Below are 144179 nucleotides of genomic sequence, written 5' to 3'. Positions count from 1 at the left end.
GTTTGCTTCCAGTTGTCAAAATTGTATTGATACAGTTAAACTCAGACTTCATTAACTATTGAAAGTCCAGTTTTCACTGATGAAAAAAATTCTTTGCTTGATCAAACTTTCAAGCTTTAGTCGGATTCCCAAACCCTCTTCTAGGCCCATCTGTTTTCTTCCTTATAAAATTCAATTGTAGCAAGAATCTTGCTCTCAGTTTAGAAAGAACCCTCCATCCTCAATATCTGATTACTCTTGATATCTGATATGGCTGTTAGTTGCACTGAACATACTAGTGATAATATTTCTTTGAGATTCTAATTTCAGGTCTTTTGGATAAATACTCAGAAGTAGAATTTTTGGATATTGTAGTTCCATTTTTATGAGCTTCCATACTGTTTTCCATAGCAACTATACCATTTTGCATTCTACCAGTAGTGTACAAAAGTTCTAACCTCTCTACAACTTTGTCAACACTTGTCTTTTATATTTTTATAACAGACATCCTAAGAGGTGTGAGATGATACATTTGTGGTTTTAATGTGCATTTCTTGATGATTGGAGATGTTGGCATCTTTTTGTATACTTGTTGGCCATTTGTATGTATTCTTTAGAAATATGTCTGTTCAAGTCCTTAGCCCATGTTTTAATTGGACTGTTTTTTTCTTTTTTTGCTTATGCAGAAAACATGTCTGTAATGCTTCTGTACAGCTAAAGAACCTGCCTGCCAATTCAGTAGACTTAAGCGACAAGGGTTCTATCACTGGGTTGGGATGATCCCTGGAAAAGAAAATGGCAACCCACTCCAGTATTCTTGCCTGGAGAATCCCATGGACTGAGGAGCCTGATGGGCTATAATCCATAGGGTCGCACAGATTTGGACATGACTGAAGCAACTTAGTACAAAGGAAATAATCAACAAAAGGAAAAGGATGGGAGAAAATATCTGCAAACCATATATCTATATATAAAGTGTTAATTTCCTTTACAGAAACTTTTTTTTGGAGGAGGAAGTTGGCAACACACTCTAGTATTCTTGCCTGGAATTTTATGGACAGAGGAACTTGGCGGGCTACAGTCCATGGGGTTGTAAGAGTCTGGCATGACTTAGCAACTAAACCATCAAACATCACAGAAACTTTTTAGTTTGATATAGACCCACTTGTTTATTTCTGCTTTTGTTGTGCTTTTCGTGTCACATCCATGAAATCACTGCCATGACCAATCTCAAGATATTCCTCTGTTTTCTAGGAGCAATTCTCTGTTTTCTAGGATTCAATTCTTATGTGTTCATCTTTAATCCTTTTTGAGTTTGCTTTGTGTATGGTATGAGATAAGGGTCCAATATCATTCTTTGCTTGTAGATATCTAATTTTTCCAGTACTACCTGGTGAAGAGATTATCCTTTTCTTATTGTGTAGTCTTGGCACCCTGTTGAACACTGGGCTTCCCTGGAGATATCTAATTTTTCCAGTACTACCTGGTGAAGAGATTATCCTTTTCTTATTGTGTAGTCTTGGCACCCTTGTTGAACATTAGTTGACCATATATGTGGATTTATTTCCTGGCACTCTGTTCTGTTCCATTGGTCTGCTTGTCTGTCTTTATGATAAAACTGAAATGTTTTTCATGGAATATAAAAATATTTGTGATTTGTTTTCTTATGTGTCAGCAAACAAAAGTAGCAACATGGTGTGTGTGTATGTCCATGTAAGACAGAAGGAGAGATGTATCTCTGAAGTATGACAATTTTATTTCAGTGTCTAGCATGGTATCCCCTTCCACCTAGCCTCATCACTGTATGACATTAGACTGTGATTATCATTGAGTTTCTCCAATCAATGATAAGAAGTTTTGACTACTGTCACATACACTGCCAGAAGTCTGTACAGATTAGTAATCTGACAGAGGTTGCCTCATATTTGAGTAACTGTGCCAAACCCAAAATTGACAATGAAAGTCTCTCTCATTACTGAAATAAATGCATACACTAAAAACCTCCTCATTTGTCTCGGGGGGTTCCAGAGGAAGTGCACAAGAAGCTTTAGCAATCCAGTCATCACCATCTCTTAGACAAAATTTCAGTTAGTACATTGTTGGTAACTGTTCATCATTTTCCAAAAGCCAATAACATTCTCTTTGCTCATTTTATTTACTTTTATGTTTTATTTATCGAAATGCAGTTATCACTTGCTGTGCTAGAAGCCCTGCTTAAAAAGCTTTATAAATACTAAATTATTTAGTCTGCTTAGTTTGTATAATATTATGTACTTATCGTTGTTATCTCTATTTTACAGAAAAGAAATCTGAGGCACAGAGAAATTAACTGCCTGGCCCAAGATCACAGAACTAGTAAGTGACAAAACAAGGATTCAATCTAAGTACTTTAACACTAGATCCCATATTATGGACAATTTTACCTTATGATTTCCTAGATGTCTCTTTAAACTCCCAGTAGCTTCTTAAGGCTTACCATCAAGCTTCACCTTCTTTAGCATGGTCCTCAAAGCTTCTCAACATATGCTTTTACTGTGATTTAAGTCTCTTCTCTAATCACTTCATTTCCTATAGTTTATGTCATAATAATGTCTCATTTTCTTTCATATATATGCAATTTTTATTGGGTGCAATGCACTGGATCAGTTACTTGCTTCAACCATGCTAAATGTTTCTTGATATTGAACTTGAAGTTTCAACTTACTCTTTTCTGCCCTTCTGTGTTCTTTTGACCTATATATGTCTAACTTATGATGTTATTTTTTTCAGACATTATTTATATTCATACTGATCCCTTCTTATTTTCTTATTCCAAGAACCTGAGTTGTTTTTATCATTCTGATTCATACTCCTGATTTTAACCTATCCCTCTGTGCTTTTCAAGGGTAATTTCGCTTTCCAGAGTATAACATTCTCATAAAATTTTTGCTCTTGATGTTAGCTTTGCCTGAGAATGACACAATTAGGGATATTCATTAGAGGTACAGGAAAAAGAAGGAGAAATTATAATAAAACTCTACCATCATTGAACTACAGGAATCAGAATAGTGTCATGGAGTTAATATTTGTGTATCCAGTTGCTATTATTTATCATCACTCAACTATAATGACTTAATCCCTGAAATGTTCCTTATTTCCTATTGGAGACTTTTGCTTTCTTATTACCACTTATCCATTGTTGGTTTTGAAAGTATTGTACCATAAAAATTTTTACTTTTGCTAAAGTGTTAGCTGTTAACTGAAATTGGGTTAACTTTTATGATGCATGATTACTACATTGCAAGTTATCTATTATATGGATATGTATTCCAAGATATATATCAGCAACACTCAGTACTTATTAAAGCTCTAGGGCTTTATATTACAAGGAAAATTGTGCACAGTGAAAGTATTTATTTTCAAATATAAACTAAAAATGGCAGGCTTAAAAATGGTTTATAAATAAATGCTGATTAATCAGTTCAGTTCAGTTCAGTCGCTAAGTCGTGTCCGACTCTTCGCAACCCCAAGAATTTCAGCATCCAGGACTCCTTATCCATCACCAACTCCCAGAGTTCACTCAAACTCATGTCCATCGAATCGGTGATGCCATGCAGCCATCTCATTCTCTGTCGACCCCTTCTCCTCCCGCCCCCAATCCCTCCAAGCATCAGGGACTTTCCCAGTGAGTCAAATCTTTGCATGAGGTGGACAAAGTATTGGAGTTTCAGCTTTAGCATCAGTCCTTCCAAAGAACACCCAGGACTGATCTCCTTTAGGATGGACTGGTTGGATCACCTTGCAGCCCAAGGGACTCTCAAGAGTCTTCTCCAACACCACAGTTCAAAAGCATCAATTCTTCAGTGCTCAGCTTTCTTCACAGTCCAACTCTCACAACCATACATGACCACTGGAAAAACCATAGCCTTGACTAGATGAACCTTTGTTGGCAAAGTAATGTCTCTGCTTTTAAATATGCTGTCTAGGTTGGTCATAATTTTCCTTCCAAAGAGTAAGTGTCTTTTAATTTCATGGCTGCAATCAGCATCCGCAGTGATTTTGGAACCCCCCAAAATAAAGTCAGCCACTTTCCACTGTTTCTCCATTATTTCCCATGAAGTGATGGGACCAGATGCCATGATCTTAGTTTTCTGAATGTTGAGCTTTAAGCCAACTTTTTCACTCTCCTTTTTCACTTTCATCAAGAGGCTTTTTAGTTCCTCTTCACTTTCTGCCATAAGGGTGGTGTCATCTGCATAGCTGAGGTTATTGATATTTCTCCCAGAAATCTTGATTCCAGCTTGTACTTCATCCAGCCCAGCGTTACTCATGATATACTCTGCATATAAGTTAAATAGGCAGGGTGACAATATACAGCCTTGACATACTCCTTTTCCTATTTTGAACCAGTCTGTTGTTCCATGTCCAGTTCTAACTGTTGCTTCCTGACCTGCATACAGGTTTCTCAAGAGGCAGGTCAAGTGGTCTGGTAGTTCCATCTCTTTCAGAATTTTCCACAGTTTCTCGTGATCCACACAGTCAAAGGCTTTGGCATAGTCAATAAAACAGAAATAGATGTTTTTCTGGAACTCTCTTGCTTTTTTGATGATCCAGTGGATGTTGGCAATTTGATCTCTGGTTCGTCTGCCTTTTCTAAAACCAGCTTGAACATCTGGAAGTTCACGGTTCATGTATAGAAGAAGGCTGGCTTGGAGAATTTTAAGCATTACTTCACTAGTGTGTGAGATGAGTGCAATTGTGTGGTAGTTTGGGCATTCTTTTTCTTTTTTTTAATTTATAATCCTTTATTTTTTTTATTATTTTTTTATTTTACAATATTATATTGGTTGGTTTTGCCATACATTGATATGAATTTGCCCCGGGTTTACATAAGTTCCCCCTCCTGAACCCCCCTCCCACCTCCCTCCTCCCTTTATCCTCCCTCTGGGTCATCCCCGCATGCCAGCCCCGAGCATCCTATAACATGCATTGACCCTGAACTAGTGATTTGGGCATTCTTTTTCATTGCCTTTCTTTGGGATTGGAATGAAAACTGACCTTTTCTAATCTTGTGGTCACTGCTGAGTTTTCCAAATTTGCTGGCATATTGAGTGCACCACTTTCACAGCATCATCTTTGAGGATTTGAAATAGTTCCACTGGAATTCCATCACCTCTACTAGCTTTGTTCATAGTGATGCTTCCTAAGGCCCACAGACTTCACATTCTAGGATGTCTGGCTCTATGTGAGTGATCACACCATCATGATTATCTGGGTCATGAAGATCATTTTTGTACAGTTTTTCTGTGTATTCTTGCCACCTCTTCTTAATATCTTCTGTTTCTGTTAGGTCCCTACCGTTTCTGTCCTTATTGAGCCCATTTTTGCATGAAATGTTCCCTGGTATCACTAGTTTTCTTGAAAAGATCTCTAGTCTTTCCCATTCTGTTGTTTTCCTCTATTTCTTTTCATTGATCACTGAGGAAGTCTTTCTTATCTCTCCTTGCTGTTCTTTGGAACTCTGCATTCAGATGCTTATATCTTTCCTTTTCTCCTTTGCTTTTTGCTTCCTTTCTTTTCACAGCTATTTATAAGGCCTCCTCGGATGCCATTTTGCTTTTTTTGTATTTCTTTTTCTTGGGGATGGTCTTGATTCCTGTCTCCTGTACAATGTCACGAACCTCCATCCATAGTTCATCCGACACTCTGTCTATCAGATCTAGTCCCTTAAATCTATTTCTCTCTTCCACTTTATAGTCATAAGGGATTTGATTTAGGTCATACCTTAATGATCTAGTGGTTTCTCCACTTTGTTCAATTTTAGTCTGAATTTGGCAATAAGGAGTTCATGATCTGAGCAACAGTCAGCTCCCGGTCTTGTTTTTGCTGACTGTATAGAGCTTCTCCATCTTTGGGTGCTTAGAATATAATCAATCTGATTTCATTTAGCCTCTATGTAATAGAAATCTAGATCTGTGAATGTGTAGAAAGGTCAGATTACTTTGGCTGTTGTCTTGTGTTTCAATGTTCATTTCCTATAAAATTAGCTTCATTATATTTAAAAAAGATTAATATCTCATTCAAAATATTTGGGTCCTTTTTATGGGTGCATCATTAGTGAATTTAAAACATTTATATGGGGGGGAGGGGGATTGAGTGTGTCCTAAAGTGTAATAATCAGATTATTTGGCAGAAAATGTCCAAACACTCTTGCACAAACAAGGTAATTATATATGTATAATATATATATGTATTATATATATAATTATATGTGTATAATGTGTATATATTATACATATATATGTGTGAGTGTGTACGTATAAGTATTACATGACCTGTATTGAATATATTGGTACCTACCTATGAATCAAAACCTCACTCAATAATCAATTTCTTCTATATATATGATATTGTGTGTCTTTTTTATTATTATTTACAAACATAATGACATTCACAGGAAGAAACTAAAGTGTTTCAGTAGGCTTTAGTTTTCTGTTGCAAAACTCACTTTAGTTAAAATCATATTATTATTATAATCATGGATATGTAAGATTTCTTTTCCCATAAAGGAAATTGGGGATAGAAATTGAATCTCTTTTCATTCTGAATCTTGTCATTTCACAGAGGGTGATTTCTTACTAGCCTCTCTTCCATTTTTTTCTTTCTTTTAGATAGGTTGAGTACACTACAGTAACATTGTGTTTAAATCCAGACTCATGGCAAATGTGGCTGAAATGCTCATTTAAGTCAATATATTTTAATACAGTATATAACCGGTATACTGAATGAATTAACTGTTGTAATGTGAGATCGCTTGGCACAGTAGTTTATATTAAAGGAAACATCACTTTTAACTAACTCTTAACCATCTGTTGTGTACTCTAATTTAAAAAGACTATAATTTACAATAGCAAAAGTAGGTAAGTGACAAATGATTAAAATTCATATTTATGTGCAATATTCAGCTGAACATACATCTGTTCTGTTTATCTCTGGCATATTAGATGCTAATTGGGAGACAAGCACCTTCAAATATGAAGATAGAAACCACTTCATATACTTGCCTTGAGAACCCCATGAACAGTATCAAAGGGCAAAATGATAGGCTACTGAATGAGGAATTACCCAGGTCAGTAGGTGCTCAGTGTGCTACTGGAGATCAGTGGAGAAATAACTCCAGAAAGAATGAAGGGATGGAGCCAAAGCAAAACCAATACCCAGTTGTGGATGTGACCAGTGATAGAAGCAAGGTCCGGTGCTGTAAAGAGCAATATTGCATAGGAACGTGGAATGTTAGGTCCATGAATCAAGGCAAATTGGAAGTGGTCAAACAGGAGATGGCAAGAGTGAACATAGACATTCGAGGAATCAGTGAATTAAAATGGACTGGACTGGGTGAATTTAACTCAGATGATCATTATATATACTACAGTGGCTAGGAATCCCTTAGAAGAAATGGAGTAGCCATCATGGTCAACAAAAGAGTCCGAAATGCAGTACTTGGATGCAATCTTTAAAACGACAGAATGATTTCTGTTCATTTCCAAGGCAAACCATTCAATATTACAGTAATCCAGGCCTATGCCCCAACTAGTAACACTGAAGAAGGCGAAGTTGAACGGTTCTATGAAGACCTACAAGACCTTTTAGAACTAACACCCAAAAAAGATGTCCTTTTCATTATAGGGGACTGAAATGCAAAAGTAGGAAGTCAAGAAACACCTGGAGTAACTGGCAAATTTGGCCTTGGAGCATGGAATGAAGCAGGGCAAAGGCTCATAGAGTTTTGCCAAGAGAATGCACTGGTCATAGCAAACACCCTCTTCCAACAACACAAGAGAAGACTCTACACATCGACATCACCAGATGTTCAACGCCGAAATCAGATTGATTATATTCTTTGCAACCAAAGATGGAGAAGCTGTATACAGTTAGCAAAAACAAGACCAGGATCTGACTGTGGCTCAGATCATGAACTCTTTTCTGCCAAATTCAGACTGAAATTGAAGAAAGTAGGGAAAACCACTAGACCATTCAGATATGACCTAAATCAAAGCCCTTATGATTATACAGTGGAAGTGAGAAATAGATTTCAGGGACTAGATCTGATAGATAGAGTGCCTGATGAACTCTGGACAGAGGTTCGTGACATTGTACAAGAGACAAGGGACCAAGACCATCCCCATGGAAAGAAATGAAAAAAGCAAAATGGCTGTCTGAGGAGGCCTTACAAATAGCTGTGAAAAGAAGAGAAGCGAAAAGCAAAGCAGAAAAGGAAAGATATAGGCATCTGAATGCAGAGTTCCAAAGAATAGCAAGGAGAGATAAGAAAGCCTTCCTCAGTGATCAATGCAAAAAATAGAGGAAAACAACAGAACAGGAAAAACAAGACATCTCTTCAAGAAAATTAGAGATTCCAAGGGAACATTTCATGCAAAGATGGGCTCGATAAAGGACAGAAATGGTATGGACCTAACAGAAGCAGAAGATATTAAGAAGAGGTGGCAAGAATACACAGAAGAACTGTACAAAAAAGATCTTCATGACCAAGATAGTCACAATAACGTGATCACTGACCTAGAGCCAGACATCTTGGAATGTGAAGTCAAGTGGGCCTTAGAAAGCATCACTATGAAGAAAGCTAGTGGAGGTGACGGTATTCCAGTTGAGCTATTTCAAATCTTGAAAGATGATGCTGTGAAAGTGCACTCAATATGCCAGCAAATTTGGAAAACTCAGCAGTGGGCACAGGACTGGAAAATGTCAGTCTTCATTCCAATCCCAAAGAAAGGCAATGCCAAAGAATGCTCGAACTATCGCACAATTGCACTCATCTCACATGCCAGTAAAGTCATGCTCAAAATTCTCCAATCCAGGCTTCAGCAATATGTGAACCATGAACTCCCAGATGTTCAAGCAGGTTTTAGAAAAGGCAGAGGCACCAGAGATCAAATTGCCAACATCCGCTGGATCATGGAGAAAGCAAGAGAGTTCCAGAAGAGCATATATTTCTGCTTTATTGACTATGCCAAAGCCTTTGACTGTGTGGATCACAATAAACTGTGGAACATTCTGAAAGAGATGGGAATCCCAGACCACCTGACCTGCCTCTTGAGAAACCTGTATGCAGGTCAGGAAGCAATAGTCAGGACTGTACATGGAACAACAGACTGGTTCCAAATAGGAAAAGGAGTACATCAAGGCTGTATACTGTCACCTTGCTTATTTAACTTATATGCAGAGTACATCATGAGGAACGCTGGGCTGGAAGATGCACAAACTGGAATCAAGATTGCCGGGAGAAATATCAATAACCTCAGATATGCAGATGACACTACCCTTATGGCAGAAAGTGAAGAGGAACTAAAAAGCCTCTTAATGAAAGTGAAAGAGGAGAGTGAAAAGGTTGGCTTGTAGCTCAACATTCAGAAAACGAAGATCATGGCATCTGGTCCCATCACTTCATGGGAAATAGATGGAAAAACAGTGGAAACAGTGTCAGACTTTATTTTTTAGGGCTCCAAAATTACTGTGGATGCTGATTGCAGCCGTGAAATTAAAAGATGCTTACTCCTTGGAAGGAAAGTTATGACCAACCTTGATAGTATATTAAAAAGCAGAGATGTTACTCTGCCAACAAAGGTCCGTCTAGTCAAGGCTATGGTTTTTCCCGTGGTCATGTATGGATGTGAGAGTTGGACTGTGAAGAAAGCTGATCGCCGAAGAATTGATGCTTTTGACCTGTGGTGTTGGAGAAGACTCTTGAGAGTCCCTTGGACTGCAAGGAGATCCAACCAGTCCATCCTAAAGGAGATCAATCCTGGGTGTTCATTGGAAGGACTGATGTTAAAGCTGAAACTCCAATACTTTGGCCACCTCATTCGATGTGTTGACTCACTGGAAAAGACTCTGATGCTGGGAAAGGTTGGGGGCGGGACGAGAAGGGGAAGACAGAGAATGAGATGGCTGGATGGCATCACCGACTCTGTGGACATGAGTTTGAGTGAACTCCAGGAGTTGGTGATGGACAGGGAGGCCTGTTGTGCTGTGATTCATGGGGTCGCAGACAGTCGGACTCGACTGAGCGACTGAACTGAACTGAACTGAAAAGTAGGAATTCTTTTTTTTTTTCTTTTTTCAATACTATTTTTAAAATTTTTTGTGATTAATTTTTTGTGATTTAGATTAGTGATTCACAATTTCTAAAGGTTATACTCCATTTATAGATATTATAAAATATTGGCTATATTCCCTGAATTGTACAATACATCCTTGTAGCTTACTTACTTTATACATAATAGTTTGTACTTCTTAACTTCCTACCCTTATCTTGCTCCTCCCTCTTCCCTTCCCTACTGGTAACCATTTGTTTGTTCTCTGTATCTGTGGGTCTGTTTCTTTTTTGTTATTAAAATATTCACTCGTTGGTTATGTTGTTTATATCTCACACATAAATGGTCTCAGATGGTATTTGTCTTTGTCTGACTTATTTCACTTATCATAATACTGTCCAAGTCCATTCATGTTGCTGCAAATGGCAAAATTTCATTCTTTTTTTAATGGTTGAATACCATTCTGGTGTGGGCCTAAAGGTACCACATCCTCTTTATCTATTCATCTGTTGGTGGACACTTGCTTTCATATCTTAGTTGTTGCAAATAATGCAGCTGTGAACACTGGGAGGCACTTTTTGAATCAGTAGTTTTACTATTTTTGCATATCCACCCAGGAGTGGAATTGCTCAGCAAAGTAGGAATTATTTTTAGATCACTCCCTTTTATAAAGTTATAACACTGACAAAATCTGGGCCCAATTAATAATAAATAATTATTATTTATATTATTATATTTTTACAATGCTCCATCATGAAGAGGTTGGTTGCCAAAATTACTCTTCAAGAAAAACCATTATTTTAGTCACATTGTATTTAGTTTGATCCAAATTAAATTTCCAGTATTGAACCTTTTTTTTTTTTTCTGTATAAAGCAAATTTTATACATGGAGGAACATTAGATGTATATAAATGCATATTCTGGAGTGAAAGAAGTCAGTCTGAGTAGTGAATGTGATTAATTATATAACATGGACAAGCCAGAACTACAGAGATAGTAAAAATATGAGTGATAGTCAGATGTTCTTTGGAAGGGAGGAAAGTGTAGGTGAGGAAATAGAATTTGCTCTACACCTTTCTAGATTCTTGGATGAGATACTCTCTGTGATGAAAGACAGATTAACAGGAGAAAAACAAATAGAAGTTTAATAACATGTATACCTACTGTATACATGGGATTTACCCAGGAAAACTGAGTAACTTCCCTAAATGGCCCAAACCACCACCTTAAATACCAACTCTAAGCTAAAGACAAAAGAAAATGTTGGAGGTGAGAGGGTGTCAGCTATAGGAAGATATCAAGAAATGCATAGTAAGAGGGTAAGTTATTTTGCAGATATAAGTTGTTGCCTTGTCCATTGATAAGAGCTTCTGTAGCTGTGTAGGCAATCCTGATACTGACCAGGGTTCTTGGCCTTCCCCAGTCAATAGAAATTGACTAGAGGCCAGACAGGAAATTCAGGTAAGATTTTACTGTGGCTCTTGCAGCCGCAAGAGGGAGCAAAAACAAGTCACATGTTCCCTTGCTCACCCCACAAGAATGTGGAGAGCTGATTCCTTTCATGAGATGAGGGAAGGGGTGTATCTACAGGTTGGACCAGAGGGGTGACATAGGTGTTTTGCCAACCTCTTTGGTGGTGTTACTGCAGGGGGCATGTGCAGTACCCTGCTTTTGCTCCCAACATCGTGTTTTGAAAGCTCTTCGGAAGTGGCAGTTGGGTTTGTTTGGTTATTATTATTTTTCAGCCTTTTTATGTCTTTTGTCCAGAATTTTCCCCAGCTGAGCATGCATACACTTATTTTTATTCCTTTATAGTTCCTTTTGTTTCCTGAGGAGACATTTGTCTGGGTACAAGCACTTCAGCAAAGGGTCCCAGGTTCCAGCCTACCTCAGTCCTCTTCCTGGTACAGAAAGGGAGGAACTCTTACAAGTGGAGATTTCTCTTACAGTGTAAATGTTTCTTACAGAAGGGTAACTTCTACTCAGTTTTCAGAGCCTCTCCTATGTCTGCTGTTTCTTAAAAATAACCAGCTCAAAATAGTATGCCAAAGTGCCACAACTTGGGTTGATGTATTTTGCTCCCCTTCAGAAAGGATGAATAGGTGAAACACAGGGAATTTTTAGGTTGGTTAAAAACTATCCAGTATGAAACCTTAATGGTGGATACATGGCAGTATGTATCAGTCAAAACTGATAGAACTGTATGGCATGAAGAGTGAGCCCTGGTGTAAAGAATGGATTATGTGTAATGTATCAATGTTGATTGTAAGAAGTGTACAACATGAATGCGAGATGTTATTAATAGAGGAAACTAAGTGGGAGGTGGGTATGTGGAATTTCATTATATAGCTGGTCAGTTAGTCTGTAAATCTAAAAATGTACTAAAATATGAAATATATTATTATAAAAATACAGAAATACTAGAGGATTTGCTAAATAATTTATTTGAATGCAGTCACTTCTGTCTTAAGAGTGTTATAATTTATCTTGAGAATTCTTGGCATTTGATTTTTGAAAATACTTTAATAATTGTTTTTCACAATGAAATCCAAAGCTCATAGGAAACAACTTCCAAGGGAGCAGTTTAACAAATGGATGTCTAAAATGTTCTATATAAGAAAAAATAACAAAACAGAATTTGGAATATAACAGAAAACAATGTGGACAAATTTTAGAGTGAGATAAACATATGGATTAATCTGTAAAATGACAGTTGAGGATGAAGAGGGCCTATGGATAAGCATTGGGATGAGAGACTGCATTGCAAAGTTTCCAGAAGTCAGAAAATCAGAGCTAATTAAATCATTTGTTTCCCAGTGTTGTAAAGAACCACTTTCCATTCCCTCAAATTTTCAGCCAAATTTAAAGATAGAAATACAACCAGTATCTAAGCTATCCTGGGATTTATTTATCTATATTAGTCATAGTTTATTCTGTTATCACAAATCAATGTTAACCCATTTAAGGCACTAACACTGAAGAGAAATTATTTTGCCATATAATTGCTTTATGGATATTGAATTATCTGATATGACAATTAAAATTTTCAATATTATAAATTTAACCTTTCATAAGTAATAGTTTTTGTTTGTTTTTTAACATAAGGTGGCTTGCCTTTGTAAAGGCTGCACACAGCTAAGTTTTGATACAGTGTGTAAGTTATTCTAGTTCAACTTAAAATGTTTCTGTTTTTTATTATGGAGGAAAATCTAAATTTACTTTTATTGAACAACAAATGCAAAACTCTGAGAGTTTAATGAAATATTCTTGTTATTCCAGAAATAACTGATTTAAATATAAACAAATACAGGTGGTTTATTTTCAAGCAGACTGGAGCATTTTGTTTTATTTGCCAGATTCAAGAGTTGCACGTGGTTAAATGAAACCAGTGAGTGCCATGTGGGAAATTAACATTAAGAACATTGTTTATTCACTCAAAACTTCAGGATCATTTTTTCTTTCCCTGCCAAAACCGATTTTTTTTTTCATTCTCATGTGTCACACTGTATTTTCTTCTTATTTTAAACCCTATTATATATGAAACAAAGTAAGAAATGAAACTAGGCTTTATGATTTTATAAGTGACAGCAGTTTTGTTTATTTTTATGTGGAGTTTTCAATTCAGAGTAAAACTTCCTAAAATATTTTCAGGTTCTGTAATTAGGTGACAGCTGGCTTGTGAAGTACCCAATGCCAATTAGCAGAAAATCTTTCGTAAGAGAACAATGGTAATGAATATAATTTCCAAGAGGATTTGCTGTACTTCTCTCCAAAAAATGAAAAACTTTTCTACTTTCTCTTCACTTCAACTACAAGTTGATGTTTTTAGGATACACAAAAGCTTAATTTCCTGATTATCTTTCAATCTTTAAATTTTTTAATTCAATTACTCATCATTATACACACACACACACACGTGTGTATGTGTTAAAAAAAAAAGCTTAACAGGGTAAGAAGCTTCCTTGTATCCTGTATCCTATAAACCTCTTTCAATTTAGAAATATATACTATATGGCTAAGAGATTCCATATCACCAGGCAATCTCTCTGTAGTATCTGTCTTTTGGATATGTAATGTATAAATTATTTGCTCACTCTTTTCTCAAAATAAGTATAATTGTGTTTGTGAGGATACAAAAGTGACTATGGGAACAGAAGCAAAAGTCAATATGAAACCGCATTCCTGCTCAGATGAGACTCGAACCTAGCCATAACTCAGATTGGGACTTGAGTCCACAATCCCTCAATTAAGAGGGTACTCAAACCCATTGTCTTTTCATCGAAACTGCTCACTTGGTGCCAGGACTTACCGACATTCAGGTTCTTTAGTCTCATGGCAGAAAGAACTCAGCGAGAGGCAAAGTGACAGGAAAAATGTGAGTTTATTTGCACGGGTCAGTTGTGAGAGATACAGGTGGGCAGGCAAGGGAGCACAGTCTAAAGAAAAAAATTTCATTTTTATAATAATAGGGAAAAACAGAGAGGAGACCATCAACTTCTTCCTCATTCTTGGGTAGACGTGAAGACTTATATTGTTAGTTTCTCCTTTGAACCTACATGGTCTGACTGGGCCAGTTATGATGCTATTTAAATCATATGTATATTAGCAGAAGGGTGGTAGCATATGCTGCTGCTCCTAAGTCGCTTCAGTCGTGTCCGACTCTGTGCGACTCCATAGAGGGCAGCCCACCAGGCTCCCCTGTCCCCGGGATTCTCCAGACAAGGACACTGGAGTGGGTTGCCATTTCCTTCTCCAATGCATGAAAGTGAAAGTGAAGTCGCTCAGTTGTGTCTGACTCTTAGCGACCCCATGGACCGCAGCCTACCAGGCTCCTCGGTCCATGGGATTTTCCAGGCAAGGGTACTAGAGTGGGGTGCCATCACCTTCTCTGGTACATGCTCTGGTTTATCCTATTGTCGCTAAGTTGTGTCTGACTCTTGTGACCCCATGGACCGCAGCCTACCAGGCTCCTCCGTCCATGGGATTTTCCAGGCAAGAGTACTGGAGTGGGGTGCCATTGCCTTCTCCGGTAACTATACTGCTGCTGCTGCTGCTAAGTCGCTTCAGTCGTGTCCGACTCTGTGCGACCCCACAGACAGAAGCCCACCAGGCTCCCTGTCCCTGGGATTCTCCAGGCAAGAACACTGGAGTGGGTTGCCATTTCCTTCTCCAATGCATGAAAGTGAAAAGTGAAAGTGAAGTCGCTCAGTCGTGTCCGACCCTTATCTCAGGTTTTAGTATAATGTCCCCGTTCACCTAGTTTCCTTTCCCTTTCAGGTATTCCTGTCTTGACAACATACAAAAATGTAACTCTTGATGAATTGTTAACTCCCTGACTATGTAACAAGATTCAGTCCCCAGATCTATTGTCTTGTGTTACAGGGTTTGTGGCTTGAGTGTGCCTGACACTTGAATGCACCTGTCTTCCTTCAAGGTAGATTACATTGTTGCTAAATTACTGGATTCTTTTCTTGGGTGGTCAGTAGCTCACAACAGTCTCTCAAACTTCCTTAAAATCCCCTGTCTTTATACCTCTAGTGGGATTTCTAAATGATATAATCACCCTACTCTAGCCCTATCAAGTATGCCTCATAGAAAGATATAGGGAGAGCATTGACGCAAAAGTCAAATGGTGAGATTCGCAGAATTTTCTAGGTTGTCTAACAGTTAGAGATTTTTGTTTTTTTTAAGTATAATTGAAAAACCTACTGAAATATTTTGAAATTTTTTATGCTTCGACTTTGAAGGATTATGAATACCCGTAACTGAGTTTAGGCACAGTTTTATTTATTTTTTGCTTTTTTAAATTTATGTTTAATTAGAGGATAATTGCTTTACTATATTGTGTTCATTTCTGCCATACATCAACATGAATCAGCCATAGGTGTACATAGGTCCCATCCCTTTTGAACCTCCCTCCCACTTCCCACCTCGTCCCATCCCTCTAAGTTGTCACAGCATGGAATTTGAGCAGTTCAACAGTATAATTGTATTAAAAAGCAGTGGCATTACTCTGCTGACAAAGGTCTGTATAGTCAAAGCTATGGTTTTTCCAGTTGTCCTGTACAGATGTAAGAATTGGACCATAAAAAGGGCTGAGTGCCAAAGAACTGATGCTTTCAAACTGTGGTGTTGGAGAAAACTCTTGAAAGTCCCTTCAACAGCGAGGAGATCAAACGAGTCAATCCTGAAGAAAATCAACCCTGAATATTCATTGGAAGGACTGATGCTGAAGCTCCAATACTTTGGGTGAATGATGCAAAGAACTGACTCATTGGAAAATACTTTGATGCTGGAAAAGATAGAAGGCAAGAGAAGAAGGGGATGACAGGGGACGAGATGGTTGGACGGCATCACTGACTCAGTTGACATGAGTTTGAGCAAGTTTTGGGAGCTGGTGAAGGACAGGGAAGCCTGATGTGCTGCAGTTCATGGAGTCAAAAAGAGTCAGACACAACTTAGCCACTGAAAAACAACAAAAATTTTTACAGATAGCTATGTATCAAGGCTTTCAATTTTTAAATAATTGCTCTGTGTCTCAGAGTTCTAATTGCCATAAAGCAATCTCTTTGCACTCTCCCTTGTGTCTATGTTTAGTTTATATAATTTCTTCAGTTTTTTCCCTAAATAATTGAAATTTACACAGAGCTACTTTATACTAAAATTATTATAGGAAAACAGCTTGTAAAATAAAAATCATAATGACTCATGTCATAGAGTTTATAACAGTACATCCACAACAAGTGTTTCAATTTTTGTAAGTTCTATAACTTGATTTGAGGGGGAACAAAAGGCAGTTAGAGATTGATTTGCAGATATTGGTCTTTAAAGAATACCATCTACCATGCAAATTCTTATAGATCAGGAACATTTAAGGTATAGGAAGTTATTACTTTTATTCCTTTAAATTTCTTAAGATCAAGAGAGTACATTTTTTCCAAGTTGTGAATATGATTTTAGTTTTTAAAAAAGCAACAGTGGGGATTAAAAGCACAGATAATATATAATATGCTTTAAGTTACCTTCTTAAAGGCAACTAAGCACTGATTGACCAGAGCAAGTGGGTCAGAGGCAGGAAAGGATCTAATAATGATGTGGTGGGCAGCCTCTGAAATGGCCACCTGCTATTTACACTTGCTAATGTTTACCCCCTTGTGTGAGTCTCCTCTTCTTGAGAGTGGACTAGACGTAATGATTGATATCAAACAAATACAACAAAAGTTTGTAACATCAGATATTAGGTTTTAAAGTCTGTCTCTTATCTCATCTTTTCTTACTGTCTTTCTTGCTCTGAAGGGAAGCCAGTTCCCATGTTGTAGGCTGTCCTACAGAGAGGCGCATGAGGTAAGGAACAGATGACTCTTGCCAACAGTCAGCAAGAACCTGAGACCTGAAAAAATAATCTTAGAAGTGGATTTTCCCCAAGTTAAACCTTGAGATGACCAGAGCCCTTAACTGAAGCCCAAAGACAGAGGACCCAGCTAGAACTGGACATGGAACAACAGACTGGTTCCAAATAGGAAAAGGTGTACGTCAAGGTTGTATATTGTCACCTTGCTTATTTAACTTATATGCAGAGTACATCATGAGGAACGCTGGGCTGGAAGAAGCACAAGCTGGAATCAAGATTGCTGGGAGAAATATCAATAACCTCAGATATGCAGATGACACTACCCTTATGGCAGAAAGTGAAGAGGAACTCAAAAGCCTCTTGATGAAAGTGAAAGAGGAGAGTGAAAAGATTGGCTTGAAGCTCAACATTCAGAAAACAAAGATCATGGCATCTGGTCCCATCACTTCATGGGAAATAGATGGAAAAACAGTGGAAACAGTGTCAGACTTTGTTTTTTTGGGCTCCAAAATCACTGCAGATGCTGATTGCAGCCATGAAATTAAAAGACGCTTGCTCCTTGGAAGGAAAGTTATGACCAACCTTGATAGTATATTAAAAAGCAGAGACATTACTTTGCCAACCAAGGTCCGTCTAGTCAAGGCAATGGTTTTTCCCGTGGTCATGTATGGATGTGAGAGTTGGACTGTGAAGAAGGCTGATCGCCGAAGAATCGATGCTTTTGAACTGTGGTGTTGGAGAAGACTCTTGAGAGGCCCTTATACTGCAAGGAGATCCAACCAGTCCATTCTAAAGGAGATCAATCCTGGATGTTCATTGGAGGGACTGATGCTAAAGCTGAAACTGCAATACTTTGGCCACCTCATGCGACGAGTTGACTCACTGGAAAAGACTCTGATGCTGGGAAAGGTTGGGGGCGGGAGGAGAAGGGGATGACGGAGAATGAGATGGCTGGATGGCATCACCGACTCTGTGGACATGAGTTTGAGTGTACTCCGGGAGTTGGTGATGGACAGGGCGGCCTGGCGTGCTGTGATTCATGGGGTCGCGGAGAGTCGGACACGACTGAGCGACTGAACTGAACTGAACTGAACTGAAATTCCCCACCCAAAGACACTCTACAAGAAATTTTGCTGTTTTATGCTGCTACTTTTTATTATGCAGCAATTTATGACTGTTACAATAAGAAAAAGCCCAGCTGACTTCAAAATATATTCAGATGATTATGAAAAAATAAAGGAGTTATTTCACCTGCAATAAGCTTTTAATTTTCAGATAATTGTACATCCACATGCAGTTATAAAAAATAATACAGAAAAAAAACATAAACTTTTCACTCAGTTTCTCCTAATGTTAACTATATAAGTAAGTAAAATAGAGCTTCCCTGTTGGCTCAAATGGTAAAGAATCTGCCTGCAATGCAGGAGACCTGGGTTCGATTCCTAGGTTGGGAAGATGGAGAAGGAAATAGCAACCCTCTCCAGTATTCTCACCTGAAAAATTCCATGGACAAAGAGCCTGGTGTGCTACAGTCTATGAGGTCACAAAGAGTCGGACTTGGCTTTCATTTTCAAAATAGCACAGCCATCACTTGAAATATTTTTTAAAAGTATAGCTAACTCTATATTAAGAGACACAGATGTTTCCTTGGCTTCCTCTTTGCATCACTCAAAATAGGCTAGGTATAGACACTGGGATAAAGGTAGCGATAGAGACCAAGGTACAGAGATATAGGTATAGATGTGTCATTTACTACTCTTATCATGCTACTTGTATTACAAATTAGTGCAGTTTGGGGATTAGACATCTGTTCATAGTCAGACACCAAGGTTATTACCGAAACACTCACCAGTCTGATAGGTTACTGATTAGTGTGCCAGAAAGAAAGCAGCTCTGGAGGGTCTTAGACTAGGAATTAATATTTTGACCCACAGGTGGCACATATCTGCTAACAACTCACCGATTTGAAGTTGCAGTGGTAACTGCTGCTGCTGCTAAGTCACTTCAGTCGTGTCCGACTCTGTGTGACGCCATAGACGGAAGCCCACCAGGCTCCCCCGTCCCTGGGATTCTCTAGGCAAGAACACTGGAGTGGGTTGCCATTTCCTTCTCCAATGTGTGAAAGTGAAAAGTGAAAGTGAAGTCGCTCAGTCGTGTCCGACCCTTAGCGACCCCACGGACTGCAGCCTACCAGGCTCCTCCATCCATGGGATTTTCTAGGCAAGAGTACTGGAGTGGGTTGGATTGCCTACTCCACAGTGGTAACTACACTCAACCAAAAGGAGGACAGAATTTTAATCTTATGATAAATCAGGAATGGATTACAACTGGAAGTAGTTAACAGCCTAATTGGCTATCTCACTGTGAAAAGCTTCTTGATACTTTCCATTGTAAGTTTTATTTATTTTTGTTTTTTAAAGATATATCAGAAGTAATATGCCAGGCTTGACTTGAAATACTGTATTAGAAACATTAATTGAAATTAATTGAAAAGCTACATTGAATTGAACTATTTTTCACAGACTTTTTGATGGTATTTTATACCCCAGTTGAGTACTTAATCTTTTATGAATATAGCCTACCATGCCTCCCAGGACATAGCTACTTTTTTGTTTGGTTGGTCGGCTGTTTTTGGTTTGTTTTCTTTTTTCTTAAATAGCTCCCTAGTTTATACATATGTTGAGGGTTTGGGGCAGGGGATGTTGTGGGTATCTGCAAACTAAACCATTTTTTAAAATTTATTCTTTACTCCACTTCATCTGTGCAGGTTTCCCCACTACATATTGGTCTTTTGTTTGTTCATTTTTGTTTTCATTGATGATTCTCTGGAATTACAATATTGTATTGTTTTATCTGTATACTTTATAAGACATTTGTCTATTTTATTCTTAATTCAACAATGCATACTGCACCTTTCTATTTTGGCAGTGTTTTTATAGTGATAGATATAGCAGTAAACAAGTTTAAAAATTACCTGCCCTCACAGTTCACATCTTCATAAGGAATATAGTAAACTAATAAAAAGTAAAATATACATTATGATAGGTAGTGATGTGTTCTTTAAAGAATAAATGAGCAATGAAGAATATAGGTAGTATTAAAGACTTCTAATATGCTCACATTTAAGCAAAATTCCAGAAAAGATGAGGCAGTCAAAGGGTCATTGATATAAGAAGAAAGAGCTGTTAGACTGAGATGATGGCAAGTGCAAAGACCCTGTGGTAAGAACATCCTTACTATATAAGTATTGTAGGGAAGTATGCATAGCAATAAGTCTGCCAGGAAGACAGTGCTGGTAATTAATATCTGACAGCCAGTGTCCTACTTATGCAGGAAATTATGTCTCACTGTACTTATCTTTATTTTTTATAGCATGAAAACTCCTTAGAGAATATTGGACAGTTAGATATGCTTACACTTATGTTTAAAAATATCAACATGACTGTAAAGCAACAAAAATATATAGTACAGGGAAATATAGCCATTATTTTGTAGTAACTTGAAAAGGAGTATAATCTATAAAAACACTGGATCACTATGCTACATACCTGAAACTAATGGATTTAGTAAATCAACCATATTTCAATTAAAATATATAAATATATATCAGTGTGACCATTGTCTTGAAAGTATATACTATGGGGATATGGTGGTAGCTTGAACACACAAGTGGAAGCAATGAAAGTAATAAATTTTTATTATATTACAAAATTATTTCAAAAGCAAATTTATTTTGAATGGTTAGTTGTAGAGTATGAGAGATAGGAAGAGTCAAGAGAGTCTTCAACATTTTTTTTTGCCTATTCCACTGTAAAGAATTTCAATTAACTGTGAAGGAAGAAATTGAAAGAATAATTTGAGATAAAAAGAGTAAATTTGAATTTTTGTATATTAGGTTTAAGATGTGAATTAGATATACACAGGGAGATATTGAAAGCACAGATGTATTTATCTAAAATATATGGCACAAGTACAGCTGGAGAAGTACAGTACCTACCTTGGGGGGGTCACCTGTGCATAAATGATTTTTAAAGCCATAAGTCTAGATATCATTATGGAAGAGTGAATTGAGTGAAGTCAGAGAAGATAGCAGGTCCAAAATTTAAAGCCCCAGGGAATTCAAATGTTTAAAAATCAAGGGATAAGAAGGAACTAGAAAAAGTCATTGAGGCGAATGATTAATGAAGGAGGAATAAAATCAGAGTGGAATGTTCCTTAGCAAAATTGGGGAAAAAAATCAGGTCATCAATTATGTTGATTGCTGCTGACCAAGTAAGATGAAGACTGAGAATAGACAATTAGATTTAACAGTGTTGAAATCACTGGTAACCTTGACAGGAATGGTTTAGGTGAGGTTGTGAGCTAGAAATCTGCTTCAAATATCTGAATAAAGAGGGGAAAGACAGGAATTGGAAGGGGAGCAGAAAAACTGAGTTAGTAGCTAGATGAGTATTGGCTCCAGAGAAAAGAATTAAGGTGAGAAAAATTGCACATACATAGATGGGCTGGAGAGATTCTTAGGTAAGTGACAAAGGATGATGTTGATTGCAAATGTGAACATATTTTATGGAGCAATAAAAAGAGAGAGGTCTTCCCTGGTGGCTCAGCAGTAAAGAATCCACCTGCTAATGCGGGAGATGCAGGTTCCATCCCTGCATCAGGAAGATCCTCTGGAGAAGGAAATGGCAACCCAATCCAGTATTCTTGTCTGGAAAATCCCATGGACAGAGTATCCTGGAAGGCTGCAGTCCTTGGGCCACAAACAACAACAATGAGAGTAAAGAAAGAAAATATTGTCACAGAGCAATGGAGAACAAAAACAGTACTGTGACCATGGGGACTGCAAAGTTCACAACTCATAGTGGAAAGATGCTTGAATCTGAACATAGATGAGAAGGTGTGAAACAGTCATGTGAATTAGTATGCTGGGAAAATATAGAATGGTTACTGGGCAGCACTGAGAACAACCTGAAGTATTTGCTGATTTTCAGTGAGGGCAGTTGGCATGTTTGTGAGTACATTTTTGTTTAGTGTAGGGGTTTTGTTCTGCTCAGGCACATTAGCCACAGCAATATACCTGCAGATGAAGAGTAGGAAGAAGGTAGGAATTAGATGATTTTGAGGTTTTTGTTGGATAGGTGTGATGAAAGTAGATGTGGCAAATGAGGTGAGGATACAGTGAAGGGATGATTAACAATGGACTGCAAGATTTTCACTTTTGTTCAGAAGGGAAGTGATGATATGAATCGGATAAGCAGTAGTGAAAAGTTGGTATAATCAATGTAGGTTTAATCATAGAAGGTCCAATGATTTTTGGAGTCAGGATACTAATAGGAGTAAGCTGTAAAGTGAAGAAGTGCTGGTTGGAGACTGGGATGCTTGCAATGGAAGAATGGGGTGTGGTTATGAGTATAGACCTCTCTAGTGTAAAGTGTTGAAAGTGTTAGTTGCTCCATTGTGTCAGACTCTTTGCAACCCCATGGACTATAGCCTGCCAGGCTCCTCTATCCATGGAATTTTCAAGGCAAAAATACTGGAGAGGGTTGCCATTCCCTTTTCCATGGGATCTTCTCAACCCAGGGATCGAAGCTAGGTCTCCTGCATTGCAGATGCTTTCTTTACTGTCTGGGCCACCAGGAAAGCCCTCCCTAGTGTATGCATCTAGTAAACAGTTGAAGCAAGGCAGAGGATGAGATCCATGGGATAGGAGAGGTCCAGGTGCTGAGATGAGATTTCTAAATGTGACGATCAGAACAGTGAGGGTATATGATTTCCATCCCTAATTTTAAGATTTTGTTTAAAATTACCGTCGTGGCATAATGACCATTTGGGCAGACTTTAGACGGTGGCATGAATCTGAGAGACATGGGTCAGCCACTTAATCTCTCTGTATCTCACTTTTCCCATCTATAAAATTGGATTATAAATAACAACTCAGAGTTCAGTTCAATCACTCAGTCATGTCAAACTCTTTGCGACCCCATGAATTGCAGCATGCCAGGCCTCCCTATCCATCACCAACTCCCAGAGTCCACCCGAACCCATGTCCATCAAGTCAGTGATGCCATCCAACCATCTCATCCTCTGCCGTCCCCTTCTCCTCCTGCTCTCAATCTTTCCCAGCATCATGGTCTTTTTCAATGAGTCAGCTCTTTGCATCAGGTGGCCAAAGTATTGGAGTTTCAGCTTCAACATCAGTCCTTCCAATGAACACAACACTTATCTTTAGGATGGACTGGTTGGATATCCTTGCAATCCCAGGGACTCTCAAGAGTCTTCTCCAACACCACAGTTCAAAAGCATCAATTCTTTGATGCTCAGCCTTCTTTATAGTCCAACTTCACATCCATACATGACTACTGGAAAAACCATAGCCTTGACTAGACAGAAAACAGTGAAAAAGTTGGTATTTTTGCTCAGCACTTATGAAGTTCTCAGTAAATATCAATTATTGTTTTTAGCGTTGCTATTTCTTTGAATAAGTTTAGTTCACATAGCAGAAATTCTGAAAGGAAAAGATATCTGTACAATGACATAAACCCTACAGATACTATTTTAAGTTCTCAAATTTAAGACCTTTCTCCTGACCTTCAGTTTGAACAGACAATAACTTCAGAAAGATTTCAATTACTTTCATTGGCAAATGGTGAATAAATTAATATTCTAGATTTGTTACTTTCTCCCATATGCCATAGACAATACTGAAACAAAGCCAAATAACAAAAATGGGAAAAATTGGGTTTAGGGGTAAAGAGTTTAGGCTGTAAAACAAGAAAAAAGAATCAGCAAGATGGGTTGGAACAGAAGGCAAACTTAGTGTTCAATTTATAAGGGCTTCTTTAGAATTCTGGTGATAAGAAATGACTAGCTAGAGACATGCTAAGGTGAGTTCTGCATAGTTTTCCACACTACTCTAATAATATATAAAAATTCTGTGGTTGCTAAACTTGTTATGCATTCCCTAGCTTAAGCTAATTTTTTTTAAAATAAATAGTTTGTTGTTTTCACAAAGACCAAAATCTCTTACGTTACATTAAATGATTAGCGTTAGTGTTTCTGTATCCTAAATTTTATACTATCTAACAAGGGCTTCCAATTCCAAAAATCCAACGAAGCATTATAATTTGAATAAATAAGATTTTATATTTTTAAATGGTAAGTTTGAATGTATGTTTCATTGATATATAAATTATTAGGATGTAAGACAATTCTTTCTGTAATATTTGCCTGGGTATACTGAACTTAAGCCCAGGATTGACACCGTATGTTTATGATTGCACTTTGTATTAATTGAAAAATTTGAGTTATTTCAAAAAATATATTTCACCTTCACAAAGGGGGGAAATGTAATAATGAGAGTTTCCCTCATAGAGAATCCCAAGCCTCAAGCATATTTTATATTAAATCTCAAGACCATGAAGAGGAAAGATCTGATTAATTTTAATTATAGTGAACAGCAAAAAGATATGGATGATTCCTCAGGCAAACAGTGTTCTGATCAAACTGAAATAAGCATATTAAATCTAATGCCTAGTAACCAGAAATTGTTCAACAGAATTTAAAAAATAACAAGGTAACTTTTGACAGTACTTGTGGATATGATTTAATAAAGAATACAAGTAAATCAAGTTCTAAAACTCTTTGAGTGGAAAAACACAGTCTGAATTAAGATATTGAAATGCATTTGCAAAAGTAAATATTAAAATTCTTTATGTATTTAAGCACCGATAGAAAAAGAAAAGCATGAACATCTCAAAAAGTATATCTATTATTACCAAAGGTAGCTGATGCTATAAGACAATATGTGTATTAGTTATTTGAAAACTTTAGTTTCTGTGAACTGACAGATCAACTGACACTATTCGTAGTCCTGGGAGACTAAAACTAATTTTTTTACCTATGTATTATATTTACTTAATAAGGGTAAAATCCCAAGTTTAACTTAACACAGGCTTGGCTAGAATGAACAGATGGAAGATATTTCCATAATAATATCATCATCACTATCATTTTATTAACCAGTAATCAGAGGATCACCTCATCTTCTCCCACATTAAAATTTTTAATTTTTCTTCCAGTTTTATTGATATATAATTGACATAACTCACTATATAAGTTTAAGATGTGCAGCATCATGAAATGATGATCACAGTAAGTTTAATGAGCATCCAGCATCTCATACAGATACACGGTAAAAGAAATAGAATTTTTTTTTCCTTGTGATTTTCATCACACTCAGGATTTACTCTTTCAAACAGTGTCATATGTAACCTAGGGTAGTGTTGATCATATTTATCAGGTTGTACATATAGTTCAGTTCAGTTCAGTTCAGTCGCTCAGTCGTATCTGACTCTCCACGACCCCAAGAATCACAGCACGCCAAGCCTCCCTGTCCATCACTAGCTCCTGGAGTTCACTCAAACTCATGTCCATCAAGTCGGTGATGCCATCCAGCCATCTTATTCTCGGTCGTCCCCTTCTCCACCCGCCCCCAACCTTTCCCAGCATCAGAGTCTTTTCCAGTGAGTCAACTCATCGCATGAGGAGGCCAAAGTATTGCAGTTTCAGCTTCAGCATCAGTCCCTCCAATGAACACCCAGGATCGATCTCCCTTAGAATGGACTGGTTGGATCTCCTGGCGGTACAAGGGACTTTCAAGAGTCTTCTCCAACACCACAGTTCAAAAGCATCAATTCTTCAGCGATCAGCTTTCTTCACAGTCCAACTCTCACATCCATACATGACCACGGGAAAAACCATAGCCTTGACTAGACAGACCTTTGTTGGCAAAGTAATGTCTCTGCTTTTTAATATACTATCTAGGTTGGTCATAACTTTCCTTCCAAGGAGTAAGCGTCTTTTAATTTCATGGCTGCAATCAGCATCTGCAGTGATTTTGGAGCCCCAAAAATAAAGTCTGACACTGTTTCCACTGTTTTCCCATCTATTTCCCATGAAGTGATGGGACCAGATGCCATGATCTTTGTTTTCTGAATGTTGAGCTTCAAGCCAACCTTTTCACTCTCCTCTTTCACTTTCATCAAGAGGCTTTTGAGTTCCTCTTCACTTTCTGCCATAAGGGTGGTGTCATCTGCATATCGGAGGTTATTGATATTTCTCCCGGCAATCTTGATTCCAGCTTGTGCTTCTTCCAGCCCAGCGTTCCTCATGATGTACTCTGCATATAAGTTAAATAAGCAAGGTGACAATATACAACCTTGACGCACTCCTTTTCCTATTTGGAACCAGTCCGTTGTTCCATGTCCAGTTCTGACTGTTGCTTCCTGACATGCATACAAGTTTCTCAAGAGGCAGGTCAGGTGGTCTGGTATTCTCATCTCTTTCAGAATGCTCCACAGTTTATTGTGATCCACACAGTCAAAGGCTTTAGTCAAAGGCATAGTCAATGAAGCAAAAATTGATGTTTTTCTGGAACTCTCTTGCTTTCTCCATGATCCAGCGGATGTTGGCAATTTGATCTCTGGTGCCTCTGCCTTTTCTAAAACCTGCTTGAACATCTGGAAGTTCACGTTTCACATATTGCTGAAGCCTGGCTTGGAGAATTTTGAGCATGACTTTACTAGCGTGTGAGATGAGTGCAATTGTGCGGTAGTTTGAGCATTCTTTGGCATTGCCTTTCTTTGGGATTGGAATGAAGACTTCCCTGGTGGTTCAGCGGTTAAGAAATGGTCTGCCAATGCAGGGGACACAGGTTCGATCCCCGGTTGGGCAAGATCCCATATGCTGTGCCACAACTCAGCCCACGCACCACAGTTGCTGAGCCTGGGCTCTGCAATAGAAGCCGCCACAGTGAGAAGCCCAAGCACCACTCTTAGAGAAAGCCTGTGCCACGCAGCGAAGACCCAGCCCAGTCCCAATCCCAAGTTGTACATATATCCTTAGTACTTATCTTAGAACTGGAAGTTTGTACCCTCAACCCCTGCCTCTGGTAACAAGAAATCTGATCTCTTTCTCTATGAGTTTTGTTTTTTGAAATATAATTGACTTACAACACTATTTTAGTTCCTGGTGCACAGCATAGTGATTCACTATATCTATGAATTTCAGAATATTCACCACAATGAAAAAAGTGAAAGTGTTAGTCCTTCTCTTGTGTCTGACTCTGTGGCCCCATGGACTGTAGCACTCCAGGATCCTCTGTCCATGAAATTCTCAAGGCAAGAACACTGGAGTGGGTAGCCATTCCCCCATCTCCAGGGGATCTTCCTGACCCACAGATTGAACCCAGGTCTCCTGCACTGCAGGAGGATTTCTTTACCATCTGAGACATTTATATTTGTCACTATAGACAGAGATTACATAGTTATTGACTGCGTTCTTCACACTGTATGTTCCATACCCATGATTCATTTATTTTATAACTGGAAGCTTGTACCTCTTAATCTGCCTCAACTACTTCTCTCTTCCCTCCAACCCCCTTTCCTCTGGTAACTACTTGTTTGTTCTCTGTATCTCTGATTCTGTTTCTATTTTCTTATGTTTGTTCGTTAGTTTTGTATTTTAGATTTCACATATAAGTGGAATATATAGTACTTGTCTCTGTCGGGCTTATTTCACTAAAGATAATATACTCATGGTCTATCTGTATTATCACAGTAGCTTCTTGGCCTTGGATGTCTGTTTCCTTACCCAGTTTAGGAAAGTTTTCAGCTCTTATCTCTAAATTGGTTCTATATTCCTTTCCTTACTCCTTCTGAGAGTCCTATAATATGAATGTTATTACCCTTGATGTAGTCTAAGAGATCTCTTAAACTATCCTCATATTTTAAAATTCTTTTTTCTATTCAACTTGTGTGATTTCTGCTGTGTATACCAGATCACCGATCTGTTCCTCTGTATTATGTGATGTACTGTTGACTCCTTCTAATTTTTTTCTTTTCTTTTTTAAATTTCATTTATTGTATCCTTCAGCTTTGTTTGGTTATTCTTTATATCTTCTGTCTTTGTTGATATTCTCACTGGATTCGTCCATTCTTCCTTGAGTTTGTTGAGCGTCTTGATGATCATTACCTTGAACTCTTGATGAGATATATTGCTTATCTCTACTTCATTTAGCTCTTTTGCTGAGGCTTATCATTTTTTATCATTTAGAACATATTCCTGTACCTCATTTTCCCTATTCTGTGTTTATTTCTATGTGTTAAGTAGGTTGGTTACATTTCCCAGTCTTGGAGAAGTGGCCTAATGTAGATGTTCAGTGGGACCCAATAGCATACTCCCCTCTGGTCACCAGAGCTATATTCCTAGATGCCCCATGTGGACTGAGGGCACCCTTCTTTTGTGGCCAGGCTAACTACTTAGGGCTGGTAAGCTGGGCTGGTGGGCCGGGCTGGCTCCTGGTCCTATTGGCTGTAAGACTGTGTGGTAGTTGTGAGGTCATTGAAGTGGTGTCAGGCTTCCTACAGAGTTGGTTCATGGCCCAGGTGGCCCTAGGCTGGTGCTGGTCTGCTGGTGGGTAGGAACTGGGTCCCCATATGGCTGTCTGTGTGGTCTAGGAGTTGTGTGGAGTTGCTGCCATTCAGTTGATCGCTGGGCAAGGTAAGGTCCCCACGTGGCTGTCTTCATAGTCTGGGGACCTCAGAGCCAGGGCCAGCCCACTGGCCCTGCCACTGCCTGTGAAGCCTCAAGGAGCTCCTAGCTGGTGCTATGTAAGTGGGTAGAACCAGGTCTCTGGGGCTAATAGGCCAGAGATAGGATTCCAAAATGGCCTGTGCCAGCACCCATACTCTTGCAGTATAACAGGCTTCCAGTTTCAGCTCCTGCCTTTATCTCTACAGCCAGGGAGAGTTCCAGTTGTCTCTTGCCTTTTGGAAAAGTTCTTCAAAACCAGCAAGTGGATCTGACTCAGACTCTTTTCAAATTGCTGCCTCTGGACTGAATCTTGGAGCATGTACAAGTTTGGATGCACCCTTTGGGTCAAGAATCTGTGTTGCCTATAGTTGTCTGGATCTCCTAAATGTAAACCTTGCTGATTTCCAAAGCCAGGCGTTCTATCTGTTCATCTTCCTGGTGCTAGAGCCCAGGTGGGGTGCTCAGATTTGGAATCCTGGCTCCATGGGGAGGACCTCTAAAGTTTTAATCTTCCTCCCATTTTGGGGTTGCTGACCTAGGGATGTTAGATCTAAATGTCCTGTGTCTCTCCTTGTTCTACTCATGTGATCCCTTTTTTATGTAGTTAGTTATGTTATGGAAAATCTTTTCTGCTAGTCTTCAGGTCATTCTCATAGATAGTGCTCTCAAAGTAGTTTTAATTTTAGTGTATTCAGGGTAGGCAGTGATTTCAGAGTTTTCCTATTCTGCCATCTTGGCCACTTTCCTACAAGTGCTAATTGAATTTTTGCTGTATAAATAATAACTCAGAAAGTTTTTGAAACATAACTCACAGAAGTAATTATTACATACCAGTTATTAGATACCATAAAAAAAATGTAGAATTTTACATGTTTGCTTTTAATATCAATACCATTTAAAACAGGAAAAAAATAGCATTCAGTAGCAATCAACACTGGCTAAAATCAGTGAAATGGAGAACCAAACAATGTAGCAAAAGTGTAAATTTTTAAAATTTTCTTTAAAAGCTTTTAAAAAATATTATTTTCTCCATTGATGAGGTAATGATAACTTTTCATATTCCACATCTCAAAATGTAGATTGAGGAAATAATCATAGATGAGTTTTTTAAAGATGGTTATTATCCATTCTTTCCTATTGGGAAAATAGAAGCAATTTATTCATGTTTTGGTGTAAAAAATTGTCAATTTATTATACAGCCATTAAACTGTGGGCTTTTCTATCACTGGAGACCATGTATTATCATTCTCTTTTATCTTTCCCCTCAATAGCTTCATGTCCGATTTTTTCACTTTCTTCTTGTCTCCACTAAATGTCATGTTATTCGAAAGACATTTCTTGTTGATTGTTGGTATAAGGAAACATAACGCTTATCACAATCATCAGTCATTCTCTGGTGAACTTATCTCACTTTATTTTCTTTATAAAGGGAATAGAACTTAACATTGTATGTCAAGTTATTTTATATTCTTTCTTACTTATGGTCCATCTTCTCCAATAAAATCTGCACTACTTGAAAGTAAATACTTGTGGTATTATTCAAAATTATAACCTCATGCAGTAATTATGACCAGTACCTACCTGGTAATTATTCAATAAATATTTATTTTGTGTGTGTAAGGATGTAACATAATTCTTTATTAATAAACTTGCTTCAACTTACTTTATGCTTAAAAAATCTGATGAACACTAAATATATTTTCAAATATTATGAGAAAATATGCAAGTTAGAAGGCAATTTTAAGTGATGAAAATCAAAAGAAATGACACAATTATAGTAATTATTTCAAGAAAGAAAACAAAATGAATGTTATAATATTCATTTGTTTATTTAATTAGTGTGTAATTTACTTTTAAATTATATGACCAAATTAATCCCAATTAATTGTAATCAACTAAAATTTAGGAAAATATGATAAATGGCCTTTATTGCAATCTAGAATATGAACATGATATATACTATGTCCAGGGAATATTGAAAAGCAAAATATCACATTACTCCCTTAACTCCTAGGAAAGGTATACATGATCCCATCTTCTTAATAGTTCTGTTTCTCATTTACATTCAGGAAGTTGATATTCTGGGTAATTCATTTGTTTTATATAAGTTTGGCTAATGTGAGTGATTCTTTCTGAATCTTGCCATCTTTTTCAGATGAGGTACAACTGAGAAGCAATTCTTGATGATGGATAACTTCCAATAAAAAAAAAAAACTTTTATTTACATGCACAAAGTGATAAGAATTATAAAGGACTCTGAGAAATACATAAAATTAATAACCTGAACAACAGACTGGTTCCAAATAGGAAAAGGAGTGCATCAAGGCTGTATATTGTCATCTTGCTTATTTAACTTATATGCAGAATACATCATGAGGAACGCTGGGCTGGAAGAAGCACAAGCTGGAATCAAGATTGCTGGGAGAAATCTCAATAACCTCAGATATGCAGATGACACCACCATTATGGCAGAAAGTGAAGAGGATCTCAAAAGCCACTTGATGAAAATGAAAGAGGAGAGTGAAAAGGTTGGCTTAAAGTTCAACATTCAGAAAACTAAGATCATGGCATCTGGTCCCATCACTTCATGGGAAATAGATGGGAAAACAGTGGAAACAGTGTCAGACTTTATTTTTTTGGACTCCAAAATCACTGCAGATGCTGATTGCAGCCATGAAATTAAAAGACGCTTACTCCTTGGAAGGAAACTTATGACCAATCTAGATAGTATATTAAAAAGCAGAGACATTACTTTGCCAACCAAGGTCCATCTAGTCAAGGCTATGGTTTTTCCCGTGGTCATGTATGGATGTGAGAGTTGGACTGTGAAGAAAGCTGATCGCCAAAGAATTGATGCTTTGGACTGTGGTGTTGGAGAAGACTCTTGAGAGTCCCTTGGACTGCAAGGAGATCCAACCAGTCCATTCTAAAGGAGATCAGTCCTGGGTGTTCATTGGAAGGACTGATACTAAAGCTGAAACTCCAATACTTTGGCCACTTCATGCGACGTGTTGACTCACTGGAAAAGACTCTGATGCTGGGAGGGATTGGGGGCGGGCGGAGAAGGGGACGACAGAGAATGAGATGGCTGGATGGCATCACCGAATTGATGGACATGAGTTTGAGTGAACTCCAGGAGTTGGTGATGGACAGGGAGGCCTGGCGTGCTGTGATTCATGGGGTCGCAAAGAGTCGGACACGACTGAGTGACTGAACTGAACTGAACTGATAGCCCCTATACTTTAATATTCAGTTCAAATATTTGTGTAAGATTTACATTTTAAATTAAGAATTTGTATTTTTAAAGCATTGAGATGGAAGTTTTGGTTAATCACTACATGCACTGATTTTTTTTTTCCTTTGGATATGCATATTTGTTTCTTTATTGCATGTATGCATACTTCCTTAATATATACAATTTTATTAGAGAAAATAGATGATTTTTTCCTGAATTATAGCTAATCTTGCTGTCAGCTCAAGTAATAGATGGATTTAAATGTCCTTGAATAAATAATCCTATCCCCTAAAAAGGATCATCTAAAACCAAGGTATAAGATTGAGAATGAGTTGTCTAACATCTGGATGTTTGTCTCTTTTAACTTCTTCAGAGTCAGCAAACATCTTACTCACTTGCTTTATGAAATGTCATTTCTCATAACAATCCTACAAATGATACAAGGTTGATTTAATACTGGATATTATAATTGATTCACTTATAAATTTTCCTGCTGTATCCACGGTGAGTTTTGATTATTCTATATCAACAGTGTGAGTTGTTTTTGGTCAATATGGTGAAATTGTTACATTATGCAATTTATAATGATAGAGGAAAAAAACGCTAGTCTTCATAACAATTTTTGAATATTTTGATAGACAGTGTCATCTTTTATTCTTCATTTTAATGAGGTTTTAATTCATCTATGTAACAAGACCTATGTACCAAAAATGCCTTTAAAATAAAACAGCATTAAAAAACTAGAAAAATGCATTCATCTCGGTTTCTGTAAAGTCCTTTTCCTCTATTTTTACATGACCAAGACGTTGGCTTGGTTATGAATTCAAAAGTGCTCCCAAAGTTCTTGACGATGATTCGTAGAGAAACCTTTCCAAGCTATCCTCCTCCATAGTAATTTCCATGAATGTCTTCAGCTTTCTGTCAATAGCAGCGGCAACATCCTTCACTTTTGAACTCTTATGGTTACCTTTATTAATAACCAAGATAATGTGCAGAACGGCCGTGAGACATACGATGCCTTCAATATCCTCAGAATATCCTCATGCCTTCAATTCATCTAAAAATGACCTGACTACATTTAGAGATTTTATTATTATTCCTATTAAACACCTTGAAAATGGTGGAAGGGCTGAAAGACCCTCTGGCAGGGTAAGCTCTTCCGTATCAGAAACCTTCCGGAGCCAGTGGCTTATCTCAACCACAGATGCAGCGATCAGGGTGGAAAACACGCCCCGGTGAACAGGCGTGTCCACATGCCAGGACTGCACGGTGCTGATGAATTCATGCAGAGGAGTCTGAACAGAGTAAAGGAGCTGCAAGCCCTCTTCTGGCCGCTTCTTGAAGCTCCGCGCCATGCACTCCAGCATCTGCTGAAATACTTTCTGGACCATGTCAAACACCGCAGCGACCTCTTCCTCCGAGTCTGTTTTCCACATCAAGGAACTTCCAGTTATCTCTTTCAGAATGCCGAGAAGCAATGAAACATAAAAGAATCCCTTCACTGTTGGCATGATTCCAAGGCTCCACTGTAGAAGCTGGGTCTGAAACTTGCGGTCACCAAGGCCAACCATGATGACATCCTTACACACGGTCAGGTTTCTAACCAAGACCCGGTGTCTTCCAAAGTGGACAGGTAAACTTTGCCTTCTGAGCAGAGCTTGTGCTGAAGATGGATGCTCAGCCGACAGTACAGGCTGAAGGCCCACAGGGCGGCGCCCTCACTCAGGCACAGAGAGCTGCCATCTGGCGACCGCAGAATGGACTCAAGATTCCCCTTGGATGTTTCAAGTGCTTTCAAAAGACAGTTCAGCTTCTTCTGGGGCGCAGAGAGGAGGCACTCGTGATTCTTGGGGTGGGTCAGCAAATACTCCACGTAGACCAGCGCCAGCCCAGGTTTGACAGGACACGGGTCCTGGACCTGCATTTTCCGCTTGGAGGCTGAGTTACCCTTGGGTTATTACCTATAATAACCCATATAGTAGAGAAGAAGTAGGGCTTCTTTTGGGTAGGTGTGAGTAGAAAGCTGGAAGGTTCCTAGCGTTTGTGTGGAGCGCCTGCATTTAGTGTAACAGGCTCTAGGTGTCAATGGTGTAGAAACCCACAGTGTGTGGAAAAAGAGACAATTTTCTAGCAAAGCTGATTGTTATAAACATGACTTTTATATATAATATTGCTTGCAAACTCTGAGTAATAAAGTGGTGACAACAAAATAAATAAATAAAATAAAACAGCAATATAAGTTATCAATTACCTAACTAGCCTGAAGAAGACAACACGCAGAATCAATTTGGTGCTTCTATCAGTCTAAAAGCTCTATGACCAAGGCTAGGGTAAACTGTATACACTAAGCAGTCAGAGAACATTAGATATCTGGATAATTTCCTTATCTCTCATTTAATTTGTCATTTCTATGAGTATTTGCTGTTCTTGTTCACTCGCTGTCATGTCTGACTCTTTGTGACCCTGAGAACTGCAGCACACCAGACTTCCCTGTCCTTCACTGTCTCCAGAGTTGGTCAAACTCATGTCCATTGAGTCAGTGATGCCATCCAACCATCTCATCCTCTGTCACTCACTTCTCCTCCAGCCCTCAAGCCTTCCCAGCATCAGAGTCTTCTCCAAAGTCTTTAACACTGAGAAGAAAACTTTAAGTTGAAAACAACATACATTTAAAATTGTACAGCTGATGTTTGTGGAGGTTCCCTGAGTCTGAATCCCTGAGTACTTATGTAGAATACTTGCACTTTTGTGAATCTTGAGTGAAACTGTTTGTCATATGAGCCACTGAGATGAGAGTGTAATTTGTTACTGATATATATCCTAGCTTCTTCTGAAAAATATGAATATTTCAAGGACAAGTTGTATCTATTCTCAAATGGATCTAAAAAGCATGGCAACTGGTACAAGCAATCTTCTTTATAAAACACTGAAGATTTTATATTATATAAAGAGATTTTGTGACACATGCCTATTTGGAGTATCTGAACAAGTTTATCTAGACTCCTTTTTCAAAGGACTTTTTGTTTTGATTTCTGTGTCTAAACTATATCCTTATCTTCAGAAATCTACTTATTATTGAAGCTGTTTTAACAATGCCATCTGTCTTCCTTATCCATTGAAGAATTAAATCTATACTCAATTAGAAAAGATATTTTTCATTGTTTAACTGTGTCATTACCTTTTTCCTGTTACTTATCCACTCGAAAATGAATATAGATCTTTTTATCTTAGATCTACAGTGAGCTCATCATGCTCAAATGAATTTCAGAAAACTGGTGGCTCTCTTTTTTCCTTCACTTATAAACTTATACTTAGCCTATGTGCAGGGCTGCCGTGGAAACACTGACAGACAGAACAGACTTGTGGGCACAGTGGGGAAAGGAGAGGGAGGGAGGAATTGAGAGTTCACCATGGGAAGATAAACATTCAGTTCAGTTCAGTCACTCAGTCGTGTCCGACTCTGCGATTGCATGGACTGCAGCACTCCAGGCCTCCCTGTCCATCACCAACTCCCAGAGTTTACTCAAACTCATGAACATTGAGTCAGGGATGCCACGCAACCATCTCATCCTCTGTTGACCCCTTCTCCTCCCACCTTCAATCTTTCCCATCATCAGGGTCTTTTCAAATGAGTTAGTTCTTTGCATCAGGAGGTCAAAGTATTGTAGTTTCTGCTTCAGCATCAGTCCTTCCAATGAATATTCAGGACTGATTTCCTTTAGGATGGACTGGTTGGATCATGTTGCTGCCCAAAGGACTCTCAAGAGTCTTCTCCAACACCACAGTTCAAAAGCATCAATTTTTCAGCTCTCAGCTTTCTGTATAGTCCAACTCTCACATCCATACATGACTACTGGAAAAATAATAGCTTTGACTAGACAGACCTTTGTTGGCAAAGTAATGTCTCTGCTTTTTAATATGCTGTCTAGGTTGGTCATAACTTTTCTTCCAAGGAACAAGCGTCTTTCAATTTCATGGCTGCAGTCACCATCTTCAGAGCTTTTGGAGCCCCAAAAATAAAGTCTCTCACTCTTTCCATAGTTTCCCCACCTATTTGCCATGAAGTGATGGGACCAGATGCCATGACCTTAATTTTCTGAATGTTGAGCATTAAGCCAACTTTTTTACTCTCCTCTTTCACTTTCATCAAGTGGCTCTTTAGTTCTTCGTCACTTTCTGCCATAAGGGTGGTGTCATCTGCATATCTGAGGTAACTGATATTTCTCCCAGAAATCATGATTCAGGCTTGTGCCTCATCCATCCAGCATTTCTCATGATGCACTCTGCATATAAGTTAAGTAAGCAGGGTGACAATATACAGCCTGGACGTACTCCTTTTCCTATTTGGAACCAGTCTGTTGTTCCATGTCCAGTTCTAACTGTTGTCTCCTGATCTGCATACAGATTTCTCAAGAGGAAGGTCAGGTGGTTTGGTATTCCCATCTCTGTCAGAATTTTCCACAGTTTATTGTGATCCACACAGTCAAAGGCTTTGGCATAGTCGATAAAGCAGAAGTAGATGCTTTTCTGGAACTCCTTTGCTTTTTCAAAAATCCAATGGATGTTGGCAATTTGATATCTGGTTCTTCTGCCTGTTATAAATCCAGCTTGAACATCTGGAAGTTCATAGTTCATGTACTGTTGAAACCTGGCTTGGAGAATCTTGAGCAGTACTTTACTAGCCTGTGAAATGAGTGCAACTGTGTGGTAGTTTGACCATTTTTTGACGTTGCCTTTCTTTGGGATTGGAATGAAAACTGACCTTTTCCAATCCCAAGGCCACTGACGAGTTTTCCAAATTTGCTGACATTTTGAGTGAAGCACGCTCACAGGATCATGTTTTCGGATTTGAAACAGCTCAACTGGAATTATATCACCTCCACTAGCTTTGTTCATAGTGATGCTTCCTAAGGCCCATTTAACTTCACATTCCAAGATGTCTGTTTCTAGGTGTGTACTCACACCATCATGATTATCTGGGTCGTGAAGATCTTTTTTGTATGGTTCTTCTGTGTATTCTTGCCACCTCTTCTTAATATCTTCTGCTTCTGTTAGGTCCATACCATTTCTGTCCTTTATTGTGTCCATCTTTGCATGAAATGTCCCTTTGCTATCTCTAATTTACTTGAATAGATCTCTAGTCTTTTCCATTTTATTTTTTTCTTCTGTTTCCTTTCACAAGGCCAGGGGATCTGGGTGCAGCAGAGCTGGTATGGCAGAAGCCCTCTTGGAGGAGGTCGCCATTAGACAAACCATAGAGCTGCCAGAACTTAGACAGGACTAGAGAAACAGACTCTTGGAGGGCACAAACAGAACCTTGTGTGCACCAGGACCCAGGAGAAAGGAGCAGTGACCTCACAAGAGACTGACCCAGAGTTGCCTGTGAATGTCCAGGAGTCTTTGGCAGAGGCATGGGTCAATGGTGGCTTGCTGCAGAGGTGGCAGCACTGAGTATAGCAGTACATGCATGGGACCTTTTGAATGAGGTCTCCATTATCTTTATTACCTCCACCATAGTTTGGCCCCAGATAAATAACAGGAAAGGAACACAACCCCACCCATCAACAGAAAATTGGACTATGGATTAATGAGCATGGCCCCGCCCATCAGAACAAGACCCAATTCCCCTCTCAGTCAATCTATCCCATCAAGAAGCTTCCATAAGCATCTTATCCTTATCCATCAGAGGACAGACAGACTGAAAACCACAATCACAGAAAACTAACCAATCTGATCACATGGACCACAACCTTGTCTAACTCAGTGAAACTATGAGCCATGCCATGTAGGGCCACCGAAGATAGACAGGTCATGATGCAGAGTTCTGACAAAATGTGGTCCACTGGAGAAGTGAATAGCAAACCACATCAGTATTCTTGCCTTGAGAACTCCATGAACAGTAAGAAAAGGTAAAATGATAGGACATTGAAAGATGAACTCCCCAGGTCAGTAGGTGCCCAGTATGCTCCTGGAAATCAGTGGAGATAAAACTCCAGAAAGAATGAAAAGATGTAGCCAAAGTAAAAACAATGCCCAGTTGTGGATGTGACTGGTGATGAAAGTAAACTCTGATGCTATAAGAGCAATATTGCATAGGAACCTGGAATATTAGGTACATGAATCAAGGCAAATTGGAAGTGTTCAAAAGGAGATGGCAAGAGTAAACATTGACATTTTAGGAATCAGTGAACTAAAGTGGACTGGAATGAATGAATTTAACTCAGATGACCATTATATATACTGCTGTGGGCAAGAATCCCTCAGAAGAACAGAGTAGCCATCATAGTCAACAAAAGAGTCTGAAATTTAGTACTTGGATGAAATGTCAAAAATGACAGAATGATCTCTATTTGTTTCCAAGCAAGCCATTCAATATCACAATATTCCAAGTCTATGCCCCAACCAGTAATAATGAGGAAGCTGAAGGTGAATGGTTCTACAAAGACCGACAAGACCTTCTAAAACTAACACTACATAAATATCTATCCAATATCTCTCTATATATTTTTGTCCTCTGCCTTAAAACACTGGACACAGCACTGAATTTAGAACAGATTATTCATTAAAGTTGGTACAGTAGGTTTTTATTTTTTTTTTAGATAAGATATTTACTTTTATACTGGTCAGCATTCACAGCAAAATGACCTAATAAACTGAGAATGGATGTTGAACATTTCTTAGTAAAATAAAAATATAAAAATGTGAATTCCTATCATAAAGATATGAATCAGTTTATTTGCACAGTTTATTAAGGAAGTGATATGGAAATGTAAAATACCCCTATAGCTTAAATTTATTTTTTATTTTTAATTGGAGAAAAATTTATTTACAATGTTTCATTGGTTTTTATTTGTAAAATGTGCTAGAAAGTTTTCTTATTAACTTAAGACACCACTGCTATTTCTCTGTAAATCTCAACATTTTACTCAGATGAGATGCAATTATTTCTTTTGCCATTTGGCTGAATGGAGTATTTATTTAAGATGATGTGAAGTATTGCATAATTTTATTAGTCTCTTTGAATCCACCCATGCATATACATAATTAAAATGCTATCATGGTCTTCTTAAAACATAAGTAATGCCATGTCTCTACTTTGTTCAAACCATTCCTAGAGCTTCACATCATCCTTGGAATCAAATTCAAAATCCTTGTAACCATTTTATAAGGTTTAGTTCAGTTGCTTAGTCATGTCTGACTCTTTGCCATCCCGTGAATCACGGCACACCAGGCCTCCCTGTCCATCACCAACTCCCGGAGTTTACTCAAACTCACCTCCATCAAGTCAGTGATGCCATCCAGCCATCTCATTCTCTGTCGTTCCCTTTTCCTTCTGCCTCCAATCCCTCCCAGCATCAGAGTCTTTTCCAGTGAGTCAACTCTTCACATGAGGTGGCCAAAGTATTGGAGTTTCAGCTTTAGTATCAGTCCTGCCAATGAACATCCAGGACTGATCTCCTTTAGAATGGACTGGTTGGATCTCCCTGCAGTCCAAGGGACTCTCAAAAGTCTTCTCCAGCACCACAGTTCAAAAGCATCAATTCTTCGGCGATCAGCTTTCTTCACAGTCCAACTCTCATATCCATACATGACCACTGGAAAAACCATAGCCTTGACTAGATGGACCTTTGTTGGCAAAGTAATGTCTCTGCTTTTTAATATGCTGTCTAGGTTGGTCATAACTTTCCTTCCAAGGAATAAGCGGCTTTTAATTTCATGACTGCAGTCACCATCTGCAGTGAATTTGGAGGCTAAAAAAATTAAGTCTGACACTGTTTCCACTGTTTCCCATCTATTTCCCATGAAGTGATTGGACCAGATACCATGATCTTAGTTTTCTGAATGTTAGCTTTAAGTCAACTTTTTCACTCTCCTCTTTCACTTTCATCAAGAGGCTTTTTAGTTCCTCTTCACTTTTTGCCATAAGGGTGGTGTCATCTGCATATCTGAGGTTACTGATATTTCTCCCGGCAATCTTGATTCCAGTTTGTGCTTCTTCCAGCCCAGCGTTTCTCATGATGTACTCTGCGTATAAGTTAACTAAGCAGGGTGACAATATACAGCCTTGACATACTCCTTTTCCTATTTGGAACCAGTCTGTTGTTCCGTGTCCAGTTTTATATAATTTGGCCCCTGCCAATTTTTCAAATTAAGTTTTCTAATTTCCAACCCTGTTTCCCTGGTGTATTTCAGATGAGCTACATGGAACTTCTTAATCTTTGTCAACATACTAATCTAATTAATGCTTTAAAACCTCATCATTATTTTCTACTTTTTTTCACATTTATATCTTTTTTCATGTAGGAAATACATATATTGTTTATCTCAGAAAGAAGTCTTTGTTGGCACTTCCCTTGTCTGCCCAGGTTACAAAACACAATATCATATCGACTTAAAAAGATGAACCATTTGAGAGCTGCAAGTTAAGTTTTATTTGGGGCAAAATAAGGACTGCAGCCTAGGAGACAGCACCTCGGATAGTTCTGAGAGAGTGCTCTGAGAGGTAGTGAGGAAAGGTCAATATATAGGATTTTGGTGAAGGGGGAGTTCAATGCAATCAAGAGTGTACCATGCAAAAGGTTTGCTGCTAGTCATGAGGAACTGATGTCATCATGAAGGGTTTCGGTGCTAGTCTCGATATGAATAGATGCAAATATTGGGATCATGAACTCAGTTCCTGAAAATATCTAACTATCTAAAGACCCGTTCCACCAGATTCCCTGGAGCCCAAAGGGCCTACCTCTACCCTGAACTCCCTAAGGTGATGTTGAAAGTCAACAGCTGCAGCAGCACAGGGTTCAATCTCCAGAGAGGCAGATGGCAAACGCCCTTGTAGTTGTAGCTCAGTTGCTGCCAAATACTCTTGGCACGTGCCAATTTGCAGTTGACAACCAGAAGGTTGGATGGCTTAAACAACAGAAATTTATTTTCTTACAGCCCCGGAGTCTGGGAAATTCAGGTTCAAGGTACTGGCAAATTCAATTTCTAGGGTGGAAACTCTCCATGACTTGTAGATGATTGCCTTCTTGCTATGTCCTCACAGGGCATTTCCTCAGTGCCTGCTGGGAAATGGGGTCAGAGAGTGTACAAATTCTCTGGTGTCATAAGGACAGTAGTCTTTTTGAATCAAGACCCCACCCCTTATGACTTCATTTAACCTTGATTACTTCCTTTGAGGCCCCATCTTCAAACACAACTACACTGGAGGTTAGAACTGCAATGTCTGGATTGAGGGAAACATAAATATTCAGTCCATACCATCACTGAAGTACTATACTTTGTCATTTACAGTTCCATACCCCTTATCCTGCTGTGATTTTCCTATTGAATCCAAAATTATTTAAAATGGTACTATGTATTTATTTTCTCATTTATGAGGTCTGATAAACTCTCTGGTTTTATGAAAATCAAACACTTTGTCATACTTTTAAAATTTATTTTTCTAGGATCTAGTGCTAGACAGGCATTTATTAGAATAGTTATTTATTTTAAGGACAAATTAATTCATTACTGAATAATAATGGAAAGAGTCAATAACTATTAGGAAACAAAGTTAGATACCAGAACATGATAAGCATTTCTTAAGCATTGTGACTTATCACTTTCCTCATAATGGAGTGGAGGTTTGGGGATGTAGCCATATAGTTCATATTTAACAGACACTGTGTTTTGAAATAGTTCATATTTAAAGCATCTTGGAAATTTTACTCATTTTTTACATACACATGAGCTCATATTATGAGCCTCAGATACTCCCCTCACTCCTGTTACAGTTTGTGTTGCTCAGATTTCTATTAAACTCTTGCAACTTCTTAGCTATATTTCTACACATCCCTCTTGATGATTATAGGATGCAAACACATTCTTACATAATTAGAGAAGGTACTTAAAATGCAAATACCCTTTGGAGACAGGTAACAGTGAAACTACTTAAGAGAGAAAGTTTGTAAAGCAAATTTTGTAGAGTTTTACAGGCCAGAGTATTAGCATTTTTTAAGAATGCATTTTTATTTAGATTCTTTTTTGTCTCAGAACTGGTGTTGCATTTGTTTTTATTGCTTTGAATTACCTAAATGTCTAAAAATATAACTATCTTCTCTTCACTTTTCTCCTCATATAGAATAACACAAATTAACCAGTAAAAATTATGCATATATGAGCATAATTTTTCTTCCATGACTCTGAAATGCACTTAGGAAAAGTCATTAAGATGGAATAATTATTTCTGATATGATTATGGATCCCTTAAATTTTGTGACAGTTTCGACACTTAGACCATTGATTTCAGAGAACAGTTTCTAGTACTTAAACAGAGCTACATTTTCAATGAATATTGGAAAGGATGTCAAGGAAGGCCACTCCTCTAAACATCACATCTAATCTTCGGTATCTCATTATTGACCAGATGCTGGCTCATTCATTCAAATTACTTAATTTAACAATTCAAGTCCAGGCATAAAGTAGACAAATTAGTGATTGTCAATAAGCTGACTTTTCCTGTGAAACTTTAGAAACTTTCCATACATTTTGCAATAGAATTCAGTTGACCCATTAAAAAAACCCATTACTTGAATAAACATTATGTTGAATGAGTGAGTGAGTTAAGTCTCTCAGTCGTGTCTGAATCTTTGCGACCCCATGGACTGTAGCCCACCAGGCTCCTCCATCTGTGGGGTTCTCAAGGGAAGAACACTGGAGTGGGTTGCCATTTCCTTCTCCAGGGGATCTTCCCAACCCAGGGATCGAACCCAGGTCTCCCCCATTGCAGGCAGACGCTTTACCCTCAGCCACCAGGGAAGCTTTAACATTATGTTAGTTTGTTCTAAATTCTGCTTCCAAAAACCAAAGGAGTACATCAAGACTGTATATTGTCACTGTGCTTATTTAACTTCTCTGCAGAGTACATCATGAGGAATGCTGGGCTGGATGAAGCACAAGCTGGAATCAAGGTTGCAGGGAGAAATATCAATAACTTCAGATATGCAGATGACACCACCCTTATGGCAGAAAGTGAAAAGGAACTCAAAAGCCTCTTGATGAAAGTGAAAGAGGAGAGTGAAAAGGTTGGCTTGAAGTTCAACATTCAGAAAACTAACATCACAGCAGCCGGTCCCATTACTTCATGGCAAATAGATGGGGAAAAAATGGAAACAGTGGCTGACTTTATTTTGAGGGGCTCCAAAATCACTGCAGATGGTGACCAAAGCCATGAAATTAGAAGACACTTGCTCTTTGGGAGAAAAGTTATGACCTACCTAGATAACATATTAAAAAGTAGAGACATTATTTTGACAAAGGTCCATCTAGTCAAGGCTATGGTTTTTCCAGTAGTCATGTATGGATGTGAGAGTTGGACGATGAAGAAAGCTGAGCACTGAAGAAGTGATGCTTTTGAACTGTGGTGTTGGAGAAGACTCTTGAGAATCCCTCGAATTGCAAGGAAATCCAATCCTAAAGGAAATCAGTCCTGAATATTCATTGGAAGGACTGATGTTGAACCTGAAACTAATACTTTGGTCACCTGATGTGAAGAACTGACTCCTTGGAAAAGACCCTGATGCTGGGAAAGACTGAAGGCAGGAGGAAGGGGAGACAACAGAGGATGAGATGGTTGGATGGCATCACTGATTCAGTGGAGATGAATTTGAGTAAACTCTGGGAGTTGGTGATGGACAGGGAGGCCTGGTATGCTGCAGACCATGGGGTCACAAAGAGTTGGACATGACTGAACAACAGAACAACAACAATAGAGTATATATGTTAATGTGATTTATTGAATTCAAGAATAAAATTTTATTCTGAATTCAAAAATAAAAATATATCTGATATCAACAATTTTATCAAGTAACATGGGAGGCCAGATTATTATTTATTACAGATAGTGTAATAAAGTTATAAATACAGGTAAAAAGCATACAATTTAAAAATAAGGTTTTGAATATTATATTGTGCAGATGAAATATATATGTATGTAAAAAATGAAATTTCATAGAAATACCAATTAAATATCACTAGAAACTGTAAACTACTTAGGAATAAATTTTAGAAAATATCTTCTTAATCTGTACATTCAAAATTGTAAAATATTATTGAAAGAAATACTGTTATAGAATAATTAAATATATTAAAGAATTATTGTTGCTCTTGAATTATAAAACTGATTGGTTTAAAGATGGAATCCAACTTTTTAGTTGCTGTTGTTTTCTTCACTGCCAAGCCAACACAGAATGAAACCAAAGACTAATTGCCAGCTTCAAGAAAGAATGTTCTTAGTGTTGAAATGAGAAGAGACCTTCAGTTCAGTTCAGTTCAGTCACTCAGTCGTGTCCGACTCTTTGTGACCCCATGAATCACAGCACGCCAGGCCTCCCTGTCCATCACCAACTCCCGGAGTTCACTCAAACTCATGTCCATCAAGTCGGTGATGCCATCCAGCCATCTCATTCTTTGTTGTCCCCGTTTCCTCCTGCCCCCAACCCCTCCCAGCATCAGAGTCTTTTCCGGTGAGTCAACTAGTCACATGAGGTGGCCAAAGTATGGGAGTTTCAGCTTTAGCATCAGTCCTTCCAAAGAACACCCAGGACTGATCTCCTTTTGAATGGACTGTTTGGATCTCCTTGCAGTCCAAGGGACTCTCAAGAGTCTTCTCCAGCACCACAGTTCAAAAGCATCAATTCTTTGGCGATCAGCTTTCTTCACAGTCCAACTCTCACATCCATACATGACCACGGGAAAAACCATAGCCTTGACTAGATAGACCTTGGTTGGTAAAGTAATGTCTCTGCTTTTTAATATGCTATCAAGATTGGTCATAACTTTCCTTCCAAGGAGCAAGTGTCTTTTAATTTACACGCTTATTATTCATGCCCCATAATGATGGTTGGATCTGGTAAATCACTTGCATGTTTGGGTTGTGAGCTGTACTAGCTGTTTAGTTCATGGAAAAGTAAATGTCCATACCAACCAAAGTGTCCTATAGATTCAATGCAGTCCCTATAAAATTCCAATGGCATTTTTACAGACATCAAAATAACAGTCCTAAAGTCTACATGGAACCAAAGAAGACCCCTAAAAGCTAAAACAGTCTTGAGAAAGAACAAAGCTAGAATCATTCCACTTCCTGGTTTCGAAGTATATTACAAAATTATAGTAATCAAAATACTGTGGTAATGGCATAAAAACCAATATAGACCACTGGAACAGAATAGTCTAGAAATAAACCCATGCATATATAGTCAACAGATCTCCCATAGAGATTTTTAAAAATTGGTAGAAGAATACACAATAAGGAAAGAATGATCTAGATAATAAATGGTTTTGAAAAAACTGGATATCTACCACAGAATGCATATCTTCACCAAAAAAAAAAAAGAAACTAAAATGAATTTAGATCCTTATCTGACACCATACACAAAAATCAACTCAAAATATTTAAATGAAAGACCTTAAACTATAAAACGTATAGAATAAAGCATAGGAGAAAGGTTCTCTAGTAATGATTTCTTGGATATGGAACCAAAAGCATAGGCATCAAAAACAAAAACAGATAAGTAAGACTAACATCAAATTAAAAAAAAAAAACTTCAGTGTAGCAGAGGAAGCAATGAGTGAAAGACAAGCTATGGAACAGTACAAAATGTTGTAAGCCCAATATGTGATAAAGGGTTGATATCCAAAATATACAGGAATTCCTACAACCCAACAGCTGAAAACCAAATATGTACGTTAAAAATGGGCAAGGATTGATTAGACTTTCTGCAAAGAAGATACACAGATGACCGAGAGGTGTATGAAAAGCTGCTCAACATCATCAGTTACCTAAGAAATGAAAATCAAAACCACAATGAGATATCATCTAACAGTAGTTTGAAACTTTAAAAATAGAACTACTGTATGATCCAGCAATCTCACTTCTAAAGTTTGTGTGTCTGTGTGTATCTATCTATCTCTATATTATGTATAATATATATATTATTCCAAAGAATATACATATAAGAATATATAGATAAAAGAATATGTATAATATATATATTATACCCAAAGAAATATATATTAATTTATATATATATATATACTGAGATATTGAAAAATCAGTATCTCAAAGAAATATCTTGTACTCTCATATTCATTGCAGCATTATTCACAATAGTCATGACATGAAAGTAACTTAAATGTCCATTGCTTAATGAATATATAAAGAAAATATAGACATTTATGCCTATATGTAGTAGAATATGATTCAGCATTTTAAAAAAAGGAAATCCTGCCTTTTGCAACAATATGGATGAAACTGGAGGACATTATACTACGTGAAATAAACCAGGAACAGAATGACAAATACTGTTTCATACCATGTTCGTGAAGAATCTCAAGATCTCAGACTCATAAAAGCAAAAAGTAGAATGTAGAATCATAGCTGCTAGGAGCCTGGATGGCATAGGGGAAATAAGAAAGTATTATTCAAATGGTACAAAGCTTTAATTATGCAAGAAAAAGACAATATAAATATACTGTATAATTATTGTATTACACACTTTAAAAGTTGCTGAGGATAAATCTTTTGCCAAGTAATTATTATTGGATAAAAAAATAGTAAATAAAGTGGACAAGAGAAAAATTTTAGAAGGAAATATGTGTTTATTGCAGTGATAGCTTCATATATTATCTGTATATTATCTGTAAACTCATTAAGTTGCATATGTTAAATATGTACAGCTTTATGTATGCTAGTTATGCCTGACATACTTTGATTTGCATATCTACATTTATTTTTCTTGGTTAAAAATTTTTAGTGACAACGTGTTTACTATTATTAAATGAGTTATTAATAAACTCAATACATATTAAGACATTAAAATTTCTGAGTACTTTTTTAATACAAAAAATGTATATGTGAAATATTTGTGAAAAAGTTATACATGTACCTAGGTAACTGAAGTTCAACAACTTTTAAGAGTTTTAAGTGGTCCTGAAAACAAAATGTTTGAGAACTGGTAGCATAAGGAACTGTGGATTCTTACTACTATAGATTTCCATTGACCACAAATCTTAATAATGCCAGATACACAAACAGATGGTACAGATTAATTCAAAAAGTTGTCTCATCACACAACTTTGGATATCTTATAATATTATACTTAAAATTTATGTAACTTTAAAAAATCAAGTCATATGGTTACCCTTTTTTCTACTCTTTTGTTGAAAGATTTATTATTCTATGGAAAAAATACATAGTAGTAAGGACCAAGTTTCATGATCTTCCAAAACACAATTTAAAGCCCATATGCAATTATCAATCAATTTTGAATAGCAAACATCATTAATATGGTAGGTTTTCATTAAGTATTTAAAAACATGTAGTTTCCATTCTTTTTTCTTTTTAAGCAGTAATTATCTTTGGATCTGGAGAAAAAAATGGCAACCCACTCCAGCATTCTTGCCTGGAGAATCCCATGGATGGAGGAGCCTAGTAGGCTACAGTCCATGGGGTCGCTAAGAGTCGGACACGACTGAGCGACTTCACTTATCTTTGGATCATCAGCAAACCAACTGGAATACTATTAACTATTGATAATTCACAGAAATTGCTTTTAGGAAAAAAGTATTTATGATATTGTCTTATTTTGAATATTTGTACTTAAATTATACAGTATTTAATTTCAATGTAATGATAGATAGTGAAATTCTTTGGATTCCTAATTTGACAGTAATTTGAACTAGTAAGCTTGAAAGCTGTGAATGAGTAAAGGTCAAGTACATCATCTAAGATGACAGAAAATCTGATATTTTACTTACTAACATTACTGAAAATAAAAATAAGCAATTAAATAAAATGAATAATTTTTATTGTTTTACAAAGGTATTTATATTTTAACACAAAAAGTAACCATCCATCATTCATGTGATCAAAGCAGTTAATCTCCACACAATATCCTCTTTGTTAATATGGTTTCCCAAGTAGAACAAACTGCTAACATCCTAACAATTTAGTGCATATAGCTTGCCAACTTTGAGTGGCAATTTGGTTATTGACAAAATTGTAGTAAGATGTTAAACAAAGAGCTCAATTCTTGTTTAATTACCAAATTTGGGAGATGTGTATATCAATATATGTGCCTCAAATTAAGAGGAAGAAGCAAACTATTTAAATGCTAAATAATGTCAATAGTTGAAATTGTCTTGAATGGCTTTATCTCAAGCTTAATATTCTCGAGAAAAAAAAAAAATCATGAGGACTACCATTACTGAATTAAATATTTTTTAATTATAAGATAGAAACATTTACAGTATGGAATGGTATATTTTACTTTTATATTTATTAACACAAACCATATTATTTTCAGTTTACATAAAACTCTAACAAACCAATACAATTCAAAGTAAAACATCAATAGACTCAATAAAATTTAAAATTGGATAGATGCTTAAGCATTACATTGGACTGTAGCTCAAATGGTAAAGCATTCGCCTGCAATACAGGAGATATGGGTTCAATCCCTGGGTCAGGAATATCCACAGGAGAAGGAAATGACAGCCCACTCCAGTATTCTTGACTGGAGAATCCCACAGACAGAGGAGCCTTGTGGGCTAAAGTCCACGGGGTCGCAGAGTCGGAAGTGACTGAGCAACCAACACACAATACTAATGAATTTTTATATGTTGTGTTTCTCTGATAGACTGGTCGGAGAAGGCAATGGCACCCCACTCCAGTACTCTTGTTGGAAAATCCCAGGGATGGAGGAGCCTGGTAGGTTGCAGTCCATGGGGTCGCTAAGAGTCGGACACGACTGAGCGACTTCACTTTCACTTTTCACTTTCATACATTGCAGAAGGAAATGGCAACCCACACCAGTGTTCTTGCCTGGAGAATTCCAGGGACGGGGGAGCCTGATGGGCTGCCGTCTATGGGGTCGCACAGAGTCGGATACGACTGAAGCGACTTAGCAGCAGGAGCAGCAGATAGACTTGTGCTTTTAGGACATGGAGCATACATAATGCAATGGCAAGCCACTCCAGTACTCTTGCCTAGAAAATCCCATGGATGGAGGAGCCTGGTAGGCTGCAGTCCATGGGGTCGCTAAGGGTCGGACACGACTGAGCGACTTCACTTTCACTTTTCACTTTCACACATTGGAGAAGGAAATGGCAACCCACTCCAGTGTTCTTGCCTGGAGAATCCCAGGGATGGGGGAGCCTGGTGGGCTTCTGTCTATGGGGTCACACAGAGTCGGACACGACTGAAGTGACTTAGCAGCAGCAGCATACATAATGTAGAAAATATTCTGATATATGAAAAATTCTTAGTAATTCATAAATAATTCAGAAAACTATTACTTTGAATTTAAAAGATAATTTTATTTTTAAAATTATTTATTTAATTGGAGGATAATTATATTACAATATTGTGATAGTTTTTGCCATACATCAGTATCAATCAGCTATACATACATGTATCTCCTAAAAGATAATTTTAAATTGAAATCCACTATGTTTATCTATTTACTAACACATGCTATAAATAAATTCTGAAAAAAATTGGAATATTTTCTCTGATTTAGAGTTGTATTTATAAATAAACTTACTTCAAAGAAATATTGTGCTTTTATAAAACATCTGCTTGAAAGATATGTACATAGCATTGTATAGAGTACAGTAACACAAGTTATTTTAAATTTGACATATCTTTACTAACTTGCAGTATGATTTCTCAAATGTTCCGTTATATATCTCTATTAAAATCTTCAAATTTTACATGCTACACAATAAAATGGTGTCAATTGACAATTAGAAGCACAAAATTTTGATCAATAAAATGAAATTGAATATTGAGTATTAGGGTGATTATCCAGATGATTCAGAATGTGGATATATTAAATTTTAGATTAACATTATAATATAAAAATTAATAAATTTAAAAGGCCGAAGGATTATGTGGAGGTAAAAAAACACATATATAGGAAACTCTGTTCTGTGCATTGTACTTTGGTCTAAAATTTCCAGATCTAAAATGTAATAGAGTTCCAGAAAAACATCTATTTCTGCTTTGACTATGCCAAAGCCTTTGACTGTATGGATCACAATAAACTATGGAAAACTGTGAAAGAGGTTGGATACCAGACGACCTGACCTGCCTCTTGAGAAACCTGTATTCAGGTCAAAAAGCAACAGTTAGAACTGGACATGGAACAGCAGACTGGTTCCAAATAGGAAAAAGAGTACGTCAAGGCTGTATATTGTCACCTTGCTTATTTCACTTATATGCAGAGTACATCATGAGGAATGCTGGGCTGGAAGAAGCACAAGCTGGAATCAAGATTGCTGGGAGAAATATCAATAACCTCAGATATGCAGATGACATAACCCTTATGGTAGAAAGTGAAGAAGAACTAAAGAGCCTCTTGAAAGTGAAAGAGGAGAGTGAAAAAGTTGGCTTAAAGCTCAACATTCAGAAAACTAAGATCATGGCATCTGGGCCCATCACTTCATGGGAAATAGATGGGAAAACAGTGGAAACAGTGTCTGACTTTATTTTTCTGGGCTCCAAAATCACTTCAGATGGTGACTGCAGTCATGGCATTAAAAGACGCTTACTCCTTGGAAGGAATGTTATGACCAACCTAGATAGCATATTAAATAGCAGAGACATTGCTTTGTCAACAAAGGTCCATCTAGTCAAGGCTATGGTTTTTCCAGTGGTCATGTATGGATGTGAGAGTTGAACTATAAAGAAAGTTTTGTACCAAAGATTTGATGCTTTTGAACTGTGGTGTTGGAGAAGACTCTTGAGAGTCCCTTGGACTGCAAGGAGATCCAACCAGTCCATTCTAAAGGAGATCAGTCCTGGGTGTTCATTGGAAGGACTGATGTTGAAGCCGAAACTCCAATCTTTGGCCACATTTTGCGAAGAGCTGACTCATTTGAAAAGACCCTGATGCTGGGAAAGATTGAGGGCGGGAGAAGGGGATGACGGAGGATGAGAGGTTGGATGGCATCATCGACTCAATGGATATGGGTTTGGGTGGACTCCGGAAGTTGGTGATGGACAGGGAGGCCTGGCGTGCTGAGGTTCATTGGGTTGCAGAGTCAGACACAAGTGAGTGACTGAACTGAATGGAATTGAAATGGTCATGTATAGTGTTTTGGGCTAATTGTTACATTTCTCTCTTTGAGTCTCTGTTTTGCATACTGTACTATAGGTTTCTTATTTCTCTGATATTCCAGAAGTAAAGTTAATTAATTTATCAAGTATTTATTGAGTGCCGGTATTTACCCTGAGTACCATGTAATATTAAAACATTAAATAATGCAATCACCTAAGCTAAATTTTCCAGCCTTAGAAATCTTTTTTTAGTTTTGACAGCTGGAAAACTTCCTCTGATTTATTGGTTGTTTTGAAGGGATAAGTGTTCTATGCCTCAGACTCCAAGGTTCCATGCTGCCTTTCAGGACAAAGGCTTTTGAAACTTAAAAGCCAGTTTTTTTCTGTTTTCTATGGTAGCATTCCTTTCATTATGTAATAAATTATCAAACAGTCTAACACCATAGTGTATGCAAAGAAGAGTGTGTGTGAAAAAAGCAGAGATTGACAGGTAGCAGTAGATAACAGAATAAAATACATTTTTTGCTTAGGTATCTAAAATATTACACATACATACACAAACAGTATGCACATTGCTCACAGTGTATATATTTATTAATTCAATTAAAATAAACCATTTCTAAATACTAGATATCTAGTTTCAGGAAGATTATAACAGTATTTTTATGTTTACAAAATATATAAAAACTGAGTATGAGGAATATCTATTATAGATTGGTCAGCATATTTTCAACTCCACATTCGATTTTGAAATGTAACTTGGCCCCTCAAATGAAGGAGTGTATTTCTTCTTTCTGCGTATATGAGCTGACCTTTTGAAGTATTTTGACAGATGGTATATTGTGGAAGCAACGCTGTGTAACGCTCAAGGTTGAATTTTAAGAGAACCACAAGTTCTGCATTTGCAACCTAGAGCACACCTTGGAACCCACATATCTCCCTCTGAGGAAGCTCAAGCAGCTCAGGAAGAGGCTGACATGTAAGATATGTAAATACACACGTATATATGAATGTACACATGCATGTACATATGTGTAAATATACATCTGTACAAACTTAAATATATAAAATTTTAAACTCTTTACATTGGAGATATCTGAGAAAAAATATATGCAGTATCTTGCTCTACAGCAAATACTACAATAATAATGCTCTATTGTATGGGGATATTTATCAATAAAATGGGTCATCTAGCAGTTAAATTATTTTTTTAGTCATCTAGCAGTACAGATTCTGAGATGAATAAATAGGAATTTTTAATGTTACCTTGTCCTGAAAACTTACTCAACCCATAGTCCTTTTTCATGAGGATAGTTTGAAGTATGTTGTTTTGATTGCTAGATAAAAAGTGTCAGTTGTTTTTGTGGTATCTCTCTACACAAAATCAAAAAAGAGTTGAAGCTATATAGTTTCTTTAAAATCATATTTAGAGTCAGTAAAATTTGAGTTAAACCTGTAAAATTGTGAATTTCAGTTGGTTCTGATTTAGTAGCTCTATATAATTTTAGAACATATTTTAACATGAAATCTGAAGCACCAGTAAGAATTTCCTGAATATATTTAATAATAAAGGAAATATGCTCTGTTATTCTAAAGTTATTCTTCATAAGATTGGAGTGGTCTCCATGCTAATGAAACATGGAGACACCAGTCAAAAAAGCATATACTTTTGACATAAGGAAACCTGAGTCAATCTGTATAAGTTTTGTATCTTCTGAGTTATATATTCTCTTTGTGCATCTCCAAACTTAAAAGTGATTTTTTTATACACATGTCTTCTTTCTAGTATCAGTTCAGTTCAGTTCAGTCGCTCAGTCGTGTCCGACTCTTTGCGACCCCACGAATCACAGCACGCCAGGCCTCCCTATCCATCACCAACTCACGGAATTCACTCAAACTTATGTCCATCGAGTCGGTGATGCCATCCAGCCATCTCATTCTCTGTCGTCCCCGTCTCCTCCCACCCCCAATCCTTCCCAGCATCAGAGTCTTTTCCAGTGAGTCAACTCGTCGCATGAGGTGGCCAAAGTACTGGAGTTTCAGTTTTAGCATCAGTCCTTCCAATGAATACCCAGGATTGATCTCCTTTAGAATGGACTGGTTGAATCTCCTTGCAGTCCAAGGGACTTTCAAGAGTCTTCTCCAGCACCACAGTTCAAAAGCATCAATTCTTCCTAGTATAATTACTACTAAAATATGTCTATGGAGGATTAAATCTTTACAGAAATAGTTCTTTGACAATATATTTTGCTTTGTGTCCTTTGGCAGTAGTTTCTTTTTTTATATCAAAAAATGTAGAAAACAGCAGTGTGTCCTGAATTTGGGATAGTTTAAAGTGTGTATATCTGTGTGTGTGTGTGTGAGAAGAATTAAGAGTGGCTAGCGCAGGGTGGGGGAAGGGTGGGAGAAAAAGGGAAAAAGAATTCTCTAAGAAGCACAAGCTGGAATCAAGATCCAGGGAGAAATATCAATAACCTCCGATATGCAGATGACACCACCCTTATGGCAGAAAGTGAAGAGGAATTAAAAAGCCTCTTGATGAAAGTGAAAGAGGAGAGTGAAAAGGTTGGCTTGAAGCTCAACATTCAGAAAACAAAGATCATGGCATCTGGTCCCATCACTTCATGGGAAATAGATGGGGAAACAGTAGAAGCAGTGTCAGACTTTATTTTTTTGGGCTCCAAAATCACTTCGGATGCTGATTGCAGCCATGAAATTAAAAGACGCTTACTCCTTGGAAGGAAAGTTATGACCAATCTAGACAGCATATTAAAAAGCAGAGACATTACTTTGCCAATCAAGGTCCGTCTAGTCAAGGCTATGGTTTTTCCCGTAGTCATGTATGGATTTGAGAGTTGGACCGTGAAGAAAGCTGATCGCCGAAGAAAGCAATTGCCGAATTGATGCTTTTGAATTGTGGTGCTGGAGAAGACTCTTGAGAGTCCCTTGGACTGCAAGGAGATCCAACCAGTATATTCGAAAGGAGATCAATCCTGGGTGTTCATTGGAAGGACTGATGCTAAAACTGAAACTCCAGTACTTTGGCCACCTCACGCGACGAGTTGACTCACTGGAAAAGACTCTGATGCTGGGAGGGATTGGGGGCGGGAGGAGAGAGGGACGACAGAGAATGAGATGGCTGGATGGCATCACCAGCTTGATGGACATGAGTTTGAGTGAATTCCGGGAGTTGGTGATGGACAGGGAGGCCTGGCGTGCTGTGATTCTTGGGGTCGCAAAGAGTTGGACATAACTGAGCAACTAAACTGAACTGAACTGAAGGGAATTTTTATTGAAGGAAGCAGGGCCCCTTCCAGAGCCTGAGAGTGGGCTCTAGTATAACACTAGGAAATGAATCGTCTGAGGAGACACACAGACTGACAAAGCAAGAGACTTTATTGGGAAGGGCACCTTGGTGGAGAGCAGCAGAGTAAGGTGACCTTGGCAAATTGTTCTGCCACATGGCTTGCAGTCTCAGGTTTTATGGTAATGGGGTTAGTTTTAGGGGTGTGTCTGGCCAATCACTGACTCAAAGTCCTTCCTGGTGTCACAGGCATTGCTCAGCCACGATGGATTCAAGAAAGAATTCTAGGTGTGGGTCGAACATATGGACTGGCTACTCATCTCTCCTTTTGACTTTTTCTGAATTCTTCCAGTTGGTGGTATCTTGTTGATTCTGCATTCCTTACCAGTACCGATAACTCATGCAAGTGGTTACTATGGTGCCTGGCCAGGGCTGGTGGTTTTGGTCAGTGGTTCCCTTATTATTTTTTGTGCAGATCTCTTTTAAAATGGTTTTAGTTTCCAAACTGCAGAAACATCTACTGTATCATATGTTTAATTAACATCTTATAGTAATTGAATTTCACCTATTAATCTATTTATGAGCAGTATTTAAAATAAATGCCAGTGGACTTATTTGCAGCATATTCTATCAAAAAGTTACAATTCCTCTATGAACAAGGGATAAGCTGTTGAGTTGACTTTCACTGTTTTTACCAAGCATTTGGCAAGTGGAAATGCAAATTAAAGGTTAAGAGGAGTCAAGAAAGCTTCATTATAAAGGAATTTTGAGATTCCTTTATCACTAAGTTGTATCCAACTCTTTGTGACCCCATGGACTGTAGCACACCAGGCTCCTCAGTGTCTTTCACTGTCTCTGAGTGAAAGTTAAAGTCACTCATTCATGTCCAACTGTTTGTAACCCCTTGGACTGCAACCTGCCAGTCTCCTCTGTCCATGGAATTCTACAGGCCAGATTACTGAAGTGGGTAGCTGTTCCCTTCTCCAGGGGATCTTCCTAACCCAGGGATCGAACCGGGGTCTCCTGTATTGCAGGCATCCGGATTCTTTACCAACTGAGCTACCAGGGAAGCCCACTATCTCTCAGAGTTTTCTCAAATTCATGTTCACTGAATTGGTGATGCTACCTAACCATCTCACTCATCTTTTGCCACCATATTCTCCTTTTTCCTTCAATCTTTCCCAGCATTAGTGTCTTTTCCAGTGAGTTGGCTCTTTGCATCAGTTGGCCAAAGTATTAAAGCTTTAGCTTCAGCATCAATCCTTCCAGTGAATATTAAGGGTTGATTTCTTTTAGGATTGACAAGATGAATCTCCTTGCAGTCCAAGGGACTCTCAAGAATCTTGTCCAACACCACACTTCAAAGGCATCAATTCTTCAGCGCTCAGCCTACTTTATGGTCAAACTCTCACATCCATACATGATATATTGGAAAAATTATAGCTTTGACTACGTAGACCTTTGTCAGCAAAGTGATGTCTCTGCTTTTTAATATGCAGTCTAGATTTTTCATAACTATCCTTCGAAGGAGTAGGTGTCTTTTAATTTAATGACTGCAGTCACCATCTGCAGTGACTTTGGAGCCCAAGAAAATAAAATCTGTTTCATTTCCACTTTTCCCCTTCTATTTGCCATGAAGTGATGGAACCAGATGCCATGATCTTAGTTTTCTGAATGTTGAGCTGTAAGCCAACTTTTTCACTCTCTTCTTTCACTTTCATCTAGATGCTCTTTAGTTCTTCTTTGCTTTCTGCCATAAGGGTGGTGTCATCTGCATATCTGTGGTTATTAATATTTCTCTCGGCAATCTTGATTCCATCTTGTGCTTCATCCAGCCCGGCGTTTTGCATGATGTACCTACTCCACATATAAGTTAAATAGGCAGAATGACAATATACAGTCTTGTATTCCTTTCCCAATTTTGAACTAGTCAGTTTTTCCATGTCTGGTTGTAATTACTGCTTCTTGACCCACATACTTGAGGTGGTTTGGTATTTCCGTCTCTTTAAGATCTTTCTGCAGTTTGTTGTGATCCACATAGTCAAAGGCTTTAGAGAAGTCAGTGAAGCAAAAGTAGATGTTTTTCTGGAATTCTCTTGCTTTCTCTGTGATTCAGTAAATGTTGACAGTTTGAGTTCTGGTTCCTCTGACTTTTCTAAACCCAGCTTGTATATATAGAAGCTTTCAGTTCACATACTACTGAAGCCTAGCTTGAATGATTTTGAGTATAACCTTACTAGCATGCGAAATGAACACAATTGTATGATCATTTGAACACTACTTGGAACCGGCCTTTTTTGGGATTGAAATGAAAACTGACCTTTTCCAGTTCTGTGGCCACTGCTGAGTTTTCCAAATTTGCTGACACATTGAGTGCAGCACTTGAACAGCATCATCTTTTAGGATTTGAAATAGCTCATTTGGAATTCCATCACTGTCACTAGCTTTGTTTATAGTAATGCTTCCTACAGTCCATTTGACTTCAAACTCCAGGATGTCTGGCTCTTTGCAAGTGACCACACCATCATCATTATAAGGGTCATTAAGACCTCTTTGAATAGTTCTTCTGTGTATTCCTGCCGCCTCTCTTTAATCTCTTCTGCTTCTGTTAGGTCCCTACCATTTCTTTATTGTGCCCATCCTTGCATCAAATGTTCCCTTGTTATCTCCCGTTTCCTTGAAGAAATCTTGAGTTTTCCCATTCTATTGTTTTCCTCTATTTCTTTGCATTGTTCATTTAAGAAGCCCTTCTTATCTCTCTTTGCTATCTTCTGGAACTCTACATTCAGTTGGATATATCTTTCCCTTTCTCCCTTGCCTTTCACTTCTCTCCATTCCTAAACTGTTTGTAAAGCCTCCTCAGACAACCCTTTTGCCTTCTTGCATGTTTTTCTTTGGGGATGGTTTCAGTCACTACCTCTTATACAGTATTACAGACCTCCATCCGTAGTTCTTCAGGCACTCTGTCTACCTAATCTAATCTGATGTGAAGCTCATAGCTTCACTGAGTTATGCAAGCCCCTTCACCACTACAAGTGATCCATGAAGAGACTGCCCTTTTTGGACTACCATAAATCTAGGATAGGGAAAGAAGAGGGTTTTGAATCATGGAGGAAGAGAGACTGTAGTTTTGTTTCCTTTTCTTCACCAGAAGGGAATTTTGACTATGCAGTCTTTTCAGTTAGGTGAGGATGTTCCAGAGATCAGTTCCTTGAGGTTGCTATGACTAAGAGAAAGGGAGACTGCCTTTCTTTGAATGGACTTCTGCTTATGCAATGTATTTAGGGAACATGGTTCTGTGGAAAATATAGGTATGTTCTGTAAACAGTCTCAGGCTAAATAAAACAATAATAGCATAACAAAGGCTTCCCCGGTAGCTCAGCTGGTAAAGAAGCCACCTGCGATGCAGGAGACCCTGTTTGATCCCTGGGTTAGGAAGATCCCCTGGAGAAGGGAATGGCTACCCATTCCAGTATTCTGGCATGGAGAATTCTATGGACAGTATAGTCCATGGGGTTGCAAAGAGTCAGACAAAACTGAGCGACTTTCACTCACAACATAAGGAAATTGCCTCCAGTGAATCAATGTAAATGAAGTTACCAAAATGCAAATATATAACTGAGAGAACATATGCTATTGTATCAACCATAATTATTAAATGCAAAACAAATGCAAATTTAAGAAATTTAGTCAATGAACTATAATATGATAATGCTTGTTATAATTAAGCAATGGGCTTTTCTTTAGTCAGTTTCTTTATTCTACCAATAGCAGGATTTTTCCTTTCAGGAAGAACAGTTCACAAATATTTGGAACAACTTAGTTTGGAATATTTTAAGACTGCACTGTCCCAGGTGGTATTTTCTAACTCAATGACTTGGGCTCATAAGCCTCATTCCCAGCATTATCTGCAATCTTACCATTCTCCTCCAATAAGATTACAATCTTACCACTGAAATAGTTATTTAGTATTTTTACTTTTAACGACTCATATTTTCTAAAATGTTCAGCATTACTGTTTTCACACTGTTTCTAAAAGTACATCTGATTCTGAACAAATAAAAGTATTTTGGATAAAATTCAGAAAGGCCGTTGAACTAATACTCCATATTTAATTTTATCTGAGAATTCCTAGTTCCTTGAAATACCTTGGAAAATGCTTGTAAGACAAATAAAAAGTCTTGCACTATAGCCAGATGCCAGGTAGGGATTTTTTGTCCGTTAATGTTTTAAGGATCTTTTTACATCCCTGCAGAAGAATAAGGATGTGAAGCTCTTGCAAAGACTGAGCTTCATATTTCCTAGCCCTAGCATTTTCTTGGTTACTGCTGGCTCTGAGCTCCTGCTTTGCTAAATTAATTAAACTTGGAAATCATATTGTATTTCTCTTGTGTTTTCCTGCTTATACATTAGTGAAACTCAGGACTTTAATTTCTTCCCCAAAAGACAACTCACATAGTATTAGTTTGCATTGAATATTTTAGAACAAAATTGGAAATTGAAGTTAAATATTATAACTCAGTCAATTCTACATCCTTTTTTAGAGTTGTGAAATTTGAATTGGTGTTATTTATGTGCACATCTTCCCTGTAACTTAAGAAATCATTGAGACACCTGAAGTATTCAGCTGGCTTCTACCTGATAATAACATTTAAAATTTACTTTTGTTTAGCTAATGACTCACATTTTTCTAAAGTGTTCAGCATTACTTAATTTTAGGTAGGTATAGAGAACCAACAGATCTAGTGCTGGTCTCTATCCGTGTTCTAAAGAAACATCATGATAGGCAGATCTCTCATGCTCCTCTTCTGTAAAACAAGCAAACCAAAATTAAAAAAGAAAAAGAAAAAACACTCAACTTTCTTGAAAAGGGATAAGGTATAAAAAGGCTCTATCCAGGTTTTTATTGTTGCCTAAAGTATATCGCCTTTAGGTGTAATGTCTTTTTTGTATTCTAGTTATTAACTCATGTACAACAGTGGGAGATTTACTCTAATCTTAACATGCAGTCCAAGTTTCTCTCTAAGGTAGAGTGTCTATTAGAATAAAATGTTTTAAGAAGCTGTAGGAAAATGACAGGTGGAAGTTAAGGGATTCAGAAGACTCAAGAGATGAACTTGGGGCAGAAATAAGTACTATCATTGTATGAATATAAGGCACTTAAAGCTAAATTTATTTCTGGGCTGAGTTGTATTACCTTCCATTTAATAGGCTCAATATGTTTGGATACAGTAGAAGCTAGAGATGTTTACAGACTTGAAGAGAGGTATTCTAGTTAGCTCTAAAGTATTTTAGGTTTACATAGGCTCTTTCCTTGGTGACCAGACCACATCTAGCAAGGAATTAGAAGAAAAGAGTTAAGTAAACTGTCCAATCGCACACATCTTACAAATGGCAAAACTGGGATTGAAATCTAGACCATACAGTTCCAGAATCTGCACTCTTTGAAGTTCACTATTCTTCATGCTGATGCTCTTTTATGTTACAACTGCAATTTTATATGTATGCCTTGTTCACTGTAAGCACTCAAGAAAGAGTTGTTAAATAAATAAACAAACATTTTTACATGAAAATAGAGTCAGGATGCAGGTGAGTACGAGGCAAATGGTATTTAAGTCAAGTGGGGTTATCACTGTAATGGACTATCAGAGAAAGAGAATATGTAAATATCCCAGTGCATAAGGAGTAAGTCAGTGTAACTGAGCCTGGGTAAATTACCATTTCACTAGTGGATCTAAACTTTAGAATAGAATTTTATTTTCCAAAAGTAACCCCAAACAGTTGAAAGCATATGAAGGTATATTTGGACTTAATGAAAACTACCAAGGATTCAGCTGTGAATGAGTTAATCAGCTAGAATCAGATAAACATGAATTTGCACTTGTTTCTGAGTTCCAGTACTCTTTGTATTCACTTGCTAAGGAAATATTTGTTCTGAAAGTCTGTGGAGCCAGAGAATTAGAGCTAGACATCAATAATTTGTTATTGTATCATCTCAGCCTTGCATTACTGATGAATTCTTAATCAAATTCAATGCTTGTGTAGAGTTCTGCTGATTGGAGTTCCTTTTTAATTGCAAACACTTCCCTCTAACATTGTTGAACAACTTCTTAGATTATATCACAAAGATTCATTCTGATATCTCATGTCTTAATAGATTAGTACAATGCAGTTTATTTCATTATTTTAAAAATACAGTTTGTGAAAAATAACTGACTGTGCTGAATCTTCATTCATTATTTAATTTATTTGCTATTCAATTTATTCATTAATCATTCAGTAAGCAGTTATTTTGTTAGCTTTTGGGGATAAGGTAATGAAAAATATAGGTACTATTGCTGTCCTCACAAAGGTATCAGCATTTAATGTACAACATGAAAGATGAATTGAAGAATTGAAATTTGCTGAACAAAAACAATGTTTATGATAGAAAAGACAATATAAAGTCCAGAAATGAGAATAACCCTGAGGAGCTTGAAAATCTAAAAGAAGTTCACTATAAACAAATTATAGGTTACCAGGAAGAAAGCAAGGCAGGAAGAATGGTGAGATATGAGACTATGTAGGTTAAATAAAAAAACAGATCAAATTACTAATTGTATATCACTTATACTGAAGATTATCCAAATATCAAAGGATGTTACTAAAGGTATTTAAGGAAGTGAATGATACCATTACATTTACATTTCATAAAACCGATCTACATGACTATTGAAAAGTTAAAAAGGATAAACAAGATGTTCTGCATACATACAATGGAACATTGTTTAACCTTAAAGAAGGACATCCTGTCACATGCTACAATATGGATGAAACTTGAGGACATTAAGTGAAATAAAGTATGCACAAAAAGACAAATACTGTATGATTTCACTTGTGTGAAGCATCTAAAGTAGTCAGATTCATAAGAAGAGAAAGTGGAGTGGTGGTGACTAACACTAATGGGTAAACAGTACTTTCAGGTTTGCAAGATGAAAAATGTCTAGAGATCTGCCACAAAGCAGTGCAACACCACTGAACTGTACAGTTAAAGCTGGTTAAGATGGTAAAGTTTATGTTATGTGGTTTAAGACTGTATTTTTTGAGCATTTTCAGTTTTAAAGCAAAATTGAGAGAGAGATTTCCCATATACTCCCTGTCCCCACACAGACATAGGCTCCTCCATTAATTAGCATCCCCACCAGAGAGAGAGAATTGTTACAATTGATGAACTTACACTGACACATCATAATCACCCAAAAGTGAACTGTATATATAGTATTTTACAGTTTACTTTTGGTGTTGTACATTCTATGAATTTCTACAAATGCATAAGGACATGTATCCATTATTAGAATATCATACAAAGTATTTTAACTGCCCTAAAAATCCTGTGTGCTCTACCTATTTATCCTTCCTTCCACAACTCCTGGAAACCACTGACTTTTTTTTTTTTTAATTGCCACCATAGTTTTGCCTTTTCAAGAATGTCATATAATTGGAATCATACAATATGAAGCCTTTTCAGATTGGCTTTTTCCATTTACTAATAGACATTTAAGGTTCCTTCATGTTTTGATAACTCATTGATATTTGTTCTGAAAGGAATTCCATGGTCTGGATGCACCACCATTTATATATCCACTCACCTACTGGAGGGCATCTTGATTGCTTCCAAGTTTTGGAAATTATGAATAAAGCCTGTGTGCAGGAGTTTGTGTGGAATGTTATTTCTATTACCACATTGAATATAGTGTAATATTAAAAACCTGTATAACAGTGATAAGACTTCTAAAAATCCAAGTGAGAAAACCTGGTAACCTGATCTTGAATAGCAATAGTGTACATGAAGAAGGGTAATCATATTCCATGTTCAGTTTTGTAAGGGGGTAGAATCAGTTTGACTCATGTTGTTTATTGCAGAATTAATTTGGATAAAGAAAGAATAATTTCACTTCTGATTTGTTTCTTTTGCAGTGTATATCAGCTGTCCACAGACCATTCGAAATACATGTTCTGATCTCAGGAAAGAAGTTTTAGGCATAAAAATACATTGAATTCTGATGAAGATCAACAGCATTCAACAGTCACCAGTACTCTATATAATAACCCTTTTTATGACAGTAACTCACATTGGAGAAGGAAATGGCAACCCACTCCAGTGTTCTTGCCTGGAGAATTCCAGGGACAGGGGAGCCTGGTGGGCTTCCGTCTATGGGGTCACACAGAGTCGGACACGACTGAAGTGACTTAGCAGTAGCAGCAGTAGCAGTAGCAACTCATATTAAAAATGATACCCAAACAGAAGGCAAGAATTCCCTTGGATATTGGATTATATTTTACATATCCAATCATATATGTACATGTATTGAATACATTCTCTTGGATTTTGTTGGATATTGAGTGGTGGAAAAGGCATGTAATTTTGAAATTCCCCATAATGGACTTGGTATTAGCTTTCTCCTTCCCAGTGGACGTTGCATGTTTCTACCCCATTTAAGATAAATGATAGATAGTAACTGAAGATCTGGCAGTAGATGAAATTGTTTAGAGATGTTGTTAGATTAGAAAGGAGCTACAGAGAATCCCTAGGCACAGTACAATTTAAGAAATGAGTAGAAGAAAAATTTACCTTTGCTTTTATCAGAATTACAAAGTCCCAATCATATTAGCTAACTTTTTTCTATAGCTGTTTATTTTGAAACTGAGGTTAAATGGGGTAGAAATTGGGAGGAGGAACAGAGGAGGGGTGGGGAAAAGAGGGAGTTCAGTTCAGTTCAATTCAGTCGCTCAGTCATGTCAGACTCTTTGCGACCCCATGAACTGCAGCTTTCCTGGCCTCCCTGTCCATCACCAACTCCTGGAGCCTACCCAAACTCATGTCCATTGAGTCAGTGATGCCATACAGCCAACTCATCCTCTGTCATTCCCTTCTCCTGCCCTCAATCTTTCCCAGGGAGAGGCATTCTATAAATAATATTGCTTTTGTTTTGCTTTTATTTGTTTTACAATTCCCCCTTTTTACATCTTAGATCCACAGAATTAAAGTAAGCACAGAATGACAGTTTGTAAAAGGTACAGTCAAGAAACACCTGGAGTAACACGAAAACTTGGCCTTGGAGTACAGAATTTAGCAGGGCAAAGGCTAATAGAGTTCTACCAAGAGAACACACGGGTCATAGCAAACACCCTCTTCCAACAACACAATCGACACATGGACATCACCAGATGGTCAACATTGAAATCAGATTGATTACATTCTATGCAGCCAAAGATGGAGAAACTCTGTACAGTCAGCAAAAACAAACCAGGAGCTGACTGTGGCTCAGATCATGAACTCCTTATTGCCAAATTCAGACTTAAAGAAAGTGGGGAAAACCACTAGACCATTCAGGTATGACCTAAATCAAATCCTTTATACAGTGGAAGTGAGAAATAGATTTAAGGGACTAGATCTGATAGAGTGCCTGATGAACTATGGACGGAAGTTCGTGACATTGTACAGGAGACAGGAATCAAGACTATCCCCAAGAAAAATAAATGCAAAAAAGCAAAATTGCTGTCTGAGGAGGCCTTACAAATAGCTGTGAAAAGAAGGGAAGCAAAAAGCAAAGGAGAAAAGGAAAGATATACCCACTTGAATGCAGAGTTCCAAAGAATAGCAAGGAGAGATAAGAAAGCCTTCCTCAGTTTTCAATGCAAAGAAATAGAGGAAAGCAACAGAATGGGAAAGAGTAGAGATCTCTTCAAGAAAATTAGAGATACCAAGGGAACATTTCATGCAAAGATGGGCTCAATAAAGGACAGAAATCGTATGGACCTAACAGAAGCAGAAGATATTAAGAAAATATGGCAAGAATACACAGAAGAACTGTATACAAAAAAGATCTTCATAACCCAGATAATCATGATGGTGTGATCCCTCACCCAGAGCCAGACATCTTGGAATGTGAATTCAAGTAGGCCTTAGGAGGCATCACTATGAACAAAGCTAGTGGAGGTGATGGAATTCCAGTTGAGCTATTTTAAATCCTAAAAGATGATGCTGTGAACGTGCTGCACTCAATATGCCAGCAAATTTGGAAAACTCAGCAGTGGCCACAGGACTGGAAAAGATCAGTTTTCATTCCAATCCCAAAGAAAGACAATGCTGAAGAATGCTCAAACTACTGCACAATTGCACTCATCTCACACGCTAGTAAAGTAAAATTCTCCTGGCTTAAAATTTTCCAAGCCAGGCTTCAGCTATATATGAACCATGATATTCCAGATGTTCAAGCTGGTTTTAGAAAAGGCAGAGGAACCAGAGATCAAATTGCCAACATCTGCTGGATCATCAAAAAAGCAAGAGTTTCAGAAAAACATCTATTTCTGCTTTATTGACTATGCCAAAGCCTTTGACTGTGTGGATCACAATAAACTGTGGAACATTCTGAAAGAGATGGGAATATCAAACCACCTGACCTGCCTCTTGAGAAACGTATATGCAGGTTAGGAAACAACAGTTAGAATTGGACATGGAACAACAGACTGGTTCCAAATAGGGAAAGGAGAATGTCAAGGTTGTATATTGTCACCCTGCTTATTTAACTTGTATGTAGAGTACATCATGAGGAACGCTGGGCTGGAAGAAGCACAAGCTGGAAATAAGATTGCCGGGAGAAATATCAGTAACCTCAGATATGCAGATATCACCACCCTTATGGCAGAAAGTGAAGAAAAACTAAAGAGCCGCTTGATGAAAGAGGAGAGTGAAAAAGTTGGCTTAAAGCTCAACATTCAGAAAACGAATATCATGGCATCTGGGCCCATCACTACGTGGCAAATAGATGGGGAAACAGTGGCTGACTTTACTTTTCTGGGCTCCAAAATCACTGCAGATGCTGATTGCAGCCATGATATTAAAAGACGCTTACTCCTTGGAAGGAAAGTTATGACCAACCTAGACAGCATATTAAAAAGCAGAGACATTACTTTGTCAACAAAGGTCCATCTAGTCAAGGCTATGGTTTTTCCCGTGGTCATGTATGGATGTGAGAGGTGGACTATAAAGAAAGATGAGCACTGAAGAATTGATGATTTTGAACTGTGGTGTTGGAGAAGACTCTTGAGAGTCCCTTGGACCCAAGGAGATCCAACCAGTCCATTCTAAAGGAAATCAGTCCTGCGTATTCATTGGAAGGACTGATGTTGAAGCTGAAACTCCAATACTTTGGCCACCTGATGTGAAGAGCTGACTCATTGGAAAAGAATCTGATGCTGGGAAAGATTGAGGGCAGGAGGAGAGGGGGACGACAGAGGATGAGATGGCTGGATGGCATCACTGACTCAATGGACATTGGTTTGGGTGGACTCCGGGAGTTGGGGATGGACAGGGAGGCCTGGCGTGCTGCAGTTCATGGGGTCGGAAAGAGTCAGACATGACTCAATGACTGAACTGAACTGAACTGAACACCTAGGTGCCCCACCTAGGTAATCACAGCAGATACACAGGGGTGCTGTCAAAAAGATTGTACCCAATAAGTTAAACAAGTAAGGAAGATTTTATTCAATACTATTGCAACAGGGAAGAGAGACTGAAGTGAACTCTTAACCAAATGGCAGGAGCGTTTTGAAATGTTTATGTAAGCTAGTGGAAACGTACTGAAGGACATTAAGAGCTGGCCAAAGTAATGAGGTTATCTGTTTTTTCTAAATTAGCACAAAATATTGTTAGGCTCATATGCCCCAACAGAGACTCAAAAATAGAGGCACTGTGTTTCTTGATGGTTACATTTCAAAGGGATGGCTCCCAGGTACTTGAGAATGATATGGCAAAAATACCTGGGAGATTTACAACTCAAAGGGGTAGAGAAAGACGTTACATTGCAAGTTTTCTGAAGTAAATGCTCTAATCAAGTCTTCTGGGTATGTATGTGCTTAGTCCCTCAGTTGTGTCCAACTCTTTGCGACTCCATTGACTGTAGCCCACCAGGCTCCTCTGCCCATGGGGATTTTCCAGGGAAGAATACTAGAGAGGGTTGCCATGGCCTCCTCCAGGGGATCTCTCCAACCCAGGGATTGAAGCCAGTTCTCCCACATTGGAGCAGATTCTTTACTGTCTGAGCCATCATTTTTTATTTGGGTTGCTTATGTTGTGATATTGATTTGTATGAGCTATAGTTTCTAAAGATTTGATGAGGACCAAAGGATTCACTTCCAAGCTCACTCACATGGCTGTTAAGAGGTTTCATACAGCTGATCACAACATGGCTTCCCTACAGCAAGTGATAAGACAGAGACAGAAAGAATCAGAAGTTACAGTGCCTTTTAGGACCTAATACTATCACTTTTGCTATATTCTACTTTTCATGCTAAACAATCTTGGTACAATGTGGGAGAAGGCTGTATACCCAGAGCCATGAATCACTAAAGGCCAATTTGAGATTGGCCGCCACTGGAATCTAGAGGCAGGAAAAGAGAATGTGACCAAATTCACAAATGGGTGATTTTATCAGATGGGTTGTGTAAGGTGAGCCAGGCATTCAGGCAGAGAAAGATTTATTATAGTAAGAAAGAAAGTGACTGGCTTTAGAGAGAAACCAGTGCTCTCCATTTACAGCTAACCCTTCTTTTACCCTATTGATAGGAAATTGTGCCCCAAAGGGAGCAGGCCTTAGTTTATCTTTAGCCACAGCTGGGGTCTTGTGGTCACATAGTCAGAGGGGTCTCACGGTCAGGTGGTCACATAGTCTTGAGAAACTGGCACCAACAGGGAAAAACAGGATATCACCTTAAGGAAAAAGCAGGATGTCACCAGGGCAATGTGGCCCCTGTGACTTCATCCCTTGTTTGTCAGACAGCCACAGTGGGACATTTTTTAACAATGTGCTATGATGCTGGGAAAGGTTGGGGGCGGGAGGAGAAGGGGACGACAGAGAATGAGATGGCTGGATGGCATCACCGACTCTGTGGACATGAGTTTGAGTGTACTCCGGGAGTTGGTGATGGACAGGGAGGCCTGGCGTGCTGTGATTCATGGGGTCGCGGAGAGTCGGACACGACTGAGTGACTGAACTGAACTGAACTGAACTGAACTGATGAGCTGCTTGTGGACACTAACAGATATTGACACTAACAACACTGCCAGGATACTGAAAAAGTGAGTTAAGAAACTTGATGAGAGATTAGGTAAACTGTTGGAATATGAAATTTGATCTAGAAATGAAAGAAAGTGAAGAATCTGTTAAGTAGGAAAGTATAGGAATATTGGAGTTAGATCATAATATAGTCGGATAATTAAAAGGAGAGGAGTCTGAAAATATTATTTCAAATTATTCTTTGAATAATATTTGGAGGTTATTAGAAAAGGAATCGTTAAGTTAGGCTGGCAATTGACATGGTGTGGAAAGAAAGACTATAAGTTAAATTCTGAAATCTGTATTGTATTAGAAGAGACAAATTCAAGATGTGGAAAGAATATTTTATTCAAGTAGATAAAGTGTCAAAGAAATGACATCTAACTGATCCCTACTCATGAGCAACTAAGAGAAACAGCCTGGAAAGTAGTCAGACTAGAGGAACTCTAGGTCACAATTTTAGTGTTCACCAGACTTAAGACTTGAAAAGAGTTTATATAGTCGTTCCCTCATCAACAAGACATTTTCTCAATTAAAAACAAGAGTGAAGAACTGAAGATTTATGTAAAATTGTTATTCATATAATAGAGTTTTCAGATAACATGCCTGATATGATTGCATAAAGAGGGGAGCAAAGTAGAGTAGATGATGGACTGCTGCTGCTGCTGCTAAGTGTTTCAGTCGTGAGACCCCATAGACGGAAGCCCACCAGGCTCCCCCATCCCTGGGATTCTCCAGGCAAGAACACTGGAGTGGGTTGCCATTTCCTTCTCCAATGTGTGAAAGTGAAAAGCGAAACTGAAGTCGCTCAGTCGTGTCCAACTCCCAGCGACCCCACGGACTGCAGCCTACCAGGCTCCCCCATCCATGGGATTTTTCTCGGCAAGAGTACTGGAGTGGCTTGCCATTGCCTTCTCTGGATGATGGACTAAGGACCCTCAAATTGGAGAATTTCAAAGATTACAAGGATGTGAGATAAATCAGATTTCAGTTCAGTTCAGTTCAGTCGCTCAGTCGTGTCCGACTCTTTGTGACTCCATGAATCACAGCACACCAGGCCTCCCTGTCCATCACCAACTCCCGGAGTTCACTCAAACTCATGTCCATCGAGCTGGTGATGCCATCCAGCCATCTCATTCTCTGTCGTCCCTGTCTCCTCCCGCTCCGAATCCATCCCAGCATCAGAGTCTTTTCCAGTGAGTCAACTCATCGCATGAGGTGGCCAAAGTATTGGAGTTTCAGTTTTAGCATCAGTCCTTCCAATGAACACCCAGGATTGATCTCCTCTAGAATGGACTGGTTGGATCTCCTTGCTGACTACAAATTAAAAACAAAATTCATTTCAGCATCTCCCACTCCACTGAGGGTAGGCTATGACTTTCTCTAATTTTCAACCCATTGTGGGTTTAGAGAAAACCCTGGGTAGAGTATTCTGAAGAAGTTCAACTTGGTAGTGAATGAAAAAGCCCTAATAGTTCCTGATTTAAATGAAAATGCCATATAATGTTTGATGATTAAAGTGACTAGCATTTTTGCAGCAATGGTTGGGTTAGTGTATCATAATACTCTTCGAAATGAATATGAAACTTACTAGAACAGTGTACTCTATACAGTAGATGTTGGGTGCATGCTTGTGTGCTTAGTCACTCAGTTATGTCCAACTCTATGTGACCCTTTCGACTGTAACCCAGCATGCTCCACTCTTAAGAATACTAGAGTGGATTGCCATTCCTTCCTCCAGGGAATCTTCCCGACCCAGGGATCAAACCCATATCAAAACCATCTCTTGCATTGCAGGTGGATTCTTCACCCACTGTGCCATCAAGGATGCCCAGATTTTGGGTAAAGGGGCACTAATATGGTAATCCAACTATGAAAGGTGAAAGATTTGGTGATTCTACCATATGCAAGTTTATTTTTTTTTTTATTTTTTTTTGTTGGTTGTTTGTTTATTTGTTTGTAGGAGCTTGGTTTTACACTAGGTTTTATTTATTTATTTATTTTTTAATTTTGTACAGATAGGCTATTTTTTTTTTTATTTCTAAAAAAGAATTTTATTAAAAAAGCACAAATGCAAAGAAATGAACAGAGGAAAATTTATGCGTCGAACCTGGACTGGTCACTTATGATAATATACATGCTACAATTCCATTCTCCCCAATCATTCCACCTTCACCCTCTCCCACAGAGTCCCAAAGACTGTTCTAAATGCCTATGTCTCTTTTGCAGTCTCTTATACAGGGTTCAGGTTACCATTTTTCTAAATTCCATATATATGCGTTAATATACAGTATTGATGTTCTTCTTTCTGGCTTACTTCACTTTGTATAATTGGCTCCAATTTCATCCACCTCATTAAAACGGATTCAAATGCATTCTTTTTGATGGCTGAGAAATACTCCATTGTGTATATGTACCAAAGCTTTCTTATCCACTCTTCTGCAGATGGACATCTAGGTTGCTTCCATGTCCTGGCTATTATAAACAGTGCTGCAATGAACATTGGAGTACATGTGTCTCTTTCAATTCTGGTTTCCTCGGTGTGTATGCCCAGGAGTGCGATCGCTGGATCATATGGCAGTTCTATTTCCAGTTTTCTGAGGAATCTCCACACTGTTCTCCATAGTGGCTGTACTAGTTTGCATTCCCACCAACAGTGTAAGAGGGTTCCCTTCTCTCCACACCCTCTCCAGCACTTATTGCATGTAGACTTTTGGATAGCAGCCATTCTGACTGGTGTGAAATGGTATCTCATTGTGGTTTTGATTTGCATTTCTCTGATGATGAGGGATGTTGAGCATTTTTTCATGTGTTTGTTAGCCATCTGTATGTCTTCTTTGGAGAAATGTCTGTTTAGTTCTTTGGCCCATTTTTTGATTGGGTCACTTAGTTTTCTGGAATTAAGCTGCAGGAGCTGCTTGTATAATTTGGAGATTAATCCTTTATCAGTTGCTTCATTTGCTATTATTTTCTCCCATTCTGAAGGCTGTCTTTTCACCTTGCTTAGAGTTTCCTTTGCTGTGCAGAAGCTTTTGATTTTAATTAGGGAAACAAAAGACTTGTACATAGAAAACTATAAAACACTAGTGAAAGTAATCAAAGAGGACACGAATAGATGGAGAAATATACCGTGTTCGTGGATTGGAAGAATAAATATTGTAAAAATGAGTATACTACCCAAAGTAATTTATACATTCAATGCAATCCCTATCAAGCTACCAACAATATTTTTCACAGAACTAGAACAAATAATCTCACAATTTGTATGGAAATACAAAAAACCTCGAATAGCCAAAGCAATCTTGAGGAAGAAGAATGGAACTGGGGGAATTAACCTGCCGGACTTCAGGCTCTATTACAAAGCCACAGTCATCAAGACAGTATGGTACTGGCATAAAGACAGAAATATAGATCAATGGAACAAAATAGAAAGCCCAGAGATAAACCCACGCTCCTATGGACACCTTATCTTCGACAAAGGAGGCAAGCATATGCAAGTTTAAAACAATTGCAAAAATTTCATAAAGCTATTAACTTCCATTCAGCTTTGTTTCTTCCTATCTTCTACAATATTTAAGTTTCTGACAGTGCTGGGGGTAGTGAAGACGTGAAGAAAAGAAATTACCTATTTATATCCATTTTTAAAAGATAATTCAAGTATTCAATCTCAGTTACAACACTCATTCTATAGAATGTTCTTTGTTATCTGATGTATTTGTAAACTTTTATTTTCTTGAGAGCAGAACATACATTTAATTTGTATTTGAACTTTCAGTGTCTAACATAACACCTAGCCCATAGTAGGTGCAGAAAGGAATATTATTTTTATTGCACAATTTAAGAAGCAAAATATTTAACTAAAACTTGGCCAAGGTTACAGTCATCACTTCAAAAGGTAGAGGGAGAGAGAAAAATAAAAGCTGTTTTCAGCATAGACTTTGCTGACTCAATATTTATCCACTGTATTTATATTTTTCTCTGTATGTGTTTTTCTGTCAATTTAGTTTCATTATGCTTTGAAGATTAGATTCTATCAAAGGCAATTGAGAACTGTTCTCACTTAATTAGGAAAGAGCTATTTGAGTCCTGATCCCCACCTTGAAAATTGTCTTGTAATTGCTTTTAGAGATAGATATAAAATACATCTGAAGGTCTTATTACTATCATTTTGCTATTGTCAGTAATTACTTAACATTAGTAAAATCACTCAGTGAAGGTAAACTTGTATACAAAAGGTTGGCAATTCCCTAGGCTTATCTCTCTTCTATAAATTATCTTTATTTCATGAAAATTTCTAGTGTAGTAAATATAATGCTGAACTAAATTTTTAGGGGACTTTTATTTTTCATTTTGTAATGTTACAAAAGAAACTTATGTTTATGAATTTCTCATAACAAAGTTTTTTGTAATGCATCACTGTTTCTGTCGTTTCCACCACCCTCTATCCCCAGCTTGGGATTTCAATAGGAAAATAAAACCTACAAAATGAAAACAAAAATCAATCTTCTTTTATTTCGGAACAAATTAAATTGCCCTTCTAAAGTAATGATTTTTACCTTAAAGCAGTGATAACTATCTTGTTGTTCTGTCAAGGCTTCTCACCTTCTTATCTTACAACAGTTAACCTTAATAATGCCTCACTTTCAAACTCTTCCTGACTTATGGCTCTTTAAGCACTTCTGTTAAGCTTGATCGTTTACTTACACTTGGTCTCTAATAGAGTCAGTGTCACTTTGAGGATTGTAAATGGATTCCACTGAAAATCAAGTTCTTCAGACACTCTGAAACTAATGTGTGCGTGTATTTTCTTTTCTAGTAATTGATATCTGTGTTAAATGGATTTTTACCATGTTATTGAATGTCTTGGCAAAATGATAGGATACCAAATTCTGATTTTCTTTTATTTTTTGGAGGGGTGGTCATTTCATATCTGATAATATCTAGTGAAAATGTTGATAAGTATATAAATAAGAATGTATGGCCTCATAATACCAAACTTTAAAAATATATATCTTAATGTGGAAATTGCATTGTTAGAATCTGGTTAACTTCTGTGCTTAGTCATTTTATCTGTGTGCATAGGTCAACTATTGTCCTAAGTTTTAATAATATGTCTAGTCATTAAAGAATTATGTACTACTTAAATGAATGACATTTATTTTAGAATATACCTTTTTTTTTATAATTAGTGATTCCCTCCTCCAGTTGTTATGTTTGAAAAAAATTATTACAGATTAGTTTTAAATTTTACAACTATAATTGATTTCAAATTTATAAATGACTCCTTTAATTGTCTTATTTTGAAAAGGAAGTACCTTCCTGGTTTTATCCCTCAGGATCTTAGCTAACCAAATCAGAATAACTATGGTTGTTGTAAAGTAAGGGTTGTGGTTTTTTTTTTTTTTTCACCTAAGATTGGGCTAGCTACTTATTAAAGTCATTTGAGATCTTAAAATATCAAAAACAAGAGTGAAAAAGTGAAAGTGTTAGTCACTCAGCATGTCCAACTGTTTGTGACCCCATGGACTGTGACCCCAAGGACTGTAACCCATGAGGCTCCTCTATCCATAGAATTCTCCAGGCATGAATAGAATTCCTTTTTCCAGAGGATCTTCCCAACCCAGGGATACAACCTGGGTGTCCTGCATTGCTTACTGTCTGAGTCACAAGGAAAGCCCAAAGCAACAGTAGCACCTACTGTTATGTACAATGAGTATAGTATGTGTTAAGAACTCTACTAAATATTTTAGGTATTCTAACTTGCTTTATTTTCACAAAAATTCTGTGAGGTAAGTAGTATAAACCTTATTAAAAGAAGAGGAAGTAAATCCTCAAAAAAGTTAATTTTCTCAGTGTTACCATGATTAATAAATGGTAGATCAGGAATTCTGACTCAGATTCACTGCATGTTACATTTATAATTTCTGTACAAATAAATGAAGGTTGTTATGAGAAAAATTACAAATCCTAAATACAGAGAGAATCTCAGAATTAGGGACAGGTTTCTTTCCATCAAGCTGAAGGAGATTATTACCTTGCTTTTATATAATGAATGGTGCAAGAATGAAAACACAGCTTCTCTTAAATGTTGAGTAATATTTACTTATAAATACATTCACAATTCTTTTTAGTTAGGAAAAAGTTTTGTCAGTACATATATAACTTTTAACTTTCAGTATATTGCATATTAAAAAAAAAAAAACAGATACACCTGCTGGTTTAGGAAAGGCATAGCAAAAAGGGTTTATAAATGTTGTATTGGAACATGAAGATGGCAGGATGGGAGGAGGCCTACTGTGGCAATGTTATATATAATCATTTATGTGTACTTAATACACGTACTGAAAAGGTACTCACCTGCCCTGTCTGATTTCATAAGTGATTTAAAGAGATCTTTAAGTATCTATGACATCTATTTTGATTGTTCAAACTAAAATGATTTTGAAGCTTATAAAATAGATTTGAAGCCAAAGCTGGGAAATTGAAGAGTCAATTACTCATATTTAGAATTTGTTTCCTATGAAAGTCAAAGATCAAAGGTATAAAACTAAAGAGTGAAAGTTTACATAGTACTCTTCTGTCCATTTGTTTTTTATCACCTCACGTACAGTCTGGATACCATACTTTACAACAAAGCCCAATGTAAAGAAATAAGATATATTTGCAATGAATTGGAATAGGTTGAATATTACCTTATATCATAATCTACAGTGCTTTCTATTTTAAACAATATCCTTCTTTGAAGTAAGGCTCTTAAGACTCTCTCCAAGACATGTATTCTATCACAATTCTCATCTCTTCTCTCTGATGACGGAGCAAATAGGTCAACTGATCTCTGCCTTTCAACTATGAATGAAAGTAACTTTGACTTGCATCTCATTCATTTTTTGCAAGAACATAAAAAAGAAGCTGCATGGAACTCAGCAGTGGCCTTTCCCATGGCAAGGAGTACAAAAAAATTTCCCCAATTTGGAGTTATATTCAGTACTCTCTGCATGGCAAAAAATATTTTCTTTTAGTTATTCAATAAAAGTGAAGCATTTCATAAGTTGTAATATATTTTTGGTATCATCGTAACTTCAACTTTATTCAACAATATTTATTTACCTTGGATTTGAAGTTCATTAAGGATGATGAACACAAAACTTTTACAAAACTTTATATAACTCCTCAGTGTAAATATTAGTACTGAGTAGGCCAAAAAGTTTGTTTGGAGTTTTCAGTGACATCTTACAGAAAAACTAAAGCAAACTTTTTGGCCAACTCAGTATTTTTATAGTTGTTATTTATACCTGAGATTCTTTCTCCAATGGTCAGTGAAATAAAATTATATTTTCTGAATTATGTCATGGTATCAGTTCAGTTCAGTTCAGTTCAGTCGCTCAGTCGTGTCCGACTCTCCGCGACCCCATGAATCACAGCACGCCAGGCCTCCCTGTCCATCACCAACTCCCGGAGTTCACTCAAACTCATGTCCACAGAGTCCGTGATGCCATCCAGCCATCTCATTCTCCGTCGTCCCCTTCTCCTCCCGCCCCCAACCTTTCCCAGCATCAGAGTCTTTTCCAGTGAGTCAACTCGTCGCATGAGGTGGCCAAAGTATTGCAGTTTCAGCTTTAGCATCAGTCCCTCCAATGAACATCCAGGATTGATCTCCTCTAGAATGGACTGGTTGGATCTCCTTGCAGTATAAGGGACTCTCAAGAGTCTTCTCCAACACCACAGTTCAAAAGCATCGATTCTTCGGCGGTCAGCCTTCTTCACAGTCCAACTCTCACATCCATACATGACCACGGGAAAAACCATTGCCTTGACTAGACGGACCTTGGTTGGCAAAGTAATGTCTCTGCTTTTTAATATACTATCAAGGTTGGTCATAACTTTCCTTCCAAGGAGCAAGCGTCTTTTAATTTCATGGCTGCAATCAGCATCTGCAGTGATTTTGGAGCCCAAAAAAACAAAGTCTGACACTGTTTCCACTGTTTTTCCATCTATTTCCCATGAAGTGATGGGACGTATTAAAGAGGACAAATACTGGAGGCAGATTGCCTAAATTTGAGTTTCAGTACCATTTGATATTTGCTGAGGGGCCTTGGTCAGTTTTAATTAATTGCCCTGTTCTTTGATTTCCTCAATTTTCATTCAAGTATGATAGTAAGAGTGCTTACCTCATAGAATTTTTACTAGAGTTAAATTTCTAGACACATGTTAAGCATTTAAAACACTTACTTTAAAGTAAATGCTCTAGAAGTTTTCTAATAACTCCGTAATTATACAAATTTTACTGTGTTATATACATTGCTATGCATTTAACCATACATCATAAGGATTTATACACATTCAGTTATGTACTGTAGACATTTGTGTATATCTAGCTACACACTACCTATAGTCTATAGTTTTACAACATGTTTATACAACATGAGAAAGATTAGGTATAGTATCTCTAAATCTGTCTTAATAATGAAAAGAATAAGAACTGGAAGCACACCCAGCATCTGTGTGGTTACAATAGAGTTAAACTGAAAAGATAATTATGTTATTAAATTATTAACTTCCATTATTAAAACAATGATGTTCAAAATGAATTAAAAAATGTGAGGATCTGTTTGAAGTTTATGCCTTTACATTTGTTGCTCATAACTGTGTAGTTTCTTCCTAAACCTAGGGTGAAACAGACTTTATGCAGCAGGTGAGAAAAGAAGTAAAATAAAAGGAAGAATTGAGATAATTACTACACAGGAGATATTTGTTCCCAAACAAGTAGATGTTTTTAACAGATGAGTCTAGATTTTAAAGAGGTCAATATAGGTTGAAAATCTAAGCAAGGATTGGAGGATAAAGTGAAGTATACAAAATAAATAAACCAGAGGGAACAAAGCAGGGTAGGGCAGTACAGATTAAGAGAGGATTAAATTAAGACTTAAATTTTCAAACACATAAATTTTTAATAATAATCATATGGTATAATCTTTTATTTTGAAGATATTACCTTGAAAGCAGAGCAGAAAGGTTTTAATGAAGACAAATGATAAGTTTCAAGTGAGTGATATGATCTGCAGTGTAAAAATATTAAAATGGGAGAGTTGGAATTGTCCTGACATGTTATGCAGACTTAGAAAGTTATTAGGACTTGGTTGTGTAGCATCTTCCAAGAATAAAACAGAGTTGAAACTTTTTTAAAACATTCTTTAGCACTAATGAACATTTGCTTCTTTTTTCTTTTGCTTTTTTTCTTTAAGGTTCAAAGTTCAACTTACATTTTGAAAATGATTATAATGACTTTAAAATGTGTTTTATTAGGAATTGGCAGTTCAGTGGTTAGGGCCGCACTTTCATTGTTGAGGGCACTGGTTGGGAAATTAGGATCACACAAGCTGTTCAGCATGGACCAAAAAAAGAGTAAGAATGTTGGTGTGTGTGACTAAATTTGGGTAGAACACTGACCAAAAATAGAATGTTTGTTCAGAATATTTGTATTTTTCCAAATAATTTTTTTTGCTAATATATTAATAATCATGACCAGAATCTCATATTTACTTCAGATCTCAGATACTCTTCTAAAACATGTATTAAAAGTTAAGAGTTCATGTTCATTACTTCTCATTCTAAATGTGTTACTGTGAATTAACTTTCTGAAATATTAAAATTGCTTATATATCATAATTCACACATATATAAATTTGTAACACAATTTTTGGTTATTTTTCCACTAAAGTAAAAGATTTTTCATTGTCTGTAGTAATCTCCACTCTTTTCCTTCACTCCCTTGGTTTTAATCCATATACATATATATAGAGAGAGAGAGAGAAAAAGAAAGTTGCAATAATCTAATATTTTTTTCAGAGAAGCTAAAAATGTTCTGTTATTATGTGAAGCATCCTGGTTTTTAAATGTTGGGGACTAGCTAGAAAGTTTCCAAAGCATCTTGTAGGCTGTTACTTTATAGGCCAAATGGAGTATTGTTATCCAAAAGCTGATTTGCCTCTTGAGTGGGTATCCAGCCAAAAGACATGGCCAAGTCAATGACTGGGAGAAGTTCTTACTTGCAGCAAGTAAGGAGAACACCAGGGGTCTTTCCCATAGCAGTGTATTTCTGAACAGCAAAATTGAGGAAGTTTCAAGCTAAGGGTATACATGCATATTCATGAAAAGATTTGAGTGGTATATGCATATTCATGTAGGGGCTTGAACAGAGAAGAATTCAGCAGATTCAGGGCAAAAGTTGAGAGTCTAGGTTTTAGTTAAGTGAAGTCATGAGGGTCAGGAAAAGTGAAAATCATCATTTCTCATGTGCCAGTTGGTCTGATGGTTGAGGCTGCATTGTGTGCATACTCTGTTATGTCAGACTCTTGCTACCCCATGGACTGTAGCCGACCAGGCTCCTCTGTCCTTGGGATTCTCCAGGCAAGAATACTGGAGTGGGTTGCCATGCCCTTCTCCAGGGGATCTTCCTGATTCAGGGATCGAACCTGTGGCTTCTGTGTCTCCTGCTTTAGCACAGGGCTTCCCAGGTAGTGGTTGAGGCTGGAAAGGGCTTTGAATTCTGCAAAACAACTCAAGAAAATCCTTCAGGCTAATCCTTACCATTAAGATAGAACTGAGACAGCCTTTAAAACTGGTTTATTGTCTTTGCTATTGTTACTTCTTTTGCCCGATAACAGTCATTTTTTCCTTAATTTCCTTCATAGTGTCCAAATCTTTGTGACCCCATGGACTACACAGTCCATGGAATTCTCCAGGCCAGAATACTGGAGTGGGTAGCCGTTGCCTTCTCCAGGGGATTTTCCCAACCCAGGGATCAAAGCCAGGTCTCCCACATTGCAGGTGGATTCTTTACCAGCTGAGCTAATAGAGAAGCCCAAGAATAGTGGAGTGGGTAGCCTATCTCTTCTTCAGTGAATATTCCTGACTGAGGAATAGAATTTGGGTCTTCTGCATTGCAGGCAAATTCTTTACCAACTGAGCTACCAGGGAAACCCTCTCTTGCCTGGTAACAGTCATTTATTCTTTCATTCTTCTTTTCCTTTAAGATAATTTCTTGAGAACTGTTCATGGTCTAGCCATGTGGCCAGACTTAGATCACTAAATGACTTCGGCCGAAAGTGGCTTCTCTTATGTTAAGAAAGCCAGATTCCCTTTCTCTGGGGACCCCCACCCTATCTGTTCACACTACATCTATGAACATCTGAGATCTGTGGGACTCTTTCCAGATTGCACCCACTGCTCCAAACTCTCTTTTAGAATGATACATATACTTATTTGTATTATCTAGATGTATAGTGTTTTCATCTTCCTCTTTAATCTGTACATTATACTTGCCAAATGATTAATATAAATATGGCCTAGTGGGATATTATGATTTATAAGAAAAAGTATATCTTTGGACTTTGTCCTTGTTCTTGGCAAGAAAATCATAAAATCCTTTTAACTTCCTAAATGATAAAGGCAATAGAAGTATCCTTAATTATCCTTAATACTTAATATAATATGCAGTCATTTGTCCTCAGTTCCTGCAGTATCTCCAAAACCAGAAAAGAGAAAAGCATGTCTTTTGTTTCATAACAAGCCTCTTTCAGGTTCACCTGGGTTTATATTATGAGATGAATTTTGGAAACCTAGAAAACCATAGGATGTGGGCTGGTTGTCAGTGGAACCAAACTGTCTCATTAGAGGTTTGAAACTTTCAGTTGGAACTTTCCTTGATCCCTGGAGTGGGGCAAAGTTCTGAAGGTTTAAGTAATAATGGTGAGTGATTTAATCAATCATGCCTCCCTAAAAATTTCTAAAATATGGGTTTTTGAGAGCTTCTAACTTGGGTAGCACGTGGAAGTGCTAAGATGGGGTTCGGCCTGGAAAGGATGCTTCTCTTGCATATTCCCCATACTTGGTCCCATGGATCTCTTTTATTTGGCTGTTAACTGAAGATCCAGTAAATAAATTGTCTTTCCTGAGTTCTGAGAGCTGTTCTAGCAAGTTATTGAGCTTAAGGAGGGAACTTTTCGTTTATACTGGATTAGTCAGAAAATTCCATGGACAGAGGAGTCTCGTGGGCTATAGTTCATGGGACTGCAAAGAGTCAGATACAACTGAGCACACATGCATTTCAGTCAGAAGTACAAGTAACAAACTGTACTTGAAACTTGAATCAAAGATGGCGAGGAGTGGTCTTGTGGAATGAACCGTTAACCTGTGAGATCTGATGTTGACTCCAGGTAGGTATCATCAGAGTTAAGTTTAGGACATATATACTGCGTCCAAAAAGAACTGCAAGAATTGCTTGGTGTAGAAAAATTACACACCTGGAGTAAAAAGTATGCTGCGAACATTAAACAGAAAAACAAAGGATTTCCTTTCATTTGGTATCTAGAAATGAGGTATTGAGTGTAGAGTGGTGGATAGAGGAAATAGAAAAAAGGTGAGTTTTTTTCCTTTCATCTAGTTACTTTGTAGTTATCTCTAACTTAATATGCCAAATATCTAGTTAATTCCTGTCAGTTTTTTGTTTGTTTTACAATCCAGTGTCTACAAATGCTAGAACCTTACTTTTTGACTTTGAATAGTGAGCCTACCAATTACTGTGTGAAACTTAGGCAAGTCAACTAACATTCCTATGCACCAGTGTCTTCCTATGTAAAATGGATATTTCAATCACAGTCCAAGCAGGAACCACATGGTAATTTGAAAAAGAGACTTAGACTGCAATTTGTGAACGATAACAGGGATTACTTACAATGGGTAAAAAGAGTTCTCAAAAAATACTGTGGTGCTGAGGAATGTACCTGAGAAATAAACCCTTCAGCCCTACATTAATTTTTGAGAAGTCTCTTTACCTTTTATAAGTAATCTCCAAGGCTTTGATTCAGATCTCATTAGCTATAGTGTGATTCAGTTCTCATTAGTTACAACTAAATAGATTATAGAGAAGTTCTCTGGGTGATTCCAGGTCAGAAGGGATTCTGATGGGTGGAGAGTGACAGCCAGGTCCAGCAAACAGGAATTAACTCTCTGGTGAGCTGTCAACTTGAGACCAGGAAATCGGCCCTGAGAGGTATCTTGGAGTCTCATTGGGAATAGTTCCACAGGGGTGCAGCTAAAACTCAGTGTGGGAGAGCACCACTGAACCTTCACACAAACCACTGGCAGGCATGCAGTCAAAGCAGGAAAAGAAGAAGAAAACAAAACACGATTTAAAGGAAAACACCAGGACTTTGAAGAGATGTCCCTTCTTCAGTGTCCCTCCAGTGCTGTCTACCGTCAAAGCTTGAATAGGGAGCCAACTGCAAAGGAAAAATATTTAATGCACCTACTCAATTTTCACAGAACAGACAAGGAAGGTTGATATGGAAGTAAAGAGCAATAAATTAATAGTGTGTTAGTTTCCAAGGGCATTCATAACACTTGACCACAATCTGGGTGGCTTGGAACACCGGAATTATTCTCTTATAGTTCTGGGGCTTGAAGTCTGAAATCAGTGTATTGGCAGGGCTCTTCTCCCTCTGGGATCTCTAGAAGAGAATCATTCCTTGCCTCTTTCAGCTTCTGGTGGCTGTCACATCCCTGTGAATGCATCACTGCAGTCTCCGCCTCTGTCTTCCCATTGCTTCGTCTTCTGCCAGCTCTCATGTGGACACACTTAGGGCTAACCTGTGCAGTCCAGGATGGGTTCATCTCAAAATATTTAACTTATCTACATCTGAAAAGATCACTTTATAAATACAGTCACGTTTCTTTGCAAGTTCCTGGGGTTAGGACATACCTACATGTGAGCCACCAACTAGCCTTCTGCTGGGGATTATAGGAACAGTGTTTAACTTATAAAACTTCTTAATGATAATAAATTAATCATGTAAAATACTTGGAACAGTGTCTTGTTCATAACAAGTACTTACAAAGTGTTTTTTGTTGCAGTTATAATCATCATCACCACCACAATCACAACATGGTGGCTATTGTTCTATCCAGCTATATCTCTGATTCTTCCCCACTCATTGCTCTTCTCTTCATTTGATAGATAGGATACATATATGATAATTAGAAATTGTATCCTGAGTTTATATCAAATAAGTGGACTTGAACTGCATTTCTAAAATGGAGTATTTTATTTCATTTAACTTATATGCAAGTAGACTTAGTCTGATTGCAGATAAAGAGATTAAACCTTATAGAAGTTACGTAATATATTGTGTCACTTACTAGATGGTGACATCATTTAGTTTAGTCTTTGTGATACAGTATTTAATTACTATTATCACTACTAGTACCAATTACTACTTTTTAAAAAATTGGAGTATAGTTGCTTTATGATGCTGTGTTGTTTTCTGCTCCACAGCAAGGTAAGTATGCTATATGTATATGAATAGTCACGATAATGTGATCACTGACCTAGAGCCAGACATCTTGGAATGTGAAGTCAAGTGGGCCTTAGAAAGCATCATTACGAACAAAGCTAGTGGAGGTGATGAAATTCCAGTTGAGCTATTTCAAATCTTGAAAAATGACGCTGTGAAAGTGCTGCACTCAATATGCCAGCAAATTTGGAAAACTCAGCAGTGGCCACAGGACTGGAAAAAGTCAGTCTTCATTCCAATCCCAAAGAAAGGCAATGCCAAAGAATGCTCAAATTACCACACAGTTGCACTCATCTCACACGCTAGTAAAGGCATGCTCAAAATTCTCCAAGCCAGGTTTCAGCAATATGTGAACTGTGAACTCCCATATGTTCAAGCAGGTTTTAGAAAAGGCAGAGGCACCAGAGATCAAATTGCCAACATCCGCTGGATCATGGAGAAAGCAAGAGAGTTCCAGAAAAATATCTATTTCTGCTTCATTGACTACGCCAAAGCCTTTGACTGTGTGGATCACAATAAACTGTGGAAAATTCTGAAAGAGATGGGAATCCCAGACCACCTGACCTGCCCCTTGAGAAACCTGTATGCAGGTCAGGAAGCAACAGTCAGAACTGTACATGGAACAACAGACTGGTTCCAAATAGGAAAAGGAATATGTCAAGGCTGTATATTGTCACCTTGCTTATTTAACTTATATGCAGAGTACATCATGAGGAATGTTGGGCTGGAAGAAGCACAAGCTGGAATCAAGTTTGCCGGGAGAAATATCAATAACCTCAGATATGCAGATGACACCACCCTTATGGCAGAAAGTGAAGAGGAATTAAAAAGCCTCTTGATGAAAGTGAAAGAGGAGAGTGAAAAGGTTGGCTTGAAGCTCAACATTCAGAAAACAAAGATGATGGCATCTGGTCCCATCACTTCATGTGAAATAGATGGAAAAACAGTGGAAACAGTGTCAGACTTTATTTTTTGGGGCTCCAAAATCACTGCAGATGCTGATTGCAGCCATGAAATTAAAAGACACTTACTCCTTGGAAGGAAAGTTATGACCAACCTTGATAATATATTAAAAAGCAGCGACATTACTTTGCCAACAAAGGTCCGTCTAGTCAAGGTTATGGTTTTTCCCGTGGTCATGTATGGATGTGAGAGTTGGACTGTGAAGAAAGCTGATCGCTGAAGAATTGATGCTTTTGAACTGTGGTGCTGCAGAAGACTCTTGAGAGTCCCTTGGACTGCAAGGAGATCCAACCAGTCTATTCTAAAGGAGATCAGTCCTGGGTGTTCATTGGAAGGACTGATGCTAAAGCTGAAACTGCAATACTTTGGCCACCTCATGCGACGAGTTGACTCACTGGAAAAGACTCTGATGCTAGGAAAGGTTGGGGGCGGGAGGAGAAGGGGACGACCGAGAATAAGATGGCTGGATGGCATCACCGACTCTGTGGACATGAGTTTGAGTGAACTCCGGGAGTTGGTGATGGACAGGGAGGCCTGGCGTGCTGTGATTCATGGGGTCACAAAGAGTCGGACACGACTGAGCGACTGAACTGAACTGAACTGAATATGAGTAGCTGATTTACTCTAGATTCCCTTCCCATTTGGGCCACAAGAGAGTATTGAGTGGACTTCCCTGATGACTCAGCAGTAAAGAATCTGCGTGCAATGCAGGAGACTTGGATTTGATCCTTGGTTCTGGAAGATCTTCTGGAGGAGGGCATGGCAACCCACTCCAGTATTCATGCCTAGAGAATCCCGTGGACAGTGGAGGCTGACAGGCTACAGTTCACAGGGTCACAGAGTCAGTCACAACTGAAGCGACTAGACAGCAGCAGCAGAGCATTGAGTAGAGTTCCCTGTGCATACCGTCGGCTCTCATCTCTAACTTGTACGTTTATTATTACTATTATCTTAATGAATGATGTAGCTGCTGCTGCTGCTGCTAAGTCACTTCAGTCGTGTCCAACTCTGTGTGACCCCATAGATGGCAGCCCACCAGGCTCCCTCGTCCCTGGGATTCTCCAGGCAAGAACACTGAAGTGGGTTGCCATTTCCTTCTCCAATGTGTGAAAGTGAAAAGTGAAAATGAAGTCGCTCAGTCATGTCTGACTCGTAGCAACCCCATGGACTGCAGCCTACCAGGCTCCTCCATCCGTGGGATTTTCCAGGCAAGAGTACTGGAGTGGCTTGCCATTGCCTTCTCCGATGATGTAGCTATCTACAGTTAAAAAACACATATTAGAGATTTCTCTGTCTCCCTCATTTCCCTTTTTCTCTCTTTTTAATTAATTACAATTCTTGGAAGTCTGACAATTAAAAAGAAACACAATTTCCTAAATTGACTTTCTCTCTTAATTACCTCTATAATCACAATACTCACTTAACCGGTGTCTCAAACTTTTGTCTGCAATTCTCAATCTTTATTCCACATAGCAAATAAAATTTTTTTTTTTTATGAAACACAGATCTATTGTCATTAAACTGCTTTAAATTTCTTTAATAATTTTTAAGGTTTTCCAGTATCTGGAATCAAACTGTTTTTTAGCCTTTTCTTCTGACTACATAAACTGGACTGCTCCCACAGAGTACTATTAATGATTTCTCCAAAAATATCATAAACCCTTCATATTTGTTCACAGAAGTTCCCCTTTCATAGTATTTGGGATCTAAATCCAGCTCAAATATCAGATCTTCTATAAAATCTTACTCTAAATCTCAAAAGATAAAAGAACTTCTATCTTATGCTCAGACCAGGTATGATCTTTGATTTCTCTACAAGGAGCACCTGATTACTGGACCATATAACTAGAAACCTAGATTCTTTCTCCTAGGCAGTGTTTGGATGCTCTTCTGCACTTTTCTGAAAGTAAAGACATGAAATAAAATTGTATTTTATCAAATGACAAAGACTAAACAAAAGTTTTTGTTTGTTTTAAATTAAGGGTCCATGTTTATAAGTATTTATGATTTATAATATTTTGTTTCATTTTTTATTTACCTCTGATATCCCCAAATTTCTTTTCTTGAATAATGCATATCAGATTATTCTAATTTTCTCTATCCTTTCCAGGAATGAATTGAAATTCAATTACTTGAATTTGCTTTACAGTACATTTTTATAGTGATTTATGTAGTGTACATATGGAGATCAATCCTGGGTGTTCACTGGAAGGACTGATGCTAAAGCTGAAACTGCAATACTTTGGCCACCTCATGCGAAGAGTTGACTCACTGGAAAAGACTCTGATGCTGGGAAAGGTTGGGGGCGGGAGGAGAAGGGGACGACAGAGAATGGGATGGCCTGATGGCATCACCAACTCTGTGGACATGAGTTTGAGTGAACTCCAGGAGTTGGTGATGGACAGGGAGGCCTGGCATGCTGCGATTCATAGGGTCGCGGAGAGTCAGACACGACTGAGCCACTTAATTTTGTCTAAAAATGTTTCATAGTATGTGCTTGCATAAAGATATTTCATAGTATATTTTTATCCAATATATAGAATAGAATATTTCATCTGAGCCAAGAGCTGGGCTTACACATAGTAATTAGATTCATATCCTTTCTCCAACATACCCTTTAACCTTTAGAGTTTTGATGTCACTAATGAATTTGGCTATGTGTTTTATATGTTTGCATAAAAGAATTTACCTGGGAGGGGAAAGCCTAAGTAAAGGAGGTAGAATTTGGACTTCCTTTATTTGAGGACTAATTTTTAATTAATATCATTATTGAGATAATTATATATGTAGCTTTAATAAATAATGTGTGTATACTTTACCCAGGTTCTGTCAATGGAACATTTGCAAAAGCTACAATAGAATATGGCAGCCAGGATATTGGCATTGATACATACACCGATTTTATTTCAAGTTCCCATTTGTGCATGTATGTGTGTTTAGTTTCTTACACAGCTTCATCTGTAGGTTGGTTATCCACCATCACAGTTATACTAAATATCTTTGTCACCACAAAGATCCCTGGTATGGCCTTTTCATAAAACTATAGCTTCCTTCCACACCACCTCTCCTTCTACCATTTCTAACCCTTGATAACTGCTGATCTTGTCTCTATCAACTTCTTGATTTAATAATATTGATACTAATAAAAGCTAGATTGTTTCTTCAGTCTATTCACCAAGAAGGTAGAGAGTTTATAGGTTAGGTGCTATGGTGTATTTAAGTGGCATTCATTCAAGTCCATGGTGGCTGATGCTAGAAAAATTTTGGACCCAGCAATCCTCATGGCAACTTGTGCCACAGGCAACTGACAGTAAGAATGAATCTGAAACATGGTAAATTGTGGAGTCCAAACACACGTAATATCATTGATTAAGCATATATACCCCTGAAGAAAGCGCCATTTTAACTTGAATTACCGGTAATTCACTTGTCCACCATATATTTATTATACTGTTGACATCCTGGTGGTTCCACCATATGCACGAGGGACCGTGATGGCTATCAGGTCCAGTCATCTTAATTAAATTGATCCATGAGCCTTCAACAGAGTGACCACCATGTTTCCACAATAGAGGTTCCAAAAATATCAAGAATAAGTGAGTTTGTCAGAGCCTCAAATCTCTTAGGAAACCCAGCTGTTTAGCCAAGGGTAACCACAATGGTGAGGGTAAGCACTGTATGTAAGATCATACCTTTAAGTTCCAGGTACTTTGGGGCCACCAACTTCTTCAAATAATTTAGCCTCTTATTTTTATAAAGTGGAAATGATTATTTATTAAATATATGTAACTAGTTTGAAGGAAAATAAACTATTTTTTTTCATTTTAAAGTTTTTTTTAATTAATTTAATTGGAGGATAATTACTTTACAATATTGTGATGGTTTTTGCCATACATCAACATGAATCAGCCACAGGTGTACATGTGTCCCTCCATCTAGAAACCCCTCCTATCTCCCTCCCCACCCCATCCTTCTGGGTTGTGCCAGAGTACCAGGTTTTAGTGCTCTGCTTCATGCATTGAACTTGCACTGGTCATCTGTTTTACATAGGGTCATATACATGTTTCAATGCTATTCTCTCACATCATCCCACCCTCACCATCTCCCTGAGTCCAAACTTCTGTTCTTCACATCTGTGTCTCTTTTGCTGCCTTGCATATAGGATTGTCTTTACCATCTTTTAAAATTCCATATATATGCAATGATACATGGTATGGGTGTTTCACTTTCTGACTTATTTCACTCTGCATAATAGGCTCTAGTTTCATCCACCTCATTAGAACTGACTCGAATGTGTTCCTTTTTATAGTTGAGTAATGTTCAATTCATGGCAAATAGATGGAAAAACAATGAAAAAAGTAAGAGACTTTATTTTTCGGGGTCCCAAATTCCCTGCAGATGATGACTGCAGCCATGAAATTAAAAGATGCTTGTTTCTTGGAAGAAAAGCTATGAACTTAGACAGAATATTAAACAGCAGAGACATTACTTGCTGACCAAGTTCTGTCTAGTCAAAGCTATGGTCTTTCCAGTGGTCACGTATGGATGTGAGAGTTGGACTATAAAGAAAGCTGAGCACTGAAGAATTGATGCTTTTGAACTGTGGTATTGGAGAAGACTCTTGAGAGTCTCTTGGACTGCAAGGAGATCCAACCAGTCCATTCTAAAGGAGATCAGTCCTGAATATTCATTGGAAGGACTGATGCTGAAGCTGAAACTCCAATACTTTGGCCACCTGATGTGAAGAACTTATTCCTTGGAAAAAACCCTGATGCTGGGAAGGATTGAGGGCAGGAGGAGAAGGGGACAATACAGGATGAAATGATTGGATAGCATTACCAACTCAATAGACATGAGTTTGAGCAAGCTCTGGGAGTTTGTGATGAACAGGGCATTGTGGGGTGCTGTAGTCCATGGGGTCACAAAGAGTCAGACATTATTAAGTGACTGGATTGAATGTCCCACTGTGTTTATGTACCACAACTTTCTTATCCATTCATCTGCCAATGCACATCTAGGTTGCTCCCATGTCCTAGCTATTGTAAACAGTGTTGCAATGAACATTGGGGTGCATGTGTCTCTTTCAATTCTGGTTTCCTTAGCGTGTATGCCCAGAAGTGGGATATTTGGGCTGCATGGCAGTTCTATTCCCAGTTTTCTTAAGGAATCTCCACACTGTTCTCCACAGTGACTGTACCAGTTTGCATTTGCACCAGCAGTGTAAAAGGGTTCCCTTTTCTCCACACCCTCTTCAACATTTATTTGTAGACTTTTGGATACGGCCATTCTGACAGGTGCGAGATGACACCTCCCCTCTTCTTTTTAAAGGAGTGTATTGCAGAGGAAGTGTCTTCATCCTTCTGTGTAATAGTGGCCAGCACTGTGTACCCATGTGCAGTAGCAGTATTCACGTTCTCCCATCATTTCATAATTTTTGGGTACATTGACTGTAACAGCAGTAGTGAAAGTGGGAACAATAACAGTGGCAATGTATGTTATGTCATGAGATTTTTCAGCACAGCTGTCAGCAAGCTCAGTAGTTTTTCAGCTCCAAAGATATATCTGTGTTCCTCCTATGCTATCAAACACTGAGAGAAACTGGGGCTGGTAGCTGCATTACCAGCAAGCACACTGAGATTTAAGGAAATGTCAAGGGAGCTAGTTCTGAGAAAACTTTTCTTGCTAATTTGGATGGGGGTTCAGAATCTTAATGTAAGGGTGGCCTTATTTATGCCCTAGGGTGGTGATAATTCAGCATACTAGAAACATATTTCAATAAAGAATTTAGGCTAATAGAGGGCTTCATTAGCATATGTTCATATTTAATACTGACTTTTATCTGCTTGTGTTGACTAATTTTGTTCTGATTAGTTAATCTAGAAGTCATTTCAAATTTAAAATGTTCTTGTACTCTATCACTGTTTTAATTCTATAAATCTGCTGTTGGTCAATGTTACATTAAATAAATAATCTTAAGATTTAGTAAAGGACGGGTTTACTTGGGTGGGCTTCCCTGGTGGTTCAGATGGTAAAGAATCTGCCTGCAATGCATAGCACTAAAATAACAGGCCAGCCTTGTGCCAGGATTGATTTCTTTTTTAATTTTCTTTGTGAAAAACCGTAAACTCATTATACTATACAGTAGACATTGTATAGTGTGACAACATGAAAAAAATATTTCTAAAGGAGTCAACTAGATTAGGGGCTTCCCTTTTAGCTCAGTTGGTAAAGAATCTGCCTGCAATGCAGGAGACCTGGGTTCGATTCCTAGGTTGGGAAGATCCCCTGGAAAAGGAAATGGCAGCCCACTCCAGCATTCTTGCCTGGAGAATCCCATGGACAGAGGCGCCTGGCAGCCTATAGTCCATGGAGTCTCAAGAGTCAGGCACAATTTAGTGACTAAACCACCAACCGCCTACTAGATTAGAATTTTCCCTCTGAAAACCTTTAATTCCCCAAGTAATTTTTATTTAGCTTGATTTCAATGATGATAGAATTCTTTAAAAGACAGAAGCTACAGAAACTGAAATCATAAAAGGAGAGAGGGTGGTTGGTGGAGTAGGAGTGATCATGTTTAAAGGTACATGCTTACAACTAGTAGATAAATAAGTCCTGGAGATCTAATATACAGTACAATGATTATAAGCAATAAAACTGTATTAGAAACATTAAACTTGATGAGAGGCTAGATTCTAAGTGTTCCCATCACTAAAATAAATGGCAATCATGTGGAATGATAGACGTGTTAGCTAACATTTTTGTGGCGATCATATTGCAATATAAATATATCAAATCATTATGTTGTACACCTCATACTACACAATAGTGAAGTGAAGTGAAAGACACTCAGTCGTGTCTGATTCTTTGCGGCCCCGTGGACTATAGTCCACCAGGCTCCTCTGTCCATGGAATTCTCCAGGCAAGAGTACTAGAGTGGGTAGCCAATCCCTTCTCCAGGGGATCTTTCTCACCTAGGGACTGAACTCCAGTATCCTGTGTTGCAGGTAAATTCTTTACAGATTAAGCCACCAGGGAAACCCAGCTTATACAATGTTGTATGTAAAATATAACTCAATTTTAAAAAGAGCACTTTTATTAAAAATATATATAAATAAAAACATGTCAAAAAGACAAAAGCTAGTACTAGTTAAATTTTTCTTTATTGATATCCAGATATTTGAACCTAAATTATAGGATCTAAAAATAGGCATATTGAACAGTTAAACAAATCAGTTAAATGAACATCAAAATAATGCAAAAAGACAAGCATTACATAAAATAATGGCCAGATGTATCCATCACTTTGAATTTCCTGTCACTGAACTATACTCCTATTCTGCTGTAAGGAAAAAATCCCTAAGCTCTGTAAGGGGGATTAGGGTATAATGATTAGACTCTGAGACACTACATCCTACAGTTATAAAGATACATGTCTCTGAGATTTTCCTGTTTTGATCCATGGGGTACCAGACTCATGGAATTGACTGACCTGGGATTTTGCTAGAGATAAATAAGTAAACAGGAAGGGGGAATTGCAGCACCTGACCTCTGAGAACTGACACATCTCGTAACTCTGAGAAGTAAAGAGAAAGCCAATGAGACACTGGCAGATGATGGCAGGGAAGATGACTACCCACCAGCAAAGCAGCAGGAAGGACATGGTTGTGTTTGAGGAAGGTTTCACTGAAGAAAATCCCAACAGAAATGGGTGGAACCCCTGTTCTGGGCAGTCACTGAAATACTGAATGATGAGATGTGCAACTGCATATGCACACGGGCAGAGGTTGTGAGTCGTCTTAAAGCATGTTTTATGGTCAAGTCTCATTGATAATAGGAACTGCATCATCCTACTATGGAAAAGGCTTCAGATGGTATTGTTGATGGTACTATACACTTGCATAGAACAGGAAATGTTATAGAATAAAAGGGTGTATTGTTATAAGAAGGTGAACAGCAGCTTGCTAATCCTTAAGACACCTGGATAAAGCACCATCTTTGTTCCTTAGCATTGCGATTTTTTTTTTTTAATCGAAACAGAGTAGTAGAGGCAAATAACAAGTTTATTCTTTCTCTGAATGGACCACATGAGAAAATAAGGTAATTAGGCATAATTAAACATCACCCTTAATTCATTCCTCACCTGCTTTCTGATATAGATCTGGGGAATATAGAGTTCTACTTGCTGATATGGATAGAAAGCAGTGGTGTTCTAAAAAAAGCCAATATCACATTCCTTGAAAACTGTTTTCTTTTAAAATAGTACCCTGAAGTGTAAGGATACTTCTCTGCCTTGTCCAGAACAAAGTTAAATTTTAGCCTAAGTGAGGAAAAGACTGTAGACCTCTGAATGCATTCTGAGGGAGAAAAATAAAATACTATAAGTTTATATTCCTAGAGAATAGTTAGATATATTATTTCTTATCCTAAATGCAACTTTCACCCTTTTGAGCATTTTGATTTTGTAATCTCTGATTGATGATCTTTGGTGTCATCATCTTTGATTGTCATTTTTTTGGAATGCCACAAACTATGCCCGTATAGAATGGCAAACTTAATGTGTGTGTTCTGACTGCTCCACTGACCCTGTTTCTTGTTCTCTTGCTCATTGGTCTTCCTTTTTTCCTGAGAGATGACAGCATTAAAATTAGTCTAATTAATAATTCTACGCTGGCCTCAGTTCAGTTCAGTCACTCAGTCAGGTCTGACTCTCTGTGACCACATGGACTTCAGCACACTAGGCTTCCCTGTCCTTCACCAACTCCTGGAGCTTGCTCAAACTCATGCCCATCAAGTTGGTGATGCCATCCCCTTCTCCTCCTGCCTTCAGTTTTTTCCAGCAACAGGGTCTTTTCCAGTGAGTTAGTTCTTCACATCAGGTGGCCAAAATATTGGAATTTCACCTTCTGCATCAGTCCTTTCAATGAATATCCAGGACTGATGTCCATTAGGATTGACTGGTCTCAGTTCAAGTGAAAGGACATCTCTCACTTTAAATCAAAAGCTAGACATGATTATGTCTACTGAGGAAGACATATTGAAAGCCAAAATAGGCCAAACTTTGCGTCTTGCACCAAACAGCAAAGTTGTGGATGCAAAGCAAGTTCTTGAGGGAAATTAGGTCTATTCCAGTGAACATATGAATGATGATAAAGCAAAACAGCCTTATGGAGAAAGTTTTAGTGTTCTCGATAGAATGTCAAACCAGCCACAATGTTCCCTTAAGCAAAAACCTTATTCAGAGTAAAGCCCTAACTCTCTTCAGTCCTCTGAAGGCTGAAGAGAGTTGAGGAAGCTGCAGAAAGATATTTTAAAGCTATAGGAGGTTGGTCATGAGGTTTAAGGAAAGAAACCATCTCTATAAAACTGCAAGGTGAAGCAGCAAATGTTTCTGTAGAAACTGCAGCAAGTTATTCAGAAAATCTAGCTAAGATAATGAAAGTGGCTACATGAAATAACAGATTTTCAGTGTAGATAAAATAGTTTTATACTGGAAGAAGATGCCATCTAGGACTTTCATAACTGGAGTGGAGAAGCTAATGCCTGACTTCAAAATCTCAAGGATGGGAAGGGCTAATGCAGCTGGTGACTTTGTTGTTCATGTACCATCATGAAAATCCTGAGGCACTTTACAGCTATGCTTAAGTTACTCTGTACAGAGTACAAAAACAGGAAACTATGACCCATCATCAGGAAAAAAATTATGAAACTAATACAAAAGGATTTTAAAGGAGTTATCATAACTATGTTCCATAAAGATGTAGAGGGGACTGAAACAAGGAGAAACAGAAGATGATAAAATACAAAGGCATGGGATTCAAAGGAGTTGGGAGAGGAGAGATGGGAGCACCACTCCAAAGAGAACTGTAAGAGATGCAATTTCGTCAAAGCCAAAAGTTCAATAAAAATGAGAAGTAAAAGCAATATTCAAAAAGAGGTTAAGGACTTAGATGACTGACAGTGTGTAAGTTCTGAGGGACATATTGATGCTTGCTTAGAATTCTCATCCCAGTGGGAGATACTCTGTGATATAATTATTTTCCAGTTTGTGAATCACCCACCCAGTGGATATTGGATTTGATTTTATCACAAATGTGGTCCTCCTATCATCTTGTTGTGATTTTGGTGTTTTTATGAGAGGAGGTGAGTTTTAGTCCTTCTGTTGTGCCATCTTGTCTCCAACCTCATATTCTCATGTTAGAATAAGGAATCTGTTTATGAAGACTTCAAAATTACAATCCATCTCATAGACTTTGTAAGAAATATTCACTTTTTTTCTCCAGTGTTTGGACAAAATATTTCCCTCAAAAACATAATACTGAAACAGTCTTCATTTGAACAGTGAGGTACTAAGATAAAATGTTGAGCACACCAATGGTATGGTTATTCTCAGTTCTAAAACTGGAATTGTATTTGCTCATAAACTGAGAAGATTTGAAAGTTTCTTATAGGTGTGCACTGATATATCAGTATGATTTTAATTAGCATTTTTCTAATGGTTAGTGATGCTGAATATCTTTAAATGTACTTATATTCTATTTATATATATTTTTGGTAAAATATCTGTTCATGTATTTTGCCCATTTTCTAATTGATATGTTATGTATTAATATTTACTGACAATGTTTGAGAATCTTTTACTTGAAATAGTAGGCATGTTTTCATATGCATGGTTTCAAATATATTTTCCATCTATAGCTTTTTGTTTAATCCTCTTAATATAAGCTTTGACAGAAAAAATAAGTTTTCCATTTTTGGTGGATTTCAGGTTATCAGGCTTTTTCTTTTTTTCCTTTTGTGAATAATGTTTTGAATGTCATGTCTAAGACTTCTTTATTTAGTGCCAAGTCCCAAAAATTATCTTCTATTTTTGTTTCTAAAGCCTGATAGCTTTTCATTTTATACTAAAATCTGTGATACATATTAGATTATTTATTGTATAAGACGTGGCATTTAGCCTGATACTCTATTGTTCTAAGTGTATATATATGTCTGTTTGTTCCATCATCATCATTTGTTGAAAAGACCAACCTTCCTTCATTAAATAGCTTCTGGAGTTTTATCAAAATAAGTTGAGCCTATTTCTGTGGGTCTGTTTCTAGGTTCTTTAATAAGCTTCAGTGATCTATGTCTGTCCCTTTGCCAATATCACACCTCCTCGATTGACTATATAGTAAACCTTAATGTCAGTAAGAATGATTCCTCCCACTTTACTCTTGTTTTTTAAAATTGTTTTAGCTATTTGAAGTCCTAAGCCTTTCCATATAAATTTTAGAATAATTTTTTCTATCTCTCCAAAAAACCTTGCTAAAGACTTTTATGGGAGTTGCATTGAACATATAAATCAACTTGGGGAGAGTTGATATCTTTAGTGCATTGCATTTTCCAATATATGTACAGCATATGTCTATTTAATCTTCTAGAATTTCTTTCATAGTATTTTATAGCTTCTAGCATACAGAATCTGTCTGTACATGTTTGGGTGGATTTGTATCATATTTTTCATTTGCTTTGAAGTTATTATAAATGATGTTATGTGAATGGAATATTTTTGACTTTACATTTTAAACAGCTTCTACCATATACAATGTAAAGAAGACATAAGGGAAAAGACAAGAAGGAAATGAGAAACGCTACAAGTGGGAAGATCAACAATAAGAATCTTGTTATACTCTAAGGGATTATTATGGCCTCTGTTACATTTGTAGTAGCAGAAGGAGAGATAAATTGATTTTAGTCCCAGCATGTTGAAATGCTTATGAAATATCTAGATAATTAAAATTATGATTTGGAATTTAGAGAGACAATATAAGTGAAGATGTAACGTTGAATGTCATTGGCATTTATAGAGTAGTTGAAATTATGTGTGTATACTTCTGCTTGTGGAGAATAGACAAAAAACAAAAATCAAGAAATTGATCATAGTAGGATTTGTATTGAAAAAAAAAAAAGAAAAACAAAATGACCAGTCTGTAAAACAAACACCAGCCAAGGAGCTTAAACAGGAGTGTTATGGTATGAAGGAAGAACCAGAGGAGATTGATAGCCAGAGGAGATCACAATAGCCAGGGAAAGGAATTTCCAAAAGCAGTGAGCAAAGTCAACTTCTTTAAAGAGTTAGTGTGACAAGTCATTGATGTTGATAGCATTCAGAAATTAAGACTGCAGGTCTAGTTCTGTCACTTACTTGCTGTGTGACCTTTGGCAAACTACTTCTTTCCCTATCTTACCTTCCATATTTTCAAATGAGAAAAATAGCTATGTTTATTTTAGAAGTTTTTATGAAGTTCAAAATTGGTTAACACAGGTAAAGTGCTCAGAATAATGCTAGGCATACAGTAAATGGTTAAAAAATACATTAATTGTTATTGTGAAATTGTCAAGTGATAACTTGAGAACATAAACCCTTCTCAGAACAAGACGTAGACAAGTTCACTCTGTAATCTTAATAGGAACAGATAAGGACAAGTCCCTTCATGTCTATAAAAATAACAAGTCTTCTTCTAACCAAAATCAGTGGTTACTTCTTGTTTATTAAGGATAACTCTAGTCCCTTTTTAGTTCTCCCATTTCCTGGATAATAATCAAGATATTAAATATTCAAATTGAACCTGCTTCTTAACAGATCTAATCCAGGCTTCCAAATCCTTAATTTCTCTTTATAACCATCCAGGAAATTTTAAAACCCTGTAAAAAGCTGCTCCAAACTTCCCCTTATTGAGAAATCCCCACATTTCTTTGAATTAAGTTCTTTCTTATTGCAGCCGGTTAATTAAAACTGAATTTATTTCACTACAATTGTGTTTCTAAAGGTTTTTACTAGTGAACATCAATATTATCATAATTACTATCATAATTATCATTATTCAGCAATATATACCTTTTCCCTAACATCATACTTTGCATCAGAATGTGCTCCAAAATATTTGATGAATAAGTGAAGAAAACAAGCAATGGCCAATTAGGAAACACTTGGCTTCAAGTAGGGTAGTCTCAGTAGTAGAAAGGGAAATTAATCTTGCAGTATGCTGAAACATTTTCAGACTAGAAAAATAAAAAGATAGAGAGGACTGGAGGTCCACAACTGTCCATCTGCTAACCTCACTCATCCTCCCTCAATTATTTGGTTGTGTGGGGTAAGAATATAATACAGAGATATTAGAGATTGTTAGTTGAGGTATGTCTTGTTGAGAATATTAGACAATTAACTTTCAATTAAAAGGACCTCAACATCACATGACTTTAGAAATTATTGACCTCTTTTTTCAGATATTGTTTTTCTTCTGTTGATATAGACTGTCCTGTGATACTATTGGCACCCAATTATTTTGAGTCCTCCTTTCATAATACGGGCTTCCCAGGTGGTTCAATGATAAAGAATCTGCATCCTAATGCAAGAGACACAAGAGACACGGGTTTGATTCCTGGGTCAGAAAGATCCCCTGGAGGAGGAAATAGCAACCCACTCCAGTATTCTTGCCTGGAGAATCCCATGGACAGAGGAGCCTGGAGGGCTACATAGGGTTTAATTTTATCTTCTCCTGGAAATCAGAAAATCAGGTTTGGTCAGCATTACAGAGGAAAATGCCCGAGTACCAGTGTGTAATTTTATACTTTTGATTCAAGCTTATTTTTCGGTACCTTGGATCTTGACAGAGTTCCAAATAAGAATTTATTCTACATGTCTAACAGTTAAACAGTTTGAAAAGGAGAGATTGAGTTAACTTCAGAGGCTCATCAAAACTCACAATAAGTGAAATTATTAAATCGAAATTAATTAATCCTAATGGATCACAGGAAAATCAAGAGAATTCCAGAAAAACATCTACTTCTGCTTCATTGACTACACGAAAGCCTTTGACTGTGTGGATCAAAACAAGCTGTTGAAAATTCTTAAAGAGGTAAGAACATCAGACCACCTTGCCTGTCTCCTGAGAAACTTGTGTTCAGGTCAAGAAGCAACAGTTAGAACTGTACATGGAACAATGGACTGGTTCCAAATCAGAAAAAGAGTACATCAGGGCTATATATTGTCACCTTGCTTATTTAACTTATATGTAGAATACATTATGTGAAATGCTAGGCTGGATGAACCACAAACTGGAATCAAGATTGCAGGGAGAAATATCAATAACTTCAGATATGCAGAGGACACCATGCTTATGGCAGAAAGCAAAGAGGAACTAAAATGCCTCTTGATGAAAGTGAAAGAGGAGAGTGAAAAAGTTGGCTTAAAACTCAACGTTCAAGAAACTAAGGTCATGGTATCCAGTTCCACCACTTCATGTCAAATAAATGGGGAAACAATGGAAACAGTAACAGACAGTATTATCTTGGGCTCCAAAATCACTGCAGATGGTGACTGCAGCCATGAAATTAAAAGACATTCCTTGGAAAAAATGCTGTGACAAACCTGCTGCTGCTGCTACTAAGTCGCTCCAGTCATGTCCGACTCTGTGCGACCCCATAGACAGCAACCGACGAGGCTCGCTCATCCCTGGGATTCTCCAGGCAAGAACACTGGAGTGGGTTGTCATTTCCTTCTCCAATGCATGAAAGTGAAAAGGGAAAGGGAAGATGCTCAGTCATGTCTGACTCCCAGCAACCCCACGGACTACAGTCCACCAGGCTCCTCCGTCCACAGGATTCCCCAGGCAAGAGTACTGGAGTGAGTTGCCATTGCCTTCTCCGTGACAAACCTAGACGGTGTATTAAAAAGCAGAGACATTACTTTGCCAACAAAGTTGCTGCTACTGCTAAGTCACTTCAGTCGTGTCCGACTCTGTGTGACCCCATAGACTGCAGCCCTCCAGGCTGCCCCATCCCTGGGATTCTCCAGGCAAGAACACTGGAGTGGGTTGCCATTTCCTTCTCCAATGTGTGAAAGCAAAAAGTGAAAGTGAAGTCGCTCAGTAGTGTCCAACCCTTAGCGACCCCACAGACTGCAGCCTACCAGGCTCCTCCATCCACGGGATTTTCTAAGCAAGAGTACTGGAGTGGCTTGCCATTGCCAACAAAGTTACATATAGTCAAAGCTGTGGTCTTTCCAGTAGTTATGTACGTATGTGAGAGTTGGACCATAAATAAGACTGAGCGCCAAAGAATTTATGCTTTTGAAGTGTGGTGCTGGAGAAGAGTCTTGAGGGTCCCTTGGACTGCAAGGAGATCCAAGTCAATCCTAAAGGAAATCAGTGCTGTAAATTCATTGGAAGGACTGATGCTGAAGCTGAAGCTCCAATACTTTGGCCACCTGATGTGAAGAGCCGACTCATTGGAAAAGACCCTGACGCTGGGAAAGATAGAAGGCAGGAAGACAAGGGGACGACAGAGGATAAGATGGTTGGATGGCATCGCTGACTCAATGGACATGAGTTTGAGTAAACTGTGAGTTAGTGATGGACAGGGAGGCCTGGCATGCTGTGGACCATGGGGTCCAACAAAGAGCTGGACACGACTGAGCGACTGAACAACAATGTTCTTCTTACATTAAGAAAGTAAGAAAGTTTCTTTTTTCAGTTTCTCTATCTGTAAAATAAGTATATGCATAACCATTTAATAATGGTGTGAATTAAAAACAATACATTAAATAAATTCTATCTTGTGGTGTTACTGCCACTTAGTAGACTCTCAGTACATGTTAACTGCTTTCTATTTCCTGCCTATAAAGTGACCAAGCTGTAGTTATGGAGTCAGGTCTCAGCTCATTAAGTTGTGTTTACATCACACATTAAATATTTAAACTGGTAACTTTCTTTAATGCAATAAAATCTAAAGGATTTCCACAAGCATTTAGACAGAGTGTTATTTAAAAGTCAATTCTAGCTTCAAATATCAACTTACCATATTAAAAAATTTTTGCTCTAGTTTTCCTGAGCTTCAGAACTAGATTTAATTGATGACATATATATGTGCCTAACTGGAAAATGTACCTTTGCTACAGATAGTAGTAAATGAAATTTTGTACATATTTGTAATCTAAACAAACCTTTGTTTAAAACATTGGTCATCAAAAAGTCTAATTTGTAGATTTTATGAGAAGTGATGGTTTGCATATTTTTATTGTTTTTCTATGACAAATACAGAAGTTTCTATTTGATTCAGGTATATATTTCATGTTTTTCAATTAAAACCAGCACTTTTAAAGCTTCTTTTTTGAGCAAAGGCAACATAATAAACTATTTTTATTCTTTCGCTTGAAGGCAGGTTATTCTGTTTACTTAAGTTGTTCAATCACTCTTTAGAGGCATCCGGTATTCTGCCTGTTTCTTCTGCCTAAAACAAGCAGTCAATCTTAATTAACTTGGTGCACAGAAGTCTCTGGCATTTGTGGAAACTGGGCACACAGCCAGTCCTCAAAACACCACTGATCAATTTGCCTAGAAAGAAGTAAAGAAATGGAAGATATTGGCTTTGAAGCACTTTGAATGTTATCCTAAAGCTGAACAGCTAGAAATCCAAAATTAAAATGTAAAAACAACTTTAACTCAGGTAAAATGTAATGCAATATTTAAAAATTATTAAAAGATTTAGTAATTATCTGGAAATTTTTTTATTGTGAATAAATGATGAATGATTAAAACCTTAATTTTTTAAAGTATTTTTAATGAATATTATTTATTAAATAAATAAATAAATGGTATTCCCTTGGTTTTAATGCAACAGTTTTGGAGGGAAGTCAAAGAGATTTGTCAGTCTTCTTAGACTAACTCTGTGAGCAATCATTAATGTGTTAGAGTTATATATTGTCTTTCAAAGAATTGTAACATTTACTATGATATTGTCTCTGAAGTATAAACCTCTTGATAATTAAAATCGTCAGCTTCTTTTATAAAGTAGGATGTACATGAGTAACAAAAAAAGATGTCTGTGAATAAATATACATTATTTTTCTATTCTCCCCCAGATAAAAATTACACATAGCCTTTCAAATATTTTCAGTGGGTCCATCTTAGAAAGGATACATTTTCTCAATCTATCCAATATGCATCTCTCTTCTTTTAAATTTTTTAATTGTAGGATAATTGCTTTACAGAATTTTGTGGTTTTCTGTCATACATCAACAAGAATCAGCCATAGGTACACACATGTCCCCTCCCGCCCCAACCTCCCTCCCATCTCCCTCCTCACCCCACCCTTCAGCCTGTCACAGAGCCCCTGAGTTTCCTGAGTCATATAGCAAATTCTGTTTTACATATGGTATTATAAATTTCTATGTTACTTTCTCCATTCAGCTCCCTTTCTCCGTCCCCTCCTCCCACTGTGTCCCATAGGTCTGTTCTCTATGTCTGTTTCTCCGTTTGTGCCCTGAAAATAAATTCATCAATGCCATCTCTTCAGATTTCATGTATATGTGTCAGTATATGATATTTATGTTTCTCTTTCTGACTTATTTCACTCTGTATAATGGGCTGTATTTTCATCCACCTCATTAAAACCAGATTCAAAACATTCCTTTTTATGGCTGAGTAGTATTCCATTGTATATATGTACCACAGCATCTTTATCCATTCATCTGTTGATGGACATCTAGGTTGCTTCTATGTTCTAGCTATTGTAAATAGTGCTGCGGTGAACATTGGGGTGCATGTGTCTTTTTCAGTTTTGACTCAAGGTATATGCCTAGGAGAGGGATTACTGGGTCATCAGCTGGTTTTATTCCTAGTTTTTAAAGGAGTCTTCATACCATAATGCCTGTATTAGTTTACATTCCCACCAGCAATGCTTGAGTGTTCCCTTTTCTTCACATCCTCTCCAGCATTTATTGTTTGTAGACATTTTGATGATGGCCATTCTAACTGGGTTGAGGTGATATCTCATTGTAGTTTTGATTTCCATTTCTCTAATAATGAGTAAACTAGACTCTGGGAAACAGACTCTTGGAGGGCATAAACAGAACCTTGTGTGTACCAGGACTCAGGAGGAGGGAGCGATGACCCCACAAAAGACTGACCCAGACTTGCCTGGGAGTGTCCAGGAGTCTCCAACAGAGGTGAGGGTTGGTGGTGGCCTGCTGCAGGATTTGGGGCAGTGATTGTAGCAGTACATGCATGGGGTCTTTTGAAGGAGGTCACCATTATCTTCATTTCCTCCACTATAGTTTCAGTTCAGCTCAGTTCAGTCACTCAGTTGTGTCTCTTTCCAACCCCATGGAAAGCAGCACACAGGCCTCCCTGTCCATCACCAACTCCCGGAGTCCACCCAAACCCATATCCATTGAGCTGGTGGTGCCATCCAACCATCTCATCCTCTGTCGTCCCCTTCTCCTCCTGCCCTCAATCTTTCCAAGAATCAGGGTCTTTTCCAATGAGTCAGCTCTTCGCATCAGGTGGCCAAAGTATTGGAGTTTCAGCTTCAACATCAGTCCCTCCAATGAACACCCAGGACTGATGTCCTTTAGCACGGACTGGTTGGATCTCCTTGCAGTCCAAGGGACTCTCAAGAGTCTTCTCCAACACCACAGTTCAAAAGCATCAATTCTTTGGCGCTCAGCTCTCTTCACAGTCCAACTCTCACATCCATACATGACCACTGCAAAACCATAGCCTTGACTAGATGGACATTTGCTGACAAAGTGACGTCTCTGCTTTTTAATATGCTGTCTAGGTTGGTCATAACTTTCCTTCCAAGGAGTAAGCATCTCCTAATTTCATGGCTGCAATCACCATCTGCAGTGATTATGGAGCCCAGAAAAGTAAAGTCTGACTGTTTCCACTGTTTCCCCTTCTATTTGCCATGAAGTGTTGGGACCAGATGCCATGATCTTAGTTTTCTGAATGTTGAGCTTTAAGCCAACCTTTTCAGTCTCCTCTTTCACTTTCATCAAGAGGCCCTTTAGTTCTTCTTCACTTTCTGCCATAAGGGTGGGTTCCTTCTAGAGTATTTTTAATATCAGTAATTGTGCTATTTATCTCTGTTTTCTTATTCTTTATTTCTTCTATGTCCTTGATGATTATATTAACTGTGTTAAATGCTTCTTGCATTTTCTCCATTCAATTTTCAAGTCTTTGGAGCATCTTTACTATCATTCTGAATTCTGTTTCAGGGAGGTTACTTATTTCCTCTTTGTTTATTTGGTCTTGTGAGTTTCTACCTTACTGTTTCATTTGTGCTATATTTGTCTGTCTTTTCATTTTTTTCTTTTTTCTGTTCTCTAACTTGCTCCGCTTGAGGTCTCCTTTTCCCAGGCTTCAGGGTTGTATTAGATCTTCCTTTTGATTTTTGCCCTTGGAGGGAAATGTTGGTTGGGTGGTTTGTGTTGATTTCTTGTTAGGGGTAACTTGTGCCTGTGTTCTAGTGGGAAGAGACCAAGTAGGTAATTACAGAAATACTGGGACATACACACACACACTTCCACACATAAAGCTATAACCAAAGTGTTCTAAAGAAAAGAGTACAGGAGATTGACTTGGAGAGCAAAGGAAACCGAAGGTGATATCAACCAATTGAAAGCAGAGTTCAGTTCAGTTCAGTTGCTCAGTCGTGTCCGACTCTTTGCAACCCCATGAATCACAACAGGCCAGGCCTCCCTGTCCATCATCAACTCCTGGAGTTCACTCAAACTCATGTCCACAGAGTCGGTGATCCCATCCAGCCATCTCATTCTCTGTTGTCCCCTTCTCCTCCCGCCCCCAGTCCCTCCCAGCATCAGAGTCTTTTCCAGTGAGTCAACTGGTCACATGAGGTGGCCAAAGTATTGGAGTTTCAGCTTTAGCATCAGTCCTTCCAATGAACATCTAGGACTGATCTCCTTTAGGATGGACTGTTTGGATCTCCTTGCAGCCCAAGGGACTCTCAAGAATCTTCTCCAGCACCACAGTTCAAAAGCATCAATTCTTCGGCGATCAGCTTTCTTCACAGTCCAACTCTCACATCCATACATGACCACGGGAAAAACCATTGCCTTGACTAGACGGACCATTGTTGGCAACGGAATGTCTCTGCTTTTTAATATACTATCTAAGTTGGTCATAACTTTCCTTCCAAGGAGTAAGCATCTTTTAATTTCATGGCTGCAATCAGCATCCACAGTGATTTTGGAGCCCCCAAAAATAAAGTCTGACACTGTTTCCACTGTTCTCCCGTCTATTTCCCATGAAGTGATGGGACCAGATTCCAGGATCTTTGTTTCCTGAATATTGAGCTACAAGCCAACCTTTTCACTCTCCTCTCACTTTCATCAAGTGGCTTTTGAGTTCCTCTTCACTTTCTGCCGTAAGGGTGGTGTCATCTACACATCTGAAGTTATTGAGATTTCTCCCGGCAATCTTGATTCCAACTTGTGCTTCTTCCAGCCCAGCGTTCCTCATGATGTACTCTGCATATAAGTTAAATAAGCAGGGTGACAATATACAACCTTGATGTACACCTTTTCCTATTTGGAACCAGTCTGTTGTTCCATGTCCAGTTCTAACTGTTGCTTCCTGACCTGCATACAGGTTTCTCAAGAAAGCAGGGTTAGCTAATGTTCAATCTGGAAATCAGAGCATGAGCAGTGGGCCAACTAGGGAAGATAGCATAGAGAGCTCAACAATTTAACTTACTTGGTGAAAGAAAAAAAGTGAAGGTAAAAAGGGAGAATAAAAAAAGGAGAGAGAAAAGAAAGAAGAGAGGGGAGGGAAAACAGAAAAAGAGGGGTAGAGAAGAGGATTAAAAAGTAATCAGACAGAAAAGAAAACATAGAAAAGCAAAGATGAATGTGCAAAAGATTTATACCTATTCAGGAAGAGCTACAGCCAGGAAAGAACTGTAGGAAAAGTAGTTATATATATATATATATATATATATATATATATATATATCTTAAGATGAGTTTTTTTTTTTTTTTTAAGCAAGGAAAACAAGGAGGACAACTCCACAGCACTGCAAAAGGCTAATGTGATGGTGGAAATATTTTGGGGAATAAGCAGTGTGATTTATAAGAAGGAAGAATCTTAAAATGAATTTTTTAAAAAAAAGATTTATAACAAAAAAACAACGAGGAAAACTGCACAGCACCACTAAAGGCTAGTGTGAAGGTGGAGGTATGTTGGGGGAATAAACAGTGTGATGTATAAAAGAAAAAACGAAAAAGAAGAAAAAAAAATTAAAAAAGTTTCTCAAGGTTGTGACTCTTGGTTGTGGAGTCTGCTCCTGTGGATGGGGTTGGATTCATGCCCTGTGATGCTTTCCTGGTTGGGGGAGCTTGTGCTTATGTTCTGGTTAATGGAGCTGGATCTTATCTCTCTGGAGGGAGTGCAGTGTCCAATAGTAGTAGGTTTTGGAGTTTCTATGGGTTCAGTAACCCTTCCGGCAGTCGTTCTAACTTCACCCGTGTTGCTGCTGCTGCTGCTGCTTCAAAGTGGCCCTCTCAGCATAACTGCAGTGCCCCCAGCCCCCTACTTGTCCCTGGGATCATTGCGAGTGCTTCTGTTCCCCTGTCGAGCCCTACTGGTTGAAACTAGGTGTTTGTGTGGATCCTTTTGCATAGCAGCGACTTGTGTGGGCTTCCCTCAGCTCCCTAAGCTCACCCTCTGTGTCCCGGGGCTTATGTGCACTTGTTTCAGCTCCCCGGGCTGGCCTCTGCAATGAGGGGCTAGTGTGGGCTTGTTTTGGCTCCCAGGGCTGCCTTCTGCGTCATGAGGGTTTATGTGCACTGGTTTCCTCCCACTGCCTGCACTCTTTGTCACGGGGGTTATTTGTTCTTTCAGCTGTGCGGGGAGGGTTGTATGCATTGCCTGTTTGTATGCCTCCCCTCTGTCAGCACCCCAGTCCCGCCCTTTGCACCCGCGGTGTTTGTTTGCGGAGTCACCCTCGGCTACCTGGGCCTCCCCTCTGTGCTGCAAGGTTTGTGTGTGCTGGGTGGGTTTGTATGCCGCTGCCGCTCTCAGTTTCCTGAGTCAGAGACACGGTCTGTTTGGGGCCACAGTACAGGAGCTGTTAACGGGCTGAGAAGTGTAGCTTTCTCTGTTTCCTGTCCTCCAAGTCCCTGCTTTGTCAGTTTTCCAAGACTTCGCAGCTCCCCTTTGGGCCCCTCTGTGAGGGAGTTTCCCTGTGTGCACAGGAGCTCCTCCTGTTTCAGGACTCCCTCCCTCCCTTCCGGCACAAGCTCCTGCCCAGAATTTCTCAGTCTTTTCCCTTTTGATGTCTCTCTCCTCTCTCCTACCTCATTTCAGGGAACTTAACCTGTCCCCTGGAGGCCTGGGGTCTTCTGCTGTCGCCCAGAGGTTGCTTTATAGGAGTGGTTTCATATCTTGATGAGTTTTTGATGTATTTGTGGAGAAGCTGGGGATCTCCCCGTCTTACTCCTTTGCCATCTTCTTCCATCCTGCATTTCTTTATTCAAAAGAATTTTGTTCTTTCATACTAAAGAGAAAATTTTTATCCATTCCACTAAGAAGAAATCTTGTGATTCTCAAAAGAGTATCATACTGCTTGTCAACTAGGAATAGGAAAGTTAAAGTTTCAACCTAAACCATGTTTCATGAAATAAAAATAACTTTAGTTCTATATTTTGTTGTATCTAGTTCTTTCACCTGTGACTAAACTATACTCGGAGAAGGCAATGGCAACCCACTCCAGTACTCTTGCCTGGAAAATCCCATGGATGGAGGAGCCTGGTAGGCTGCAGTCCATGGGGTCGCGAAGAGTCGGATATGACTGAGCGACTTCACTTTCATTTTTCACTTTCACGCATTGGAGAAGGAAATGGCAACCCACTCCAGTGTTCTTGCCTGGAGAATCCCAGGGATGGGGGAGCCTGGTGGGCTGCTGTCTATGGGGTCGCACAGAGTCGGACACGACTGAAGTGACTTAGCAGCAGCAACAAACTATACTGGAAACTAAATGGTGCAGGATTTTTCCTCTTTTGTTATACATTTTTGGTAATCAATTTTATTAAGTCAAAAATAATTAAAGACACATTAATTATAAAACATTGAGTAGAAATGAGGAAACAATACTTTTCTTCTTCAAGTGAATATGACTTCTTATTTCTCTGAGATTTTCCCAGTTAAAAATTTGTGTTGTATATATCATTATTCCTAAATCAAGTTTCAGTTTGTACCACATGGTCAGAATTGAATTAAATGAGTTAAATTGAATTTGATCTGCTTTGTATTACACCTGGTGTGTATCATGTGGAAAGATAAAGTGGCAACATATTATTGGCGAATTTAAATATGACAGAAACAAACATGGAGGTATCATAGCATTGTATATACACACTCATACTTGAGGTCTTACTGTGGTTACTGCTTAATTACTCAAAGTTAGTTAGCAAAGTTTATGGAAAATCCGTATTCTGTGCTCAGATCAGGAAAAACATTAGGGTGAAAAGATTTTTCAGGAATGTGTGATAATAGAGGAAGTTCCTCTGTATAGACTAATGTAGATTTTAAGCTATGGTATAATTGATATATATTTTTATGAAATCTGAAATGTAAGTCAATGTAGAGAACAGATGAAAGGAGGGACAGCTTAGGTCAAAGATGATGAGGAGGCCAGGGTTTTCATTGTGTCTCTCCACCCATTATTCTCAGCATTGACTTTTCAAACTCATAACCTAGACTTTCACATATTAGTTTGAAAAAAAAAAGGCCTAACATCATATAGAATTTTATATGCACCAATTCTTAAGAAAAGTGAATTCTTTTGGATTAACAGATATTCAAGCTTAAAGAAATAATCTAACTTTCTGCATTTGTCTTTCTTTGTTTTCAAGCACTAATCTGTAATACATTCCTGCCTCCTCCTCCAGTGCATACACACTTGTAAGGTGTTTATGAGAATTATAGATTTGAACATGCTCTAACAGAAGGACGAGGAAGGGCTAAAGGGGTTGCAATTTTTTTGTGAACAGGGTCCCTAATGGAGAACTGAAGATATCTAGATATGAACCTGTGCAGGTAGACAAGTCAAGTCAGCCTAAAACAGACCTTGTCTGTTGTGAGGACAGTGACTCATCCCCAGCATCATCTCGTCCAGGAACCATCTCTGATCCACAGGGTGGGCTGGTGTCTCTTCTTTCCTCTATGCTCATCTGACTCATTGCCCTAGACATTGTATTATTACTACCTGAGTGTCTTTTTTTCTCCACTAGACTTATGTGATAACTCATAACTGGAACTATTTTATTTATTTTCATGTAATCGCATAGCACAGCCTTTTCAAATCAGCTCATAGTCCATGCTTGTTGAAAGACTTGCTAATTGAAAAACACTAAATAAATTATGTAGTTAATGAAATCACATCATTGAGAATATCTCTTGTGTTGCAAAACCTGTCTCATTAAGCAAGACTATATAGTAGCTTAGTATTCTTTTCTGACTTGGCCTATATCATCTTGTATTGTCTTTAGACCAAAAACTGGTTTCCTTTGAAGTGAGAGTTTAAGTCGAGCTTTGGGGTTATATTAAGCATATTAAGCTTTGGGGTTATAGAAAACAACTGCTTCTCGTTCTTTCTACTTCCCATATATACTGTCAATAAACACTGTCTTTACTATTGCTTATTTTTTTCTCTCAGAATTTACTTTCTCTTTTGTTTAATTTCTGTGGATTTCATTTATCATTACTCACTAACTCATTCATTGTTGATGTTCAGTTGCTAAGTTGTGTCCAACTCTTTGTGACCCCATGAACTGCAGCAAGTCAGGCTTCCCTGTCCTTCCCTATAAACACTGTCTTTCCTATTGCTTATGTTTTCTCTCAGAATTCACTATCTCTTTCGATTAATTTCTGTAGATTTCATTTATCATTATTCATTAACTCATTCATTAGTTCAATAAATATTTATTTAGCATCTTCTATATGACAGTCACTGAAATAAAGTCTGGGAAAGTAGAGATGAATAAGACATGGATTCTGTCTTTAAAAGCTTATAATTGATTAGAGAACATATGAAAAAAACAGATGTAACTCATTGTTTCCCCAGCAGAATTGTGCACTAGTACCGGTGTCATAATAATGATTCTGCTAAGTCACTTCAGTCGTGTCCGACTCTGTGTGACCCCGTAGACGGAAGCCCACCACGCTCCCCCGTCCCTGGGATTCTCCAGGCAAGAACACTGGAGTGGGTTGCCATTTCCTTCTCCAATGTGTGAAAGTGAAAAGTGAAAGTGAAGTCGCTCAGTTGTGTCCGACCCATAGCGACCCCACGGACTGCAGCCTACCAGGCTCCTCCATCCATGGGATTTTCTAGGCAAGAGTACTGGAGTGGCTTGCCATTGCCTTCTCCAATAATAATGATAGCAAGACACTATCTCTATTTTTTTCTCTTACTGACAGTTACAGAAAAGCTGCTTTCTTTTGGGATTATTTTAGGGAATCACCACAGGTTGTCAATACATGGCTCTGAGCTAAGTTCTTTAGGTTACAACACTAAAAGGGTGTTTTACTCCTCTGCCATTTTTTCTGGAGAAGCCCAATGTCCCCATGCAGGACACTGCATATATTGAGGCTGACTGTACCTGTGAGGCTGGGATACAGCTGCTTGGCCACTGTGGCACTGCTCTGAATCTTGCAGAAGAGCTTCTGAGCTGCCAATGCTGCCCTCTGCTCTTACTCTTCATATAGTAAAGAGTGTTCAGTAGTGACAAAAAGACATGAGAATTTGAACTCTGACTAATCTGAGACCACATCTTGCCCCTCTTCTTGCAAATAAATAATCAAAGCCTTCAATATGTTTCTTAATTCTTCCCTGAGCCTCAACTTATCTGTGAGATAGAAACATCTATTTTGTGGCATTAGTATGCAGACTCAATATGATATAATCCTGAAGTTTAGGAAATTTTCAATTAAATATTTCAGTCATATATTTGAAGGGATCTAAGTTCCTTTAGGCCAGGTATGTGTATTGTGTAGTATCTCAATAAATAAACTGGATAAATGTAAACAACTGTTACCTCACCACTGGCTTTTTCTTATATATCTTCCTTAAAGTAGGTATATCAGGCTTCTTTTCCATAATGGTTTTCTCATTTTCTAATTTATTTTTCCCTAATTCTAAAAGGCTAAAGCAAAAGTGAACTTGTATTGGTTACATTTTGGCTACTAGATAGTATGAAGCCATTCTGTTTAGAGGGTAGCATGGAAAAAGGGAAAAAGCGATAAAATATGTTTGTAAGAATCATTAGCATGCTTGTCTTTTCCTGTGGAAAAAATGTGATTTAGTTGGACATGCCTTAGTCATCCTAAGGAAGCAAATAACATCTTCAATGTGCTTCCACACCCCAATCCCAAATATGACACTACTATACCTCCTCTTTTTAACCCTAATCCTAAACCTTTCCTCCTTCTGGGCATTAACTCTTAGGAACTAAGAAGATTCTGAAATATTACCCTATTTACAAGGTAATGAGTCAGCTTGTATCAAAAATAAAGTTAAATTTTTTAATCACAGAAAGAACAGTAACCAGAATATCAGCAATTTTGCATTGATTCCCTAAGTTCCAGTTCTTACAGAATGACATAGAAAGGCCCAGGTGATACCTTTACACTATAATGTGTTAATTACAGGAAAGAACACTAGGATTAAGGAACCTAAATCTGAAGGGTAAACATGTTTATTATACTCTGCCGTAAGTACTCTGTCCTTAGCTCTGGAGGGAGATTCTGTCTTCCAAAGCTGTTTACTATATAATCATTCTTAAAGAGATGACAAAGGACAAACTGTGTTATTCACAAGCCACGCAGAAACATAGGAGACCCAGGGAGACTGATCCAGTCCTTGAACCTTGTCTTAACTTTTTACCTTCTTCAATAATTTTAATAATGCGTTTGTATATCCGTGTATAATTACAACGGAGAAGGCAATGGCAAGCCACTCCAGTACTCTTGCCTAGAAAATCCCATGGACGGAGGTGCCTGGTAGGCTGCAGTCCATGGGGTCGCTACGAGTCAGACATGACTGAGCGACTTCACTTTCCCTCTTCACTTTCATGCGGTCTATCAACAGGCATGTTTTCTGGGGTCTGTGGGCAACGATAATTTTAGGATGTTCTTCTGTTGAGATTAAAACAATTTTTATGTACATTGTTAACAGTTTGCTATATGTCCTTTCCCCCTACAGCTCCTTACTTCTGGAATTAAAAAAAAATATATGGAAGTTTGTCTCCCCTTTGAAAGAGTGCACAATTTTTTTACTTCCATTTTATCATGATCCAAAACAAACTATCCTATGATTATGAGGTAATATTTCCCATGTCACAAATAATCTTTTGGTAATCAGTTTACATTTCTTTATACATTTCTGGTATCTTTTGCTAGATGCTTCTATATAATATCATATTGATTTTATTTCTAATCCATGATGCAACTGCAAACAAGAATCTACAAGTTAAAGATCTTTTTATTTTCTTGTTTTAACCAAGCAATATTTTTCAGGAGATTGCATCATAAAAAATAACTAGAGTGAAGGTAATGGACATAGCATTCCTGTTATTGAGCAGAATACCCATGATTACAACTAGAACAGATCGCTTACAGTAGTAGAATCTGCACAATAGCTCATTGGTGATAATGGATTGGGGGCTGTGAGGGAGGCAATGATATTGTCTAAGATTGGTGTTTTTTCTTACATGTATGATACTCCTAAATAAATAAGAACAACTATAGAATAACTACCCTGCCCTTGCTTAATAAAGACCATTCACACTTTGGTGTTAGAGGTGTGCATCGGCCTTCAAGCAAAGAATGGATTCCAATTCAACAATAAAAAGAGATTATTGAACAAGGGAGGAAAAAAAAGAAAAGTATGAAACTAGGTTAATTCCAGGATTGGACTGCCCCACCAATTAGAAGTGAGGAAAAACATCTGCTACAAATATGTTGGAAATTTTTGTTTTTCAGAGCTAGCAGGAAGGAAGAAGAGGAAAAGATACAAATTAATTCTCTAGGATCATCCAAGAAGTAGAGATATTTTTCCCAATACACTGGAGGAAGTGAATATAGCTGTTTCCTACTCAGATTCACAGGTGCTTAAATCAGAACATCCCAGTTAATCCAATGACAGTCTTTTAATGCTATATTTAATATTAAGCATGAGATAGAGCATAGCACAAACTGAGTATCATTTTTAAATATTACAGTATTTGAGAAATCATTTGAAGATAAAATAGATTTTAAGCCCAAAGTAAACTTTTGTGTAGTGTACATGCATGTGTGTGTGTGTGTGTGTGTGTGTGTGTATTACTGGAAAGGTAGTTGAACTTACTTGAAATACTTGCTTAACAGACATTTTACTTCCTTTACATTTATGTGAATTAAAATCTTCCTCTTAAAACTATATGGAGCAGGATATGAACATAAGAATCTAAGATCATGATTGGGTCATCTAGAGAGCCCATCAGATCTGTTTACATGACAAATATGAAGATTTGGGAAATGCATCTTTTTTTTTAACAATATGCACTTGCTCTAATGCTGCTATCACTTAGAGGTTGAGGCAGAGCCCAACAAAGAGGCCATAAAAAATATGTAAGATGAAAATTTCACCAAGATCTCTCAAACCTTGGAAGCACAAAGAAATATTTTTTGATCTAGGAGTGACATGAAGCTTTCTGACTGCATCTAGGAAGTCAGCAGTCTGATTAATTGGCTCTATGCATTTCTGTGTCAACATTAGCAAACAATGCATGAAAGATGTTCTTCATTTACTTCTACAAACTGTCTCCCTACCTTTCTCTGTCTGGCTTTACCCAAAGAGGCTGACCTCTGTTGACTGCATCACACAGGCTCACTTGTACATAAAAACTCAAAACTTTTCAGATTATTTGGTTAATAACATTTTGATATTGACAGACTATAATGCTAGCTCATTTTTAGGATCTATATCATTAGATTCTGGATAAAATTCAAGACAATTTTATTTATACTTCTGTAAGAATTTAGTAAGATTTAAGTTAGGAATAAAAAAGTAGAACACTTGAATTGTTACCTACCAAGTGAAATAGAATTTCAGGTGCTCTATTTGGGTAGGACATGACTTCCATTTGAAGAGAATATAGAAATAGAAGAGCAGTTCTTTTTTTTTTCTCATGTCAAGAAAATAGTGTATTATGTCCATTTTAAATAGCAGTAAAATGCAAATTACAAGTGCTTATATTTTCTTGTGTCCAAAGTTCTATTTCAGAATAGAATTGCAAAAATAATGCTATCCCACTGTGTAAAGGAAATGAGAAATGCAGGGACCATTAAGGAGGATTGAGAATTAATACAGTGCATTAGCACCAAAGGAAAGAGCGTGGATATTTTGTAAGAATTCAGTGTTTAGTGGCACTTGGATTTGTACTAACTGTCAGATGTTAAATCCACAATGAGGTCAGTATGTACCTTATCTTGCAAAGAGATTTGAGGTGTTTTTTTTCCTTATCAGCTTCTCATTTTGTTTATGAGTTTTATTTATTTTACAATAAAGAAATAGTTTACATTATGGCAACCCACTCCAGTATTCTTGCTTGGAGAATCCCATGGACAGAGGAATCTGGCAGGCTACAGTCAATGGGGCCGCAAGAGTTAGACAAGACTTAGCTACTAAACCACCACCACCAAACTCTGTGGACACAGGAAACACAATAGCACATAAGTTCTCATCTGACTAAACCATATCAAATTCAGATGAAAATTATCTGTACTGTTTGAGAAAGCTAGTTCCAGATTCTTCTTGTCCTGGACCTATTATGACTGACAATTAAATTAATTGTCACACTAGAATTCTGTCTCCTCTTTTTTTGCACTATTTCACTTTCGTATTGCTTAGCCACTGCACAGTAATTACATATATATATTCAAATGTGACTTTTCGGTCTTTTCAGGCTTTATTATAAAAACAACATTTGTGTTTCTGTGTTTGATGTTTTTAGTACCCAGTTGTTGGGATTTCAAAAATTAATGAAAATGGTTTTTGAAAGTCTTTATAAATGAATGATATCAAATTTATGAAGAACAGGTCCAAATTCAGATATACTGTGGGATTCTATTCATATATTTGTTTATTTTTCTAAACTTGATGGTGAAATTTAATTTTCTCCTGTATGTGAAGTTCTTGGTACTTAGGATTTTTCCTTTTTTAATGAAACATTTTGGTATTTATATTGTAGAGGAGCAAAATTTGCCACACCAAAAATGTGTTTCTTTCAGTGTTTATTTTTATTTATTTATTTGGCTGCCCTGGGTCTCAGTTGCAACACAAAGAATCTTTAGTTGTGGCATGAGAACTCTTAGTTGTGACATGTGGGATCCAGCTCCCTGACCAAGGATAGAATGTAGGCCCCCTGCATTGGGAGTGCAGTGTTTTAGCCACTAGACAACCAGGGAAGTTCCAAAAAATATCTGTTTTTGACATGAATGTTAATTTAACTGATTATTTTTAAGAAACAGAAGACTCAGGAAGTTTTTTTTTTTTGTGTGTGTGTGTGTTACCTCTCTCTTAACTGCCTAAAAGATAGAGGTCTTGTTCCCAAATTAGAGCTATCACCAGAGGTATCTGCAAAGAATATTCCTAGGTGTGGTGGGAGATATCAGCAGGAACTAGAGATCAGAGTCCACTCTGTGTCCCATTTTTCCTGCTTCCCCAGTAAACACTTGTTTACCAAACTCTTGATTTTTCATCTCCATGTAAATTGCTTTCCTCCTCTTTGAAATCCCAAACTACTACTTACTGCCAACCTCCTCTTTAGTCTTTAACTGAAGAAGGTATTTAAAATGACAGTTTCATCCATTTTGTAAAGTTACTCACTCTTTTCTTGGCTGCTCCTCCCTTCTCCATACATCTCCTCCCTTCTCTGAACCTGCTCTTTGGAACTCAGAAAAGGTCATGGAGGCTGAACAGAAAAGCCCCTGTGCCCAGGAGCCCACAGAAAGTGAAGTTGCTCCGTCATGTCTGACTCTTTGTGACCCCATGGACAGTAGCCTGCACCAGGCTCCTCCATCCATGGGATTTTCTAGGCAAGAGTACTAGAGTGGATTGCCATTTCCTTATCCAGGGAATCTTCCCAACCCAGAGATCGAACCTAGGTCTCTCGCATTGTAGGCAGACGCTTTACCGTCTGAGCCACCAGGGAAGACAGGACCCCACAGGGCCCTACTCAATTTCACTGTCTCAAATCAATTTAATTCTTGGGCCAGCCAATGAACTTAGAAGGGTAGAGGAAATTTTTTTTTTTTCCTTTCTGAAAGTGTTAAGTATAAAATGAGAAATTATCCACTTACAAAAGTTTTAACTAAAGCGCTGACTTTAAGCTGGTGCTCCATACCACATGAATTTTTGTTGCTGAACCAAACTTGGATCTGCTCACCTGCACAGATTAAAGTCAATCTACTGACACCAGGTTGTGGTGAAGGAAAACATGCATTTATTATAAAGGCACTGATACGTGGAGAATGGTGCTCTAAAACCCCAAACTTCCCAAAGGGTTTCAGTAAAGCAATTTTAAAGACAAATTGGGGGGTGGGGGAGGGTGCATCACACACAGGGTTTGTGATTAGGTTATGCACAATTCTCTGACTGGTTGATATTGTGGTAACAGGGAGGTTAACATTATTAATCCTTAGGGTGCTACTAGTCCTGGAGGCTCATGGTCATCAAATCGTTAATTCCTTCCATTTGGTAATGGTGTTAGTGTCTGTAAAATAACTCAGAAAGTGTGAATCAGATTACAGCAATGGACATGGGGCAGGGGCTTGTCCCTGAGAAGAGTTACAGCAAAGGACATGGAGCAGAAATCTGTCCTGGGAAGGCCCTTTAGGTTCCTGGATTGGTTACATTTTCACTCCTCACATAATTAGTAGTAATTCTACCAGGTTTTATGGTGAAAGCCAGTAAAGATCCCTTCAGAGCTCTGGCAAGGGAAGTAGACATTATGAAGGACATCCAGAGTATGCTTCATAACAAGGGCTAACCTCTGGGGGAAAGAATTTACCAGAGTATTAGCAAATTCAGGGAAGGACATTTATCCTAGTAGACTCTCTTGCTTTTTCATCTCACCTAAAGAATAGCAGGAAAAAAAAGCTAAGAAACATTTGCAAAGGACATAGCCCACACATTGAGGATCACTTAACAACTGATATTTAATTAAAATATCGTAGAATACTTCTTCTTACCCACACTTTATCACAATACCAACAAATTTCCACTATAAAGAGTGAGTTACAGCTAATAGGATTCAAGACTGTATCTGAAGATGAACTTTTGAGAAACCCTAAGGTCAAGAGGGAAGATGAAAATAAAGACATTAGAGGAATTTTTAAGCTTCTGGCTGCTACAAGAACCACAAAAATTAAACACAGCCCAAATCATGGCCTGATTAACATAAAACCTCACACTAAAGACTTTGTACCCTACTTCCTACTACCTGATTCCTCATGTCCAGGTTTCAACAAAATCTTCCAAACATGTTATAAGAAAAAAACAAACAAGCTTGTAAACAATAACAAAAGACACAAAAAGGATCAGAACCATACTTAGATAGACAGAGATGTGGGAATTATTGGACAGATAATTTAAAATTTTAGTGACAATATATTTAAGGCTGTCAAAGAAAGAGCAAACAATGTGCAAGAAAAGATAGGGGGATTGCTGGGTCATATGCAGAAGTTTTTTGGAATAGTTTGAGAAGTACAGCTGCTAATTCTCTGAAAATTTGGCAGAATTCACCTGTGAAAACTTCTGGTATTGGACTTTTTGTTTCTTGGGATTTTTTTTTTTAATTACTGGTTAAATTTTGTTACTGCTAATTGGTTCATTTTTAAAAATTTTTCTTTCTTGCTCAATTTTAGGAGACTGTACATTTCTAGGAATTTTATCTCCTAAGTTGTCCATTTTATTGGCATATAGTTGTCTATAATTATCTCTTATGATTTTTTGTATTTCTACATGTCAGTTATAACTTCTGCTTTTTCATTTCTGATTTTACAAATGCAGAAACAAACAAATGGGTCCAATGAAGCTTAAAAGCTTTTGCTCAACAAAGGAAACCATCAATAAAATGAAAAGACAATCTACTGAATGAGAGAAAATATTTGCAAATGACTTAAGTGATAAGGGGTTAGTATCTAAAATAAATAGATCATACCACTCAACATCAGAAAAAATAAATAAATAAAAAATTGATGAAAGACCTAAATAGACATATCTCCAAAGAAGACATGCAGATGGCCAGCAGGAACATGAAAATATGTTCAACACTGCTAGTCATTAGAGAAATGCAAATCAAAAACAAAATGAAATATCACCTTACAACTGCCAGAATTACTGTCATCAAAAAGCCACAAATAACAAATGCTGTTAAGGATATAGAGGAAAGGGAACCCTGTACACTGTTAGTGGGAGTATAAATTGGTGCAGCCACTGGGGAAAGCAATATGGACGTTCCTCAATAAACCAAAAATAGAACTACCATATGATACGGCAATTCTGTAATGACAATTTTACCTCTTTATTTACAATTTGGATACTCTTATTTCTTTTTCTTGCTTTATTGCTGTGCCTGAGACTTACAATACTATGTTGAATAGAAGAGGTAAGAGTGGGCATCCTTGTCTTGTTCCAAATTTTAATAGGAAAGCTTTCAGCTTTTCGCCATTGAGCATGATACTGGCTGGGGATTTGTCAAAAATAGTTTTTATTATGTTGAGATGTGTTCCCTCTATACCTACTTTGGTAAGCATTTTTTAATCATGAATGGATGTTTAATTTTGTCAGATGCTTTATCTGCATCTATCAAGATGATCATGTGGTTTTTCTTCTGTTTACGTGATGCATCTCATTGATAGATTTGTGTATGTTGAACTATCCTTGTAAACTTGGGATGAATCCCACTTGGTTGTGGTGTATGATCTATTTTGTGTGTTGTTGGATTTGGTTTGCTAATGTTCTTTTGATAATTTTTGCATCTATATTCATCAAAAATACTGGTCTGTAATTTTTTTGGTGCTTTTTTTGATTTTGGTGTCAGAGTAATGGTGGCTTCATAGAATATCTTTGCAAGTGTTCCCTCCTCTTCAATTTTTGAAAAAGTTTGAGAGAGGTTGGTATAAGTTCTTCTTGGTACATTTGGTAGAATTTGCCCGTGAAGCTTAAATTATTATCTTTTGTCTTACTGTCTTATTACATGTGAACATGCAGTGCTCACATACAGTATTTCCTTCAAAATAGAATTACTTAATCTTTATGGCACCCTGTAAAACTTGTGAACATTATTGTTCATCTTGGAAAAAATGTTTCACATGAAGACATTCAGAAGTTTATTTTTAATTTTCTACAATGAGATGTATTTTACGTTATATATGCAAGGCAGCCTAAACCCAGTCATAATTGTCTTCTCTCTTCCTTGATATATGGAATTATAGTAAATGCTTATAAAGGCAGTCAAGCCATTATATATTATATTTTGTTTACAAATGTATACATTTGACATCATTGTTCTTAGGAATTCATGAAGCAGGTGTTTAAATGAGCAAGTGAAGAAGATCAATAGCTTTGCTCTTACTGTCTCTAATAATGACCTACTTTTATGTGTTTGGTACAGTATTTAAAAGAATTGTCATTTGGTTGGTTGTGTGATTATCAGGATCAGTTCGTTACCCTTTGAATCCAGTCTTCTACAATGAGAAGGCCAATACAGACTCCGAAATGCCCTCCTAAAATAAGGCAAATGAATGAAAGGTCTAGCATGCAATGAAATGAAAAGCTATATCCATTCTGAGTTCAAATAAAGTTTAGTTAAATTATATTGAACCCATGCATAATTATTCAATGTCCCAACCCTTCTGCCTAGTACTTATCAAAGAAAAAATTACAAAGATAAATACATGTTGATAGCAAGGAGTTTGTGTTACATTAAAAATGTTTCTCTTATATGCACATTTGCTAAGTATTTCACATATTTTTATAAAATGTTGATAAATTCAGATGCTTCACATTTACTTTCCTCTTACTTTTCTGTCTTTTATTTTTTTAACTTGGCTTCTACTTCTGATATAATTTCCAGTGGTTACCTAGGTCTATAATTAAAATAAGGAATATTTTCCAAAATGCACTCATCTCATGTCCCAAGTTCTTCTCAAACTGTCTGGATATGCCTGAAATCAGAAAGACATCTCTCCCTAACCCTCCTTTAGAAGAGCAAAAGTTAGGAACAGCATATCTAGTCAAAATAAATTATAAGTATTTTCTGAGATATCACCATGTCCTTCTTTCTAACACACAGTATATAAGATTTATCATTGCTTTATCCAAAATATTCCAGGGACATCTTAACTGGCATCCCTTTCTTATAAAACCACTGTCCTGTAATTAATCCTCCTTAACACCAACAAAATGCTCTTTATAATGCAAGAAAATAGATAGTACTACTCTCCTGACAAAACTTCTTTAATGATTCCTTGAAGCTTACATAAATTCCAAGTCATTTAGCATAGCATCAGTTCTTCAAAATCTGTACCTACCTATATTTTAAGAAAATCTCAGTTTTTCTTCCATTGTCTGAACACCAGTCATGTGATACAGATATCTGCTCCACATTTTTAAACACACACTCTTGCCCTCTTCCATTTGGCAATTAGGTAAATTAGAAAAGTTTTGTTTCTTCTGTATAGATGTTCCTTCCCATGTTTGTCTGCTTGTCAAACATTTATTCAAACTTCAGTACACTTCAGCTTCAAATTCTTTGAGAAGTTTCTCTATACTTCGAAGGCAAAAATAAGACCTTTCTTTTTCTTTCATTCCACAGCACTTTGTAAATAAATATTTATTGCAATGTGCTATCATATTTAATTGATTACACATCTGGATCATCAAATAAATGTAGTTATCCTCACATGTCTTTGATCTTTCCTTCTGTGTCTGTTTATAATGACCAGCATTTGATACTTGTTCCTTTGCATTTCCATGCATATTTGTCTTTAAAATGTGATGTCATTGATGCAGATGATACCTGTGAAGGAATTGGTAATTATATTGAATATTTATTTAACCAGCCCTGGGGCAAGTGCTATATGTACATTCAGTTCAGTTCAGTTCAGTTCATTTCAGTCGCTCAGTCGTGTCCGACTCTTTGCGACCCCATGAATCACAGCACGCCAGGCCTCCCTGTCTATCACCAACTCCCGGAGTTCACTCAAACTCATGTCCATTGAGTCGGTGATACCATCCAGCCATCTCATTCTCTGTCGTCCCCGTCTCCTCACGCCCCCAATCCCTCCCAGCATCAGACTCTTTTCCAGTGAGTCAATTCGTCGCATGAGGTGGCCAAAGTATTGGCGTTTCAGCTTCAGCATCAGACCCTCCAATGAACACCCAGGATTGATCTCCTTTAGAATGGACTGGTTGTATCTCACTTCAATTTCTTAGCAATTATTTTCTTTCAATTCTACAAGATGGCTTTATTTATTTTACATACCAGCCATAATTATGGTATTCAGAGAGCATATCTAACTTCTTTAAGACCACAACTAGTAAATGGTAATATAGGTGGTTCTAGATTTTCTCCTCAATCAGGTAAGGTGACATATGGTCAACACCAGACTTCCTGGATTTGACTTCTAGTTTTGTCACCTGTTACTGATGACATTGACATGCAATATATTTTCTCTATCTCAGTTTCCCCATCTATAAAATAGGCCAGTACTAGCAAATACCTCATAAGCTGTTGTAAGCGTTTAACAAATCAACAGTTAAAAAAGTATTTAGAATAGCATTTACTGTGGAGTAAGAATAATAAACTTATGTTCAACATCTCCCAGAATTCTCTGACATATTTTGTCTTCTTTTATTCCAACTCTTTATGATTTCAGAATTATAATCTCTTTATACCTAGTTGGCATTCCTTTGCATATATACAGTGACCCATGAACAATAAAGCTAAGTATCTCATTATGCCCTAATTTGAGCAGCCAGGCAGAGAGGAACTCTGAGGTCTACTAAGCACATTTTCATGATACATGATAGTGGACTAGGAAAATATTTGGCATAGTTAAAAGAGAGAATAGATTGAAGAGTACATGCTAGGGGATGGCCAACTTTTTCTGTACAGGGCCAGGTAATAAATATTTTAGGGTTTGCAAGCCATATAATCTTCATTGCAACTATCAAATACTATTCTTAAAGCACAAAGGCAGCCATAGATAATATAGAAATGAACTCATTTGGCCATCTTCAGAAAAACTTTGTTTTAGACAGTGAAATTTTAATTTCACATAATTTTATGAGTCAGAAAAAATTATTCAACTTTTTTTTCAACTATCTAAAAACAAAAAAGAAACATTTTCAGCACACAAGCTATACAAAAGGTGTTAGGCCAGATTTATCTTTTGACCATGGTTTGGTGACCCCTGATTTGGACAAAGAAACTCATCCCAGAAATGTTTATGTTTAGTTCTCCTCCTATAGGTTTCTCTGTTAGTTGCTATTCAAACATTCTTCTTTTATTTTTTTAATCACCAATAACTGAACTCTTTTCTCTTCGAGTTTTAGCTGAGGAAAGGATAATTAAAGTATATATTTAAAATATCTGTGGAAGAATAAGGAATTTAATACAGTATAAATATAGGATGGCAGGTATACATATGCACTTCCATTACAACTGTAAGATATGTTCCTAGCACATGTGTACCAGTGAAAAAAATGTGATGAGTGATAACTCAACTGGAAGACATGAGTCCTGAATGAATTGAATACAGTAGGCAAGGAGGCAGCACTTCCTTTATTTCTTCAAGCTGATCTCACAATTTACCACTCATCACATGAGCATGAAATATCAAATGTTATTTGAAACTTAAGATTCTTGAGATCTGCCTTTAGTTACTCCTAGCACAGTTACTTGGAGAAGGCAATGGCAAGCCACTCCAGTACTCTTGCCTAGAAAATCCCATGGATGGAGGAGCCTGGTAGGCTGCAGTCCGTGGGGTCGCTAAGGGTCGGACACGACTGAGCGACTTCACTTTCACTTTTCACTTTCACACATTGGAGAAGGAAATGGCAACCCACTCCAGTGTTCTTGCCTGGAGAATCCCAGGGATGGGGGAGCCTGGTGGGCTTCCGTTTATGGGGTCACACAGAGTCGGACACGACTGAAGTGACTTAGCAGCAGCAGCACAGTTACTCTCTTTGGAAAATCAAGCATTAGAGAGGTGAAGCATTAGAAAGGGCCCTTCTGACATAATGCATTTCTTTTGGAGATGTCCTGAAGAATTGATGCTTTTGAACTGTGGTGCTGGAGAAGACTCTTGAGAGTCCCTTGGACTGCAAGGAGATCCAACGAGTCCTTTCTAAAGGAGATCAGTCCTGGGTGTTCATTGGAAGGACTGATGCTAAAGCTGAAACTCCAATACTTTGGCCACCTCATGCGACAAGTCGACTCAGTAGAAAAGACTCTGATGCTGGGAGGGATTGGGGGCAGGAGGAGAAGGGGACGACAGAGAATGAGATGGCTGGATGGCATCACCAACTAGGTGGACATGAATTTGAGTGAACTCCGGGCCTTGGCGATGGACAGGGAGGCCTGGCGTGCTGTGATTCATGGGGTCGCAAAGAGTTGGACACAACTGAGTGACTGAACTGAACTGAAAAAGAGAAGAAGAAATGTAGAAAGTAAATATCTGACAAAAGCAGAAAAATCAGGTTCAGTTTTTCATTTCACTCCCTATCTTGAAGTTAAGTTCCTTTGAAATCAATGAAAATCTTTAATTTAAGGGAGACCTGCATGAGGCCAAGAGAAATAAAAGTCTGACCCATACAGATTGCTATGCAGTAAAGAACTAAACAGAGTACTCTTGTTTTTTCATTTTTTCTCCTGATTATTAAAGTGAATGATTTGGGAGTCGACAGTCATTTAATAATAGTAGTTATCCAGTTAAGTGTTGCATGATACTATACTTCACCTAGGGTTTAATTCAGTTTTGCTATGTGTTTAAATATCTTGGAGATTTCAGCAAGAATGAAAAATTCAGTAGTTATAAATGTTAAGCATGATATAATTAATATATATCTTTATTAATATAATATAATAAAGAGATGTTTTGTGATGGAACCAGTAAGGAAGATTAAAGTATGTGAGGTGTTAAGATTTTCTGGTAAGGTATTTTTGGTTTTATTTCTGTTTTTAGTTCTATTCAGAATAGTTTACAAGCTGTAACAAAATGTTCTTGCAAAACAGTGGCACTTAAGTTTTTGCACATCTTGGTTAGTCCACTTTGTTTTCTAGCTATTATTCCACTTCAACTCACTCATTGGCTTATGATTTAGGGCCAGATCAGCCTCTATCTTTTGAGGAAACCTGGTAGAATTTAAATCTCAACTAAGGAAAAAACCTAAGCATAAACTCTCTAGAGATGATTACAGTTTAAAAAGTATTAATACTTTTGATTATATATAAAAATTCATGCAAGCTAAGTGAGACTGGTAAGAGTAATAATGTTAATATAATCAGTCACAAAACCTTGACTGTATGAATTCTAAGAGAAATACATAAAAATTAGGAAATCCTTCTAAATGTCAGACTTTCCTGTCTATCACATGTCTGTAGGCTTTTTGGATTATGTAAGAGAAAGCATATGCTTATAAATCCATAGGAAAGCATATTTTTAGTGTGTCTCAGCTTCTCCCACTACCCATGTTGTTTGGTGACCTTAATGAAATAAATCAGATCTTTAGCAAAAAGTCATATCCTCCATTCTTAGATTGTGAGCAGTGGCTAAAGAAGAACAAAAATGTATGAATGAGCCTCCATGATCGTCACCCACTCTTCTGAAAGTTTTGTCTGATGGCAGATAATTGGAAAATGCAGAAGGAAGTTCATTTGACAACCACAGATTTTCCATGATTCAGATATGGTATAGGAGGAACTGAGAGTTGTTGTTTCAGTTGCTAAGTCACGCGCAGCTCTTTTTGTGACACCATGGACTATAGCCCACGAGTCTCCTCTGTCCATCAAATTTCCTATTACCATCACTTCATGGCAAATAGATGGGGAAACAATGGAAACGGTGACAGACTTTATTTTCTTGGACTCCAAAATCCCTGTAGATGGTGTCTGCAGCCATGAAATTAAAAGACGCTTGCTTCTTGGAAGAAAAGCTATGACCAACCTAGACAGCATATTAAAAAGCAGAGACATCACTTTGCCAACATAGGTCCATCTAGTCAAAGCTATCGTTTCTCCTGTAGTCATGTATGGATGTGAGAGTTGGACAATAAAGAAAGCTGAGCACCAAAGAATTGATGTTTTTGAACTGTGGTGTTGGAGAACTCTTGAGAGTCCTTTGGACAGCAACGAGAATCAACCAGTCAATCCTAAGGAAATCATTTCTGAATATTTATTGGAAGGACTGATGCTAAAGCTGAAGCTCCAATACTTTGCCTACCTGATGCCAAGAACTGACTCATTGGAAAAGACCCTGATGTTGGGAAAGATTAAAAGCAGGAGGAAAAGGGGATGACAGAGGATGAGATGGTTGGATGGCATCACTGACTCGATGAACATAAATTTGAGCAAACTCCGGGAGTTGGTGATGGACCGGGAAGCCTGGTGTACTAGAGTCCATGTGATTGCAAAGAGTTGGACAGAACTGAGTGCCCTTTGCTGCCTGCTCCTTCCCCCATCCCTGCATGTGTGATTGCAACCATCGTCTGCCACCACATAAGGATATGCAGCTAAGACCATGGAGCCAAGTGAACATACACCACCAGCTCTGGCAAACACAGTCATCTGCCAGGTCTCTGTCTGCAAGACCTGGAGGCGCTGCTAAGGACCCAGTAGCTCTGTAGCCTCTATTGACATGCCCACTCCTTTTCAGTGGTCACCAAGGGCCACACAGTTGCTAATGCTGTGGACCACAGTGGCTTGAGCCAAAGAGTCATAATGCCCATCCCACCAGTCCCAGAGATGCCACACACCCCTGACACTTGGTACTCTGCACCAGTAGACCAGGGTCACAGCATGCTCCATGATGCCCCCACCCACAGGTGAAGGTTATGAAAGTCACTTCATAAAGTATGGAAGAGGTGATGGCATCTATGAATATGAAGACATCTACACAAGGCTACAGGAATCAGGAAGAAGCAGGGAAACATGACTTCACCAAAGGTATACAGTAAACTTCCGGTAACCAATCAAAAGGAAATGAAGCTACAGCAAATGACCACTATAGAATTCAGAATAATTGTTCCAAATATGCCCAGAGAGAAATAGATAAATAATTTAACAAAGTCAGGAAAATAATAAAAGACAAAACAAGAAGTTCAACAAAGAGAGGACATAAAAAAGAACCAGAGAGAAATATATGTAATAATGAACAAGTAATAGGACATAGGAGGAAGTAAATACAACTTAAAGGTCCAAAATTTCTATCACAGTTGGGGAAGATGGAAATAATATGATTTATATTAATCCACAATAAGGCAAGAATGCCTGTTATAATCTTTGGAATAATCACTAAGATATGGTAAAAAATATGTAACTTACAAGTTAGAGGTGGAAAAGAAGAAAATAACAGCATTTGTATGATCTAAAAATCATCAAGACAGAAAAAAGTACAACTTAAGAAAACAGAGACAAACAGAAAATGAATAGTAAGATGGTGGTTCTAAACAAAAACATTACAAATAACATTAAATCAAAAGGGAAAATTCACCAAATAAAACTGTAAAAAGTCAAAGCTGATAAAAAGGTAACCGAGATTCATGTATCTTACAAAACACTTCTATAAAGACAACTCAGAATGATTTAAAGTGATGTGCATGCAAATATTAAAAGAAACTGCTGCACGTATATCATATAATGTTGAATTTAAGTAAGGGATGTTTAATGCAGCTAAAGAGGAATAGTTTATAGTAATAAAAAGATTAACCCAACAGGAAAAGATCATAAATCTCTAGGTTTCAGTTCAGTTCAGTCACTCAGTTGTGTCTGACTCTTTGCGACCTCATGGACTGCAGCACGCCAGGCCTCCCTGTCCATCTCCAACTCCCGGAATTTACTCAAACTCATGTCCATTGAATTGGTGATGCCACCCAACCATCTGATCCTCTGTTATCTCCTTCCTCCTCCCGCCTTCAATCTTTCCCAGCATTAGGGTCTCTTCCAATGAGTCAGTTCCTCACATCAGGTGGCCAAAGTATTGGAGTTTCAGCTTCAGCATCAGTCCTTCAAATGAATATTCAGGAATGATTTCCTTTAGGATGGCCTGGTTGGATCTCCTTGCAGTCCAAGGAACTCTCAAGAGTCTTCTCCAACACCACAGTTCAAAAGCATCAATTCTTTGGCGCTCAGCTTTCTTTATAGTCCAACTCTCACATCCATGCATGACTCCTGGAAAAACCATATCTTTGACTAGATGGACCTTTGATGGGAAAGTAATGTCTCTGCTTTTTAATATGCTGTCTAGGTTGATCATAGCTTTTCTTCCAAGGAGCAAGCATCTTTTAATTTCATGACTGCAGTCACCATCTGCAGTGAATTTGGAGCCCACAAAAATAAAATCTGTCACTGTTTCCCCATCTATTTGCCATGAAGTGATGGGACCAGATGCTATGATCTTAGTTTTCTGAATGCTGAGTTTTAAGCTTACTTTTTCCCTCTCCTCTTTCACTTTCATCAAGAGGCTCTTTGGTTGTTTAGAAGTTCTTTAGTTCTTTAGAAGAAGTGAAGAGCCTCTCTTTGTTTACCTTTCAGAATTAATCTATACCAGGAACTCATGCCAGTATATAAATATGTTGTTCTGATCAACAATCTTTTCAGCCTGTGAAACTGTCACTGGGAATACATATTGGTAAACAGTACAAACACTTAAGAATTGAGACTCATGAAGTTTAATTGGTTAATTGCTTTACTGGTTTCAGTCTCTAGAAAATATAAATGATAAACACAGCAGTTACTTTGAATATGACAATTTCATGCTGGATGTCAACTTGCCTTATTGTATCTATAAAATGGCAAAATACACTTGGTTTTGATTCCCTAATATCTTTATGTTACTTATTTTAGAAGTGTTATAACTTTCTCATTTATATAATTTATATTTTAATTTTTATTTTACACTTTATATTTTGATCTTAAATGTAAGGAATAATAGTTGTAAAGCTATTGATAGCATCAGTTCAGTTCAGTCGCTCGGTCGTGTCCGACTCTCCGTGACCCCATGAATCACAGCATGTCAGGCCTCCCTGTCCATCACCAACCTCGAGAGTTCACTCAAACTCATGTCCATCGAGTCGGTGATGCTATCCAGCCATCTCATTCTCTGTCGTCCCCTTCTCCTCCTGCCACCAATCCCTCCCAGCATCAGAGTCTTTTGCAGTGAGTCAACTGTTCACATGAGGTGGCCAAAGTATTGGAGTTTCAGCTTTATCATCAGTCTTTCCAATGAACACCCAGGACTGATCTCCTTTAGAATGGACTGGTTGGATCTCCTTGCAGTCCAAGGGACTCTCAAGAGTCTTCTCCAGCACCACAGTTCAAAAGCATCAATTCTTCAGTGATCAGCTTTCTTCACAGTCCAACTCTCACATCCATACATGACCACTGGAAAAAACATAGCCTTGACTAAATGGACCTTTGTTGGCAAAGTAATGTCTCTGCTTTTTAAAATACTATCTAGGTTGGTCATAACTTTCCTTCCAAGGAGTAAGGGTCTTTTAATTGATAGCATAGGCTTCAGATTTTTTCTATATCTAGTTATTAAAGTTATTATTAAAATATCTAGGAAAGTAATCACTGTTAAAAAATAATCTAATAACCAATTATGCTGTGAAACCTTAAGAAGTCATGGTTTAAATTGTTAATTAAATTTACTATTTATAAGAGAACTTCTGATCAGAAAAAAATAAAATTTTTGTCCTGAAATAGTAAACATTTTGCTTTTTAAAATCTACAATTAGATAAAAATTGATTCAAAATAGCAAAGCCTTTTTTCCAGCTACTTGGATTGTAACTGAGAATGAACACCAAGTTGAATAGCTGTCAAAGTTTTCTTGGCTACTGACTAGACAATTTCAGATATTGGTTGTAATTTATCTGTTACCTCCTGTTATTACATTGAAAAATTTTGGGTTTTGTGAGCAATTCAACTTGTCAATTAGTCCTATAACTCTGCTGAGGGAACAAAGATATTAAACAAAGCCCCTGCTCTTTAATCTAGGAGATTCCCCATAGTCATTTTGTGTACTACCAATGTTCTCAAATTGATATCTTATTGTAGTCCTATATAGCAAACCAGAAATATTAAAAAGAAATAAATACTTTGATGTGGAAAACAGCCGAGAGTATAAATACAATTCAGTCTTTCCACTGTAGCAATAATTGACATTTTTTGACCTATGGTGAAAATAAAAGACATGATAGATAATCTATCCCATCTGCAGCTTTGTGATGAAAATAACATCAAAACAAAACAGTAACTTTTTTTAAATTGAATATAAATAACATTTTCCCTTTGTTTCAGATAAATATGCAATACTAATTTATGGACCATTTATTTGTATACGTAGTATGTATAACTGGGCTGGTTATTAGATATAATCAAACATTCCTTTTCCAAAATGAGAAAATCAAGGTTTAATTAAATATGTATGAGAAATCTATCAGTCTGTGACACAAACCTACTGCCTGAAATATATTTTCAACATAGCTATCATGTTCTAATGCAGATGAGCATTCTATTTTCTGAATTCCCTTTTATAAACTAAAATCTTTTAAGAATAGATGTAATAATTGGTTAAGTTTTTGAGTAGGATATTAATCTTATGTCACATTTGGTACACTCTGTTCAATATCACTTAATAAAAGACAAAATACTATCAAAAATTTCATAATTATACTTTACTCATTTAAGGAACATAATACTTTTAAAAACAGATATTTAAATATCTTATTTTCCATATTTTCATATAATATAGTAAAGTGATAGTAAATTAGTGATTAATACAAATTCCAATGCCAGCATACATGGGCAATAACTAAAGAGTTATATTTGTTGTTCATTGTTCAGTCACTAAGTTGTGTTCAACTCTTTTGACTCCATGGACTGCAGCATGCCAGGCTTCCCTGTCCTTCACCATCTCCTGGAATTTGCTCAAGTTCATGTCCATTAGGTCTGTGATTCTATCTAACCATCTCATCCTCTGCCACAGTTTTATATCACTTGCCATTTGCCTAATGATTTATTCAGTTTAGCTCAATGGAACATGGTGATTAATCCTGCCTAAAAGGTAGATTTGGTTGTTATCTTGATTTTACAGATAAGGAAACTTGAATTTAGGGGAGTTGGAATATGAATTTTAGACTCTTAAGAACCACACTCTGATGCCTCGTGATTTTTATTTAAAGTATCTTAGTGATGTCCATCTGAGAAGGCAATGGCAAGCCACTCCAGTACTCTTGCCTGGAAAATCCGATGGACAGAGGAGCCTGGTGGGCTGCAGTCCATGGGGTCGCTACTGGTCGGACACGACTGAGCGACTTCACTTTCACTTTTCACTTTCACGCATTGGAGAAGGAAATGGCAACCCACTCCAGTGTTCTTGCCTGGAGAATCCCAGGGATGGGGGAGCCTGGTCGGCTGCTGTCTATGGGGTCGCACAGAGTCGGACACGACTGAAATGACTTAGCAGCAGCAGCAGTGATGTCCATGTAAAAATGTACCATAAGGTGGTGGAAATACAGAACTGCCTGGAGTTTAGGAGAGAGTTAAACTTTCAAGATATAAATTTGGAACTCATCAAATATCAAGGGGAATGATGAAAGGTCCAATAAAGAATATAAATTAAGGCTGGGGGGGATGTACCATTGCAGTTCAAATTAAATAATGTAGAGGGTGAGCAGCAGAGTCATGAAGACCAGATAAAATCTCCTCCAGGACAGAAACACCATTAAGGTGAAGAGTATACTTTAATAGCTATACTTAAAATGGACAAATTTTCATATATTTTCAGTTTTATTTTTATTGTTAAATATTTTCTAGGCTAAATAATTCAGAATAAGAATATGATATTTACCCATTACTATTTTATTATAAATAAATTATGAAATCATATAAATAAAAAGATTATTCACTGTATTTTTTAAATTCAAAATATTTTAAACATATTTAACCCTGTTCCATGAATTTGTCTCACTTCACCTGTATAGTGATAGGTACACAGAAATCATTACAATTTAATTAACTCATTCATTCAGCAAATATAAAGGATTTATTATGTTTTAGATACTAAGTATTCTAGGATTTATCATCACGCAGAAAATAATTTCTTCCCTCATTCTTGTTTCTTTTGTTTGGTGAGGCAAGGTATCAACACAGATGTAAATAACAAATGAAACAGAATTTCAGATACTGAGAAGTTCTCTAAAAAATAAAACAGAAATTCAATAGGGAGTTGTGGTAAGTAATGAATGGATCCTAATTTAACTAGCACAACCAGAAAAAAACTTTTCTGAATGGCTAACATTTGGCATAGACAATAGATGAGAATGGATGAACCTGGGAAATACTTTGGATTCAGTTACAGGCAACATGGAAAGCAAGTACAAAGACCAAACCTGACTTACTGAAAAGTTAGTAAGAGATACAAAATGGCCAGAAGTAAATTAATGTGGGGTAAACTGTAGTGGTTGATTTTAGAAACACAGGTAAGATAATATAACAATTTATTATTTTATTACGACTGCAAAGTATTATATTATTATGCTTGTAGCCCTTATTAGGGGTGTGTGTGTGTTGTCCTCCATATCCTATGGAAAGCCATGGAAAGGATTTAAGAAGGATAATGATGACCTACTACATATTTTAGAAAAAAGAATGTGAAAAATAAATGGTTGTAAGAAAAAAGAAAAACTAAAAAAACTAGAGAGGAGGCTACGAAACTATTACAATGAAACCCATGCCTGCCATCTGCAGTTACACTTTCTGCAGTTTTAGTTACCCACTGTCAACAGATCTGAAAATATTAAATGGAATCCCACAAATAATTCAAAAGTGTTAAATTGTACTGAGTTCTCACACCATCCTGCTCCATCCTAACTGCGGTGTGAATGACCCCTTTGTCCAGCCTATCAAGCCCTTTAATCACATAGTAAACACCTGGGTTATCAGGTAAACTACCAGTACAGGTACTGCATTCAGTGAATTCAGTTACTCAGTCATGTCTGACTCTTTGCGACCACAAGGACGCTTCTTTTGTGATCCAATGGTTGTCAGCAATTTGATCTCTGGTTCCTAAGCGTTTTCTAAATCTAGTTCGATCATCTGAAAGTTCTTAGTTCACACACTCTTGAAGCCTAGAGTGGTGAACTTTGAGCATTACTTTGCTGGCATGTGAGATGACTGCAATTGTGCTGTAGCTTGAACATTCTTTGGCATTGCCTTTCTTTGGGATTGGAATGAAAACTGACCTTTTCCAGTTCTGTGGCCACTGCTGAGTTTTCCAAATTTGCAGGCATATTGAGTGCAATACCTTAGCAGCAGCATCTTTAAGGACGTTAAATAGATCAGATGGAATTCCATCGCCTCCACTAGCTTTGTTCGTGGTGCTGCTTCCTAAGGCCCACTTGACTTCCGACTCTGGTTGGATGTCAAAAGTCAAGGATGTGTGACTCTAGGGGAGTGATAAAAGCATTGTGATTATCTGGGTCATTCAGATCTTTTTTGTATAGTTCTTCCATGTATTCTTGCCACCTCCAATTAATATATTCTGTTTCTGTTACGTCCATATGCTTTCTGTCAATTATTATGCCCATCTTTGCATGAAATGTTCCCTTGGTATCTCTAATTTTCTTCAGATCACTAGTCTTTCCCATTCTATTGTTTTCCTCTATTTCTTTGCATTGATCACTGAGGAAGGCTTTCTTAGCTCTCCTTGCTATTTGGAACTCTGCATTCAGATGGGTGTAGTTTTCCTTTTCTCTTTTGCCTTTCACTTCTCTTCTTTTCTCATTTATTTGTAAGGCCTTCTCAGACAACCATTTTGCCTTTTTGCATTTCTTCTTCTTGGGAATGGTTTTGATCACTGCCTTCTGTACAAAGTTACAAACCTCCATCCATAGTTCCTCAGGAATTCTATTGGATCTAATTCCTTGAATCTATTTGCCCCTTCCACTGTGTAATCGAAAGGGATTTGATTTAGGTAATACCTGAATGGTCTAGTGGTTTGCCCTACTTTCTTCAATGTAAGACTGAATTTTGCAATAAGGAATTCATGATCTGAGCCACAGTCAGCTCCTGGTCTTGGCTACAAAGAATATAATCAATCTGAATTTGGTATTGACCATTTGGTGATGTTCATGTGTAGAGACATCTCTTGTGTGGTTGAAAAAGGGTGTTTGCTCTGACCACCATTTTCTCTTGGCAAAACTTTGTTAGCCTTTGTGCTGCTTCATATTGTACTCCAAGGCCAAAATTGCCTGTTACTCCAGGTGTCTTTTGACTTCTTACTTTTGCATTCCAGTCCCATATGATGAAAAGGATATCTGTTTTTGGTACTAGCTATAGAAGTTCTTGTAGGTCATCATAGAACCATTACACTTCAGCTTTTTAGGCATTACTGGTTGGGGAATAGACTTGGATTACTGTGATATTGAATGGTTTGCTTTGGAAATGAAAAAGGATCATTCTGTCATTTTTGAGATTTCACAGAAGTCTGTATATTGTCACCCTGCTTATTTAACTTATATTCATACTATGTCATAAGAAATGCTGGGCTGGATGAAGAACAGCTGTAATCAAGATTGCCAGGAGAAATATCAATAACCACACTTATGGCAGAAAGTGAAGAAGAACTAAGAGCCTCTTGATGAACATGAAAGAGGAGAGGAGAAAAGTTGGCTTAAAGCTCAACATCCAGAAAACTAAATCATGGCATCTGGTCCCATCAGTTCAGTTCAGTTTAGTTCAGTTCAGTTCAGTTCAGTTGCTCAGTCGGGTCCGACTCTCCAAGACCCCATGAATCACAGCACTCCAGGCCTCCCTGTCCATCACCAACTCCCAGAGTTCACTCAAACTCATGTCCACAGAGTCGGTGATGCCATCCAGCCATTTCATTCTCTGTCATCCCCTTCTCCTCCCGCCCCCAACCTTTCCCAACATCAGAGTCTTTTCCAGTGAGTCAACTTGTCGCATGAGGTGGCCAAAGTATTGCAGTTTCAGCTTTAGCATCAGTCCTTCCAATGAACACCCAGGACTGATCTTCCTTAGAATGGACTGGTTGGATCTCCTTGCAGTCTAAGGGACTCTCAAAAGTGTTCTCCAGCACCACAGTTCAAAAGCATCAATTATTCGGTGGTCAGCTTTCTTCACAGTCCAACTCTCACATCCATACATGACCACGGGAAAAACCATAGCCTTGACTACACGGACCTTGGTTGGCAAAGTAATGTCTCTGCTTTTTAATATACTATCAAGGTTGGTCATAACTTTCTTTCCAAGGAGTAAGCATCTTTTAATTTCATGGCTGCAATCAGCATCTGCAGTGATTTTCGAGCCCAAAAGAATAAAGTCTAACACTGTTTCCACTGTTTTTCCATCACTTCATGGCAAATAGACAGGGAAACAATGAAAACAGTGACAGACTTAATTTTGGGGGACTTCAAAATCACTGCAGATGGTGACTGCAGTCATGAAATTAAAAGACACTTTACTCCTTGGAAGAAAAGTTATGACCAACCCAGAAAGCATATTAAAAAGCAGAGACATTACTTTGCCAACAAAGGTCCATCTCGTCAAACTTATTGTTTTCCCAGTCATCATGTGTGGATGTGAGAGTTGGACTATAAGGAAAGCTGAGCACTGAAGAATTGATGCTTTTGGACTGTGGTGTTGGAGAAGACTCTTGTGAGTCCTTTGGAACCCAAGGAGATCCAACCAGTCAATTCTAAAGGAAATCATTACTGAATATTCATTGAAAGCACTGATGCTGAAGCTGAAACTCCAATACTTTGGCAACCTAATGGGAAGAACTGACTCATTCGAAAGGCCCCTAATGCTGGGAAAGATTGAAGGTGGGAGGAGAAAGGGGCAACAGAGGATGAGATGGTTGGATGGCATCACCGACTCAATGGACATGAGTTTGAGTAAACTCCGGGAGTTGGTGATGGACAGGGAGGCCTGGCATGGTGCAGTTGGTGGGGTCACAGAGTTGGACACGACTGAGTGAACTGAACTGAACTGAACTTCAATTCGGACTGTTTTGTTGACTAGAGGGCTACTCTGTTTCTTGTGACGAATTCTTGCCCACAGTAGTATATATAATGATCTTTGGAATTAAATTCATGCATTCCAGTCCCTTTTAGTTCACTGATTGATAAATCGTATTCACTCTTGCAGTCTCCTGTTGGACCACTTCTAATTTACCTTGATTCATGGACCTAACAGGCCAGTTTCCTATGCAATATTGTTCTTTATAGCATTGGACTTTACTTCCATTACCAGTTACATACACAACTGTTCATTGTTTTTGGTTTGTCTCAGCCTCTTCATACTTTCTGGAGCTATTTATCCATTTTCCCCCAGTAGCATATTGGGCGCTTACCGACCTGGGGAGTTCATCTTTCGATATCAGATTTCATATTTTTCATGGGATTCTCAAGGCAAGAATATTGAAGTGGTTTGCCATTGCCTTCTCCTGTGGACCACGTTTTGCCAGAACTTTCTACCATGACCCATCCATCTTGGGTGGCCCTACGTAGCATGGCTCATAGTTTCACTGAGTTAGACAAGGCTGTGATCCAAGTGATCAGTTTGGTTAGTTTTATGTTATTGTGGTTTCCATTCTGTTTGCCCTCTGATGGATAAGGGTAAGAGGCTTGTGGAAGCTTCCTGATGGGAGGGACTGGCTGTGGGGAATCTGGGTCTTGCTCTGATGGGCAGGGCCATGATTAGTAAATATGTAATCCAATTTTCTGTTGAGGTGTGGGGCTGTGTTCCTTCTCTGTAGTTTGGCCTGAGACCAAACTGTGGTAGGGTAATGGAGGTAATGGCGACCTCCTTCAAAAGGACTTATGCCAGGACTGTTGTACTCATTGCCCTTGACCCCACGACTGGCCACTGTCAACCCATGCACTTCTGGAGACTCCCATACACTCACAGGCAAGTCTGGTTAAGTCTCTTGTGGTGTCACTGCTACTTTCTCCTGAGTCCCGGTGCACAGAACGTTTTGTTTGTGGCCTCCAAGAGTCTGTTCTCTAGTCCTGTGGAAGTTCTGTAATGAAATCCCACTGGTCTTCAAAGTCAAATTTCCCAGGGGTTCTCAGTCCCTTTGCCAGATTCCCAGGTTGGGAAATCTGTTGCAGGCCCTAGAATTTTTGCAACAATGCGAGAACTTCTTTGTTATAATTGTTCTCCAGTTTGTGGATTGTCTGCTCAGTGCCTCTATGATAGGGCTCACACCATGCGCTTCCAAGGTCTACTGCAGCCAGAGCCCCTGGCTGACCCATGCCTCCACGGGAGACACTAAAATAGTCAAAAGCAGGTCTGGCTCAGGCTCTTGTGGGATCCCTGGGTCCTGTTGCACACAAGGTTTTGTTTGAGCCTTCCAAGTGTCTCTGGCAGGTATGGGATTTGATTTTAAACATGATTTCATCCCTTCTACTGTCTTGTTGGGGCTTCTCCTTTGCCCTTTGACATGGGATATCTTTTTTTGGTAGGCTCCAACATTCTTCTGTCGATGGTTGTTCAGCAGTTAGTTGGAATTTTGGAGTTCTCGCAGGAGAAGACGAGTGCATCTACTGCACTATCTTGTGCATCTTATGATATTGAGTCAATCTACTGATTTTTTTCATTTCATTTATTGTCCTTTCAACTTCTTAACTTTCATTTTCTTCTTTTTTATGGTTTTCATCTCTGTTGAGTTCCTTTTTAATGTCATTGTAATCTTATTTTTTTAATTAATTTAAATATGGTTTCAAGTTCTTGAACAAATTTATAATAGCTGCTTTGAGGTCTATGTGTGATAAATTTAACACCTGAGCCCACTTATGATTGTTTCTAGTGACCTTTATTTTAAACTGAGCATGAGTTATATTTTGCTTCTTTGCATGTCTCATAAATATTTATTGAAATATGGACATTTGAAATAATAAATTGCAGTGATTTTATACTCACTTTTGTTTCCTGAAAAAAAAAAAAAAAGCTTGCTGGACTTAGTCTGATTTACAGAGCCCCAAAATGATTATTTTTACCATACTATGCAATATCATATTTAATTCTTTGCATTGTGATAGTTAGGGGTTTTGTCTAGCTGTGCAGTTTTTTAAAAAGATACCTTTATCTGGTTCTCAGTTTCCTTGAAATAAAATGGAGATAATGAGACTAACTCTAAGAGAGATGTTACGATTAAATAAGATATTATAAAACACTTTAAAAAAATGTCTGGTACATTGTAAGTATAAGATTAGCTTTTGTTATTTCCATTCTTTTTGTTGTTGTTGTTCAGTACAGAAAAGTATTCATATTTAATGAGTTACGCCTCAATTAATAACAGCCTTTTTTTTTTCTAAAAATAACTCATTGATTATTTCTGCAAAAGATGTATAATTTACTGAAGACCTTTCTCTACACTCAAAATATATTTCAAGAGTTATGGAGACAAAAATCAGTCTTAAAGTCTTAACAAATATCCTGCTAAAGAATATTACAAATTTTGTAAATCTGGTTGCAACCAACTAAATGTTCAAAGTTATGATCTTCTGAAAGTAGAATTAGACAGGAATCACTGACAATGAACAATTTATGGGGCATATATATGCCTGCTTGCTCCCAAAGAACTCCCAAAAAACTTCTGTCCCAATCAGCTAATGCCTTTACAGTTGAAAGCAACAAAATCTAATTCAACTCTATTCAATAAAAGTTTATTCATGAAATATAATGTGCAAAGAACTCTGCTGTCATTTGGAAAGATAAGCACACAGACTGACATAGATAGATCAACAGATTTTTAAACATCTTAAATCAATGGAAATATACTGATAGAAATCAATATATGTAAAATAATGGAATTAGGACATTTTCTCACACCATAAACAAAAATAAACTCAAAACAGGTGAAATAACTAAATGTAAGACTGGAAACCAAAGAACTTCTGAAAGAAAATATAGACAATAAGCTCTTTGACATAAATTATTATAACTTTTTTTAAAATCTGTTTCCTAAGGTAAAAGAAACAAAAGCAAAGGTAAACATGTGGGTCATAATCAACCTTAAAAGCTTTTGCACAGAAAAGGAAACCATTGACAAAATGAAAAACAACCTTGAATAGGAAAATATATTTGCAAATTATATGACAGATAAGGGATTAATTCCCAAAATAAAAACAGCACATACAACTCAATATCAAAAAAACAAGCAACCCAATCAAAAAAGTGGCACAAGACCTGGGTGGACATTCTTCTTAAAACTACATACTGATGGCCAGCAGGCACATGGAAAGATGCTCATTATCATTAATAATCAAAAAAACACAAATCAAAACTACAAGGAGATACCACCTCATACTTGTCAGAATGACCATAATCAAAAGGATGACAAGTAACAAATGTAGGCAAGGATGTGGAGAAAAGGAAATCCTGGTACTCTTTTGGTCAGGATGTATAATAATTGGTGCACCCATTATGGCAAACAGTATAGAGGGTCTTCAAAAAATTAAAAATAGAACTTTCATATCACCCAGAAATTTCACTCATGGGTGTATGTCCAAAGAAAACAAAAACACTAATTTGAAAATAGATACATATGCCCAAGTGTTCATAGCAGCCTTTTTCATAATTGCCAAGATATGGAAGCAACCTAAATGTCCATCAACAGATGAATGGGTAAAGAAGATCATGCATATACACACTTACACACTCATACAATGGAATGCCAGTCAGCCATAAAAAGGAATGAAATTTTGTCATTTGCAAAACCATGGATGGACCTGGATGATATTTTGCTGTGAAATAAGTCAGAGAAAGACAGATACTCTGTTATCACTTATATGTAGAATCTGATAAATAAAACAAATGAATATAACAAAATAGAAACAGACTCACAGATACCCATTACCAGTGGGGCGAGTGAAAGAAGATAGGTAAGAGAGAAGTAGGGAATTAAGAGGTACATACTACTATATATCGGAGAAGGCAATGGCAAGCCACTCCAGTACTCTTGCCTAGAAAATCCCATGCATGGAGGAGCCTGGTAGGCCGCAGTCCATGGGGTCGTTAAGGGTTGGACACGACTGAGCAACTTCACTTTCACTTTTCACTTTCACACATTGGAGAAGGAAATGGCAACCCACTCCAGTGTTCTTGCCTGGAGAATCCCAGGGACGGGGGAACCTGGTGGGCTTCCGTCTATGGGGTCACACAGAGTCGGACACAACTGAAGTGATGCAGCAGCAGCACTACTATATATAAAATGCCACAAAGTTATATTTTGAAGCACAAAGAATATAAAATTTTATAACTTAAGTGGAGTATAATCTATTAAAATGTTGAATCACTGTTGTACCCCTGAAACTGATATTATAAATCAACTATACTTCAGTAAAATAAAATATTAAATTCACTTGCATGTTAATAGAAGGTAAATAGATAAATACTTTGTTGAATATATGTTATTCAATATCTTTCATACAATACTATCCAATCTATAATATTTCAGCATTTTATTATTTTGCAGATGAGTTGGGCAGGGCAATTGCTGATTTATCTGGAATACTTTTCAAGATACCTGCAAATCCTCAAATCTACAAAAACCCACAATATTATATTTTGGGGCTGTGTTTACTCACTAGAGTCATAGTCAGGCCAGAGGTTTTGGAATAAGGCAATCTGCAAAAAATTAGGAACAATAATAAGTAGGTGAACACAATTAGAAAATACATTTTCTAGGTAGGTGGGTTTGTCTAAGTCACAACCACTTTTACATACGCTCAATCTCTTGTAGGACAAACCTTATTCTAGTTCCTTAATGATATATGTACCTTAAATTATCTATGACTTATTAATGAAGTCAGTACTATAACTGATACACTTCACTTAGATAATTCCTGAGGTCAATGTGTGCCTAGAAAAGAGAGATTATCCAACCTGTTGAAACATGTGCAAAAGGACACCATTCTTCCGGCATCAGTTTATCATCTCTTTCAGTATCTTTTCTATGCTGCTTCAAGTTTGGCATTTTTAGTGACTAGGAGAGAGTTTGGCAATGCATTAGCTTGATAGAAGATGCCAACAGTCCAAGACACAGCACCTGCCAGCATTATTAACAGTTGGTGATCCATATTTTAAAATGACTGTCCATAAAGATAAAGCCATATGTAGAAAGGAGTCAAGCACCTGAATGAGGAAAGTATGTTAGGAAATTGATGAGTCATAGAAGATAAATATTGCACATCAGTTCAGTTCAGTTCAGTCGCTCAGTCGTGTCCAACTCTCCGCGACCCCATGAATCACAGCACGCCAGGCCTCCATGTCCATCACCAGCTCCCGGAGTTCACTCAAACTCATGTCCACAGAGTCGGTGATGCCATCCAGCCATCTCATTCTCTGTCGTCCCCTTCTCCTCCCGCCCCCAACCTTTCCTAGCATCAGACTCTTTTCCAGTGAGTCAACTCGTCGCATGAGGTGGCCAAAGTATTGCAGTTTCAGCTTTAGCATCAGTCCTTCCAATGAACACCCAGGATTGATCTCCTTTAGAATGGACTGGTTGGATCTCCTTGCAGTACAAGGGACTCTCAAGAGTCTTCTCCAACACCACAGTTCAAAAGCATCAATTTTTTGGCGATCAGCTTTCTTCACAGTCCAACTCTCACATCCGTACATGACCACGGGAAAAACCATAGCCTTGACTAGACGGACCTTTGTTGGCAAAGTAATGACTCTGCTTTTTAATATACTATCAAGGTTGGTCATAAATTTCCTTCCAAGGAGTAAGCGTCTTTTAATTTCATGGCTGCAATTAGCATCTGCAGTGATTTTGGACCCCAAAAAAATAAAGTCTGACACTGTTTCCACTGTTTTTCCATCTATTTCCCATGAAGTGATGGGACCAGATGCCATGATCTTTGTTTTCTGAATGTTGAGCTTCAAGCCAACATTTTCACTCTCCTCTTTCACTTTCATCAAGAGGCTTTTGAGTTCCTCTTCACTTTCTGCCATAAAGGTAGTGTCATCTGCATATCTGAGGTTATTGATATTTCTCCCGGCAATCTTGAATCCAGCTTGTGCTTCTTCCAGCCCAGCGTTCCTCATGATGTACTCTGCATAGAAGTTAAATAAGCAAGGTGACAATATACAACCTTGACGTACACCTTTTCCTATTTGGAACCAGTCTGTTGTTCCATGTCCAGTTCTGACTGTTGCTTCCTGACCTGCATACAGGTTTCTCAAGAGGCAGGTCAGGTGGTCTGGGATTCCCATCTCTTTCAGAATGTTCCACAGTTTATTGTGATCCACACAGTCAAAGGCTTTAGCGTAGTCAATGAAGCAGAAATAGATGTTTTTCTGAAACTCTCTTGCTTTCTCCATGATCCAGTGGATGTTGGCAATTTGATCTCTGGTGCCTCTGCCTTTTCTAAAACCTGCTTGAACATCTGGGAGTTCATGGTTCACATATTGCTGAAGCCTGGCTTGGAGAATTTTGAGCATGACACATAGTGAGGAACAAGAAAGGAACTCCACTGTTCAATTCACAGTTCTACCTCCATGTGAATTAAAGCATAATTGTATTCCTTACAAGGTGTTAATTTAACCATGGATGTGGGTATGAAGTAGCTCTAGATACAGTAAGACATACTTTATTCTTATACTGTGGTTATCAGTTTATTTTCTATGCACGACCTTCTGTATGTATGCAGGAACCAATGTTGTACAGTTATACCGCTAGTTTCTGGGTAAAAATACATGTGCTAGAAGTTTTAATTTTATGCAGGTGCAAAACAAAGGTGACAAATGAAAACAGTAGTTAAGTAAGGCCTCTGCAATATTTTGTAGTATGTATAGCATTTTTGGGGTAGGTGAAAAGGATTTTTTTTTAACCAAAATGTCTTTAAAACTCCTTGTCTTTAGGTCCTTGGTGGTAATACTTTAATTCTCTTATCAGAAACACAGTGAAGACAGTCTTGTCTCCTAGAGGTCAGTCTCTGAAAATCAACAAGAATAGCTGAGAGCCTTCTTAATCATTCAGAAGTTATCTACTAAAACAAGACTTAGAATTGAGCTAACATATCACTGACATAAGGCAGCTGTCTTTTACCCCACCCTACCAGCAGAACCCATGGCATCGCTCTTGGTGATCATTACAAATGTCTCCTGAGGGACTGTCTCTGACACTCCTCATTGTTAATTAAAAAAAAATATATATATATATATTAAATAAAATAATTTAAATTATATGTGAAACCTAAAATCCGAGATCTTTGTTGACTTTAACCTTTGTGTTGGTTTTTATCTCATCTGTGTATGGTAGGCACATTAGGATAAAGTGACCATGTCAGAGCCTTTCTGAGCAAACGCAGCACTCAGAAGCAGTTGGTCAGGCAGTTACTTTATCAAGTAAATATGATCATCATTTTTAGATGTGAAATATAAGAATGTTGAATCCTGTTACCATAGTTGGTACTAGATTTTTCCTAATTAAAAGAAATAATAGCTTTATACAGTATAGCAAAACAGTTCTTTGGAAACATGAGTAGAAATCAACTTTTGGTTCTAAGTTATACGTTAAAATATAGACGTCGCTTCTAATAGAGTGCCAAAAATGCAAATTTCAGATATTTATTCTTATTTAATTTCCTATTTGAGTCATTTATGTTTTCCGAGGCGTAAATTGATTGAATGAGAACAGCTGCATATTACTGCAATTACAGAAAAACGAAACACACACAAAAATATTGAGAGAAACCAATTAAATTTTTGCTTCTCTCAAGTAAAATGGGAAACATTTTTAACTAAAATAAGGTGTTATAAATACACATCTTAAAGTTCTTGATAGATATTTAACATTTAGTCAATATATTTTAAAACCTTTATTCAAGATACAAGTCCATTTAAAAAGTAAATCCAGCAACTATCTAGTAAGATATATTTCCCTGTCAGCATATTTAAAAAGCAATCAGTATCTCATCTGACACTGCTCATTTTGTCCCAATTAAAATGAAATATAAAGCCACAAAAGCAATTTCAGAAATTGCTTGAGCAAAATAAATTCTGACAAACTGAGCTGGTTCTGACAAACCAGTTTTGTCTAAAACCTTGCTACTGTGCAAACCTTTTTTTGTTGAATAACATAAAAGTACATATAACACTCCTTAATAGAAGGAAAAACTTCTAAAATTAACTGTAAAGTACTTGTTTTATAAAAGTGGAACAGCAATTCTACTAAATTTGATTATAGTAGTGATTTTAACTTGAGAAACTGACATTAAAAGCAGGAAAGTAAGGAAGAAGAAAATTAAATGGAATATTCTTTTCTATTCTTGTTAGTTTATATATTGAATATTTCTGATGTTAATGAGTCCAAAAATATATATTTTATAATGTTCTCACACCTTAACTCTAAAACTTAGTTGGCAGTGGGAAATGGGTCATTCTCACACTTTCTTTCTCATTCAACAAGGTAAAATGAGAATAAAAAGTGCTCTTTTTTAATGGGTATATATATATGTGTGTATATATGTATTAACATTTTTAACATTATAATATTTAATACTGGAAATACCAGATATTATATTTTATGGTTTAGGACACGGAAACTAAACATCTCTAATCATGAATATGCTTACTTTTCATCACATTTTGATTTTAGACAAACATTAAAAGCTTTTAAATTTTATTAAGTACTGGCTATAAAAAATTTAAAGAAGTCTACACAAAAGGGACTTTCCCTGGTGGCTCAGATGGTAAAGCATCTGTCTACAATGTGGGAGACCTGGGTTCGATCCCTGGGTGGGGAATATTCCTTGGAGAAGGAAATGGCAACCCATTCCAGTACTCTTGCCTAGAAAAATCCCATGGACAAAGGAGCCTGGTGCCCATGGGGTCGCAGAGAGTCGGATCCGACTGAGCAACTTCACTTTCATACAAGAGGGAGGGAAACACAACAGGAGAGAGAGAATGAAGAAAAATGAAGAGGCCTCATTTTCTGAACCTGTGTTACCTACACAGTACATTAACATATGCTAATTTATTAAGTCTATAAAACAGTAATTTGACAAATTCTGTTTCTGCAGAGGATTTCATAAAGTTAGTAATTTTTGCATGTGGTGAATAATGAGCATAAGTGTCTCAGATTTAGACTAAGTCTCAAAATGTTCTACTGTGATTTTATGGTTTTGAGAAATTTTCATCTCTTTGCATTTCATCCTCATCGGATATACAATGGGATAAATAACATTTGCTTTAAAATTTTGTGTTAATGATGCACTTCATACGTTCATATCAGCTAAACAATTGTATAAGGTGAGTTTCAGATAACACGCATTCTTACCTCCTACTCATTCATTCTTCAAAATGAACCTCGATAGAGTTGTTGTTCAGTTGCTAAGTCATCTCCAAATCTTTGCCACCCCATGGACTCCAGCATGCCAGGCTTCCGTCTTTCACTATCTCCCGCAGTGAGGTTTCAGTAGGTTTCAATCCCCGGTTAAGGAACTAAGGGTCTTGTGTCCCACAAGCCACATGGTATGACCTAGATAAATAGATAAATTACATACTTAATTGAAGAAGAAATAACCAAAGAGAATACAAATAATTTGACAGCTTACTGCTGAATAGCAACACTGAAAGACAGAAATTATATATGTAATGTGATTAAATTATGAAGAGGTTGTATAACCTGTAATTCTATAAAACATGAAAATGTAAAGAAAAAGGGTGTACACATATATGTAACTTTTTACAGGAAAAATAATTATCTCTTGATAAAAACAATATTTTATAAGGACTCGCTAATTCCTCATTTAAAATATCCTTTATTAAATATAAAATTAACTATTATGCCACTAGATAAACCCAAGTGAGTTGGAGGTATAGAAAAGCAAGAGTAAAAACATGCAAGATAAATAGACCATTGGTGGATTAAGCAGAAGGGAAAAATAAATGATGGACTATAGAGAGGTGAGTAAAAAATGTTTAGGCTAAAGCACAGAAAGGAAAAAAGAAATGAAAAATACTGACATGAAAATAAGATAGTAGATATTTCTATTGTTTAATGAATCCAGATGCCCATTGTAGTTTCTAAAATAATGCCCCCAAAACAAAGAGAAAGTGTATAACTAACAAAAAGTACAGTTTAAAAAATAATAATGCTGGTTGCCAGGGGATAGACATCTAGAACAAGATGCATGTCTAGTTCCTTAGCATGGAAACTAGTACCCTTTGCCACTGACCAGCAGCCTCCCACATAGCCAAACTGCACTTTGCAGTAAGGCAGCCTCTCCACTTAGCCTGGAGCAGCAGAAGCCTGGTGGCTATCCTTTTCTACAATTCTTGTAAATACCCAATGCTCATGCTTACAAACTGTTTTCCTGTAGGCTAAGCTGTGTGAGAATTTGCTGTATTTATCTCTAAATTTTAAAACGGGGTTATCTTTTTTAAAAGATAATCAAACAGGAAAGTAAGCAACAAAGAAAGAAAGACACAGAAGCAAATATTTCATTATTGAATTAAAAAACAGTTATATTAATAATTACTTTGAAATAAAATGTGTTAAATGTCCCAGTTAAAAAATGTCCAACTTTTAAAAATATTAAACACAGACTACTCACAAGAGGAAGAATTTAAGAGTGGGTTTTTTAAAAAAGACTATAGCACATAAATATGAATAAGAAAGGTATTGTTACTATACTAAAAATAGAATTGTGAAGAATTATTGGACATAGAAAATGTAGTTCATTTAATAAAACAATACATTATATGTATATATATATATATAAATAATGATAAATATGCATGTATCTAATAACATAGTCAACAGAATGCATGAATTATAATTTAGATACAACTAAAAGAACCAATTGACAAACTTAATGTTTCCAACTCATTCTTCTCTGTTACTACTACATGAAAAGATAAAGATTTGAAAAACACACATCAGTAGACTGCAATATAACAAAACATAAAGAGCACTGACTCAAAGAATGGCAGAATACAGAGTTTTATCCAAGTGCACAGAGAATATTTCC

General features: G+C 37.6%; 1 pseudogene; it reads right to left on the bottom strand.

The window, feature by feature from the left end:
• Window positions 1-33063: 33063 nt before the first annotated feature.
• Window positions 33064-109000, bottom strand: LOC129536040 (condensin-2 complex subunit G2-like; annotated as a pseudogene).
• Window positions 109001-144179: the final 35179 nt, after the last annotated feature.

Source organism: Moschus berezovskii, chromosome 6 (genome assembly GCF_049115385.1).
Source record: "Moschus berezovskii isolate FMDL1 chromosome 6, NW_MosBer_1.0, whole genome shotgun sequence".
Lineage (NCBI taxonomy): Eukaryota > Metazoa > Chordata > Mammalia > Artiodactyla > Moschidae > Moschus > Moschus berezovskii.
The sequence above is the reverse complement of the archived record's forward strand: the minus strand, read 5'-3'. Positions and strand labels throughout refer to the sequence as shown.